Raw genomic sequence first — 143,532 nt, 5'->3', positions numbered from 1 at the left:
GAAACGAAACCCGACCCTAGGATGAGGTCTGCCACGAGGTCGGCGACTTAAGCGCCAAAGTCGTGTTTCAAAAGTTTGTTTTGCGCTCTTTTTCAGCCAATCAGGATCCATGGACACTGTGGGCAACGTGATGACATAGGCAGGGGTCACCACCATCTTTCAGAAGGGCATGCAAGTGATTGGCTTGCTTTGGTGGGCGTCACAGGGGGTATAAAAGGGCGTGCACGCCGACCGCCATGTTACTTATGCTGATCTCAGAATAGGTAGAGCTGCTGCTGATTTTGTAGGGAGAGCGTTAGGCAGGGAAGAAGACACCAAAAACTGCTTCTGCTGCTAGCGATTTTGCCTATACAACATACCAGTCACTGTGTGTGCAGTGCAAGTGGAGGCTATATTTTGCTGGATCAGCGGTGTTGGTTGTTAGGCTGCCTTCTAAGGCTTCCTGACGGCTGCATAGCTGTTTACCCACTGCTCTGCAAACTGCTTTTTTAAAAGCAATCCCAATTTTTTTTTTGTCCTGGTGAGGTACTGAGCGTGCATTTTTTCACACCATACAGCGGTGTACACTCCTCACACAGTACCGTGTAACGGCTGTTATCACAGCCACAGTGAAGCTATCTGTGTGTCACTCTGTAAGGATAAGTTGAGGACATGTTCCGTTCTTACAGACCTGCACCTTCTAGTTTTGTCTAGCTTTCAAACAGTTAAATATATTTGCTGTTTGATCACATTCAAAACTATAGAGAGACAGCGTGTGTCAGTCCGTATTCTTAAAAAACACGGAGCTTGACAATTTTACGTACACCGGACAGCCGTGTACGTGCATGCTCCTCTCTCAGTACCGTGTAACGGCTGTTATCACGGCCACAGTGAAGCTATCTGTGTGTCGCTCTGTAAGGATAAGTCGAGGACATGTTCCGTTCTTACAGACCTGCACCTTCTAGTTTTGTCTAGCTTTCAAACAGTTAAATATATTTGCTGTTTGATCACATTCAAAACTATAGAGAGACAGCGTGTGTCCATCCGTATACTTAAAAAACACGGAGCTTGACAATTTTACGTACACCGGACAGCTGTGTACGTGCATGCTCCTCTCTCAGTACCGTGTAACGGCTGTTATCACGGCCACAGTGAAGCTATCTGTGTGTCGCTCTGTAAGGATAAGTCGAGGACATGTTCCGTTCTTACAGACCTGCACCTTCTAGTTTTGTCTAGTTTTCAAACAGTTAAACATATTTGCTGTTTGATCACATTCAAAACTATAGAGAGACAGCGTGTGTCAGTCCGTAAACGTAAAAAACACGGAGCTTGACAATTTTACGTACACCGGACAGCCGTGTACGTGCATGCTCCTCTCTCAGTACCGTGTAACGGCTGTTATCACGGCCACAGTGAAGCTATCTGTGTGTCGCTCTGTAAGGATAAGTCGAGGACATGTTCTGTTCTTACAGACCTGCACCTTCTAGTTTTGTCTAGTTTTCAAACAGTTAAATATATTTGCTGTGTGATCACATTCAAAAATATAGAGAGACAGCGTGTGTCAGTCCGTATACTTAAAAAACACGGAGCTTGACAATTTTACGTACACCGGACAGCCGTGTACGTGCATGCTCCTCTCTCAGTACCGTGTAACGGCTGTTATCACGGCCACAGTGAAGCTATCTGTGTGTCGCTCTGTAAGGATAAGTCGAGGACATGTTCCGTTCTTACAGACCTGCACCTTCTAGTTTTGTCTAGCTTTCAAACAGTTAAATATATTTGCTGTTTGATCACATTCAAAACTATAGAGAGACAGCGTGTGTCCATCCGTATACTTAAAAAACACGGAGCTTGACAATTTTACGTACACCGGACAGCCGTGTACGTGCATGCTCCTCTCTCAGTACCGTGTAACGGCTGTTATCACGGCCACAGTGAAACTATCTGTGTGTCGCTCTGTAAGGATAAGTCGAGGACATGTTCCGTTCTTACAGACCTGCACCTTCTAGTTTTGTCTAGTTTTCAAACAGTTAAATATATTTGCTGTGTGATCACATTCAAAAATATAGAGAGACAGCGTGTGTCAGTCCGTATACTTAAAAAACACGGAGCTTGACAATTTTACGTACACCAGACAGCCGTGTACGTGCATGCTCCTCTCTCAGTACCATGTAACGGCTGTTATCACGGCCACAGTGAAGCTATCTGTGTGTCGCTCTGTAAGGATAAGTCGAGGACATGTTCCATTCTTACAGACCTGCACCTTCTAGTCTTGTCTAGCTTTCAAACAGTTAAATATATTTGCTGTTTGATCACATTCAAAACTATAGAGAGACAGCGTGTGTCCATCCGTATACTTAAAAAACACGGAGCTTGACAATTTTACGTACACCGGACAGCCGTGTACGTGCATGCTCCTCTCTCAGTACCGTGTAACGGCTGTTATCACGGCCACAGTGAAGCTATCTGTGTGTCGCTCTGTAAGGATAAGTCGAGGACATGTTCCGTTCTTACAGACCTGCACCTTCTAGTTTTGTCTAGTTTTCAAACAGTTAAACATATTTGCTGTTTGATCACATTCAAAACTATAGAGAGACAGCGTGTGTCAGTCCGTAAACTTAAAAAACACGGAGCTTGACAATTTTGCGTACACCGGACAGCCGTGTACATGCACGCTCCTCTCTCAGTACCGTGTAACGGCTGTTATCACGCCCACAGTGAAGCTATCTGTGTGTCGCTCTGTAAGGATAAGTCGAGGACATGTTCCGTTCTTACAGACCTGCACCTTCTAGTTTTGTCTAGTTTTCAAACAGTTAAATATATTTGCTGTGTGATCACATTCAAAAATATAGAGAGACAGCGTGTGTCAGTCCGTATACTTAAAAAACACGGAGCTTGACAGTTTTACGTACACCGGACAGCCGTGTACGTGCACGCTACTCTCTCAGTACCGTGTAACGGCTGTTATCACGGCCACAGTGAAGCTATCTGTGTGTCGCTCTGTAAGGATAAGTCGAGGACTTGTTACGTTCTTACAGACCTATACTCTGGGGAGATTCCTATTCTGCCCAATTCTAAATACACCTTGTAGTTTGTCATACACTAGCCAATTTCTGACATAGCGCTGTGATATTCACTGGGCCTCACACAATCCAAAAGTGTCCAGTGTCCACAAGTGTGTGCTGAAATTCAAAATCTCCGTTATCCTCTAGTCACATTTTTCACACCTGCAACATCAAGCCTGTGACATAGCGCTGTGATATTCAGTGGGCCTCACACAATCCAAAAGTGTCCAGTGTCCACACGTGTGTGCAGAAATTCAAAATCTCCGTTATCCTCTAGCGACAATTTTCACACCTGCGACATCGAGCCTGTGACATAGCGCTGTGATATTCAGTGGGCCTCACACAATCCAAAAGTGTCCAGTGTCCACAAGTGTGTGCAGAAATTCAAAATCTCCGTTATCCTCTAGTGACATTTTTCACACCTGCGACATCGAGCCTGTGACATAGTGCTGTGATATTCAGTGGGCCACACACAATCCAAAAGTGTCCATTGTCCACAAGTGTGTGCAGAAATTCAAAATCTCCATTATCCTCTAGTGACATTTTTCACACCTGCAACATCGAGCCTGTGACATAGCTCTGTGATATTCAGTGGGCCTCACACAATCCAAAAGTGTCCAGTGTCCACAAGTGTGTGCAGAAATTCAAAATCTCCGTTATCCTCTAGTGACATTTTTCACACCTGCAACATCGAGCCTGTGACATAGCGCTGTGATATTTAGTGGGCCTCACACAATCCAAAAGTGTCCAGTGTCCACAAGTGTGTGCAGAAATTCAAAATCTCCCCTGTCCTATAGACACCTTGTACCTTGTTTTACATTACTATATAGTTTGTTGGATTTTGTCTACATTTCTACCAAAAATGAGGAAGGCTGGTGGAAGAGGCCGTGGAATTGGGCGGGGGTTGGCAGCTGGTAATGATGGTGTTGGTGGTGGATCTGATGGTAGTGGCAAAAGCAAAATAGGACCGAATGCAGGAGGTGTTGAGCCTGCGTCATCGTCTGGCTCCACAAGGCCTCGAAGGCTTAGTTTTCTAGGAGTTGGCAAACTGCTTTTAAAGCCAGAGCTTCAGGAAAAAGTTTTGTCTTACATTGCTGACTCAGCCTCCAGCTCTATCGCCTCCTCTTCTGAAGTTGTAAAAAATAAAAGCACTGAGTCGTCATTGGAGGCTCATGTTCATGAACCACACCTTTCCTTGTGTCCTTCACCCCAACCAAGATTGAAGGATGACGCAGGCCATACTAATGATTACTCCATGGAGCTGTTTTCACATACCATGCCTGGATTATCAAGTGAAATGGTGAAATACCCAGGCCAAGATGAATCTGACATGGAGTGCACTGATCCACAGCCACTGATAGATGATTCTGCTGGTACATTCACTCAGAGCACTACATTGTTCTTGCAGTGTACAGAGCCAGATTCTGACCCTGATGAGACTCAGGTGCCCCTTCCCGCACACTATACCACCATACACGGTGACACAGAGGAAGGTGCACATGACATTGAAGAGGAGGTGATGGATGACCCAGTTGTTGACCCAGATTGGCATCCATTGGGGGAAGAGGGTGCTGCTTCCAATAGCTCAGATGAGGAGGAGGAGCATCCACAGCAGACATCGACATCGCAACAGCTGTTATCTGGCAGACCCGGAGCACTCCAAAGACAGGTTCCAAAAATCAAAAGAGTTGCTGGACAGCTTGTCCAGAGGGTCAAAATATCACAGCGTGCTAGGCCGCAAAATGTCTGCCAAAGTAGGAAGAGTGCAGTGTGGCACTTTTTTGAACAAAATCCTCATGATCAGGCCAAGGTTATCTGTAAGAAGTGTGCAAAGACCTTTAGCCGAGGGAAAAATCTGAAAAATTTGAATACCAGTTGCATGCTTAGACATTTAACCACCATGCACTTGCAAGCGTGGACACAACACCAAACCTCAAGTACCACATGTGCAACTGATCACAAAGAAGGTAGTCAGCAACGCTACATTGTTTCCCCCACTGTAAGCCCACCGGTTAGCACAGCAACAAATGTTGAGGTGTCGTTGCAAGGCCACAGCACTCAGGGAATCCCACTGTTATATCAACGAAAGACTGAATCTAGGCCATCAGAAAGAACACCAACTCCATCACCATCATCAACCCTCTCTCGGTCCGCCCTGTCCACCGCTACTTCCACCATATGCAGCTCTCAAGTCCAGCTCACCCTCCCAGACACTATGAGTAGGTCAAGAAAGTACTCAGTCTCTCATCCGCGTACACTGGGTTTGAACGCCCACATTGCCAAACTAATCTCGTTAAAGATGATGCCCTATCGGTTGGTGGAAAGCGCAGCTTTCCGCGAACTCATGGCCTACGCAGTACCACGCTATGACCTACCCAGTCGCCACTTCTTCTCTCGCAAAGTCATCCCAGCTCTCCACCATCATGTGAAAGACCGCATTGTCCATGCACTCAAGCAGTCAGTGAGTGGAAAGGTGCACCTCACAACTGATGCATGGTCCAGTCGGCATGGCCAGGGCCGTTACATGTCCATCACTGCGCACTGGGTTAATATGGTGGATGCAGGGTCCATAGGGGACAGCGGTGGTGGGACAGTGCTGCCTAGCCCACGGTATAGAGAACAGTTGGCTGTAGGCGTTCGACCCTCCTCCTCCTCCTCCAGAAGCGAAAGCTCGTCCACAGAGCGCAGTCGTACAAGCACTCTATATGCAGCTGCCACTGTTGCACACGAGGTGTCCCCCTATCGAGCAGCTAGTGGAAAGCGTCAGCAGGCTGTGTTGCAGATGATGTGTTTGGGCGACAGACACACTGCCGAGGTGCTGGCCGAGTACTTTCAGTGACAAACTGAGTCATGGCTGGGCAGTGTACATCTTGAGGCAGGCAAGGTAGTTAGTGATAACGGACGTAATTTTGTGGCAGCCATAGCCCTTTCAAAACTCAGCCACATACCTTGCTTGGCTCACACCTTGAACCTGGTGGTGCAGTGCTTCCTCAATAATTATCCGGAGTTAACAGCCCTGCTCCAGAAGGTGCAAAGACTGTGCGCGCACATCCGCCGGTCGCCTGTACACTTCATTCGTATGCAGAAGCTGCAGCGATTGCTCCACCTTCCCAACCACCGCCTCATTATCGACATTGCAACAAGGTGGAACTCCACCCTGCAAATGGTTGAGCGGCTGTGCGAGCAGAGGCAGGCCATAATGCATTTGTGGGAGGATACACGGCCAGGCACTTTGAGAGCAGACATGGAGTTGACAGGTGTGCAGTGGTCGAAGCTGAAAGACCTCTGTAAAGTCCTTCAGTGTTTTGAGGAATGCACACGGCTGGTAAGCGCAGACGACGCCATCCTAAGCATGAGCATCCCACTTATGCGACTGCTCATGCAAACTTTGACGCACCTTAACCCCTTCACCCCCAAGGGTGGTTTGCACGTTCATGACCGGGCCAATTTTTACAATTCTGACCACTGTACTTTTATGAGGTCATAACTCTGGAAGCTTCCGTGGATCCCGGTGATTCTGACATTGTTTTCTCGTGACATATTGTACTTCATGTTAGTGGTAAAATTTAATTCAAATAACTTGCGTTTATTTGTGAAAAAAATGGAAATTTGGCAAAAATTTTGAAAATTTCGCAATTTTCCAACTTTCAATTTTTATGCCCTGAAATCACAGAGATACGGCACACAAAAAAACATGATAACTAACATTTCCCACATGTTTACTTTACATCAGCACAATTTTGGAACCAAAATTTTTTTTTGTTAGGAAGTTATAAGGGTTAAAAGTTGACCAGCGATTTCTCATTTTTACAACACCATTTTATTTTTAGGACCACATCACATTTGAAGCCACTTTGAGGGGTCTATATGATAGAAAATACCCAAAAGTGACACCATTCTAAAAACTGCACCCCTTAAGGTGCTCAAAACCACATTCAAGAAGTTTATTAACCCTTTAGGTGCATCACAGGAATTTTTTTGAATATTTAAAAAAAAATGAACATCTAACTTTTTTTCACAAAAAAAGTACTTCAGGTTCAATTTTTTTTATTTTACCAAGGGTAACAGGAGAAATTGGACTGCAAAAGTTATTGTGCAATTTGTCTTGAGTACGCTGATACCTGATTTGTGGGGGGGAACGACTGTTTCGGCGCATGGCAGAGCTCAGAATGGAAGGAGCGCCGTTTGACTTTTTCAATGCAAAATTGGCTGGAATTCAGATCGGACGCCATGTCACGTTTGGAGAGTCCCTGATGTACCTAAACAGTGGAAACCCCCTACAAGTGACCCCATTTTGGAAACTAGACCCCCCAAGGAACTTATCTAGATATGTGGTGAGAACTTTGAACCCACAAAGGCTTTACAGAAGTTTATAACGTACAGCGGTACAATTAAAAAATCATATTTTTTCCACAAAAATGATCTTTTCACCCCAATTTTTATTTTCCCAAGGGTAACAGGACCCTAAAAGTTATTGTGCAATTTGTTCTGAGTATGCTGATACCCCACATGTGGGGGTAAACCACTATTTGGGCGCATGGCAGAGCTCGGAAGGGAAGCAGCGCCATTTGACGTTTTTGGCTGGAATTGAGATCGGACACCATGTCGCGATTGGAAAACCCCTGATGTACCTAAACAGTGGAAACCCCCCACAAATGACACCATTTTGGAAACTAGACCCCCTAAGGAACTTATCTAGATGTGTGGTGAGAACTTTGAACCCCCAAGGGCTTCACAGAAGTTTATAACATAAAGCCGTACAATTAAAAAATCATATTTTTTCCACAAAAATGATCTTTTCACCCTCAATTCTTATTTTTCCAAGGGCAACAGCACCCTAAAAGTTATTGTGCAATTTGTCCTGAGTACGCTGATACCCCACATGTGGGGGTAAACCACTATTTGGGCGCATGGCAGAGCTCGGAAGGGAAGCAGCGCCATTTGACGTTTTTGGCTGGAATTGAGATCGGACACCATGTCGCGATTGGAAAACCCCTGATGTACCTAAACAGTGGAAACCCCCACAAATGACACCATTTTGGAAACTAGACCCCCTAAGGAACTTATCTAGATGTGTGGTGAGAACTTTCAACCCCCAAGGGCTTCACAGAAGTTTATAACATAAAGCCGTACAATTAAAAAATCATATTTTTTCCACAAAAATGATCTTTTCACCCTCAATTCTTATTTTTCCAAGGGCAACAGCACCCTAAAAGTTATTGTGCAATTTGTCCTGAGTACGCTGATACCCCACATGTGGGGGTAAACCACTATTTGGGTGCATGGCAGAGCTCGGAAGGGAAGCAGCGCCATTTGACGTTTTTGGCTGGAATTGAGATCGGACACCATGTCGCGATTGGAAAACCCCTGATGTACCTAAACAGTGGAAACCCCCCACAAATGACACCATTTTGGAAACTAGACCCCCTAAGGAACTTATCTAGATATGTGGTGAGAACTTTGAACCCCAAAGGGCTTCACAGAAGTTTATAACTTAAAGCCGTACAATTAAAAAATCATATTTTTTCCACAAAAATGATCTTTTCACCCTCAATTCTTGTTTTTCCAAGGGTAACAGCACCCTAAAAGTTATTGTGCAATTTGTCCTGAGTACGCTGATACCCCACATGTGGGGGTAAACCACTATTTGGGCGCATGGCAGAGCTCGGAAGGGAAGCAGCGCCATTTGACGTTTTTGGCTGGAATTGAGATCGGACACCATGTCGCGATTGGAAAACCCCTGATGTACCTAAACAGTGGAAACCCCCCACAAATGACACCATTTTGTAAACTAGACCCCCCAAAGAACTTATCTAGATGTGTGGTGAGCACTTTGAACCCCCAGTGCTTCACAAAAGTTTATAACACCCGGGCGTGAAAATAAAAAATTCGTATTTTTTCCACAAACATGATCTTTTAGTCACCATTTTTTTATTTTCCCAAGGGTAACAGGAGAAATTGGACCCCAAAAGTTGTTGTCCAATTTGTCCTGAGTACGCTGACTCCCCATATGTGGGAGAAAACTACTGTATGGACACACGTCAGGGCTCGGAAGGGAAGTAGTGACGTTTTGGAATGCAGACTTTGATGGTATGGTCTGCGGGTGTCATGTGCGTTTGGCGAGCCCCTCATGTACCTAAACAGTGGAAACACTCACAAATGACCCCATTTTGGAAAAGAGAACCCCTAACGAACTTATCTAGATGTGTGGTGAGCACTTTGAACCCCCAAGGGCTTCACAGAAGGTTATAATGCCCGGGCATGAAAATAAAAAAATCGTATTTTTTCCACAAACATGATCAATTAGTCCCCAATTTTTTCATTTTCCCAAGGGTAACAGGAGAAATTGGACCCCAAAAGTTGTTGTCCAATTTGTCATGAGTATGCTGACACCCCATATGTGGGAGAAAACAACTGTATGGACACATGTCGGGGCTCGGAAGGGAAGCAGTGATGTTTTGGAATGCAGACTTTGATGGAATGGTCTGCGGGTGTCATGTGCGTTTGGAGAGCCCCTGATGTACCTAAACTATTGAAAATCCCCACAAGTGACCCCATTTTGGACACTAGACCCCCCCACGGAACTTATCTAGATGTGTGGTGAGCACTTTGAACCCCCAAGTGCTTCACAGAAGTTTATAACGCTCGGACATGAAAATAAAAAAATCATTTTTTTCCACAAAAATGATATTTTTGCCCCCAATTTTTTATTTTCCTAAGGGTAACAGGAGAAATTGGACCCCAAAAATTGTTTTGCAATTTGTCCTGAGTAGGCTGATACCCTACATGTGGGGGTAAAACACTGTTTGGGAGCATGGCAGAGCTTGGAAGGGAAGGAGCACCATATGACTTTTTCAACTCAGAATTGGCTGGAATTGAGATCAGACGCCATGTTGCATTTGGAGAGCCCCTGATATGCCCAAGCAGTGGAAACCCCCAATTCTAACTCCAACCCGAACCCCAACACACCCCTAACCTTAATCTCAGCCCTAACCCTAACCCTAGCCCTAACCAAAGCCCTAACCCTAGCCCTAACCCTAACCCTAACCCTAGCCCTAACCCTAACCCTAGCCCTAACCCTAGCCCTAACCCTAACCCTAATGGAAAAATGGAAATAAATACATTTTTTTTTATTTTATTATTTTTCCCTAACTAAGGGGGTGATAACGGGGGGTTTGATTTACTATTTATGGTGTTTTTTATGTTTGGCAGCTGTCGCACGCTAAAAGACACTTTTTATTGTAAAAATAGTTTTTGCATCACCACATATTGAGAGCTATAATTTTTCCGTATTTTGACCCACCGAGTCATGTGAGGTCTTATTTTTTGCGGGACGAGTTGACGTTTTTATCGGTACCATTTTCGGGCATGTGACATTTTTTGATCGCTTTTTATTCCGATTTTTGGGACGCAGAATGAACAAAAACCAGCGTTTCATGAATTTCTTTTGGGGGAGTGCGTTTACACCGTTCCGCGTGCGGTAAAATTGATAAAGCGGTTTTATTCTTCGGGTCAGTACGGTTACAGCGATACCTCATTTAGGTCTTTTTTTATGTTTTGTCGGTTTTATGCAATGAAAACTATTTTATATAAAAAATAATTATTTTTGCATCGTTTTATTCTGCGAGCTATAACTTTTTTATTTTTTCGCTGATGATGCTGTGTTGCAGCTGGTTTTTTGCGGGACAAGATGACATTTTCAGCGGTACCATGGATATTTATATGCGTCTTTTTGATTGCGCGTTATTGCACTTTTTGTTTGGCGGTATGATAATAAATCATTATTTTTTGCTTCGTTTTTTATTTTTATTTTTTAAGGGGTTCGCTAAAGGGGTTAACTAACGGGACAGTTTTATAGGGCGGGTCGTTACGGACACGGCGATACCTAATATGTGTACTTTTATTGTTTTGTTTTTTTTATTTTCAAAAAATGAATTTATTGGGGAATATTTTTTTTTTTTTTTACTAATTTATTTGGCGATTTTTTTAAAATTATTTTTACACTTTTTTTTACTTTTTTTTTACTTTATTACATAGTCCCAGGTGGGACATCACTGTCCTGTGACAGATCGCTGATCTGTCACATCACAGATCACTGTGACAGATCAGCGATCTGTCACAGGCAGTGCCGAAGGCTTCCTCATGCCTGCGCTATGCAGGCACTGAGGAAGCCAGCTTCCTGCAGGCCCCCCGAAGGCCCCTGTCACCATCTTGGATTCGGTGGCCTGAAGGAAAGGAGCCCCCCGCAGCAGTGCTGCACATTGCGCTCCTGTGGGGGGCTCAGGGAAGCACGGAGGGAGCCCCCTCCCTGCCGATGCTTCCCTTTAACTCCCGGTACACCGCGATCATGTTTGATCGCGGTGTGCAAGGGGTTAACGTGTCGGGGGCGGTCCGTAACTGCCCCTGACACATTGTGCCGGGTGTCAGCTGTGATAATCAGCTGACAACCGGCCGCGATCAGCGGCGCTCACCACGTGGGCGCCGCTGATCGCTGAGACGTACTATCCCGTCCATGGGCATAGGGGCCCAGGTCCCATGGATGGGATAGTACGTCGGATGGCAGGAAGGGGTTAAGGAGCAGGCGTCTGCAGCCAATGTTGATGAGAAGGAAGAGGTGGAGGGAATCCTTGATGACATTCAGCCATTGTCTACTCAGGAACCTCTCCTGGACGAGGTGGAGGAAGAAGAGGAGGAGGAGGAGGATGATGGGGATGATTACTTAGGGGAGGAGGATGCATCTCGTGGGGCAAGTGAAAATGTTGGCGTGGCAAGGTCTGGTACAGGGTTTGTGCGTGACTGGAGGGATGTGGATTTGCCAGAAAGTGCTCCTCCACCCAGCACTCGCAGTGCATCATTGACACCGGGAACATTGGCCCACATGTCAGATTATGCCTTGCAGATCCTAAAAAGGGACCCACGCATTGCCAAAATGATGAACGATGACGACTACTGGTTGGCCAGCATCCTGGATCCACGCTATAAAGGCAAATTGCCAAACATCATGCCACAGGAGAACCTTGACCTAATATTGGCTACTAAACAAGCAACTCTGGTTAACCGGTTGGTTGAGGCATTCCCAGCACACAGCAGCGGTGATGGTTCTCACACGAGCCGTACGAGCCAGGGGCAGCTTGGCAGAGGTGTTCGTGGTGCACACAGCAGAAGTGGCGTTGGAGACAGGGGTTTCATGACAATGTTGTGGACTGATTTTTCACGGATCGCTCACACAACTGGTAATACTGCATCGATGGAAAGTGACAGGAGCAGTTGTCAACTATGGTTATCAACTACTTTTCCTCCCATATCGATGTTCTCCTGCACAGGTCACTCCCCTTTGACTATTGGGCCGCTAAACTGGACACCTGGCCTGAATTGGCACAATATGCCTTTCAGGAGCTCGCTTGCCCAGCTGCAAGTGTGCTATCGGAAAGAGTCTTAAGTGCAGCTGGATCAATCCTGACAGAAAAAAGGGCCCGTCTGTCAACCCAAAATGTGGATGATCTAACCTTCATTAAAATGAACCATGCATGGGTTTCCAAGGATTTTGTCCCACCTTCCCTTGATGACACATAGGTTGCCAGAAAAATGGCTTGCTTTGGTCCTCCTCCTATTCCGCGAACTTGACCTATTTCGCCTTTTGCAGCAGCTGAATGACCCACATCTACATATGCCACTTTGTAAACCTCCCTAAGTGGGCGCCCCCCCCCATGGCCGGGGTCACCACCTAGCACACAAAACCGTGCGAGTGCCGTTGCCCTGGACAGGTGGGTAGGCCGACTCTTGGGCGCGGGCACTGGCATAGGGTCCCTCATAGTGCAAGCAAGTGTCTCTGACAGTGGTGGTGCACACCCGCCATCAGACACACCGCCATACTATGAGGAGCCCAGTGCCAGTACCGACGTCCACGAGTGTGCCCCCCTTGCTTGGGCAGGGCCCCAGCATTTGCAATGTTTACCTCTCCCTGCTCCTCCGCTGTGTAGTCTGGGCTGTCCAATCCTTCACTGGGACTGCCACTACAAATTGATTGAACTGAAAGATGATGGTTAAGATGTAGCTATGCCCTGTCCTGGTGGCCGGGCTCTAGCTCCAGATGATCAGTGGCTTCCATTTCTTATGGACGTCGACACACAATTACATGCAGTGGTGGTTTATCATCAGCTTTCACAGTTTTCCTACTCACAAACGTGTGACATTCCGGCGCACATTTCAAAATGTGCCCTCTCATGCCAATCAAATAGAATCGCCTACGGCCTGTGGCTTCTGTCTTTTGCACTCCAAAGTTACGTGACAGATCATGATAGCCAGTGAGCACCATGTTTACATCGCTCCCTGTGATAAAAATTGGATTGAGATGAGTAACAGTGATGGAATCAACGTAAGTGCGATACAGCAAGACTTTATTCACAAAAAAATGTTTTCACTGTCTCAACACACAAATTAATTGAGGGTCAGCATCGCCTATGAGAATTGTGACGGAAGTTTTTCCCGTGAATAATAATTCCTAGATTTCTGCAATCAATAGCCTTTATGTCACTAATTGTATGCATCTCATTTCCTATTGCGGAGAGGCTGGACTGTATTACTGAGACAGAAATATATATGAAGATTTAAAAATAACACCAAAAGTATATAGTTGTGTACGCCTCAAATGCATTTCCTTTTTTCCACTTTTTAGATTGCTGTGTAGGGATGGGCGAATCCTGAAATACTCGGAATCGCTACACTCTAACGAGTCCGACTCGGAAACTCGCTACTCGTTGCGAGTCTAGCGAGTCCAATGTTAATGAATGGGGATGCGAGTATTGCAGCGATTCCTGTGCTGCCATTTTTTTTGTTCTGCTTACTTCCCGCATGTGGCTGTGCACACCATGCGGAAAGTAAGCAGAACAATTGCGGATGGTACCCACGGTCCGGAGGAGAGGAGACTGTCCTCCGGGCTTTGGGCACCATATCCCTGTAAAAAATAGAATTTAAAAATAAAAAATATTGTTATTCTTACCCTCCGACGTCCCGCGCAGCCTTCCCGCCTCTCCACGCATCCGTTCCCAGTAGTCCTTTGCGAAAATGCCTGCGATGACGTCCGTTCTCGCGGGATCGCGAAGTCTCGCGGTCATTCGCACGACTTCATCGCGAATTACTGCGAGACATCGCGATCCCGCGAGAACGGACGTCATCGCGGGCATTTTCGCAAAGGACTACTGGGAACGGATGCGTGGAGAGGCGGGAAGGCTGCACGGGACGTCGGAGGGTAAGAATAACAATATTTTTTATTTTTTTTACATTTTATCTTTTACTACTGATGCTGCATAGGCAGCCTCAGTAGTAAAAAGTTGGTCACACTTGTCAAACACTATGTTTGACGAGTGTGACCAACCTGTCAATCAGTTCTCCAAGCGATGCTACAGATCGCTTGGAAAACGCTAGCATTTGCATTGGACTCGTTACTGTGCGAGTAATCGCTTGGAAACTCGCAGAGTACCGACTCCTGCGAGTCCTCTACTACTCGCAGAGTAACGAGTCCTAACGAGTAGATTCGCCCATCCCTATTGCTGTGTAATCCATACTGAGAACACGGAGATTTTACATGTTTAAACTATGCTATATATACCTGCTATCGAGTGATAAAGTACCCTTTCTCAACTTTGTACAATCTGGTCAAATCCATACTAGGCCTGAGAACATCTGAGTCTGCCTCCTGATCTATAGACATATATTTTTAATGTGTAAACTAGGCTACATATATACGTGTTATCCGGTGAAACTGTACCCTTTATCAACTTTCTACAATGTTGTTGAATCCTTACTGGGCCTGAGAACGGCTGCCGAGCTGTTAAGCAAGCTACAGCACCTGTGGTTTGGACACGTAATTTTTTCAGGAATGACGGTTAGGCCTAACTCCAGAATTGAGGTTGACCTGAGCTTACTGGGAAATCATCGTTCGCGGGGAATAATCTGAATCCCAGATCCCCATCACTAACGGAGTTCAGCAGGTTATCTGCACCTGTAAGCGACAAAAGCTGGTCCTTTCAGTGTAGCGTGCATGCAGCCCCGGACATGTACTGGAATGCTAGACCTGTTATTGCTCGATCTCACGTGCCACAGCCTCGCGTATCCCTCTAGTAAGCTTGACGCGTACCGCGGGGCCATGCCGGAGTCTCGGTCGTTAACGGAATAAAGGTGAGAAATCGCTAGCACAACTACAAACGGACATACCACACCACACACAGAATCGACAAAGCTTGCAATCTGTCCATCTTTTCTGTAGCTTGTATGGTAGTGGTTTCCCGGGTGCAGTCCAATTAAGCCACAGGCTCCACTCCTGGTGGTGCCCTTTTGGACATTCCTTTAAGGTTCAGCTTTGCAATCATACTGCCCCCGGAAACCAAAAACTTTGCCTTCAGGGACGCTGTTTGGAGGTTCGTGGGAATAACGCCGCCCGATCAGCAGTCGGCATATGGGTCGCCCTCCCAGGGCTGTGGGGTACTCGGTACCGGGCCGGTGTCAGTGGGATGTGTCACAGCAGCGGTGACCCGGACGGTGGCCCTGGGCACCCATGTAAATGGCGTGGTATAATGGTAAAGAGTTTATATAGATACTGTAGTTTGACGCCACCTGTGGTGTTTGGCAACATAGATGTTAGGCCGACGCTGCATGCAGATCCACTGGGACTGATGGTGTTGTGCAGCAAAGATGGTGAAGCTCCCCACAGGTGGAGCTGGAGTCCCAGGGAAGTGTAGATGTAGTGATGGAGGAAAGGAACAGGTGGTGTAGGTGCTGGTACCCAGATGTAGCGGTGCTGGAATAACTGTAGGACACCAGAGCATGCAGTTCCAAAGCTTTACTCACAGTCTGCAGGTTACACAGATGCCTGCCTCCGTGCTGTGTCCTCCGGGTCAGGACCTCTGCCAACCTCCGGGACCAGAATGGAAAGCTCCCTTCCAACACTCCGCCAACATGTACCTTCCGGAACGTCTCCTTTCTAGCGCTTGTGGGGGAAGCACTCACAGGACCGTGGTTCACTGAAACGCCTCCTGTCTAACAGATGTTCCTCAGACTTAACTTGTATGGCAGACAGCTGTAGCCTTTTCCTTCTGCCTCACACACGTCGATGCTGGGGCCTCCAAGCCTTAGTTGGGTACAGAGCATTTATAGCTGCTACTTCCCCCGGTTTCTGCTGCAGGAACTTCAGTGTCCCTACAAACTCGGAGACCGGAATCGGGACCATGCGCTCCAGCTAGGAGTGAGCCTTAACTCTGCTCATCCTCCAGCTCCCCTTCTCATGTCCACACACTTCCCCTTCCCTGCACAGAGTGCCCTAACTTACCTCCTCCCGACCACAGAGAGCAACTCCTCAGCAGTCAGGTTCAGAGGTCTCCCTGCTGGCCTGGAGTGGGAAATGTGTTGTGTGTTCGTTTCACTGCTAGTGAGATCCTTTGTTGCTCCCAAGCTTGACAACACACTCCCTAGGAGGAAGGCAATGCCACAGTGGCGACCGTACTCTTGGGGACGCCACAAGTGCACTGAGGCCCAGCCACTGCTGGAAGATGCTGCTGGTACATTGACCCAGACCACTACATTCCCCTCGCACTCTACACAGCCAGAATCTGACCCAGAGGAAACTCAGGTTCCCCTTCCCGCATAATATACCACCTTACACGGTGACAAAGAGGAAAGTGCAGATGAAAGTGCAGGTTCCTTGAGCAGGTGGGGGGGCATACTCATGGGCGATGGCACTGGTACAGGGCACCGCATAGTACGCAAAAGTGTCTCTGCCGGTGGGAGGGCCTAAACAGCCAAGTGCAGTGAGATGGAAGATGGGGACGACAAGGAGTTCAGAGTACTGCAGGGATTCCCTAGCAAGGAGACTTATGTAATTGTTTTCAATGTTGGGACAGAAATTTATGGAGAGCACTATACTCTGGTGAATGATATATGGGGCCCATCATACACTGGAGCATTCCAAAGGTGGACATCAGACACTGGAGCAGCATTTACAGGGCCCATTATACACTAGAGCAGTAGAAATGGGGCCCATTATATATGGAGCATTATTTGGGTCCATAAGACAGTGGAGCTTCATCCATTGGGACCAACATATACTGTAGCATTATGTGGAGCTCATCATATACGGTTTGAAACATTATATGGGAATAATGATTCCGTATGGAGAAATAGATGGGCCTCATTACTCTGTATAGCGCACTAAGCGCTGGCCATAATACTGTATGGAGTTATATACTGCCCGTTTTTGGAGCTATTGGAGAATTTAAAATGGATATCAGTCATGAGATGTAAGAAGTGAAGTATTTTTCCTTGTACTATACTGCTATTTCTCTGCCGTATCGGAGCATCATGAGTTGTGGTATGTGTTAAAGGGGCACTCTTTGGCCCTGGGCCCACGAAAACCTGGAGCCAGCCCTACCCCCCCACAACTGTAGCCAAATAACCCCCATTTTTCAGTGCGTAACTAGTATTATGAAGTTAATTAAGGTTGACAAGCTTCAGTAACAAGAATTTATGCTTTTGGCATTCAAACGGGCACTGTTGGTGTGTTTCCTGTCCTCCTCTCACTGCCGACTTTAAATCTCCATTGACTTACATTGCATTTTGTGTTTCGGGACGACTCCGACTTTTCCCTATAGTCGGCCGATTTTGCTCGACCCGACTTTTAGAAAAGTCGGGTTTCATGAAACGAAACTCGACCCTAAAAAACCAAAAGTCGCTCAACACTAGTGGTAACAATAACAGTAAATGCCTTAGATGAGGTATCACAGAAAGAAAATAATGTTAAAATTATTCACAGTATGAAACTCAAAAGAGAACACACTTGTTTAAACTAAATTGCCTGTTCAATTGGCTGTATTAGTAATGTCCTTTCACCTGCAGTGAGTCAGAATTGTCAATCAGCAGATTGCACTGAGGAAAATTACGATGAATGACGACCTATTAAAATCCACTTCAGCCTCAGTTATAATCTGAGGGAGGCTAATGTAAAAAACTGAATAACAATTCCACTGTATGAACTGTAAAAGTAATTCTGACCACCGCTATTGCCCACAGCAGCTCGGTGTTATCAGCCACCACCAGGAACTCGGTTTCTTCATAAAGCTGATGAAAATTCCAATGAATAACAACCTATTGTAATCCTCTGTCTTTATCCGAGGGAGGCTAATATAAAAACTGAATAACAATTCCTCTATAGCTGGGTTGAATAGATGTCACCACTAAGGTGTCGGTATTTTACCTCAGAAGAAACAGTCTCCAAGTGATCTGATGTCAATTAATCACAAAAATGTCGATGAAGAATTAATCCATCACATAAAAGAGAGCAAAATTGCAAAATTATAATGAATTTTATGATGCATAAATTAAAAAAGTCAGTCATAAGAAGTCTGTCAACTGCGAGGCAATTAGGCCTCAGTGTCACAGCACAGTAAACAGCTGATGGTATATCCTCACAGGAAAAATATCTTAAATGTAAAAATTTCCTCCAAAAAGTGGGTAAGATGTTTAACAGATGTTCCTTGACATTTTTGTGAGGAATTGTGATTATTGGCCAAGTTTTTGTAGATTTTAGAGGAAATTACCTCAGAGCAACAGACAAGTGAGACTCACGCCATCACTGTCCTAGGCCATGCCCCCATTTGAATACATTGTGGGCGCCATTAGCTGAGCCCCTGAGGTGCCAGAACAGCAGAAAGTCTCCCAAGTGACCCTATATTGAAAACTTCACTACTTAAAGAATTCATCTAGGGGTGCATTGAGTATATTGAACCCACAGGTGTTACACAGAATTTTATAACATAGGGACATGGAAATATAACAATTTAGTGGTAAAAATTTATTTTTTTATTTGCTGTAAATTTGTTAGTTACACAAGAGTTAATAGATGAAATTGGATACCACAATTTATTGCAGAATTTTTCCACAGCACGGTGATGCCTCACATTTCATCAGAAACTACTGTTTGGCCACACGTCAGGTTTGAGAAAGACAGAGTGTTATTTGGCTTTTGGATCACAGATTTTGCTAAATTAGTTTGCAGTGACATTTCCGGAGCCCCTAAGGCTATGTGCACACGCTGCGGTTTTTGCTGCGGTTCCCCTGCGGTTTTGACCGCAGCAGAACTGCAGCAGTTCTGCAGACAGTGTACAGCAGCATGTTATCCTATGGGATTTACATTCTGCTGTGCACATGCTGCGGATTTTTAACTGCGGAAAAGCTGCGGTTTTGAATCCGCAGAAAGAAATGACATGTCACTTCTTTTCTGCGGATTCCGCTGCGGTTTACCATCTCCTCCATTGTAGAGGTGATAAACCACAGGGGAAAACCGCAGGCCAATCCGCAGGTAAAACCACAGGTCATTTTACCTGCGATTTTACCTGCGGTTCCGCAGATAAAAAATCCGCAGACCAATCCGCAGCGTGTGCACATAGCCTAAGGTGCCAAAACAGCAGAAAAAAAACAAAAATGACCACATTGTAGAAATTATAGCTCTTAATTATTTCCAATATTTCTACAGTGACTTCTTTGCAACATCCATGCCAGGCTTTTTTTTATAGAGAATTGAAAATCTGCGAGTTTAGTGACCCTATACAGTGTAGTGCCCCCCCACACCTATATTGTAGTGCCTCATACATTGTGCCCATGTTGTGATTCTGGAGATACGAATCGCTACAATAATGCCAAACAGGCGGACGTTTAAGTACAGTATGGCTCAGAATTGGATTTGGGACTGCAGATTTCACTGGATTTTTAAGGGGGTGAGAGCCACGTCGCTTTTTCAGTTTTTATTTTACCAATAATGTAGGAAACTCCTATATTTCCAGTGACAGATGACGGACTTGAGTGGGGGCTGGTTTTGTGTGGGAGAAGTCAGGGTTTTTATTGGTAACATTTTGGGGTACATAAGATTTTTTGATCGCTTCCAGTATAAGGTTGGGATCACATTCTTGTGTTCTATGCTGAGCACTTACATTGTGGTTTCTGTGTAAATCCTACAAAAATGCAATTCAGACAAAACCCCCAACAGGACCACTCAGTCTAATGAGGCAGCTGGAGAAGCACTTTGGACTCCATTTGACGTTCCAGTGGTTTCCATCTTTTCAGGCATGCACAGAACTATGTTCCGCCACATTGTGTGCTAAAAAGATGAATAAAATTATGGGACATTGCTGGACCAGAGACCAGATGGACTCCAAAGCACTTTTTTGCATTTACACAAAAAACCCAGGGTAACTGCTCAGTGGAGAGTACAGGATAATTATGAAACAAGCCTTATTCCAATTTTTTGGAGGCAGAATAAACAAACAGCAGTACAAGAATAGTTCTTATTTTATCTTATTTTAACTTTTTTAATTTTTGACAAACAGCTGCATGAGGGCTTTTTTGTGAAACAAGTTAGAGTTTTACTCAGTACCATTCTCGAGCAATAAAGCTTTTTCTATCTCTTTTTATTCACAGAAGGGACAAAAAATAGAAATTCAGTTATTGCCTTTATTTTTTTTTTTGTCGTGGTTCACTATGAGGTAAAAGTGATGAGACAGAGTTATTCTTCGAGTCAATATGATTAAAGCGATACTCAGGCCCAGATTGGCAATCTGGCAAGTTGGGCAAATGCCCACTGGGATGCAGAAGTAATCTAAAAACTCAGTCACTGCACTGCACAGAGTCATGTTACTATGTCTGATGCTGGGGTTGGGCTGGCTGGACCAGGGAACATTTGCTCACTGAGTTGGTCCCTCCATTGGTCTTAAAAGCATGAATGATATAAGGGTTTGGGTGGCTGCACAGGTCCCAAACCTCCCGGTGGTCTTATGGCCTCCCAAACTTGTCTTCACGCAGAGACAGGACAGGCCTTCCACAGCTGCACACACTAAGGTGTGGAGACCACAGTTACCAGAGGAGACTTGAGGTTGCAGTGATGGTGTAGGGAAGGTGACCTGACGGACGGACAGACTTGACAGAATAGAGAAAGGAAGGTTTGCACAGTTTAGATAGGTGTCAGTTACTACAGTGGGGAAACAGCTGAGAAAGTGTAGTGGACATGCAGTACCTTGGATTGACCATTAGAGGGCAGGGAGGAGTGTGAGCAAAGGACTTGACATCAGCTTAGGGCTTAGGAAACCGTTGGTCATGGGGGGCAGAGTTACAGGGAACCGGGAATGATATAAATACTGAGGGAGGGTTCCAGAAAGTTCCAGTCCCCAAGGGGAGCTCGAGTGACAGGAGGACTACGACAGTTTGTGCACTCTGAGGAAAACCAAACCAGGGGGACTGAGGAGAGAGAACGTCAGGGGGGTGGTCCTGACAGGAAAATACCGCAGTATAGACGAGGCACCGAGGTAAAGCATACCGTATTGAAAGAGGGAGACGACTGCAGTAAAAGTACTGTTGGTTTACGGGCCTAAGGCGGCCACAGTGACGGATCTGACAGGAGCATCAAAGAGTGAAGAGAGGCCGGTTCGTATATGTATGTCCCCGGTGTAAAGTACGGTGTGCGGGAAACGGCTCTGGAAACAGAGAGCCGATAAGTGAAGTGAAGTCAAGTGAGGTAAAGTGTATTTAAGTGCGGTGTACTGCGGAGGCCATCAGGTGGACGGCGAACAGAATAAAACTTGGACCTGTTGTACCCGATATCTGCCTCCATCGTGTCTCTGTTACATCTCTGGCGGTAAGAGAGGGACCACCCCCCAGCTCGGCCCACGAACCCTACACTGGTTTTCCCAGAACTGAACTGCAAAGCAAAGGAACTAATGATTCCTTTTGGCTTCCTGTTCCTGCTTTACTCTGAGGCTGGGCTCTGAACTGGTTATTCAGGCTCCACTGGCTTGATGGTAAATATATATACAGTGGGGAAAATAAGTGTTTGATACACTGCCATTTTTGCAAGTTTTCCCACCTAGAAAGAATGGAGAGGCAGAATCTTAAAAACAAATCCAGAAAATCCATTGCATGATTTTTACATAATCAATTTGCATTTTATTACATGAAATAAGTATTTTATACAATAGAAAAACAAATGAATTTTTAGTACAGAAACCTTTGTTTGCAATTACAGAAGTCAATCGTTTCCTGTAGTTCATGACCAAGTTTGCACAAACTACAGCAGGGATTTTGGCCCACTCCTCCATACAGATCGTCTCCAAATCTTTTAGGGTTTAGGACTCTCGCTGGTCAACAATGAGTTTCAGCTCATTCCAAAGATTTTCTATTGGGGTCAGGTCTGGAGACTGGCTAGGTTACTCCAAGACCTTGAAATGCTTCTTATGTAGCCACTCTTTAATTGCTCTGGCTGTGTGTTTTGGGTCATTGTCATGCTGGAAGACCCAGCCACAACCCATCTTCAATGCTCTTACTGAGGGAAGGAGGTTATTGGTCAAAATCTCACAAAACATGACTCCATCCATCCTCCCTTCAATAAGGGGCAGTCATCCTGTCCCCTTTGCAGAATAACACCCTCAAAGTATGATGTTTCCCACACCATGCTTCACGGTTGGGATGGTGTTCTTTGGGTTGTACTCATCCTTCTTCTTCCAAACACAGCGAGTAGAGTTGATACCAAAAAGTTCAATTTTGCTCTCATCTGACCAAATGACCTTCTCACATGCCTCCTATGGATTATTCAGATGGTTATTAGTGAACTTTAAATGGGCCTGGACATTTGCTGGTGTGAGCATAGGGACCCTGAGTGCCATGAAAGATTTTAATCCATGTAGTGGGTTAATTATAGTAATGTTTGAAATTGTGGTGTCTGCTCTTTTCATGTCATTGACCGTGTCCTTCCATGTAGTTCTGGGCTGATTCCTGACCTTTCTGAGAATCATCCTTACCCCGCAAGGTGAGATCTTACATGGAGCCCCTGACCGAGGAAGATTGATAGTCATCTTATGTTTCTTCCATTTTCTAATGCTTGTGCTGTGCCAACAGTTGTTGCCTTCTCACCAGGATGCTTGCCTATTTACCTGTAGCCCATCTCAGCCTTGTGCAGGTCTACAATGTTGCCCCCGATGTCCTTAGACAGCTCTTTGGTCTTGGCCATGGTGCTAGGTTGGGGAGTGATTGATTGAGTGTGTGGACAGGTGTCTTTTATATATGTAATGAGTACAAACAGGTGCAACTAATACAACTAATGGGTGCAGAGTAGGGTAGGAAGGCTTCTTAAAGAAAAACTAATAGGTCTGTGAAAGCCAGAATTCTTGCTGGTTGGTACACGATTAAATACTTATTTCATAAAATAAAATGCAATTTAATTATTTAAAAAACCATACAATGTGCATTTTAAGGTTTTTTTAAATTCTGTCTCTCACAGTTGAAGTGCACCTATGATAAAAATTACAGACCATTTCATTCTTTGTAGATAGGAAAACTTGGAAAATTGGCAGCGTATCAAATACTTATTTTCCCCACTGTATTTATATATTTGATTTTGGAAACTGTTTCACCTGCAGCCCCGTATAAAGATATTATTTCCTCACTATTTTGTATTTTTTAATTTTCCTCATTGTAGATCGCCTTAGTGCACCTTCTCTTGCTGCTGCTATCTGGGGGCATTTTCTGCATTTTTCCCCTTTTTTGATTGGCCAGCATAACAGAGGTAGAAATACGTGCATACCCTGTAAGGATACTTTTCCACGTACCATAATGTCTGCGCTTTGGACGGAGCAGAAATCCCGCTCAGCCCTAAGCCCTGCCCTCTTCTGTACGCGTGGTGATTCCGGTTGTGCTCATTGAACACATCTGGAATCACAGGAGCATATCCATAGAGTAGGCTGATTACATTGCCGAGACCTAGCATCTCCGCAAAGTAAACAGACATACTGCAGTCTAAAAAGACACGCTGCATGTCCGGTTTAGCGGGTCTGTCACCAGGGTATTTGGACACATAGTGGAGATGGGATTTCATAAAATCCTCTCCACTATGCTGTAACATCTGGCCGCTGCGGATTAAACGCTGCGGCTGTTCGCAGCGTTCAATCCACAAGTACTGAATGTTTCCGCTATGTGGAAACATGCCCTAAGAAGAATCTGTTACTACCTATGTGATTAAAGGGAAAATTTACATATAAACTTCATAAGCTCATAGCTCGGGAACAAATGGACTAAACAAAACAGAAAATAAAACTCACTCAGCACTTCAGCCCTGTAACCATCTTTAAACAAAAAAAGTCATAAAGGTTCTCTATAAATTATTTAGCAGAAATGTTTGGAAAAATTTAAACTAAAACACAAGACATTGTTGGACAGTCATTCCAAGGTTTTTGTGAAAATAACAGAACTCTAGGATGTAGTTTCTTCATTGATCTCCCAAGTAATCTTAATCGGCAGATCTTCCATCTTCTCTTTGTACACTTTATCAAACATCTCACTCTGTGCCACCGTCATTATAGTTTTCCAGTCACCAACAATCCCTGGTAAAAAGAAGAGAACATGCTGAGCCACTATCTTTATGGACAATGGACTGTATAATTCATCAGATTAAAATATGCCTTCTCCTTGCTAACATTTTATGGAATGGCTTCCAGTGGCAAAAGTTGTCTGGTAACATTTTATCCACTGCTCCCCATAAATATGTAAAATATATGTGCTCAGTCAGCAGTGATACCAGTAAGCATGGCTCAGTCATGTGCCTATATGACACAAAATTGCATGTAGCTTATATATAAGACTAATAATGACCAGAGCTTAGATGTTAGACAGATCCTACTTTTTTAATTTATATACATTTGTTGCTTTTTTTCAACTCCAATAACCCATTTACTTGTACTTTACCTTTACGTAAAAAACTTCCTTTAGTCTTGTCTATAAATTCATTTGAAAGAGATGTATAATTAGCAAGCGGATCATGTTTCATGTTCTTAAAAGTTGCTTTTTCCACCACGATGTCTACTGCTTCATCATCAAGCTTTATGCCGACAAATTTGCAGATTTTCAGCACAGCAGATCGAAGGTCCTAAAACAGACACAACCCCCCAATATTGTTACATAAATATTAAGCCATCAAGTAATCTGGTTTTATATGTATGTCATCTATAACATTTCGATAACATTTTGCCAGTTCTACAGCAATAAGGCCCAAGCAGCTTGTCACAATCGTGCTTCTGCGCAAGCGTACTTCTCTCTGCCCTGTTGAGGGCAGAGCAAAGTACTGCAGTGCACATTTGCAAGAAAAGGCCAAAGAAGACCGGTCCATGTGCGCTGCAGTACTTGACTCTGCCCTCAAAAGAGCAAAGTTAAGTACGCCTGCACAGTAGCTCGATGTTAGACACTGTGTAGATGACGTAGTAATAGGGATGAACAAATGTGCTCTGTTATGGAATAGGTCACTCACCGAGGAGGATGGCAGGAATAGTCTAGGCCACCAGGAAACCAGAAAGGTTGGTAACTTAGCGGATTGCAGACCCCTAATCCTAACAATACAACTAGCAGTAGCCGTGGGGCATACCTACGATGCCCTTGACGCCTCGGCACAGCCAGAGAACTAACTAAGCTTAAAGCAAGAAAGGTGAAATCTGAAGGGCCCCGGAGTAGAACCTCAAAGAAATAGATAGCCCCCAAACATATATTGTTGGTGAGATGAGATTAGACACAAACACAAGCAGAAAATAGACTGAGCAAATGATGGGGCCCAAACTGTCTACATAGGATAGGAAAGGAAAGACACTGCAATCACGCAAAACCCCTAAAAAATTAAAACACGTCTTATGTACAAAAAACACTGAGGTCTCACGACCTCTCCCCCACTATATCAGCATTCTGGTGTGAACTGGCAGCAAAGCAAAAGAGATTAATATAACAGGGGACTGAACAAACTGACACAAGCTGTAACATATGGAGCGGGGTCCAGCACTGCCCCAGAAGGGAGCACGCTGAACCCTCACAGCAAAGCAGAAAGAGGCAAAACCAGATCAGATGCAAGGATTAGCAAATGAGTAACTTAACTGAAAAATGCAGGAGCAGGCAGGAGATAGCAGACCTCAAAATGCACAGGAAGAAACCAATCACCAGCAGCAACTGAGGGAAGCCTGCTCACTTATATCCACCCAGTCAGTGACCCCTGATTTCCAATCATCGTCGTCAGGTGGCAGACTTCTGTCAACCTGGCCAGCTCCACTACCCGCAGTAACCACCAGAGGGAACCCCGACTCAGAAGTCAGATCAAAAGAATTCACAACAGTGTTCAGTAATACTCAAATATCATTGGAGTATCTGTCAGGCAAACCCTGCATGTTTTGTGCCTGCAATAAGCATGCAGGGATTGCCTGCCAGTAATGCCGTAGCCATCTTGGTAGTGGCATTACTGTGATTGATTGGCTGTATTACATTATCAGGGGTTATAAAAAGGCAGTTGCTGCCATGCATGGAACACTGATATCATTATACAGCCTAGGGACAGTTCTTATTGGAGGGAGAGAGTGGTTGTCAAGGCCTGTGTGTTTACAGTTGAACAAATCAGAGTCCTTTAGTGTTGATACTGGAACTGATGCTGATACTAACAGTCCTTCTAAGGGCTAATTTTGTGCTTTGCTGTTTGTAACAATGTAATAAACTGCAGGTACTCAGGATGTCGCCACGGATCCGAGACAGACCAAGAGTTAAAGGTTTATTTACAAGGATTTTCTCTCCACGCAGGGACAAGCAGTAGGGGGTTAAAGGTAACAGTATAAAACAGTAGAACAGCACAATGGAGCTGTAGAAAGCAAAAAATAACAGTTATGCAGGCGTTGAAACGGTTAACCTAAGAAAAATAGAACTTATCAGTCCGGGGAAAGATTGATTGAAGGGGTCTACTTCTCCCACGTTGGCACTGACAACAGCGGCGCTTGCAGTTTCTAGAGTCTCTTTTCTAAATGAAGCTGGGACCTCAGGGGTTAAATCCAGGAGCAGGGAGACGCTGCAAACCTGAATCTCCTCTGCTCTGAGTCTCTATATGATACCCCGACTGTCTCTCCACAGGAACGATATTGTGCACACTGAGAAGTCTCTCTGCCACACTCAGGGGCCCCAGCTGGTCACTGTGGTCTCCAGGACTACACTCTCAGGTCACTGTTTCTGCACTGTCAGGGGGGAAGTCTCCCATGGAGGCTACCTGGTCCACATAATCACATATGGCGCTCTCTGCACCTCATCCTTCTGTCTCTGAATGGGGGGTTCTCTTTCTCTGGGAGTGCGGTGCTGCAGTCTGGCCTCTGCAAATTTATTAAAAAAGAAAAACTGAAATATCACATGGCCATAAGTATTCAGACGCTTTGGTCAGTATTGAGTAGAAGCACCCTTTTGAGCTAGTACAGCCATGATTCTTCTTGGGATTGATGCAACAAATTTTTCACACCTGGATTTGGGGATCCTCTGCCAATATTCCTTGCAGATCCTCTCCAGTTCCATCAGGTTGGAAGGTGAACGTTGGTGGACAGCCATTTTCAAGTCTCTTCAGAGATGCTCAGTTAGGTTTAGGTAAGGGCTCTGGCTGGGTCAGTCAAGAATAGTAACAGAGTTGTTCTGAAGCCACTCCTTTGTTATTTTAGCTGTGTGGTTAGGGTCATTGTCTTGTTGAAAGGTGAGTCTTCGGCCAAGACTGAGGCTCAGAGCACTCTGGAAGAGGTTTTCAACCAGGATATCTCTGTACTTGGCTGCATTCATGTTTCCTTCAATTGCAAACAGTTATCCAGTCCCTGCAGTTGAATAACACCCCCATAGCATGATGCTGCCACCACCATGTTTCACTGTTGGGATTGTATTGGGCAGGTGATGAGCAGTGCCTGGTTTTCTCCACATCTTTGTCTAATCAGACCAGAGAATTTTATTTCTCATAGTCTGGGAGTCCTTCATGTGCTTTTTTTTTTAGCAAACTCTATGCAGGCTTTCATATGTCTTGCACTGAGGAGAGGCTTCTGACGGGCTACTCTGGTGGAGGGCTGCAGTGATCGTTGACTTTGTGGAACTTTCTCCCATCTCCCTACTGCATCTCTGGAGATCAGCCACAGTGACCTTGGTGTTCTTCTTTACCTCTCTCGCCAAGGCTCTTCTCCCTCGATTGCTCAGTTTGGCTGGACAGTCAGGTCTAGGAAGACTTCTGGTGGTCCCAAACTTCTTCCATTTAAGGATTATAAAGGCCACTGTGCTCTTAGGAATATTGAGTACTGCAGAAATTCTTTTGTAACCTTGGCCAGATCTGTGCCTTGCCACAATTCTGTCTTTGAGCGCCTTGGCCAGTTCCTTTGACCTCATGATTCTCATTTGGTTTGACATGCACTGTGAGCTGTGAGGTCTTATATAGACAGGTGTGTGCCTTTATAAATCAAGTGTTATCAGTTTAATTAAACACAGCTGGACTCTAATGAAGGAGTAGAACCATCTCAAGGAGGATCACAAGGAAATGGACAGCATGTTACTTAAATATGTGTCTGAGCAAAGGGTCTGAATCCTTATGACCATGTGATATTTCAGTTTTTCTTTTTTTAATAAATTTGTAAAAATGTCTTCATTTCTGTATTTTTCAGTCAAGATGGGGTGCAGAGTGTACATTAATGAAAAAAACGAACTGTTTTAAATTTACCAAATGGCTGTAATGAAACAAAAAGTGAAAAATTTAAAGGAGTCTGAATATTTTCCATACTCACTGTATATCCCCTAACTACTGTACAGTAGATGTCCAGTACTTTATGACTCTAGGAACAGAAGGATTTTTTGGTGGCCTCTGTATCAGGCCTCTCTAACGCACTAGATGTTACAAACTATTTGAAAGTCAGTTCACCTACTGTAGCGAGGCTTAAGTTGAAATCCCATCACTTTTATCCATGTTGCATGTACGTGCTCCATCTGTTTTTTTTCACCAATTATAACTTATAGTGCAAGTCACATATCTGCGTTTTTCAAAGACCATTTGTCTGTGTGAAACGCCCAAAGACATATCTGTTTTACTTTCCAGTTTCAGGGATAAAAAGGGCCAATACAGGTCTGTGGGTCTGTGATAAACATACTGGCAGCTGTTCCAGCAGTCTTATGTAGTTTATGCACTGCTTAGGGTAGGTAGTCTGGGAATTCTGCAACTCTAGCTGCCTGGTAGTGAGATAATACATATTTATTTAAAATGGTTACCCAGCCAAAAATACATGACTGGAAAGACATAGGTTTTTGCCTTTGTACGATTATGTAGGCGCTGCCTCTGTTGCCTCTGTTTAATATACACACCAGAAAGTGTATGTTTATTAGATGCTTGTAATAAGATACAGTAGTTGACATCGTTCATAGGTTCTATTGTACATTTTTTTATATGTAAACATATACATTTATTTACTGCATATTGTTGTATGTAATAGTATAATTTCCTCCTTCGCTTCCCCATATTGTTTTTTTTACCAGTATACTAATGTATACTGCAAAATAGAGGCCTCCGTCTGACTAATGAACTCCTACTTGCATGTTTTAGGTTTATATGCTAAGCATGAGACAAAACAGCTATATGAATGGAGCCAATAGTATCAATTTCAGTGCATATTGCAGACTTTAAGCTGTCAGCTCTATTAGGCTGATCTCACACATTCAGTAATCATCAAGGATCCAGGGGCAATCAGTTAGCAGGAACAAAAAAATTTGCGCAGACAACTATTTTTTAATGCAAAAAAGACAAATTGCAACTGTATTCATTTTTTTCCTTTCTAAAAATTTAAGTCTATGGAAAATAAACCCATTAAATAGCCATCCATTGTTCTTCCATTTGAAATGAATCTGAAGCAGCATATGGAGCCAGTATAACCTGTGTAAGGGGTTGCAGGTTAATGCACTGTACATGTCCTGGTTTTGAACGTATTTCTCTGTCTATAGTGTTTTGTACTTATGTCATGCTGTAGCTTAGGGTAAGTGTAGTATCTCAATGTGGACACTAGATGGGGGTACATTGGTGTACATAGTTAACTTAGGAGGAGCCAACTGTGGGTAAGCCAGGAGCATTTCCTGATTATAGTTAATAGAGCCAGAGAGCCCAGACCGTCCTGTACGGCTTTAGAGACCAGGACAGCACACTGACCCAGCAACGTTTAAGCTGGAGCCTAGTCATCCACAGCTTGAGTATTGGAAGATTCAGCAACAGTGGAATGCAGGGCGGCACCAAGATGTGGCAGCTTACTACATGGGCAGATGCCCTTATGTCTGGGGTGAAACAGACAGGGTAACTCCTGAAGGTAGTGAAGCTGGACAGTCGAAGGAATGCTGCGGTACAGAATGAAATAGTATGACCTGGGAGCATTCTAGAAGAAATAGGGAAAAACAATGGGATAGACCAGGATGTGTACTGTGATGTTACCTGTGAAGTTGCTGTAACTGAATGGGATGTACTGCACAAAGATTCAAGTAAAATTGTCTGTTACAGTTGAAACTGGACTCTGTCTCCTTTAGTGTGAAGCAGAAAGGGGTGAACCCCCAGAAGATCAGAGGGGACACTGATGGTGCAGAAGGCGTTAAAGAAGGTATGCTGCAAAGGGGACATTGTATGCATGTAGCGGAAGGCCAGGGTGCACTATCATTGTGGGCCACAACTATGGCGCTGGCCCTCCCCTACACCTGCAAAGCTGTTCCTACTTCCAAAAAAGGGTAACTTTTGGACTGATCATTAAAAAACTTAGCTTCTTCACTTTCCAAAACTCAAACCTATTGCTGCTTCCAAAACAGGATCATTTTGGAATGCGTGTTAAAAAACTATTGCTTTTTCCTTTACCAAACAACAAACCTGTTGCAGCCTTCCAAAAAGGGATAATTTTTTGACCACATTTTGTCAAAAATCCATAACTTCTTCTGTGTACATCACTTATGTATAAATATTGGCATGGCAGAAATCTGCCCCACAGAAAAGATTATTTTTACTTCTTAAAAATTAGACTGAAAGTGCCCCTCTCGGCTTATATTCGAGTCATTGTCCTGGGGGGTGGCGGGGGAGGGGGCAACGCGGGTGCCAGATCATACTCACCCCCTCCTGTGCATATTCATTACTTTAATGAGCGGTACCACGTAACTGCTGAACACTGGAAGGAACTGCCAGCATCGGAGAAGCAGGGACTGCAGAGACCGCGCCAGGAGGGGGTGAGTATGATGGCAAGGTCGGGGGGAGCCATGCAATATTCACCTGTCCCCGTTCTACCGCCACGTGCTGCTCTGACTTCCACGTCCTCTGGCTGTGACAATCAGGTCAGAGGGCCTGGGAAGACAGAGCAGCAGTGGAATGGGGACAGGTGAATATCGCAGGTGCCAGGGCCCTGAGCCAGTGGTGACACTGGCACCTGGTTTCCATAGTGCGCCAGTGGCCCCACCTGCTCAGGACACTGGCTCTTGGCCCCCAGCAATGAGAGGTGAGTATGTCATTTTTTTTAATCGCAGTAGCATATGGGGCATATATGGAGCATCTCATGGGGCCATTAACCTTTATGCAGCATTATATGGGGCATATATATATCTATGGGGCATTTTATGGGGCCATCAACCTTTATGCAGCATTATATGGGGCATATATATATCTATGGAGCATCTTATGGGGCCATCAACCTTTGTGGAGCAGGACATGGGGCAAATTGATCTATGGAGAAACTTATGGGGCATCAACCTTTATGGAGCATTATATGGGGCATATTATTCTATGGAGCATCTTATGGGGCCATCAACCTTTATGGAGCATTATATGGGGCATATTATTCAGTCAAGCATCTTATGGGGCCATCAATCTTTATGGAGCAGCATATGGGGTATATTATTCTATGGAGCATCTTATGGGGCCATCAACCTCTATGGAGCAGCATATGGGGCATATTATTCTATGGAGCATCTTATGGGGCCATTATTAACCTTTGTGCAGCATTATATGGGGCATATTTATTGTATGGAGCATCTTATAGGGCCCATCATGAACTTTATGGAGCATTATATGGGGCGTATTTTGTATGGAGAATCTTATGGGGCAATCATGAACTGTATGGAGCATTATATGGGGCTCCTGATTCAATATGGATATTCAAAAACATTTAACCTACTGATGTCTCAATTAATTTTACTTTTTTCGGTATCTCTTTTTATATTTGAAATTCACCAGTAGCTGCTGCATTTCTCACCCTAGGCTTATACTCGAGTCAATAAGTTTTCCCAGTTATTTGTGGCAAAATTAGGGGCCTTGGCTTATACTCGGTTCGGCTTATACTCGAGTATATATGGTATAAAAAGTGTGTCAGTTCAGTGTGTTACTATCTATTTACCCATAGCCATTTATAGAGATCACTTTGACATTATTAATGTTGTGTTGATGATATAGAAGCACTCCCATCAAAGTTTTTAACCTCTTACTAAATTGCAATTATCATATTTAATAGCATTGTGTACTTTCAATTGCTTATTTTACCTTTCTACCCAGTTAACATATTCTGTTTTCCATTTTCTCTATGACATCACTTGATTAAAAGCTGATTAAGAGAATTCTTCTAAGCTGCATGTAGAATGATTCAATTATCCCTGTATGAGTCATAAGCCACTGCAAAAGTCAGGGCTTGGTCAGGCAGCAGCTGAGTTAGGAGTTGAAGAGTGGAATGATTTATGCAGGGAAAAGAGAAACTTACTGTTTCTAAACAGAGCATAGAAAAGAAAGCAATTTACTGGATAGAAAGTCAACATGAGTAATTGTAAGTACACAGGGCTATATACAGTTGTGGCCAAAAGTATTGACACCCCTGTAATTCTGTCAGATAATACTCAGTTTCTTCCTGAAAATGATTACAAACACAAATTCTTTGGTATTATTATCTTCATTTAATTTGTCTTAAATTAAAAAAACACAAAAGAGAATGAAGCAAAAAGCAAAACATTGATCATTTCACACAAAACTCCAAAAATGGGGCAGACAAAAGTATTGGCACCCTCAGCCTAATACTTGGTTGCACAACCTTTAGCCAAAATAACTGCGACCCACCGCTTCCGGTAACCATCAATGAGTTTCTTACAATGCTCTGCTGGAATTTTAGACCATTCTTCTTTGGCAAACTGCTCCAGGTCCCTGATATTTGAAGGGTGCCTTCTCCAAACTGCCATTTTTAGATCTCTCCACAGGTGTTCTATGGGATTCAGGTCTGGACTCATTGCTGGCCACCTTAGAAGTCTCCAGTGCTTTCTCTCAAACCGTTTTCTAGTGCTTTTTGAAGTGTGTTTTGGGTCATTGTCCTGCTGGAAGACCCATGACCTCTGAGGGAGACCCAGCTTTCTCACACTGGGCCCTACAATATGCTGCAAAATTTGTTGGTAGTCTTCTGACTTCATAATGCCATGCACACGGTCAAGCAGTCCACTGCCAGAGGCAGCAAAGCAACGCCAAAACATCAGGGAACCTCCGCCATGTTTGACTGTAGGGACCGTGTTCTTTTCTTTGAATGCCTCTTTCTTTCTCCTGTAAACTCTATGTTGATGCCTTTGCCCAAAAAGCTCTACTTTTGTCTCATCTGACCAGAGAACATTCTTCCAAAAAGTTTTATGCTTTTTCAGGTAAATTTTGGCAAACTCCAGCCTGGCTTTTTTATGTCTCGGGGTAAGAAGTTGGGTCTTCCTGGGTCTCCTACCACACAGTCCCTTTTCATTCAGACGCCGACAGATAGTACGGGTTGACACTGTTGTACCCTCGGACTGCAGGGCAGCTTGATCTTGTTTGGATGTTAGTCAAGGTTCTTTATCCAACATCCGCACAATCTTGCGTTGAAATCTCTTGTCAATTTTTCTTTTCCGTCCACATCTAGGGAGGTTAGCCACAGTGCCATGGGCTTTAAACTTCTTGATGACACTGCGCACGGTAGACACAGGAACATTCAGGTCTTTGGAGATGGACTTGTAGCCTTGAGATTACTCATGCTGCCTCACAATTTGGTTTCTCAAGTCCTCAGACAGTTCTTTGGTCTTCTTTCTTTTCTCCATGCTCAATGTGGTACACACAAGGACACAGGACAGAGGTTGAGTCAACTTTAATCCATGTCAACTGGCTGCAAGTGTGATTTAGTTATTGTCAACACCTGTAAGGTGCCACAGGTAAGTTACAGGTGCTGTTAATTACACAAATTAGAGAAGCATCACATGATTTTTCGAACAGTGCCAATACTTTTGTCCACCCTCTTTTTTATGTTTGGTGTGGAATTATATCCAATTTGGCTTTAGGACAATTCTTTTTGTGTTTTTTTATTTAAGACAAATTAAATGAAGATAATAATACCAAAGAATTTGTGTTTGCAATCATTTTCAGGAAGAAACTGAGTATTATCTGACAGAATTGCAGGGGTGTCAATAGTTTTGGCCCAACTGTAATATGATGATTGCAATGTATTAAGAGGATAAAAACTTTGATGGGAGTGCTTCTCTAAGAACTTGATAAGAGTTCAATAAAGTCTCAAAAGACCTCAGCAGTGTTACAGATGTTTTTTCAGGGCAATTGAAGGCATTGCAGCACTTGTGATTTACTGCAAATTACTTCTATGAAAACATAATTTTGTATGAAAATTTGGCAAAGATAAAGAATTAAATTCTTGGAATAAAAATAAACTCCACAATTGGATATGTTTATAAAAATGTTCTTGTGCTGAGATAATCTTATAAGTGTGCCCTTGCAAAAGAGCATACAGACGGGACAGCACGTGGTCACAGATGAATCTTTTTTTGAGGTAAAATATTGTATAAAAACAAGCAGTGAAATGCTCTACCATACAGAAAGAATCAGCTGCGACCCTGTTCTGAAATATCTGTATAGTTTCTTTTGTTTGCCTCCCTGCCCAGGAGTTGTGGTGTGATCAGACCTTGTCTCTGCACGGTCAGACACAATAGTTGTGCATTTTAGCTTAAATTAAAAAATGGACGTACATTTCAACATACTTATTGGAAAAGAATAAGAAACTGCTCATCACAATTGTCAAATTGTAGGTATTTCGCAATAAAATCTTTATATAGGTACAAATTCTACTGGATGCCCTAGGAATGGACATATTTTTGTATAATGTCATGATTTTAATTACCTTTATCATGTCCTCATATGTCAAGAAAAGTATGTCAAAATCCTCCTTGTGCTGGTACCAGCCCCTTATATGATCAAACCACGAGCTACCTATGACTGCAAAATAAGATAAAATAAGATAAACTATCATTATTGAATTTGTAACTACATTAACAGTTTACAATTTTGATGATTACTCTTGCATTAAATGTGAGAATCTACACGTTACAAACTACCACTTTGCCAGTAAGCACTATGGCAGAAACAGTTTCCGTCTGCAGTTCTAAGATCACTGTTTAATCTGCAGTTCTACCAGTTCTCTGAATGCTGAGCTCCTTATAACCCCACCCAATGATTAAAAGCTTTCTGTGTACACCCTTTGGATTCATCATTTCTTTGGTCACTGAAGACCTGTGGATCTGCAGCAGCCGCTACCTACACGCTCTTATCTCATCCTAACCAGGTGAGCATATTTCATGATATACTGTCTTTTGTAACGTGGATAAGACCCTATTGCGCTTTTTTGTCTCCCCCTTTTTTTGCAACAAGTAGTGTTTTCGGGAGGCCTCTCTGATTTTTGCGGACAGTAACGCAGCCTGCGGTACCTCACTTAGAAATGGATTTGAAGAGTAGGATGCTGGTATAAAAATTATCTGTGTAGAGATGATAACCTTTATCCAGCAGTGGGAGCACCAAATCCCACACAATTTTTCCTCTCACTCCCAGGACAGGTGGGCATTCAGGGGGTTCAATCCGGGTGTCCTTCCCTTTGTAAACTTTAAACCTGTGGGTGTACCCTGAGGTACTCTCACACAGCTTGTAGAGTTTAATTCCGTACCTGGCCCTCTTTCTGGGCAGGTACTGACAGAATTTGAGCCTTCCCATAAAATGAAATAAGGACTCATCCACGCAGACATCCCTTTGGGGCATGTACACTTCAGCAAACTTTTTGTTGAAGTGTTCGATGACACGTGGAACTTTGATCAGACTGTCAAAGTTGGGGTAATCTCATAGGGGACACTGTGCATTATTGGTATAATGCAGGAATTTGTGGATGGCCTCAAAACGTGTCTGGGCCATGACTATTTGGAATACTGAAGTGTTGTATGAAACATCAAGACTCCAATATTGCCAAAGTTCTGGCTTCTTCAGGATCACCATGTGAAGGACCAGGCCCCAAAACTGCATCATTTCAACTGCGCCTATAGGAGACCAGTTAGAAAATGATGATCCGGGGTTTTGTGCCAAAAATTGATGAGCATATAAATTAGTTTGGCCCATCATCAGGTTAACAAATTCCTCAGAGAAAAAGACTTTGAAAAAGTCTAGTTCTGTGAGGCCGGTGGTGTCAAACTTGATTCCTGATTCTGCCACAAAATCAGGAATCAGTGGCTCATAATTTTTGGGAGGTGAGATTGATACAGGGTCTGCAATGGGGTGCGCTGGTTCATCTTCATCTTCTGGTATGGTTGGTGCTGCCTCATCCTCTGTCCTGGGAAGTCTGTGTGGTGGTACAGCATGACCTGAGGAGGAAGATGAGGAGGAAGAAGAGTATGAGGATGACGAATCTGAAAAATAAAGAAATGTGGGATCCTCTCCCTCGCTATCAGTGTCGGAGGCAAGGAAAGCATATGCCTCCTCCACTGAATAGTATTGTTGGGATGAATGGGACGAACAGGAGAGGCGGAACTTTTTTTTTATGAATACGGTAATTGTAAGTACTTTATTTTTAACTGTTTGTGAGTGGGGGGGATAGCGCTTGGTGTAATCTTCTGTCTCAAAAGAAAAAGCTAAAAGAAAAAAACATACCTAGGGAGAAAAAAAATGTCTGTTAAAAGAAAAGTGTAAAACAATAGGCACGAGCTCTGATAAGTGAACTGCGTCACTTGTCAAAGTTCCACGGCTGCTAGATGTGTGCACGGAGGTGGCGAAGAAGAAATGTGCCTAAAACAGCAGACACAAGCTCTCATAAATGAACTGCATCACTATCAAAGTTCAGCAGCTGCTGGATGTGCGCACAGGGGTGGCGCAAGGGGAATGAGAAAGAAAAATGGAAAACAGCAGACACGAGCTATGATGAGTGAACTGCGTCACTTATCAAAGTTCGGCAGCTGCTGGATGTGCACCTGGGGGTGGCGCAAAGAGGGTTGTAAAACAACAGGCACCAGTGCTGATCAGTGAAATGCATCATCAATCAACGCTCGGCGGCTGCTGGATGTGCGCACCAAGGTGGCACAAAGGGGGAGTGGAGGGGTAAAAAGAGGAGGAAGGGGGAAAGGGGGGGAAGAGGGGGATTGGGGTGGATGACGAGAGATCAGGGATCAATTATCAAAACACTTACACTTGTCTCTCTTCTTTCTTCAGTCTTGTCTTCTTTCTTCTCTGTTCTTTGTTCTTCAACAGGGTGTTAGGAATCTGAGTTCTGCCATACCTATGCAGAAACCCAGGTCCTCACATTTATCTCCAGAGGCTAAGTCCTTTGTGCCAGCTTCTGAGCATCCTCACAGGATGAGCTCCTATTGGAGTTCGGGAGTCAGGTGCTCAGGTCCTGCTCTGAATCCTATTGGCTCCTATTGGAGTTCTGGAGATTTCGGTCAGGTCCCGTACGCTATAAAAAGCGCATGGCTGTTCCGCCATGCGCTAGTATAGTCATACGTGCTGCTGTATGTTTGTTGATGGATGCATGGACTGGTGAATGACTCATTTGAAACCCCCATTCCTTGGTTATTACAAATGTGTGAGAGTTTGAGTTAGAGCTAGTACTAGCACCAGCGCGCCTTTGCTCCAGCGCTCAGCAGCTAGTGTCAGCTTGCGCCTGCTTGACAGTGGCGTTTCTTCAGCGGCTTAGTTATCGCCGCGCTGCAGTTGCAGCACTAGGTGCATTCACACTTGCAACGCCCTATTTTCCAGACGTCCACGGTAGGTTTTTGGCGGATATCTCCTTAACACGGATTTATATACCTGTAACAACTATAGTGGATACTACAGGGGTCTCTTGGCAAGAAGCACAATCACAGCAGAGTCCAGAGTTAAGTGAATCAAGTTTATAAGAACACAGCAAAACCATGCGTGCACAGTGTGAACAAGGCAAACACAAAAGTCAATAAACTGCCGCTAGGGGTCAGCGGCCAGTTGCAGGGTATACGCTTTTCAAAGTATCGAATGCTTGGAGCATAGTTTAGAAACAAAGTCCAGAATGTTATAACCGGCCACTATGGAAACAGATGCCGTTATCAGTACGGTATAGTTCTCAGAAAGTCTATCCAGTGGGTACCCTAACCCTGGTCCGGTTAGGGCACGGCACGGCCGCTGAGTCAGCCGGAATCGCAGAACCACAAGTAGCAAGCACACGGTAGATTCTTTAGGACGGAGCAAACAGTAAGTCTCACCGATCAGGTGGCAGCGGGTAACGAGACAGCAGAGCAGCGGAGACAGCCAGCGGCTGTGGAGCGGGCAGCAGCAGAGGTGTGCAGTATAGTCTCTTGAAGCAACCACGAATGGAACAACCTCAGCAGGCTACAGCAGCTGTGAAGCCAGGACAACCCAGTACTCAAAGGAACACAGGCAGAATACTCCAGCATTGATTAATGACTGGGGTGGAGTCTTAAAGGCAGCAGACAGGAACACATGAAGGCCCGACCACCATCTTGGAGAAGGGCAAAATTCCAGAACATAGCAAAAGTGTCCAGAGTCCTGACAATACCTTACCTCACGGATCACTTCACACCTGGAATTCACCTTCAAGATTCTGTTTGACAAGATTTATATTCCTTGATAAATAGCTCAACCTTGTTTCTTGAAGTATGCATTGTAATGTTTGTTATCTTCTCTAAATATGATACTCAATAACATAGATTTGTTTTCTATTTTTGTATATATGCTTTTTAGAGAAGTTCTGATGAAGATCCGTTTGTTGGATCGAAAACGTTTAACATAACATACAATTTGGATGCAAATAAAACAAAGGATCTAATCCACTTTGCCATTTGAGTGCCAAGTTTTTTTCATAATATTACGTGGGCTGGAGACCCTACTTGTGCACCTACTACCATTCATTTGAAGAGTGCCTTGTTGCTTCTAACACGGTAGGTCTAGACGGAGTTGGTGCCGTCAGCTAGGGCCACTCCTGTGACCAAATAACGCGTCTGTGTCGCTGAGCTCCTGTGACATTTAAACAGACTCAGCATTATTGCACATGTGTATATGCTTGCAGCTCTGTGTGTGTAACAGCTTGAGTATGCTTGCAGCTCTGTGTGTGCAACAGAGCTTGTGTATGCTTGCAGCTCTATGTGTGCAACAGAGCTTGTGCATGCTTGCAGCTCTGCGAGTCAAACAGAGCTTGCTCCAGCATTCTGTTCATGTGCTTATCCTTGCTGCTCTGTGAGTGCAACAGAGCTTGCTCAGTGCACCTGGGTGAAGTCTGAACCCTGTGCACTCTACCGCCAGATACCTTCTGCCACCACCTAGCAGCGATCTTACCATCTACCGCACGGTGGACCCCGAGCGGTGAACACACTTTATTTTTAATTTTATTTAGTGCGTTCTACCACTCCTAACATTATACTAGCGCCAGGGTCTGGCTAGTGATGGCAGAACAGCAGCAGCTTCTGCAGTGCATTAAGCAGCTTGGCGACCGGGTGGCCGCTCTTGGGAAGTCTCTCTCTGCTGCTCAAGCCACTGATGCTGCTGTCCAGGCTTTAACCGATGCGGTAGCGTGTCTGTCCGTGTCCACCCTTGCGCCGACAGTTACCCGCCTCCCGTTGCCCGATAAGTTTTACGGCGATGGCACCCCCTGCAGGGGTTTTATCAGCCAGTGCTCAATCCATCTGGAGCTGCTAACTGCGCAATTCCCCACGGAATGGGCCAAGGTGGCATTTATCATATCCCTACAGTAGGGCAAGGCTCTGGAATGGGCTACGCCTTTGTGGGAGCATGGCGATCCCTATATTCGGACCGCAGCTCACATGCTTATGGCTATCAAGCAGGTGTTCCTCGATCCTCGGGTCACGCACAACACCTCTCTACAACTACTCGCACTCACTCAGGGATCCCTCTCGGTGAGCCAGTATGCCGTACGTTTTCGGACACTGGCGTCCGAGTTGGAGTGGTCTGATAGGGCCTTCATCCCTGTATTTTGGAGGGGATTAGCAGAGCATGTCAAGGATGCTCTGTCTACAAGAGAGATCCCTACTAGCCTGGAGGAGTTAATATCGATCTCCTCATGCATTGACCTCCGTTTTTCTGAGGGCAGTTTGGAGCGTGCCCATTCCAAACGGAGAGGCACTCCGGCTCCCGAATTTTTTCTGCCTCTGGAATTGCCTGTACCAGAGGTTCTACCCCCAGAGCCCATGGAGGTGTCTCGTGCCACGTTTAATACACCTTCAGCTCAGGAGTCCGTTTGGGGTTGTCACCGTTTACACGCTGCTTCCTAGGAAGACAGCGCCCCGCAATGCTCGGATTCCGTGCCGGACGACGAGACCTTTGTCCCTCCTCATCTCTGGCCTAAGATTCTCGCATGGGCACACGCGCCCAATGCGCACAACCATCGTGGATATATGCAAACCACGAAGCTGTTGGCTGGTGCGTATTGGTGGCCACACAGAGCTTGGGACGTTAAGAGGTACATTCAGGCATGCACCTCATGTGTTCGGCATAGCCTTCCTAGGCAGAGTGTGGCGACGACCGTCGACACACGGCGGCGTTCAACTGTCACTCCCGCTCCTGCCATCTCCCAGGTGTCCCTTCTGAGACCTGGTGATCCTGCCTCCACCGATGCCTTCCACGTGTCCCGGGTTATCGTGCCACCTACCAGGACACCAGCCTCGCCATCGGACGAGTCTAAGACCTACGCCACTGTGGGGCACAGGCTTGTGGGTCGGAAGGCTCAGGGGGGGTAATGTTAGGAATCTGAGTTCTGCCATACCTATGCAGAAACCCAGGTCCTCACATTTATCTCCAGAGGCTAAGTCCTTTGTGCCAGCTTCTGAGCATGCTCACAGGACGAGCTCCTATTGGAGTTCGAGAGTCAGGTGCTCAGATCCTGCTCTGAATCCTATTGGCTCCTATTGGAGTTCTGGAGATTTCCAGCAGGTCCTGTACGCTATAAAAAGCATGCATGGCTGTTCCGCCATGAGCTAGTATAGTCATACTTGCTGCTGTATGTTTGTTGAAGGATGCATGGATTGGTGAATAACTCATTTGAAACCACCATTCCTTGGTTATTATGAATGTGTGAGAGTTTGAGTTAGAGCAGTACTAGCGCCAGCGCGCCTTTGCTCCAGCGCTCAGCAGCTAGCGTCAGCTTGCGCCTGCTTGACAGCAGTGTTTCTTCAGCGGCTTAGTTATCGCCGCGCTGCAGTTGCAGCAGTAGGTGCGTTCACACTTGCAACGCCCGATTTTCCAGATGTCCACGGTAGGTCTAGACGGAGTTGGTGCCGTCAGCTAGGGCCACTCCTGTGACCAGATACCGCGTCTGTGTCGCTGAGCATTCCATCAAAGTCTGCATTCCAAAACGTCATTACTTCCCTTTCGAGCCCCGACGTGTGCCCATACAGCAGTTTTCTCCCACATATGGGGTATCAGCGTACTCAGGACAAATTGGACAACAACTTTTGGGGTCCAATTTCTCCTGTTACCCTTGGGAAAATAAAAAAATGGGGACTAAAAATCAGGTTTGTTGAAAAAATACGATTTTTTTATTTTCACACCCGGTCGTTATAAACTTCTGTGAAGCACTGGGGGGGTTCAAAGTGCTCACCACACATCTAGATAAGTTCCTTAGGCGGTCTAGTTTCCAAAATGGGGTCACTTGTGGGGGGTTTCCACTGTTTAGGTACATCAGGGGCTCTGCAAATGCAACATGACACCCGCAGACCATTCCATCAAAGTCTGCATTCCAAAACGTCACTACTTCCCTTCCGAGCCCTGACGTGTGCCCATACAGTAGTTTTCTCCCACATATGGGGTATCAGCATACTCAGGACAAATTGGACAACAACTTTTGGGGACCAATTTCTCCTGGTACCCTTGGGAAAATAAAAAAATTGGTGACTAAAAGATCATGTTTGTGGATAAAATACGATTTTTTTATTTTCATGCCTGGTCGTTATAAACTTCTGTGAAGCACTGGGGGGTTCAAAGTGCTCACCACACATCTAGATAAGTTCCTTGGGGGGGTCTAGTTTCCAAAATGGTGTCATTTGTGGGGGGTTTCCACTGTTTTGGTACATCAGGGGTTTTCCAATCGCGACATGGTGTCCGATCTCAATTCCAGCCAAAAAAGTCAAATGGCGCTGCTTCCCTTCCGAGCTCTGCCATGCGCCCAAATAGTCGTTTACACCCACATATTGGGTATCAGCGTACTCAGGACAAATTGCACAATAACTTTTAGGGTCCTGTTACCCTTGGAAAAATAAAAATTGGGGGTGAAAAGATCATTTTTGTCGAAAAAATATGATTTTTTAATTGTACTGCTGTACGTTATAAACTTCTGTGAAGCCCTTGTGGGTTCAAAGTTCTCACCACATATCTAGACAAGTTTCTTGGGCGGTCTAGTTTCCAAAATTGGGTCACTTGTGGGGGGTTTCCACTGTTTAGGTACATCAGGGGCTCTCTAAACGTGACATGGCGTCCGATCTGAATTCCAGCCAATTTTGCATTGAAAAAGTCAAACGGCGCTCCTTCCCTTCTGTGCACTGCCATGCGCCGAAACAGTGGTTCCCTCCCACATATGGGGTATCAGCGTACTCAGGACAAACTTCACAATAACTTTTTCAGTCCAATTTCTCCTGTTACCCTTGGTAAAATAAAAAAAATTAAATCTGAAGTCTCACGTTGTAGGATTTTCTTGTCCCAATCCCCCTGTCTTGCCACGGGTTGAACTCGCTCAATAACACAGAAACCAATCTGCTTCTCGTCTATAGAAGGGGTAAATCTATCAGAGACGTAGTGGTAAAGAGTCATCTTGAACCTCATAAGAAGGAGGGAACATGGCTAACAAATAGGCAGGTTGGAACATTTAGATGTGGACATTGTAGTTTCTGCAAGTATGTTATACCCTCGAAAACCTTTTCTAGTGCTTACACGAAAAGGATATATAAATGAATTCATTTGCGAACTGCAAAACTGCAGGGGTTGTCTACTTATGCAAGTGTTCTTGTCCCCGAGACTATGTGGGCAAAACTAAACGTGAGCTCCGCATACGTATTGGTGAACATCTGGGGGACATCAGACATAAGAGAGATACACCATTAGCACGCCATGTTAACTTCATTCATGGTGGGGACGAGAAGCAGATTGGTTTCTGTGTTATTGAGAGAGTTCAACACGTGGCAAGACAGGGGGATTGGGACAAGAAAATCCTACAACGCGAGATGCGTTGGATTTTCTGGCTTGAATCACAAAGCCCTAATGGTTTAAATGAGCAGCTGAATTTTACTAGTTTCCTATAGGATGGTACTCGACAAATCTAGTATGCTATTTTTTGTGCCTATTGTGCTATTTTGTCATTTATTATTTATTATTTTTTCTTTTGGATACATAGAGGTCTCTTTAGTGCTCTGTTATGAAGAGTAATGCTATAGTCCGTTCTTCTACCCATAAGGGATATCTTTATATATCTTTCTAGTTGATATCCTTATTACATTTTTTGGAGATGTCCTGGAATTTTTTTACTGAGTCATTATTTCTCGTAATGGTATATGATTATAATATTATATTTTGTAGCGCTTATCTAAAATTATGAACTGCTACATGATTCTCCCTTATGTTTTGATACGATTTTGGTGATATAAGAGGCGATGTATAGGAAGCGCAAGTTCCGGGGTATAAGTCCGGAAGTGACGCCGCTGGTGTTGGATAGGAGGCAGGATGGTGTCCATCAAAACTCTTCCCCACTATGTGTGAGCATTGCGGAAGTGACGTTTCTGGTGTTTCATGCTTCGAAATCCCCTCCAATGAGATTACCGCTTATACCACACGTGATCACGGCGCGTCACCGGAAGTGATGTCACAGTTAGAACGCGGTAAATATGAGCCTCAGAGACACGGAATAGACGCCGCACATTGCACTGATCTTTCGGCCGGGGTGATGGAATCCCCTTTTCTTCTTTGCCCCTGATGAACCCTCGACATTTAGGAGGGGGAAACGCGTCGGGCTGGGCCTCATATCTTCTGATGGCTGATAAGTATCAATAATCTCATAACGCTGGTAGACCTATTGTCTGATGGATGGCAAAATATTTTTGTATTAGGGTAACCCTTTAATCAGGGAATGTTCTTTATTGCCGTCATTGTTTACATGTAGGACTATTATGTCCACTATTCATGACTTAAGAAGCGTTCTGTATATTTCTATGCCACTAATTTCCATCTGGTGGATTTTTTTTTTTGTGGTTATTTAACCTGAAGTGCTTGCATTGTGCATTATTGTGGCTGCACTTTTTACTGTATAAACGTTTTTTCTTTTTTCTTTTTTTGGGGGCTATATCTGGTCTGTCATTTTTTGCAGCATAAGCCTTTTTTATTACGAGATAAGTCATCAAAAGCTGCTATATATCAGTCTTTTTTACTACGAGATATTATTCAGGGTGGGTTTATATGCCCATGATTCTAGTACGAGATAAGTCAACTATCTTAGAGACATTATACAGTCTCTCCACCAGGGGTTTTTTCGGGTGTTTATTGTGTGTTTGTGTTTTTCTGTGTATCCTCGCCGTGGACTAGGGTCTCCTAGGGTGTATTAGGGTCACCGACGTTGAGCGGGGGCGCCACTATCGTCTACAATTAGGGTGCCAACCTCCGTGGCTAGGCGGGGACTGCTAGGGCCTATTAGGGCGAGTTTAGTGGCCCGGAGTATTTATTATTCTGTGTCTGGTGTTTGTTTATTACCCTAGTCCCCATGAACTGGGATTGTCCAGATTTTAAAATTTGATTAAAAGTGAAGTTTTAGGGATCATTTTTCCTGTTGCTACCTTGGTTTTCTTATTGTTATTTATTGCCCTTTTTACATCGTTATTTGCCACATTGGTGTTCTCCTGTTCCTAGCCCTTTTATTTCTGTATGGTATGGCTAGCTCGCAGTGGGTGTGTAAAAAAAAATCTTTGAAACTCAATATTGCCCAGCGACAGCTCCGAAACCTGAAAGATCTGGAGAAGATCTGTATGGAGGAATAGGCCAAAATCCCTGCTGCAGTGTGCACAAACTTGGTCAAGAACTATAGGAAACGTCTGATCTCTATGTTCTTGGAATCAAAGTTTTGTTTATCTATTGTATCAAATACTTATTTCATGCAATAAAATGCAAAGTAATTATGTAAAAATCATACAATGTGATTTTCTTAAGATTCTGTCTCACAGTTGATGTGTATCTATGATGAAAATTACTTATCTCTCCTGTTAGGCACTGGGATTCTCCTACTGTGTGGGACAGATCCCAAGCATTATCTGGTGCTGTGGTCTCCCATTCTGGTCCGTGCCCAGCATTTTGCTCAGGCTCGTGGTATACATTTGGTTACTGCTGGTTGTCCAGCCAAGCCTATGGTAACTAGTGATATTCAGGTGCAGCCTTTCGCTTTGGAATCCAAGTCTAGAGATCACCTTACTGAGCATGACTGTGATGTGGAGTCCTCTTATTGGTGGTCGGACGTTAGCTGCTTTGGTGAAGTGGCATTTTCAGATTGGCCTGCGAGCGTTGTCACGGGCGGCTGGGCGTGAGTGTTTGGGGCGGAGCCTAGGGTTTAACAGGCTCTCAGCAGCGCACGCGGGTACGCTAGTATCATTCAGGTTCAGTGTGTGTGAGTGGATATTCTACCACTCTGTCTGCATGTTTTGGTGTATTTGTCTTCGCTCTGGGACTGTACACGTGTTCCTCTAAAATGTGTATGTTAACAGACCAAAATGAAGCAGTGCAAAAAATAGAAGTGAAACTCACAAATAAAAGTAGTATAAACTTACAATAAATACTGTTTTGACTGCTCCTGGTCACATGGTGGTTCTTGTTATTTACTTATATAATGTATATGGGCACACTGACACCTAGTGTATGAATATAATATTGCACAATAGTTTGTATTTTGCACATTGTGATATTATTTCGTATAATTTTGTATAGCACTATTTATTATGAGATTTTGAATGCACTTTATTGTTGTATATTAAAGGTTCACGTTCACATAATGTTGCATATATATATATATATTTTATTTTAATTATGGTTTGCACTATTATGTAATTTTTATTACATATACCTGGAGGGTACTGCCCTTATCTATATAAATTTTAGCTAGTGTATAAAATGCATTTACTATATGGGTACCTGATTTTAAATTTTGATATATATCATGATATATTAATAAAAATTATTTTAAATGGGACTTATGGTCGCATGTTGTCTTTTTTGTTTGTTTAATTTTTGGTAAAATTGCGACTGTCCCTTAACATATGTCCAATTATCTATTGGTAAATATACCAGTATTACCTTTAGTAACTTTTGGGTCTCCTTTTTCTCTTTTGGTGTGGTGGTTATTCTTTGTAGGTGGAAAAACTTGCAAAAATCAGCAGTGTAATAATAATTTATTTCCCCCACTATATACAGTATATATGTGTTTGTGTATACGGTATGTTACAGTCTGCTTTTATTTTTATTTTTTTCTATTCTGTGTACATAATTAGGGGGTAGCCACCTTGCTAAAGATACTAACATTACTTAGAGATATGCCAGACAGCAATACCATGACCATATGAAGCAATAGACTGGAGATACTCATTGACTTGTGAGAGTATTTAAATATTAATAGTACAAAAATTAAATAAAAACATCTGTAAAAATACTTAAAATGTATGTTCAACTTGAATGTTTTAATTAAATAGGTCATCTTCTGAGGACACGTTCCCCATAATCAAAAATTGAATGCCTGATCTTTAAAGAAATCCTTGTGACTAGAGTTGAGTGAAACGGATCGGTGAAATTCATAAGTCGCCGACTTTCGCAAAAGTCGGGTTTCATGAAACGAAACCCGACCATAGCGTGAGGTCGGCCATGAGGTCGGAGACCAGAGCGCCAAAGTTGCATTTCAAATGATGCTTCCAGCGCCTTTTTCAGCCAATGATGGAGGACGCACACTGTGGGCAACGCGATGACATGGGCATCGGTCACCACCATTTTTGAGAAGGGCATGCAAGTGATTGGCTTGCTTTGTGTGGCGTCACAGGGGCTATAAAAGGGAGTGCACGCCGACCGCCATCTTACTTCTGACGATCTTAGCACAGGGAGAGGTTGCTGCTGCTGATTCTGAATAAGGGAGAGCGTTAGGCAGGGAAGAAGGAAAAAAAACTGCTTCTGCTGGTAGCGATTTTCACTGTACAACACAACAGTTTGTGTGCAGTGACAGGGGAGGCTATATTTGTGTGCATCAGCTCTGTTGGTTATTAGGCTGCCTTAAAAGGCTCCCTGAGTGCTGCATTGCTGTTTGCACACTGCTGTGCAAACTGCTTTTTTAAAAGCAAAAATACTTTTATTCCTCTTTTCTGCACAGTTACCAAGCGTTCATTTTTCCACACTTTTGTGTACAGCAGTCCTGCTTATTAGGCTGCCTGCTGCCATACTTGGACTGAGAGCATCATTGTCAGCCTCCTAAAATCTCGAGGGAGATTAAAATTCTCACCAATACTATATACACATCTTGTACCTTGTCATACACCAGCCAATTTCAGCCTGTTAAATTGAGGTGTAATCTATAGTGGGCCTGAGATAATAGTTCAGTCTCCTAAAATCTCTAGGGAATACTATATACACCTTGTACCTTGTCATACACCAGCCTATTCCAGCCTGTTAAATTGAGGTGTAATCTATAGTTGGTCTGAGATAATAGTTCAGACGACTAAAATCTCTAGGGAGCTTCCAATTCTCCCCAATACTATATACACCTTGTACCTTGTCATACACCAACCAATTTCAGCCTGTTACATTGAGGTGTAATCTATAGTGGGCCAGAGATAATAGTTCAACCTCCTAAAATCTCACCAATACTAAATACACCTTGTACCTTGTTTTACAGTACCATATAACTGGTGGTATTTTGGGTACATTTTCCCAAAAATGAGGAAGTATGGTGGAAGAGACTGTGGACATGACAGCTGGTACTGATGGTGGTGGTGGTGGTGGATCTGCTGGTAGTGGCAAAAGCACAATAGCACCTAAGGAAGGAGGTGTTGAGCCTGCGTCATCGTCTGGCTCCACAAGGCCTCGAAGGCTCCCTTTTCTGAGAGTAGGTAAACCGCTTTTAAAGCCGGAGCTTCAGGAGCAAGTTTTGGCTTACATTGCTGACACAGCCTCCAGCTCTATCGCCTCCTCTTCTGAAATTTCAAAAAATAAAACACTGAGTCATCTGTGGAGGCTCCTGGTCAGGAACAACACCTTTCCTTGTGTCCTTCACCCCTACCAAAAGTGAAGGATGCGGCAGGCCACACTACAGATTACTCCATGGAGCTCTTTTCACATACCATGCCTGGGTTATCAAGTCAAATCGTGAATTCCCCAGTCCAAGATGAATCTGACATGGAGTGTGGGTCACCAGCCAGGGCAATGGGGTTAATCGGTACCGGGCCGGTGTCTCAGAGGGATGTGTCACGGTGGTGGTGACCCGGTCCGTGGCCCTGGGCGTCCATGCAAAGGGGTGAATAAAGTTTATAGGTGAATGATACGTGACGCCACCTGTGGTTTCTGATCAGATTGACCAGTGCTGCAGTGTCGCTTCTCTGGGACAGATGTTGTGGTGCAGCTAAGATGTAGAAGCCCTGCACAGGTAGGGCCGTAGTCGCAGGGCAGATGAAAGAGTTGGTAGATGGTGTGCAGTACAGGATGTAGCAGAGCCATGTGCCAGGCGCAGGAGAAAGATGACAGACACAGTCGTGCAGTTCCTTTACCTATACTTGGTAAGTGCCGTCCAGGACCGAGAGTACAGATGGAGAAGGAGTTGATCAGCCTGGAAGCAAATTAGGAATTCTCTCTCTGCAGATAGGTAGTGTGACCTCCGTTCTAGCTCTTATCTGAGGTACTCGCAGAACTGAGTTCACTGAAGTTCCCCCTGTTGACTCTCTTTTGGAACTTTCTCGTATGGCAGGCAGCCGAAGCCTTTTCCTTCTGGCTCAAACACGTCGCTGCTGGGGCCTAAGAGCCTTAGTTGGGAACAGAGCATTTACAGCTGCTACTTCCTCCGATTTCTGCTGCAGGACCGTCAGTGTCCCTACAAACTCGGAGACCGGAATCCAGACCATGCGCTCCAGCTAGGAGTGAGCCTTAACTCTGCTCATCCTCCAGTTCCCCTTCTCACGTCCACACACTTCCCCTTCCCTTCACAGACTGCCCTAACTTCCCTCCTCCCGACCACAGAGAGCAGCTTCTCAGCAGTCAGGTTGAGAGCTCTCCCTGCTGGCCTGGAGTGGGAACTGTGTTGTGTGTTGGTTTAACTGCTAGAGAGATCCTTCATTGCTCCCAAGCATGACATCACACTCACTAGGAGGAAGGTAATGCCACTGTGGCGACCGTACTCCTGGGGGCGCCACAAGTGCACTGATGCCCAGCCACTGCTAGATGATTCTACTACTACATTAACCCAGACCACTACATTCCCCTCGCACTCTACTCAGCCAGAATCTGACCCTGCTGAAACTCAGGTTCCCCTTCCCGCATACCATACCACCTTACACGGTGACAAAGAGGAAGGTGCAGATGAAAGTGCAGGTTTCTTGAGCAGGTGGGGGGCATACTCATGGGCAACGGCACTGGCACAGGGCCCCTCATAGTACGCAAAAGTGTCTCTGCCAGTGGGAGGGCCCACCCGCCGTCAGACACACCGCCATACTATGAGGGGCCCTGTGCCAGTGCCATCGCCAACGAATGGGCTCCCACTGCTTGCTCAGGATCACAGCACTTGCAAAGTTGAAATACTTACCTCTCCCTGCTCCACCGCCGTGACGTCTTCCGCATTTCCTGACAGTGACATTCTGGTCAGAGAGCGCGATGACATCACGTCTGTATGCCCTCTGCCTAAACAGTCCAAATGCAGAGAGATGGAAGATGGGGACAATGAGGAGTCCAGAGTACAGGGATTCCCTAGCGAGGAGACTTATTTAATTTTTTTAAAGGTTGGGAGCAATTTTTGGGGAGCACTATACTCTGCAGAATGATATATGGGGCCCACCATACACTGGAGCATTCCAAAGGTGGACATCAAACACTGGAGCAGCATTTACAGGACCCATTATACACTGGAGCATTAGAAATGGGGCCCATTATATACTGTATGGAGCATTATTTGGGTCCATAAGACACTGAAACATCATCCATGGGGCCCATCATATACTGGAGCATTGTAAATGGGGAAGATTATATATGGAGCATTATTTGGACCAATCGCACACTAGAGCATCATCCGTGAGGACCATCATATGCTGGAGCTTTCCAAATGGGGGACATCAGACACTGGAGCAGCATTTACAGGGCCCATTATACACTGGAGCATTAGAAATGGGGCCCATTATATATGGAGCATTATTTGGGCCCATAAGACAGTGGAGCTTCATCCATGGGGACCAACATATACTGTAGCATTATGTGGAGCTCATCATATACTATATCGAACATTATATGGGACCAATGATTCTGTATGGAGAAATATATGGGCCTCATTACTCTGTATGGTGCACTATGCGGTGGCCATAATACTGTATGGAGTAATATACTGTCCGTTTTTGGAGCTAATTTGGAGCTAATTTAAAATGGATATCAGTCATGTGATGTAAGAAGTGAAGTATTTTCCATTGTACTATACCGCTATTTCTCTGCCGTATCAGAGGATCATGAATTGTGGCATGTGTTAAAGGAGCCCAGTGACACTCTTTGGCCCTGGGCCCACGAAAATCTGGAGCCAGCCCTACCCCCCACAACTTTAGCCAAATAATCCCCAGTTTTCAATGCCTAACTATTATTATAAAGTAAATTAAGGTTGACAAGCTTAAGTAATAAGAATTGATGTTTTTGGCATTAAAATGGGCACTGTAGGTGTGTTTCCTGTCCTCCACTCACTGCCGACTTTTCTTCCCCATTGACTTGCATTGGGTTTCGTGTTTCAGTCGGCTTTCAACTTTTCACGATAATCGGCCGATTGCGTTCGACTCGACTTTTGCGAAAGTCGGGTGGTCCGAACCCGGCTCAACCCGAAGAAAGGGAAAGTCGCTCATCTCTACTTGTGACTAGTGTTGAGCGATACCTTCCGATATCGTGAAATATCGGATCAGATTGGATCGGACCGATACCCAAAAAGTATCGGATACCGCCGATTCCTATCTTGCAAGTCAATGGGACAGGAATATCGGAATTAAAATAAACCCTTTCTTTCCTTGTAGGTTAATTGTACATGAAGAAAAACAACTAATAATAATGTAGAATGTATTGGGGGAGGTGGAGGAGACATTAAAGGCATAGAGGTTTAGCCCAATCAAATGGAATAGCAGGAATAATTTTTTTTTTTTTAAGACGTTCGGAGTTACAAAGATATTGACTATGTGAACCTTTTTTATATTTTGTCAGATATGTATGTTTCACTACTTCCATGCTCTTCACCTTCTTTTTTACTTCTCCCACACTTTCTCCTTCATGATCCTCAGCAGCAGCAGCATCTTTTTCATCAACTTCTTCTTCACCTTATTCATCTTCTTCTTCTTCACCTTCTTCCTATTATTCTTTTTTTTACATTCTTCTTATACTTATTTAACTATTATTATTCTTCATATTCTACTTCTTCATCTTCTTCCTATTCTTCTTCTTCATCATATTCTTATTTGTGACTGGCATTCCTGTAGTTGTTATCTATAAAAGTTTGAAGATTACACCAGCCGATCTGCCTGTCACAAAAGATTTACAACAGGATTTGTCCACGTTCAGTTTGGCCTGCAGCAGCAGGCATTTTCCAGGGGCAGAGGAGGAATGGACTCACCCCCATACACTGCTTAGTCTCCTTCTGCTTATAATTTAGATAATATCTTTTGCTCTGATCTTTAGTCTTATGCTTAATGTTCTTCTGCTTTTTGTTCTTCTGCTTCTTGGTCTTCTGTCTCTTGTTGTTCTGTATCTTGGTGGTTGTCTTCATGTTCTTTGTTCTCTTGGTCATTTTCTTCAGGGTCATCTTTTTGGTCTTCTTTGGGGTGGTCTTCAGGGTCGTCGTCAGGGAGATCCAGAGTGACTACCAAAAACCATTTCAAAAAGTTTGAACTTGGAAATGTAGCAGAAGGTACAAGAAGGCTGAGGAACTGCCGAGAACCAGCTGACGGTACTGGAACCCGGATGGGTAGCAGAAGGAAAAAGAGCCAATGGAACTAGCGAGGACCAGCTGATGGTACTGGAACCCGGTGACTAAGCAGGAGGTACCTGTGCTAGAAAGCACTACCAAGGACCAGCAGATGTTGCTGGAACTCGGATACCGAGAAGGAGGCACCTAAGCCAAAGGCACTGCCGAGAACCAGCTGACGGTGCTGGAACCCGGATGGGTAGCAGAAGGTACCCATGAAAAACAAAGTTGCAAGGCCGCGAGCCGGCCGCAGTTACCGAAACCCACAGTACTACAGGGGGTGCTTGTCCTATTGGCACTACGGAACCAGCCTTTATTACCAGAACCCGCAGCCCACATAGGAAGCACCTAAACTGCAGGCACCATAGAGTCGGCTAACCCGACTGCAACACGACAGGACAACGTATTGGTGCCAAAGTGACGTTGACACTGCCGAGAACCAGCTGACGGTGCTGGAACCCGGAGGAGCAGCAGAAGGAACAAGAGCTAATGGCACTACCGAGGACCAGCTGACGTTACTGGAACCCAGTAACTAAGCAGGAGGTACCAGTGCTAGAAAGCAATACCAAGGACCAGCAGACGTTGCTGGAACTCGGATACCGAGATGGAGGCACCTAAGCCAAAGGCAGTGCCGAGAATCAGCTGATGGTGCTGGAACCCGGAGGGGCAGCAGGAGGATCAAGAGGCAATGGAACTACCGAGGACCAGCTGACGGTGCAGGAACCTGGATGGGTAGTAGAAGCTACAAGAGCTAATGGCACTACTGAGGACCAGCTGATGGTACTGGAACCCGGTTACTAAGCAGGAGGTACCTGTGCTAGAAAGCACTACCAAGGACCAGCAGACATTGCTGGAACACAGATACCGAGATGGAGGCACCTAAGCCAAAGGCACTGCCGAGAACCAGTTGACGGTGCTGGAGCCCGGATGGGTAGCAGAAGCTACCCATGAAAAACAAAGTTGCAAGGCCGCGAGCCGGCCGCAGTTACCGAAACCCACAGTACTACAAGGGGTGCTAGTCCTATTGGCACTACGGAACCAGCCTTTATTGCCAGAACCCGCAGCCCACATAGGAAGCACCTAAACTGCAGGCACCATAGAGTCGGCTAACCCGACCGCAACATGACAGGACAACGTATTGGTGACAAAGTGACGTTGACACTTCCCGGAAACAGCTGGTGTGCTGGAACCAGGCTGGGCAGGAGGGAGTACCCGTGCCAAAGACACTGCCGAGAACCAGCTGACGGTGCTGGAACCGGAGGGGCAGCAGAAGGAACAAAAGCAAATGGCACTACCGAGGACTAGCTGACGGTACTGGAACCCGGTGACTAAGCAGGAGGTACCCGTGCTAGAAAGCACTACCAAGGACCAGAAGACGTTGCTGGAACTCGGATACCGAGATGGAGGCACCTAAGCCAAATGCACTGCCGAGAACCATCAGACGGTGCTGGAACCAGATGGGTAGCAGAAGCTACAAGAGCCAATGGCACTACCGAGGGCCAGCTGACGTTACTGGAACCCGGTGACTAAGCAGGAGGTACCTGTGCTAGAAAGCACTACCAAGGACCAGCAGACGTTGCTGGAACTCAGATACCGAGATGGAGGCACCAAAGCGAAAGGCACTGCCGAGAAACAGCTGACGGTGCTGGAACCCGGAGGGGCAGCAGAAGGATCAAGAGGCAACGGAATTACCGAGGACCAGCTGACGGTGCTGCGGTGCTGGAACCCGGATGGGTAGCAGAAGCTGCAAGAGCCACTGGCAATACCGAGGACCAGCTGACGGTACTGGAACCCGGTTACTAAGCAGGAGGTACCTGTGCTAGAAAGCACTACCATGGACCAGCAGACGTTGCTGGAACTCGGATACTGAGATGGAGGCACCTAAGCCAAAGGCACTGCCAAGAACCAGCTGACGGTGCTGGAACCCAGAGGGTCAGCAGAAGGATCAAGAGGCAATGGAACAACCGAGGACCAGCTGATGGTGCTGGAACCCGGATGGGTAGCAGAAGCTACAAGAGCCAATGGCACTACCGAGGACCAGCTTACGGTACTGGAATCCGGTTACTAAGTAGGAGGTACCTGTGCTAGAAAGCACTACCAAGGACCAGCAGACGTTGCTGGAACTTGGATACCGAGATGGAGGCACCTAAGCCAAAGGCACTGCCGAGAACCAGCTGACGGTGCTGGAACCCGGATGGGTAGCAGAAGGTACCTAAGAAAAACAAAGTTTCAAGGCCGCGAGCTGGCCGCAGTTACCGAAACCCACAGTCCTACAGGGGGTGCTTGTCCTATTGGCATTATGGAACCAGCCTTTATTGCCAGAACCTGCAGCCCACATAGGAAGCACCTAAATTGCAGGCACCATAGAGTCGGCTAACCCAACCGCAACACGACAGGACAACGTATTGGTGACAAAGTGACGTTGACACCTCCCGAAAACAGCTGGCATGCTGGAACCAGGCTGGCCAGGAAGGAATACCTGTGCCAAAGACACTTCTGAGCAGCAACTGGCGGTGTTGGAGCCCAGGGATTACAGTTCAAACAGAGTGTAGGAAGAGTCCTAATTGCAGCAAGTTTAAAATCTTTAGTTGTGTGAGTGTGGACAGAGCAGGAGACATTGCCGTATACACACAGCTGGGGATCAGCTGACATTACTAAACCCCAATAACACCGGAGCATATGTTGACTGTGCAGATGGCACTTCTGAGCAGCAACTGGCAGTGTTGGAGCCCAGGATCAATAATGGTGTAGGCTGAGGCCTACTTGGAGCAAGTTTAAAATCTGATGTAGTTTGAATGTGAAGGAGCAGGAGATAGTGCCAGACACACAGTTGGGGAGCAGCTGGCGTTACTGAACCCCACTAACACAGGAGCTAGTGTTTTTCTCTGTGCAGACAGCACTTCTGAGCAACAACTGGCGGTGTTGGAGCCCAGGGTCAATCATGGAGGAGGCTGAGGCCTAATTGGAGCAAGCTTAATATCTGATGCGGGGTGAATGTGGAGGGAGCAGGAGATATTGCCGGACACATAGCAGGGGAGCAGCTGGCGTTACTGAACCCCACTAACATAGGAGCTAGTGTTTTTCTCTGTGCTGACGGCACTTCCGAGCAACAACTGGCGGTGTTGGAGCCCAGGGTCAATCATGGAGGAGGCTGAGGCCTAATTGGAGCAAGTTTAATATCTGATGCGGGGTGAATGTGGAGGGAGCAGGAGATATTGCCGGACACACAGCAGGGGAGCAGCTGGTGTTACTGAACCCCACTTACACAGGAGCTAGTGTTTTTCTCTGTGCAGACGGCACTTCCGAGCAACAACTGGCGGTGTTGGAGCCCAGGATCAATCATGGTGTAGGCTGAGGCCTAATTGGAGCAAGTTGAATATCTGATGTAGTTTGACTGTGGAGGGAACAGGAGACATTGCCGTACACACAGCAGGGGAGCAGCTGGCCTTGCTGAACCCCACTAACACAGGAGCTAGTGTTTTTTTCTGTGCAGACGGCACTTCTGAGCAGCAACTGGTCGTGTTGGAGCCCAGGGATTACAGTTCAGGTGGTAGAAACATGAACACAACAGGAGACCTGGATACTGTTGCCAACCAATTATTTAATCTGGAAGAGGACTGGCAAATTCAGGTGAGAACCGGGCCTTGTTCATTTTCAGAAAAGTAAGCCGGTCAACATTATCGGAGGATAGTCGCATGCAATGGTCTGTTAGTACACCACCTGCGGCACTAAAGACGCGTTCCGATAATACACTAGCAGCAGGGCAAGCCAGCACCTCCAATGCATACTGGCTAAGCTCTGGCCAGGTATCCAGCTTAGAGACCCAAAACTTGAAGGGGGAAGAGCCGTCTGGGAGTACATTGAGAGGGCAAGACATGTAGTCTGTCACCATCTGACAGAAACGTTGCCTCCTGCTGACTGGAGCCCTCTGTGATGGTGTAGACATTTGTTGCGGGTACACAAAACTTTGCCACATTTTGGCCATACTGGTCTTGCCTTGTGCTAAGGCGCTGCTTCTGCTCCCTCTTTGTGCAGTGCTTCCTCCACTGCCTCGACGCACAGAGCTGCTTTGTAAAGCACTAGCAGCACTGCTCTCGAGTGGAATGGAGAACATGATGGAATGCACCAGAGTGTCTTGGTACTCCCGCATTTTACGCTCCCGGTTCAACGGTGTTATGAGGCTTTGTAAGTTGTCCTGGTAGCGAGGATCTAGGAGGGTGTACACCCAATAATCAGCCGTGTTGAGAATGTGGGTGATGCGGCGGTCGTTTCTCAGGCACTACAGCATGAAATAAACCATGTGCTGTAGACTCCCAACTGGCCAAGAAACGCTGTCCCCTGCTTGAGGCGTGATCTCTGCCTGCTCTGCATCACCCCACCCTCGCTCTACATACTGACTACTAGAGCATTGTGTACCTCCCTCCTCTGGAGAGATGTCTTCCTCCTCCATTGACTCCTCCTCATCCTCCTCACAAAGTGTCCCCTGCCTAGGCCTTTGTGAGGAACCACGTTGCGCAGACTGTCCAGAAGCAGATGGCATTTGTGACTCCTCATCCTCCACCTCTTCCAAAACCTCCTCCCTTAGTGCTTGCAGTGTTTTTTGAAGAAGACAGATAAGGGGGACGTCATGCTGACTAGTGCATCATCTGCACTCACCATCCACTTGGAATAATCGAAGGCACGCAAAACGTGGCAGATGTCCTTCATAGAGGCCCACTCAGTGGTGGTGAAGTGTGACCGGCGCGCAGTGCAACGTGTTTGCGCCTGATGCAGCTGGTACTCCATTACTGCTGCCTGCTGCTCACACAACCGCTCCAACATATGTAACGTTGAATTCCACCTAGTGGGTAGGTCACATGTGATGTTCCGGAAGGCGGAATCGGCGCTGCAGAGCTGCAATGCGCGATCTTGCCATGCTGGAAAGCCGCAAGTGAGCGCACTCTATGTGGACCTTCTGCAGCAGTGCATCATGATCCGGATAGTCCCTCAGAAAGCTCTGCACGACCAAGTTGAGCACATGTGCCAGACATGGGATGTGAGTGAGGTTGCCTAGGCCAAGAGCTGCCACCAGATTTCGGCCATTGTCACACACTACCAAGTCTGGCTGGAAATTCGCTGGCACAAACCACACGTCGCTCTCCTGCTTGATGGCATTCCAGAGCTCCTGCGCTGTGTGGCTTCGATTCCCCAAAGAAATTAATTTCAGTATGGCCTGTTGACGTTTGGCTACGGCTGTGCTCATATCGGTCGTAACAGGTAAGCGTTCACAGGTCCATGTGGAGGTAGACGGCTCCTGCAGCGTTGATTCTGAGGAACTGGAGTATGAGGAGTAGTCAATGTGTACAGACTGGATTCCTGCAATCCTTGGAGATGGCAGAACACATACAGCGCCACTCTCAAGATCTGTACCTGGCTCCACAACATTGACCCAATGGGCAGTGAGGGAAAGGTATTGTCCCTGTCCATGGTTACTGGTCCACGCATCAGTGGTCAGGTGGACCTTGCTACTGACTGCGTTTAGTAGCGCATGTTTAATTTTTCCCTCCACATGCTTTTGCAGGGCAGGGATGGCTTGCCTGCTGAAATAAAAGCGGCTGGTCACGGTGTATTTCGGGACTGCCAATGCCATGAAGTTCCGGAAGGTGTCAGTCTCCACCAGCCTGAATGAGAGCATTTCAAGGGCCAGTAGTTTTGCAATGCCAGCATTCAGAGCCTGTGCTCGGGGATGGTTTGCCGACTATGGCCGCCTTTTCTCCCATGCCTGTGCTACCGATGGCTGTAGAGTGGCCTGGGAGTGTGAGGATGACAGGGAACGTGGTGCAGTGGGTGGAATGTCACTGGGTCTCTGGACAACAGTGCCAGAGGTTCTTCCATGGCGATCCTGTGAGGAAGCTGAACCAGCTGTGTGTGAGCTGGAGGAAGAGGCTACAGCACGAGCTGAAGAGGTGGTAGGTGGTGCTGTAGGTTGGCCTACATCTTCAGTGTGTCTTTGTAACTCCACCACGTGCTTGGTCTGCACATGTTTCCACATATTTGTGGTATTGAGGTTGCTGACACTTTTCCCTCTTTTGACTTTCTGATTACACAGCTTGCATTTGACAAAGCAAATGTCATCTGCAACTGTGTCAAAAAAGGACCACGCACTGCAAGTCCTAGGAGCGCCCGTTTTGGGTTTTGGAAGAGGAATGCTCCTATTTGGGTGCTGAAGTGGAGACTACAGGCAACCAAGTCTGCCCCCTCCCTCTCCCTCCTGTTTTGCCCATTCGGGGAATCTCTTCCTCAGAGCTGCTCCCACCACCTTCCTGTTCCTCATGCCATGATGGGTCAAGGACCTCATCATCTACACTCCCCTCTTCAAACACCTGCTTCTCCTGGGTAGTCTCGCCAGCACAGTACGCACCAGAAAGTGGCACCTGAGTCTCATCATCTGATGCGTACTGAGGTGTGCAGACCATAGGCACTGGCCCACCCGCCTCTTCAGATTCAGAGGGACAAAGCACTTGCGCATCACTGCATACTCCCTCTTCTTCACATTCTAGAATGCTGCTTGGCTGGCCCCCTGTTTCCAAGCCAAGAGATTCAGAGAACAGAAGTAGAGATGGCTCCTGTCCAGGGCTCTCTGACTGCCTGGGCAATTTGGCAGGTGGTGTAGAGACAGATGGTTGCTCTTCAGTTCTCTGGCCCTGAAAGGGATGTGGAAGTAATTGAAGTCGATGCATTAGCTGCCATCCATCCGACAACGGCTTCAATTTGTTCGTCCCGCAGCAGTGGGGTATGGCGAGATCCTACAAGGCTGCGCATAAAGGACTGTTCCCTGGTAAAACTGGGGGATGCTGATTCACTGGTGCCCGCAGCAGGCACAGAATCCCCACATCCTCTCCCTGCTGAAACTCCACGCCCACGACCACGTGCCTTGCTCCCTGCCTTCTTCATCTTGGTAGACTGATAATGATAGGCAGAAAAGTACTAGGGGGGGGGCTTAGTGTGCTTATTCCTGAACAGCTGCTAACAGATATAAGAAACACAAATTTAATAAAGTGTGTGGACTACACTTTAATATGAGCTAATGTGGCCTACACAACTGTCAAGTGGAGTGTTTGGTGAACTTTATTTACGTGTCTTTTTTCAAAAAAACAAAAAGGATGTGACCAAAGATGTGAAAGCGATAGTATCACAAACTTTTTGGAGCTATTACAATGCAGGAAGGTAACCTACAATGCAATAGATGAGGCTCCAAAAAATAGGCTAATACTAATCTGCCTGGAGCTGCAGGGCACAAGCCACAAAAAAGGCTCCTCTATCTACTCCTATATAGTGTTTGCAACCAATCTAGCTGGATACAGATGGAAGCACACTAATAGGAGAAATTCAGGAAAAATAAGCAGCACTACAGCAAAAAAGGACAATGTATGAGGCAGTGACACACGCTGAGCGGACTACAATCAGAGGTGGCTGCAGAACACACTAAAGCGTGAGCTGCACTCACACACAGAGACCTCACAGACAGCCGTGAACAGTGCAGAGAACTGTGCACTAGCACTGAAAGGCTGCAGAAAAGCTCCGCTGTCTACTCCTATATAGTGTTTGCAACCAATGTAGATGGATACGGATGGATGCACACTAATAGGAGAATTAATGAAAAATGAGCAGCAATAAAACAAAAATAAATATGTATAAGGCAGTGACTCACACTGAGCGGCCTGCAACCAGAGGTGGCTGCAGGACACACTACAGCGAGAGCTGTACTCACACAGACCTTGAACAGCGCTTCAAGGCAAAAGAAAGCTTCTCACAGGGGTTGCTAAACTAGCCTGGGTAAAGCACAATCTAGCAAATCGATATTTCTAACTGTCCCTCAGAGTCACAAGAGCAGCGTCCTGTCCCTAACTGAATTCACAGCAGAATGAACCCAAAATGGCTGCGGCGGCTTTTATAGTGCATCATGACATAATTTCAGCAGCCAATCACAGCCATGCCATTAGTTAACATGCCTACATGCCTAACAGGATGTGCCCACACTTCTTAGGATTCCTCATTGGCTGAATCAAATCAAACTGGCTCATAGCATTATGGGAACTTCCGATTCCGGTATTCGATATGTAAAAAGTATCGAAACTCAGTACAGTATCGGAATTCCGATACAGCGAATATAGGCCGATACCCGATATTTGCGGTATCGGAATGCTCAACACTACTTGTGACATATTATCACAAAGTGGCACTGTTTCTCACAACATATTACAACTCGTTCTCATTGTGATGTTATATAGCTAAAAAAAAATGGTCATTGTAATAATTAGAGATGAGCAACTTTGCCTCCGGGAGGGTCGTGTCGGGTTTGGGACCACCCGACTTTACCAAAAGTCGAGTCAAACGAAATCGGCCTACTATCGGCAAAAGTCGGAGTTCCGACCGAAACCCGACCCCAATGCAAGTCAATGGGGAATAAAAGTCGGCAGTGAGTGGAGGACAGTAAACACACCTACAGTGCCCATTTCAATGGCAACGACATCAATTCTTATTACTTAAGCTTGTCAACCTTAATTTACTTAATAATAATAGTAACGCATTGAAAACTGGGGGTTATTTGGCTAACGTTGTTGGGGGGGTACAGCCCAGTTAGGGAGGTGGAAAAACTGGCATATATTGAGGTGTAGGCTGGACATTCAGCAGCTGCAAATGGAGGAATTGGAGAAGTCGGAGGAAGAAGAGGACAAAGCGAGCCATTTTGCTGGCAACCTATGTGTCATCAGGGGAAGGTGGTACAAAATCCTTTGAAACCCAGGCATGGTTCATTTTAATGAAGGTGAGATCACCTACATTTTGGGTCGACAGCCGGGTCCTTCTTTGTGTCAGGATTGATCCAGCAGCACTGAAGACTCTTTCTGATAGCACACTACCGGCAGGGCAAGCGAGCTCCTATTAGGCATATTGTGCCAATTCAGGCCAGGTGTCCAGTTTACAGGCCCAGTAGTCAAAGAGGAATGAACTGTGAGGGAGAACATCGATAGGGGAGGAGAAGTAATTTTGAACCATAGTTGACAACTGCTGTCTCCTGTCTGTTGCAATCGATTCAATATTACCAGTCGTGTGAGCGGTACCCGAGAGATCAGTCCACAACATGGTCATGAAACCCCTGTCTCCAACGCCACTTCAGCTGTGTGCACCATGAACACCTCTTCCATGTTGCCTAGTACGGCTCGTGGTAGAACGAGCACCGCTGCTGTGCACGGGGAATGCCTCTGACAAACGGTTTACCAGGGTTGCTTGTTTGTTCGCCAATATTAGCTCTAGGTTCTCCTGTGGCATGATGTTCTCTAATTTGCCTTTATAGCGTGGATCGAGCATGCTGGCCAACAAGTAGTCGTCATCCTTCATAATTTTGGCAATGCGGGGGTCCCTTTTTAGGATCCGCAAGAGATAATCACACATGTGGGCCAATGTTCCAGGTGTCAATGATGCACTGCCAGTGGTGGGTGGAGGAGCACTTTCTGCCAAATCAGCATCCCTCCAGTCACGCACAAACCCTGTACCTGACCTTGGCAAGCCAACATTTTCTCTTGCCCCCTGAGAAGCATCCTCCTCCCCAAAATAATCATCCCCTCATCCTCCTCCTCCTCTTCCTCTTCTTCCTCCACCTCGTCCAGGACAGTTCCCTGAGCAGACAATGGCTGACTGTCAGCAAAGCTTCCCTCCTCCTCCTCCTCCTGTTGCTCCTCAGCTGCAGATGCCTGATCCTTAATGTGCATCAAAGTTTGCATGAGCAGACGCATAAGTGGTATGCTCATGCTTATGATGGCGTCGTCTGCGCTTACCAGCAGTGTGCATTCCTCAAACACTGAAGGACTTTACAGAGGTCTTTCTGTTTTGACCACAGCACACCCGACAACTCGATGTCTGCCCTCAAACTGCCTGCCCGTGTATCCTCCCACAAATGCATTACAGCCTGCCTCTGTTCGCACAGCCTCTCAACCATGTGCATGGTGGAATTCCATCTTTTTGCAACGTCTATTAGGTGGTGCTTGGGGAGGTGGAGCAATCGCTGCAGCCTCTGCATACGACTGGAGTCTACAGGCAAGCGACGGATATGCAAGCACAGTCTTTGCACCTTATGGAGCAGGGCTGGTAACTCCGGATAATTATTTATGAAGCACTGCACCATCAGGTTCAAGGTGTGAGCCAGGCAAGGTATGTGTCTTAGTTTTACCAGGGCTATGGCCGCCACAAAATTACATCCGTTATCCCTGACTACCTTGCCTGGCTCAAGATATAGACTGCCCAGCCATGACTCAGTTTCTCGCTGCAAGTAGTCGGCCAGTACCTCCGCGGTGTGTCTGTTGTCGCCCAAAGACATCATCTTTAAAACAGCCTGCTGATGCCTACCACTAGCTGTTCGACAGTGGGACACCTAGTGTGCAACACTGTCAGCTGCGGATGGAGTGCTCATGCAACTGCGCTCTGTCAACGACCTTTCTCTTCTGGAGGAGGGTCGACCGCCTACAGCCAACTGTTGTCTATACCGTGGGCTAGGCAGCACTGTCCCACCACTGTTGTCCCCTGTGGACCCTGCATCCACCACATTAACCCAGTGCACAGTGATGGACACGTAACGGCCCTGGCCATGCCTACTTGACCATGCATCTGTTGTGAGGTGCACCTTTCCACTCACTGATTGTTTGAGTGCATGGACAATGCGGTCTTTCACATGCAGGTGGAGGGCAGGGGTGGCTTTTCAAAGAAAAGAAGTGCCGACTGGGTAGGTCATAGCGTGGGACAACGTAGGCCATGAGCTCTCGGAAAGCTGCACTTTCAACCAAACGGAAGGGTATCATCTGTAATGAGATCAGTTTGGCAATGTAGGCGTTCAAAGCCAGTGTACGCGGATGAGAGCATGAGTACGTTCTTGTCCTACTCAGAGTCTCTGCTAGGGTGAGCTGGCCTTGAGAGCTGCATATGGTGGAACTAGTGGTGGACATGGCAGACTGAGAGGGGGTTGGTGATGGTGATGGTGGTGGTGGTGGTGCTGGCCTAGATGCAGTCTTTCGTTGGAAAAACATTGTGATTCCCTGACTGCTCTGGCTTTGCGACGACACCACAACATTTCTTGCTGGTGGTGTGCTAACTGGTGGGCATACAGTGGGGGAAGCGATGGAGCGCTGCTGGCTACCTTCAGTCGGAGCAGGTGCACGTGTGCTACCTGAGGTTTTGTAGTCCGCCCATGCTTGCAAGTGCATGGTGTTTACATGTCTAAGCATGCAACTGGTATTCAAATTTCAGAGACTTTTCCCTCAGCTAAAGGTCTTTCCGCACTTCTTACACATAACCTTTGCCTCATCAATAGGATTTTGGTCAAAAAAGTGCCACACTGCACTCTTTCTACTATGAGAAAAATTTTCAGGGCTTGCACGCTATGCTAATTTGACCGTCTGGCCAAGATGTCCTGCAACTCTTTTCGTTTTTTTAACCCATTTATGGACTGCTACGGGCCTGCCAGATAACCGCAGCTGTGATGTCGATGCCTGCTGAGGATCCTCCTCTTCTGAGCTATTGCCAGCGGAACCCTCTTCCCCTAATGGATGCTAATCTGGGTTAACAACTGGGTCATCCATCACCTCATCTTCAATTTCATGTGCACCTTCCTCTGTGTCACCGTGTAAGGTGGTATAGTATGACGGAAGGGGCACCTGAGATTCATCAGGGTCAGAATCTGACTCAGTAGACTGTGAGGGCAATGCAGTGCTCTGGGTGAATGTACCAGCAGAATCATATAGTACTGGTTGTGCATCAGTGCACTCTATGTCATATTCATCTTGGACTGGGGAATTCAGAATTTCACTTGATAACTTAGGCATGGTAAGTGAAAAGAGTTCCAGGGAGTAATCTGAAGTGTGGCCTGCCGCATCCTTCACTTCACTTTTGGTAGGGGTGAAGGACACAAGGAAAGGTGTTGTTCTTGTCCAGGAGCCTGCACTGACGACTCAGTGCTTGCAGTTTTTGAAACTTCAGAAGAGGAGGCGATAGAGCTGGAGGCTGTTTTGGCAATGTTAGCCAAAACCTGTTCCTGATGCTCCGGCTTTAAAAGCGGTTTACCTACTCCCAGAAAAGGGAGCCTTCCAGACCTTCTGGAGCCAGACGATGATGCAGGCTCAACACCTCCTGCCTTAGGTGCTATTATGCTTTTGGCACTACAAGCAGATGCACCACCACCAGCATCAGTACCAGCTGCCCCCCCGCCCCCGTCCGCGGTCTCTTCCACCATACTTCCTCATGTTTGGGAAAATGTACCAAAAATACCACCAGATATATGGTACTGTATGAGGAGTGTACAGCTGTATACGGTGTAGGGGAAAATTTAAATCTCCGTATATATTTCCGGAGTCACACACAGACGCTCACTCAGTATGGATTTGACTGTAATATAAACAGCAGATATACGGTACTGTATGAAGAGCGTACAGCTGTATACAGTGTAGGGGAAAATTTAAATCTCTGTATTTATTTCCGGAGTCACACACAGACGCTCACTCAGTTTGGATTGACTGCAATACAAACAGCAGACATACGGTACTGTATGAGGAGCGTACAGCCGTATACGTTGTAGGGGAAAATGTAAATCTCTGGGTTTATTTCTGGAGTCACACACAGTTAGTCAGTATGTATTTGTCCGTGATACCAGCCGGTACACGGTAGTGTGTGAGGAGCGTACAGCTCTATACGGTGTGGGAAAAAATGAATGGTCGGTAACTGTGCAGAAAAAAAGAATAAAAGTATTAGTGCTCTGTAAAAAGCAGTCTGCACAGCAGTGTACACACAACAAAGCAGCTATCAGTTAGCCTAATAACCAGCGCTGCTACCTACAATAAAATCCTCCCCTGTCACTGCACACTAACTGTACAGCACAATTGCTATCAGCACAAACACATAAGAACTTCTTATATGTTTACAGCCCTAACCCCTCTCCCTACTGATAAACAGCAACCTCTCCCTACTGTTAAGATTGGCAGAAGTAAAATGGAGGTCGGCGGTCAGGGCTTTTATAGACACTATGTCGCCCCACAAAACAAGCCAATCACTGCAATGCCCATCTCTACGATGGTGGTGGACGCTGCACATGTCATCTCGTTGCCCACAGTGTACATCCTTGCTCATTGGCTGAAAAAAAGGCACCTGCAAGCATACTGGGAAATCCGACTTTGGTGCTCGTTTTGCCGACAGCATGGCTGACTTCACGCTATGGTCGTGTTTCGGTCGGCGAAACCCGACTTTGGCATAAGTCGGCGACTAATGAATCTGGCCGACCTGTTTCGCTCAACTCTAGTAATAATACATAGTAATAGTAACACTGATTCTGCAGATACATTTGGATAATTACTCATCTATATAACCCTTCAGTTTATATGACCATGAAATCTTATGGAATATGAATAGGAAAAATTATAATCACATGAAAAAAAAATCATTATTTTCTTGTTTCTACATTACCTTTCCCTGACATGAAGAGGTCTACAAATGTTTCCCAATTTATTGTGCACTTTAAAAATGGATCCATTTTGTAAAAGTGGTAGAATGACACAAGGACATCTTTTGGGTTTCGTCTTACATATACAATCTGAAAAAAAAAAAATCTGAATGTTTGATTTGATAGGTTTATTTATTATTTAGTTTATAAATGTTCAAAAAGTTATGTAAATATGTGCAAATATTTCTTCATCAGTTGATAACTATTTAAAACAGAATTTATAAGACATATAGAAGACTTTTGTGTGTGTACATAGAAGACTTAGGTTCCAAATACCATTAGGTATTCATGTTTCTTTTCTGATACAAAAACAGAAAAATGGAATCTGTTTACATGCTATAGCGCTAGAGAGTGCAACTTTATTTTCTAGGTAGAGAAGTAATGATGGGCACAGAACAATCACTAGTAGATCAATCTGTCCCCATACAGTATCATGTTATCAGCAACACATCTGCAGTTTACACCAGGAGATGATGTGCTGCTGGAAAATAATGATTTTTGCTCTGGCATAAATAATCCAATCACTCAGTGAACATAATTTTTCTCATTGGTTGAGTGATTAATGACATGGTTACAACTATGAATTCTCATCTGCCTGCCAATATTTATATAAATGGATACTGCCTACAAACACAGTATGTGACAAAAACATTGTACAGTATGGTACACACACAATGCATGATACACGTAGCAAGCACACATGTGTGTATGTCCATACATGTATACACAGGTCAATCAATGTGTGGATGAAGGACCACCACATCAAATCCGTGTCATGGCCAGCCCATTCTTCAGACCTGAACCCCATTGAAAACCTCTTTAATGTAATCAAGAGAAAGATGGATAGTCACAAGCCATCAAACAAAGAACTACTTAAATTTTTGTACCAGGAGCAGCATAAGTTCACCAAAAAGCAGTGTGAAAGACTGGTGGAAAGCATGCCAAGACGCATGAAAGCTGTAATTAAAAATCATAGTTATTCCACAAAATATTGATTTCTGAACTCTTCCTGAGTTAAAACATTGGTATTGTTGTTTCTAAATGATTATGAACTTGTTTTCTTAGCATTATTTGAGGTCTGCAAGCACCGCATTTTTGTTGTTATTTTGACCATTTCTCATTTTTTGAAAATAAATACAAAATTTAGTGCTTGGAAATTCGAAGACATGTTGTCAGTAGTTTGTCCAACGTGGACTGGCATGTGTCAACTGGCAAGGTAGGCCGTAAATGTCTGTCCATTTTTCCAGACCCCCCACTGCTGTGTTTTAGGCAGCCCCCAAGTTTAAGAAGCATCATTGTCAGAAGCTCCCTGTCCTCTACAACAACTGCAGGAACCTTTCCTTGCAACCAGAAAAAATGTAAAACCTGTCCATTTATAATGACCACGGACAAGATAAAGATCCCCAACTCACATCAGGACTACAAGATCGCAGGTACTTTCAGCTGCATTACATCTAATGTGGTGTACTTAATTATTTGTACTAAATGTCCAGCTGGGGGTATGTATGTGGGGGAGACAGGGCAAAAGCTTAGAACAAGGATGAATGCTCATCGTCACACAATAGGAGAAAAAAGAATGGATCTACCTGTGGCAAAACATTTCTGTATCCCTGATCACAGCAACGTGGATATGAAATTACTGGTATTGAAAGGTAACTTCAATTCTCAGAGAGAGAGATGAGTTTGGGAGTACAAATTTATGACGAACTTTGACACTCTCAGTGCTGGAATGAATGTGTCGCATGGATTTATGTCTTTTTACATCAATTAAGGAATTTCCTTTTAAAACCGTGTGGGGGCATCACAACACAGAACTAGACCCCAATCAGAGGACCATAAAACATCCGGACTCCTTATCTATGAACTGGTCCAATGTTTATATTTATGTTTCTCCCTCTCCCATATTGATAGTTCTGCTTCACGTCACTTGTCTTATCTATTGCATTTTTTCTAGGCTGTATTGTGCATAAATATGTGACTCTTCAGATTTTGTATTAGTCTAGCCTGATGAAGAGACCTGAGTAGTCTCGAAAGCTTGCAATGTGTTACCATCTTTTCAGTTAGCCATTAAAAGGTATCAACTACTGAGGACTCTCAATCCTGAATATTTTTCTGTCCAGTACTCAGCTTTCTCTATGCGGCACGAGTGTTGTACTCACAGTCACGGTGTGCACGTGTCTCTCTCTGTGCAGCTGCCTTCACCTGAATGGCTGTTCTGCATGGCTCTGCTCGGTTTGTGCTGCTCTGTGTATCCACCGATACCAGTAAATCTCTCATGCAGTAAGTCTCTCACACAGCTGTCCCAGATCTGTGCTCTGCGGCCGGGAGCTTTTCCCAACAAACTCCCGCTCGGAGTACTCTGACCAACATGGGTGCTGCTGCATGTCTATCAGCCTTGGGGAACACATCTCAGGATCCTGCACCCGGCCCCTGCTCCTCCATGCAAGAAATGCACTCTGCACAGCCGGACACACAGCGCTCTGAACACACCCTGTCTCATCAGAGCACCCGCTGAAGTTCTGCTGGAGCACAGCTCTGCATTACCTCTCTCGCTGCAGAGCGCGCCGCACACCTGCCTCCGCTCTCACTGTCAGCGGGAAACTGACTCTTCACGCGCTTTCTCCTCACTGCCTGGCTTAGCCACACCCCCTCTTCCTGGATAATGGGGCCTGTCCTGTCCCCTATTCTTTCCCCCAGGAAACATGGGATGCAGCCTCAGCAGTACTGGACCCAGCATGATGCAGGCACCTGCAGCCCGGTCTTCCTCCTTACACACACCTACTCCTTTAGCTCGCCATTCCATGGGCGAGGATTCTTTGTGCCCCTATATGTTCTTTGGAGGTGGGCCAAATGCCCACAGTTTTTGCACCCATTTCTGCCCCTCTTGCACTTTGTTTTGCCAAAGAGAATTCTTCTGCATATATTGCATGGGCGGAACACCAGCGTGGTCACACTGAGTACTTCGAGGTACCTCTTGAATTTTAACGTCAGGAGTAGAGTTGAGCGACTTTTGGTTTTTTAGGGTCGCGTTTCGTTTCGTGAAACCCGACTTTTCCAAAAGTCGGGTCGAGCAAGATCGTCCGATTATAGGGAAAAGTCGGGGTCGTCCCGAAACACGAAACCCAATGTAAGTCAATGGGGAATAAAAGTCGGCAGTGAGAGGAGGACAGGAAACACACCTACAGTGCCCATTTGAATGCCAAAAGCATCAATTCTTCTTACTTAAGCTTGTCAACCTTAATTAACTTCATAATACAAGTTACGCACTGAAAAATGGGGGTTATTTGGCTAAAGTTGTGGGGGGGGGCTGGCTCCAGGTTTTCATGTGCCCTGGGCGAAAGAGCGCCCCTTTAACACATACCAAAACTCATCCTGCTCCGATACGGCAGAGAAATAGCGGTATAGTACAATGAAAAATACTTCACTTTTTACATCTCATGACGAGGCCCATCTATTTCTCCATACAGAATCATTGGTCCCATATAATGTTTGAAACAGTATATGATGAGCTCCACATAATGCTACAGTATATGTTGGTCCCCATGGATGAAGCTCCACTGTCTTATGGGCCCAAATAATGCTCCAAACATAATGGGCCCCATTTCTAATGCTCTAGTGTATAATGGGCCCTGTAAATGCTGCTCCAGTGTCTGATGTCCACCTTTGGAATGTTCCAGTGTATGGTGGGCCCCATCTATCATTCTCCAGAGTAACGTGCTCCCCAAAAATTGCTGTCCCAACATTGAAAACAATCAAATAAGTCTCCTCGCTAGGGAATCCCTGTACTAGTCTGGACTCCTCGTCGTCCCCATCTTCCATCTCACTGCACAGTATTTCAACCTTGCAAGTGCTGTGATCCTGAGCAAGCAGGGGGGCCCACTCGTTGGCGACGGCACTGGCACAGGGCCCCTGATAGTACGGTGGTGTGTCTGATGGCGGGTGGGCCGAACCTGCACTTTCATCTGCAGCTTCCTCTTTGTCACCGTGTAAGATGGAACTGTATATGGGAAGGGTAACCTGAGTTTCATCAGGGTCAGATTCAGGCCGTGTAGCGTGCGAGGGGAATGTAGTGGTCTGGGTCAATGTACCAGCAGATTCATCGAGCAGTGGCTGGGCATCAGTGCACTTGTGTCGCCCCCAGGAGTACGGTCGCCACAGTGGCATTACCTTCCTCCTAGGGAGTGTGATGTCATGCTAGGGAGCAACGAACGATCTCTCTAGCAGGTTAACTGATTGGGCGGCGTTATTCCCACGAGTCATGACCCTCCAAACAGCGTTCATGAAGGCAAATTGTTTGTTTTACGTGGGCAGTATGGTTGCAAAGCTGAACCTTAAAGGAATGTCCAGAAGGGCACCACCAGGAGTGGAGCCTACGGTTAAATTCGACTCCACCTGGGAAACCTCAACCATGCCAGCTACAGAACAGATGCACACATTGCAAGCTTAATTCCGTTAACGAACGAGACTCCGTCATGCCCCGCGGTCCGAGTCCGGCTTACTAGAGGGACACGTGAGGCTCTGGAACATGAGATTGGCCAATAACTGGTGTGTCATGCCCTTACATGTCCGTGGCTGCATGTGCGCTACACTGAAAAGGCCAGCGTTTGTCGCTTACAGGTGCAGATAACCCGCTGAACAACGTTAGTGATGGGGATCACTGATTACAATTATTACCCGCGAACAATGATTTCCCAGTAAGTGCAGGTCAACTGCAGTTCCGGAATTAGGCCTAACCGTCATTCCTGAAAAAATGAAAAACTTACGTGTGCAAACCACAGGTGCTGTAGCTTGCTTAACAGCTCGCCAGCCGTTCTCACGCCCAGTATGGATTACACGTGATTGCACAAAGGTTAGAAAGGGTACCGTATCCCCAGATAACATGTATGGATAGCGTTCACATTCAAAATATATGTCTCAGGAGGCAGGCTCAGACGGTGTTAGGCCCAGTATGGATTGCACGTGATTGCACAAAGGTTAGAAAGGGTACCGTATCCCCAGATAACATGTATGGATAGCGTTCACATTCAAAATATATGTCTCAGGAGGCAGGCTCAGACGGTGTTAGGCCCAGTATGGATTGCACGTGATTGCACAAAGGTTAGAAAGGGTACCGTATCCCCGGATAACATGTATGGATAGCGTACACATTCAAAATATATGTCTCAGGTGGCAGGCTCAGACGGTGTCAGGCACAGTATGGATTTGACGGCCCAGATTACACAGCGGAGGAGCAGGGAGAGGTAAAGATTGCAAATGCTGGGGCCCTGCCCAAGCAAGGGGGGCCCACTCGTGGGCGTCGGTACTGGCACTGGGCCCCTCATAGTACAGCGGTGTGTCTGACGGCGGGTGTGCACCACCACCGTCAGAGACACTTGATTGCACTATGAGGGACCCTGTGCCAGTGCCCGCTCCCAAGAGTCGGCCTACCCACCTGTCCAGGGCAACGGCACTCACACGGTGTCGTGCGCTAGGTGGTGACCCCGGCCATGGGGGGGGAGGCAGCACAGTTAGGGAGTTTTAGAAAGTGGCATATGTTGATGTTGGACATTCAGCTGATGCAAAAGGCGAAATAGGTCAAGTCCCAGGAAGAGGTGGACCAAAGCAAGCCATTTTTCTGTCACCCTATGTGTCATCAGGGGAAGGTGGGACAAAATCCTTGGAAACCCATGCATGGTTCATTTTAATGAAGGTTAGATCATCCACATTTTGGGTTGACAGACGGGTCCTTTTTTCTGTCAGGATTGATCCAGCTGCACTGAAGACTCTTTCCGATAGCACACTTGCAGCTGGGCAAGCGAGCTCCTGTAAGGCATATTGGGCCAATTCAGGCCAGGTGTCCAGTTTAGCGGCCCAATAGTCAAAGGGGAATGACCTGTGTGGGAGAACATCGATATGGGAGGAAAAGTAGTTTGTAACCATGGTTGACAACTGCTGTCTCCTGTCACTTTCCATCGATGCAATATTACCAGTTGTGTGAGCGGTATTTGAAAAATCAGTCCACAACATTGCCATGAAAGCCCTGTCTCCAACGCCACTTCTGCTGTGTGCACCACGAACACCTCTGCCAAGCTGCCCCCGGCCCGTACGGCTCGTGTGAGAACCATCACCGCTGCTGTGTGCGGGGAATGCCTCAAGCAACCGATTTACCAGAGTTGCTTGTTTATTAGCCAATATTAGGTCAAGGTTCTCCTGTGGCATGATGTTTTGTAATTTGCCTTTATAGCGTGGATCCAGGATGCTGGCCAACCAGTAGTCGTCATCGTTCATCATTTTGGCAATGCGGGGGGTCCCTTTTTAGGATCCGCAAGGCATAATCTGACATGTGGGCCAATGTTCCCGGTGTCAATGATGCACTGCGAGTGCTGGGTGGAGGAACACTTTCAGGTAAATCCACATCCCTCCAGTCACGCACAAACCCTGTACCAGACCTTGCCACGCCAACATTTTCACTTGCCCCACGAGATGCATCCTCCTCCCCTAAGTAATCATCCCCATCATCATCCTCCTCCTCCTCTTCTTCCTCCACCTCGTCCAGGAGAGGTCCCTGAGCAGACAATGGCTGAATGTCATCAAGGATTCCCTCCTCCTCTTCCTCCTCATCAACATTGGCTGCAGACGCCTGCTCCTTAAGGTGCGTCAAAGTTTGCATGAGCAGACGCATAAGTGGGATGCTCATGCTTAGGATGGCGTCGTCTGCGCTTACCAGCCGTGTGCATTCCTCAAAACATTGAAGGACTTTACAGAGGTCTTTCAGCTTCGACCACTGCACACCTGTCAACTCCATGTCTGCTCTCAAAGTGCCTGGCCGTGTATCCTCCCACAAATGCATTATGGCCTGCCTCTGCTCGCACAGCCGCTCCACCATGTGCAGGGTGGAGTTCCACCTTGTTGCAATGTCGATAATGAGGCGGTGGTTGGGAAGGTGGACCAATCGCTGCAGCTTCTGCATACGAACGGAGTGTACAGGCGACCGGCGGATGTGCGTGCACAGTCTTCGCACCTTCTGGAGCAGGGCTGTTAACTACGGATAATTTTTGAGGAAGCACTGCACCACCAGGTTCAAGGTGTGAGCCAAGCAAGGTATGTGGCTGAGTTTTGAAAGGGCTATGGCTGCCACAAAATTACGGCCGTTATCACTAACTACCTTGCCTGCCTCAAGATGTACACTGCCCAGCCATGACTCAGTTTGTCGCTTCAAGTACTCGGCCAGCACCTCGGCGGTATGTCTGTCGCCCAAACACATCATCTGCAACACAGCCTGCTGACGCTTTCCACTAGCTGCTCGATAGGGGGACACATCGTGTGCAACAGTGGCAGCTGCAGATGGAGTGCTCGTACGACTGCGCTCTGTGGACGAGCTTTCGCTTCTGGAGGAGGAGGAGGAGGAGGGTGGAACGCCTACAGCCAACTGTTTCCTATACCGTGGGCTAGGCAGCACTGTCCCACCACCGCTGTCCCCTGTGGACCCTGCATCCACCACATTAACCCAGTGCGCAGTGATGGACACGTAACGGCCCTGGCCATGCCGACTGGACCATGCATCAGTTGTGAGGTGCACCTTTCCGCTCACTGACTGCTTGAGTGCATGGACAATGCGGTCTTTCACATGATGGTGGAGGGCTGGGATGGCTTTGCGAGAGAAGAAGTGGCGACTGGGTAGGTCATAGCGTGGTACTGCATAGGCCATGAGTTCGCGGAAAGCTGTGCTTTCCACCAACCGAAAGGGCATCATCTCAAACGAGATTAGTTTGGCAATGTGGGCGTTCAAACCCAGTGTACGCGGATGAGAGACTGAGTACTTTCTTGACCTACTCATAGTGTCTGGGAGGGTGAGCTGGACTTGAGAGCTGCATATGGTGGAAGTAGCGGTGGACAGGGCGGACTGAGAGAGGGTTGATGATGGTGATGGAGTTGGTGTTCTTTCTGATGGCCTAGAATCAGTCTTTCGTTGATATAACAGTGGGATTCCCTGACTGCTGTGGCCTTGCAACGACACCTCAACATTTGCTGCTGTGCTAACCGGTGGGCTTACAGTGGGGGAAACAATGTAGCGTTGCTGACTACCTTCGTTGTGATCAGTTGCACATGTGGCACTTGAGGTTTGGTGTTGTGTCCACGCTTGCAAGTGCATGCTGGTTAAATGTCTAAGCATGCAACTGGTATTCAAATTTTTCAGATTTTTCCCTCGGCTAAAGGTCTTTGCGCACTTCTTACAGATAACCTTGGCCTGATCATGAGGATTTTGTTCAAAAAAGTGCCACACTGCACTCTTCCTACTTTGGCAGACATTTTGCGGCCTAGCACGCTGTGATCTTTTGACCCTCTGGACAAGCTGTCCAGCAACTCTTTTGATGTTTGGAACCTGTCTTTGGAGTGCTCCGGGCCTGCCAGATAACAGCTGTTGCGATGTCGATGTCTGCTGTGGATGCTCCTCATCTGAGCTATTGGAAGCAGCACCCTCTTCCCCCAATGGATGCCAATCTGGGTCAACAACTGGGTCATCCATCACCTCCTATTCTATGTCATGTGCACCTTCCTCTGTGTCACCGTGTATGGTGGTATAGTGTGCGGGAAGGGGCACCTGAGTCTCATCAGGGTCAGAATCTGGCTCTGTACACTGCGAGGACAATGTAGTGCTCTGAGTGAATGTACCAGCAGAATCATCCATCAGCGGCTGTGCATCAGTGCACTCCATGTCAGATTCATCTTGGCCTGGGTAATTCACCATTTCACTTGATAATCCAGGCATGGTATGTGAAAACAGCTCCATGGAGTAATCAGTAGTATGGCCTGCGTCATCCTTCAATCTTGGTTGGGGTGAAGGACACAAGGAAAGGTGTGGTTCATGAACATGAGCCTCCAATGATGACTCAGTGCTTTTACTTTTTACAACTGAAGAAGAGGAGGCGATAGAGCTGGAGGCTGAGTCAGCAATGTAAGACAAAACTTTTTCCTGATGCTCTGGCTTTAAAAGCGGTTTGCCAACTCCTAGAAAACTAAGCGTTCGAGGCCTTATGTAGCTAGACGATGACGCAGGCTCAACACCTCCTGCATTCGGTCCTATTTTGCTCTTGCCACTACCATCAGATCCACCACCAACACCATCATTACCAGCTGCCAACCCCCGCCCAATTCCACGGCCTCTTCCACCAGCCTTCCTCATTTTTGGTAGAAATGTAGACAAAATCCAACAAACTATATAGTATGTAAAACAAGGTACAAGGTGTCTATAGGACAGGGGAGGCCCACTGATATCTGAGCGCTATGTGACAGGCTCGATGGCACAGCTGTGACCTAAGTGACTAGAGGATAAGTGAGATTTTGAATCTCTGCACACACTTTTGGACACTGGACACTTTTGGATTGTGTGAGGCCCACTGATATCTGAGCGCTATGTGACAGGCTCGATGGCACAGCTGTGACCTAAGTGACTAGAGGATAAGTGAGATTTTGAATCTCTGCACGCACTTTTGGACACTGGACACTTTTGGATTGTGTGAGGCCCACTAATATCTGAGCGCTATGTGACAGGCTCGATGGCACAGCTGTGACCTAAGTGACTAGAGGATAAGTGAGATTTTGAATCTCTGCACACACTTTTGGACACTGGACACTTTTGGATTGTGTGAGGCCCACTGATATCTGAGCGCTATGTGACAGGCTCCATGGCACAGCTGTGACCTAAGTGACTAGAGGATAAGTGAGATTTTGAATCTCTGCACACACTTTTGGACACTGGACACTTTTGGATTGTGTGAGGCCCAATGAATATCTGAGCGCTATGTGACAGGCTCGATGGCACAGCTGTGACCTAAGTGACTAGAGGATAAGGGAGATTTTGAAACTCTGCACACACTTTTGGACACTGGACACTTTTGGATTGTGTGAGGCCCAATGAATATCTGAGCACTATGAGACAGGCTCGATGGCACAGCTGTGACCTAAGTGACTAGAGGATAAGTGAGATTTTGAATCTCTGCACACACTTTTGGACACTGGACACTTTTGGATTGTGTGAGGCCCAATGAATATCTGAGCGCTATATGACAGGCTCGATGGCACAGCTGTGACCTAAGTGACTAGAGGATAAGTGAGATTTTGAATCTCTGCACACACTTTTGGACACTGGACACTTTTGGATTGTGTGAGGCCCACTGATATCTGAGCGCTATGTGACAGGCTCGATGGCACAGCTGTGACCTAAGTGACTAGAGGATAAGTGAGATTTTGAATCTCTGCACACACTTTTGGACACTGGACACTTTTGGATTGTGTGAGGCCCACTGATATCTGAGCGCTATGTGACAGGCTCGATGGCACAGCTGTGACCTAAGTGACTAGAGGATAAGTGAGATTTTGAATCTCTGCACACACTTTTGGACACTGGACACTTTTGGATTGTGTGAGGCCCACTGATATCTGAGCACTATGTGACAGGCTCGATGGCACAGCTGTGACCTAAGTGACTAGAGGATAAGTGAGATTTTGAATCTCTGCACACACTTTTGGACACTGGACACTTTTGGATTGTGTGAGGCCCACTGATATCTGAGCGCTATGTGACAGGCTCAATGGCACAGCTGTGACCTAAGTGACTAGAGGATAAGTGAGATTTTGAATCTCTGCACACACTTTTGGACACTGGACACTTTTGGATTGTGTGAGGCCCACTGATATCTGAGCGCTATGTGACAGGCTCGATGGCACAGCTGTGACCTAAGTGACTAGAGGATAAGTGAGATTTTGAATCTCTGCACACACTTTTGGACACTGGACACTTTTGGATTGTGTGAGGCCCAATGAATATCTGAGCGCTATGTGACAGGCTCGATGGCACAGCTGTGACCTAAGTGACTAGAGGATAAGGGAGATTTTGAATCTCTGCACACACTTTTGGACACTGGACACTTTTGGATTGTGTGAGGCCCAATGAATATCTGAGCACTATGAGACAGGCTCGATGGCACAGCTGTGACCTAAGTGACTAGAGGATAAGTGAGATTTTGAATCTCTGCACACACTTTTGGACACTGGACACTTTTGGATTGTGTGAGGCCCAATGAATATCTGAGCGCTATGTGACAGGCTCGATGGCACAGCTGTGACCTAAGTGACTAGAGGATAAGTGAGATTTTGAATCTCTGCACACACTTTTGGACACTGGACACTTTTGGATTGTGTGAGGCCCACTGATATCTGAGCGCTATGTGACAGGCTCGATGGCACAGCTGTGACCTAAGTGACTAGAGGATAAGTGAGATTTTGAATCTCTGCACACACTTTTGGACACTGGACACTTTTGGATTGTGTGAGGCCCACTGATTTCTGAGCGCTATGTGACAGGCTCGATGGCACAGCTGTGACCTAAGTGACTAGAGGATAAGTGAGATTTTGAATCTCTGCACACACTTTTGGACACTGGACACTTTTGGATTGTGTGAGGCCCAATGAATATCTGAGCGCTATGTGACAGGCTCGATGGCACAGCTGTGACCAAAGTGACTAGAGGATAAGGGAGATTGGATTGCTTTTAAAAAAGCAGTTTGCGGAGCAGTGGGTAAACAGCAATGCCAGCCTGTCAGGAAGCCTTAAAAGGCAGCCCAAAAACCAACACTACTGAGACACCACAATATAGCCTCCCCTTGCACTGCACACACAGTGACTGGTGTGTTGTGCAGGCCAAATTGCTATCAGCAGCAGAAGCAGTTTTTTTTTCTTCTCAGCAGGACAAAAAAAAAAATTGGGCTTGCTTTTAAAAAAGCAGTTTGAGGCCCAATGAGTATCTGAGCGCTATGTGACAGGCTCGATGGCGCAGCTGTGACCAAAGTGACTAGAGGATAAGGGAGATTGGATTGCTTTTAAAAAAGCAGTTTGCGGAGCAGTGGGTAAACAGCAATGCCAGCCTGTCAGGAAGCCTTAGAAGGCAGCCCAACAACCAACACCACTGATACACCACTATATAGCCTCCCCTTGCACTGCACACACAGTGACTGGTGTGTTGTGCAGGCCAAATCGCTAGCAGCAGAAGCAGTTTTTCTGTCTTCTTCCCTGCCTAACGCTCTCCCTACAGAATCAGCAGCAACCTCTCCCTATGCTAAGATCGGCAGAAGTAAGATGGCGGTCGGCGTGCACGCCCTTTTATACCCCCTGTGACCCCCACCAAAGCAAGCCAATCACTTGCATGCCCTTCTGAAAGATGGTGGTGACCCGTGCCTATGTCATCACGTTGCCCACAGTGTCCGTGGATCCTGATAGGCTGAAAAAGAGCGCAAAACAAACTTTTGAAACGCGACTTTGGCGCGTAAGTCGCCGACCTCGTGGCCGACCTCATCCTAGGGTCGGATTTCGTTTCATGAAACCCAACTTTGCCAAAAGTCGGCGACTTTTGAATTTTTTCGACCCGTTTCGCTCAACTCTAGTCAGGAGTACTCAGAACTTCAGGTATCTCATGCAGAATTTCGACATCGGGCTCTTCTCCATGCCATTCAATGTCCTCCTCCACTATTTCATCCGACTGTGCACTAGGTGTGAGCCCTACCTCCGCCTCTTCACTGGGGTTGTTGTCATCTTCGACGTTCTTGGCGCACTCCGGCTCCGCCTGATTCACCTCCACACTCCTTTAAAGGGAATCTGTCAGTAGGTTTTTGCTATGTAAACATGAGGTTGCTGTGACTATCTGGCATGGGGTAATCGCTTGACTTCCACTTCTGTGATTAGCAGCTCAGTGTCTATAGACTATGTACACAGAGAGCCTAGTGTGGGCTGGATTAGTTTTATCAGCTCTGCTGCATTGCTAAGTCTAAGAACTATGATTGTGTCAGAATGTTAGCACAAAGTAAACTAAATGATACATCAATGGATGCTTTGGTCCACATAATAAAAGTCTTTTCAACTGTAGAATTTGGTAACTGCCACTTTTCAATTATTTCTGGAGGACGTTGGTTAATTCTAATGTGAACACCACCATTAGCTGCGGTATATGGCAAATATTGCTCTACAAGAGAGGGCAACTTATGCTATTATAAATTGGGACTGGTGCCTGTATAGCTCCTCTTTATTTTTCATCATAGGATTTAGGGTCTCTTTGCCTACATCATGCTGCTCTCAGATGAGGTAGCAAAAATCGACTCACAGATTCCCTTCATTTAAAAGCACATAAAATAATGCTGTTTACTTAACTGCATCCTGTGACCTCACTGGCTTTTCAGTTCCTTATGGATGTGCCACTTTCGAATATGACATGAAAGACCACTATATTTTCACTGTGATCCTGTCGCTACTGCGGCCTTGAAGTATTCAAAAACACTGAGAGCATTTAAATTGCATCAATGTTTTAAGCAGCTTAAATAACTCCTTCCTCTGTCACTCCCTCAGCTCCTTGCATCACAATTTTGAGGAGCCGATAGTTGCTAAGGATATTAAAGGCTTAAACAGGCTATCCACTACTCTAACATTGATGACCTATTCTACACATACCCAACACCACTGCTGATTAGCTGTCATAGGTGACAGAGGACGCTGGCTGGAAGTACTTGCTTGCTGAGTTAGCCGTCAAGTTGTAGTGGCCAGGACTTAGTTAGTACTAGACATCCATGTCCTACTCAAATCAACAGGAGGCAGATGTGTATTACCCCGCTGTGGCAGCTACAAGTAGACAGCCAGCTCTGCAAGTATGCATTTCTGGCTGGCGGCCACCGCCACCACCGATAACATCTAATCAGCAGGGGTGCTGGCTGTTGGACACCGGGCCGATCAGAGATTGATGACCTATCCTAACGATGTCAGCTATTCTCTTCCTAATGTCAGCTCATTAGAGATGAGTGAGCACTAAAATGCTTGGATGCTCATTACTTGAACCAAGCAATTCCTAATGTTCGAATGATTGTTTCAAGTAACGATAATAATGGGAGTCAATGGGAAATGTAAGCATTTTTCCGACAGACCGTAAAAAAAGGTCTGGGGGGGCAGTGAAAATGTTGAAATGGATGTAAAAAGTGTTAAATGAAAGGAGAACAGCATGGGGAAGACACCTGGAAGCATCTTTGACTCCCAGATCACTGCTGAGAACAATGGTGTGACACTTTTTCTCCAGTGAGAAGTTGGCGTTTATTGGAAAAAAAATGTTAAGAAACATTCTTTCCTAGACACTAACTTGTATATAAGGAAAAATGTAAAAAGTATTTAAAATAAATTAATAATTTAAGTAAACCAAAATATAATTTTTGTATTAAAAAAAATTACATTTCAGTGTAATTTATGGTGTAATTTATAAAGGAATCAAGACCCCCTTGAAAGCACCAATTGGAGTGCCTGTTAAAAAAATTACAAAAATGTGGTTGTGGTACTTCAACACCCATAAAGGCTCTGCACACAGGGCAAAGCCAGGAAAAAATTATAAAGAGGGTCATCCATACACCCTTAAAGGCAACAACTGGTTGGCCTCATTCAAATATTAAAAACACTTTATGTGCTGTTGTTATCTGGTGTTGTGGGAAAGTTGAGGCTAATCAAGGCTTTGTTCATTTTTATCAGAGTGAGCCTGTCAGCATTTTTTGCTCACATGCAAAAGCACCTGTCTGTTATAGCCCCCCTGGTGGCACTAAAAACCCACTCAGACAAGATGATAGCGGCAGGGCAACACAACATAGTGGGACAGCTCTGGCCAGATGTTCAGCTTTGAGTCAAAATAGTTGATGGTCAAAGAGGAATTAGAGAGTACGCTGGTTTTGTCAGCCAGGTATTGCTTAACCATCTTCAAAAACTTTTCCCTACTTGTCAAAAATACCTTGTCATCATGGCCTGGATGATGGGAGGGTGTCATAAAATGGGCCAGTGCCTTTGACAGTGTACTACTGCCTCTGCTGTACTTAAGTGTGTTTCTCCCTCAACTCTCTTTCTTGGATGGGCAAACAAGCTTGCACCATGCCTCTAGCATTGTCTGATGGGAATTTTTTCAACAGAGCTCTCCACCTCAGAAAGGCAAGATGCAAGATTCTCCTTGTAGCGTGGGTCTAGCAGGGTGAACAACCAGTACTCTCTTTTGACCGAGAAGTATAAAGGAAGCTGGGTCAACCCCTGTGAACTGAGACCAGATAAGCTCACGCACCACCTTCACGGGGCAGAGACTTTCTTCTTCCTACATCCTTCGTTTCTCTGGACTCAAGATCCCTCGTCAGGACCACCAGGATTCATCGCCTTCGACCGGATCCAGAATGCCTCCTTCTTCAGGACAATGCCAGATCCCGAATGCATCACAGCCTTGGCTTCCACGCCTGCACCCAGGACTCCCAGTACTGAAAGTTGCTGGTTTGATAAGTTTATTTACTTTTGTATTGTTCTCCTAGTTGCCTGAATCAGCTTATCATTCTCGCTATATCTCCCTTGTTGAATCTGTTTATTATTTCCCCACTTCTCCCTGCATGGAGTATCCACTGTAATATTAAACCCCCTTTAACCCTTGCTCTGCATTGGTCCATCACTACATCCCACGTTCCTGCTAGAACCCTTCATGCGAACCTGGTGTCATTCCCCGGCTCTTGAGCAACCCCATTACATACGCTAACATTATCAAATGCCCCCTTTAAGGTAAGGTCCCTATTTTGAGGAGTCCCAAACTTCTCTTCAGGCACTTCTAAGTCAAAGAGGTTGGGCTCCTCTGTCCCTGTTCCATCCTCCTGTCCAGCAAGGACAAATAGGGGAAACTCCTCCATCTTTGATTTTGATGGAGTTTCTTCCTGTGGGATCTGGCTTTTGTCCGAGACACTCTATATATCCCCCTTTGGCCACAAGTACTAATCCCCCAGTATTACAGGATGTAACAAGTCTTTTAGTACCCTAACCTCATGGGCTTAGTACCACAGTCTGTTGCCATGGTCACTCTGACCCTGGGGGAGTGCTTGGAGTCTCCGTGTATGCAGAGGATGCCCATAAACTTATCAGGGATCAACTGGTGGGGCAGTGTAGCACTGATTAGGTTCACTAGACTTTCAGAGTCCAAAAGTTCAAGAACCAGTATGCCATTGATGGACATGGTACATGCCTGTGGCCCCTCACCAGGTTGATAGTCCACACTGCAGGCAAGATAGGCGTAATAGAAACACCTCCTGCCTAGGCTACAGTCCATTGGTTCAGGGGACATATGACACTGGGTGTCTATGTGTCCAGTACTGTGACATCACCAACAGACCAAATCCATAACAGGAGCTTTAGGGGACTCCTCAGCAGGATTGGGACATTCCCATTTGTGGGTCTAGATGCCCTCAGTGGTGAGCCTGTCCCCTTTGGGTATCCGAGTACAGGGAATTGGCAATGTCTGGTTTCCCAAGGTATTTCTCAACAGCCTTATACCTCTCCACTAGACTATGAAGGTTTTCCACATTCCAAGGGTCACTTTGGGCAACACAGGTCTGTATTGGCTTGTGAAGGGAGTGGATGGAACTGTCCATCACCACGCGCTTGACCATCTGGGCAAGAATGGAAGTCTCTGCCTGCAACCACATTATGACTAGATGCACAAAGTCAAACATCTGCGAGTGAGGGGACTTGACGCAAGCATATGCCCAGTAGTGGACTCGCTGAGCTCTAACCGACATAGTTACTCACAGGCGTGCCAAGATTTCTGTCTTTAATGTGGTGTATTCTTTGGCATCCTAGAGTGCTAAGTCATAATATATCTTTTGGAGTTCACCCTACAAATATGGTGCTAGCACATCTGCCCACTGCTCTGGTGGAAGTTTCTCCCATTCAGCCACCCTCTTGAAAACAGTCAGAAAAGCTTCCAAATCATCCTTGGGGTCATCTTTTGCATGGCTCGTCTTACCGCTTTCCGGATGTATGAGTCATCACCTGGAGTTAAGGAGGAGACTGCCAGCCTGACATGAATGGCCTGTGCAAGGAGTTCCATCTGCCACATTGGCGCCTCTTGTTGCCATTGCTGCTGCTGTGCCAACAGTTTATAAATTTCCTGTTATGCCATTTGCTGCTGTTGACTTTCCAGCTGCTGCTGCTGTTGGACCTGGACTAGATGCTGGACTAGATGCTTGACAAGCTCCTCCATGCTGCCTGACTTCTCCTGCTGGATGGCAGATTTTACTCAGGACATGCAGTTTGTCCACAGTCACTATGCGTGTTCCTGGACCATTGTCCGCATTCGAAGCACCAACTGTGAGGGGTTGACTCACTCAGCTGCTTGCAGTGGTAAACACAGGAATGCTCCTTGGGTAAATCACCTGCTGGTTTATTAGTTCAGCATAAACCATAGCAGAGTTGATCAAAATAAACATGGTCTTCCTTGCCTAACGGTAAAACAAAAGATAAAGTCCTTATGTTTGCGGGATTCGACCTCTCAGATCATCATCTGTCTTCAGCTCATCCTGATAAAAGGTGAAGTGTCTGAATCTGTGCTGCTGAAGAATCCAGGAAACCGATGGTTACTTTAAAAGACTTGTTAAAATCTTTATTCAGAACGGGTTTTAAATGTCAATGTGTTTCGAAGTCGCTCAGGGCTTCTTCCTCAGGACAAAACCCAATGTGTAGAATAACATATCTAAACAGTTTTTATAAGTCTTAATTTGGAGAAAAAAAAATTCCAAACCAGGCACTTGTCATGTAAAAGTTCTAGCATTGCAACATTTGAAATCATGTGATAACAGAAAAGTTGTAAAGAACTATGTATATGTGGTGCATATCTGATCATGAAATGATTAAAATAAACTAATGAAATAAATAAAATGTGCGTCCGAGAAATGAAAGGTAAATTAAAAAATCAAATATGTGGAGTGTTTTTTTTCATTAGATAGAATACATGGAACCCATGTTCAATAGTTGACTGTGAACAAGAGCACAGCGATTTAGTGGGATCTGCCACTGATGAGATCAGAAAAGGCAATTAACCCCTTAACCACTGGAGCTGTTTTTGGTTTTGCGCTTTCGTTTTTTGCTCCTCCTCTTCCCAGAGCCATAACTTTTTATAATTTTCCGGCAATCTGGCCGAGTGAAGGCTACTTTTTTGTGGGACGAGTTGTAGTTTTGAATGACACCATTGGTTTTACCATGTGATATACTAGAAAACGAGAAAAAATTTCCAAATGCGGTGAAATTGCAAAAAAGTGCAATCACACACTTGTTTTTTTTGTTTTTTTACTAGGTTCACTAAATGCCAAAATTGACCTGCTATTATGATTCTCCAGGTCATTACGAGTTTATAGACACCAAACATGTCTTGGTTCTTTTTTTATCTAAGTGGTGAAAAAAAATTCCAAACTTTGTAAAAAAAAAAAAAAAATTGCTCCATTTTCCGTTACCCGTAGCATCTGGATTTTGCGTGATTTCGAGTTGGGTGAGGGCTTATTTTTTATGTGCCGAGCTGTCATTTTTAATGATACCATACTGGTGCAGATACGATCTTTTCATTGCCTGTTATTGCATTTTAATGCAATGTCGGGGAGACCAAAAAATATAATTCTAGCGTTTTGACTTTTTTTCTCACTACGCCGTTTAGCGATCAGGTTAATCCTTTTTCTATTGATAGATCGGGCGATTCTGAGGGTGACAATACCAAATAAATCCATGTTTGATTTTATTTTGCGGCAGCACGGTGGCTCAGTGGTTAGCGTTGCAGCGCTGGAGTCCTGGGTTCGAATCCCACCAAGGACAACATCTGCAAGGAGTTTGTATGTTCTCCCCGTGTTTGCGTGGGTTTCCTCCGGGCACTCCGGTTTCCTCCCACACTCCAAAGACATACTGATAGGGAATATAGATTGTGAGCCCCATTGGTGACAGTGATGAAAAATGTGTGCAAACTGTAACGCGCTGCGGAATATGTTAGCGCTATATAAAGATTATTATTATTTTTATTGTTTTCTTTTGAATGGGGCGAAAGGGGGGTGATTTGAACTTTTATATTATTTTAATTTTTTTTATATGTTTAAAAACATTTTCTTTTACTTTTGGGATGCTTCAATCATCTCTATGGGAGACTAGAAGCTGTCCTAGCCCAATCGGCTCTACTACATAGAGACGATGATCAGATCGCCTCTATATAGCAGATTTACTCAGTTGCTATGAGTGCCGACCACTGGGTGGCGCACACAGCAAGCCGGCACTGACAACCATAGAGGGCTCCAGGAGACTTCTGGTCGTCATGCCAACACACCAGTGACCCGCGATCACATGACGCAGGTCATCGAGGGGCGTATTTCCGGTGCGATTGCCGGAAGAGCTTGTTAAATGCCTCTATCAGCGTTTGACAAGCAGTCTTTAACGGGTTAGTTGCCGTGGGTGGATCACAATTCCACCTACAGCTATTCTGTGCATTTGTCAGCTGTTCAAAACAGCTGATATGTGCCGGGAAAGATGTGGGCTCACCGCTGGAGCCCACATCAAAGGGAGGGAGTCCGACATTGGCGTAAATATACACCTGATGTCAGAAAGGGGTTAAAAGCCAAGTGAAGACTGGATACTATACAATAAATCTAAGGAAAGTGCTATGTCTATTTGATGTAGAATAAATGGAGACTTTAGGTTATATGAATAGTGCAAAAAAAGTTTTCCATATATAGAAAAAAAATGTAAATTAGCACTCATGTAACCTGAGTTGTGATCACCAACGCACTTACTCAGTGTGCGCTGGAACTTCATCTGTGGTAGCTGCGCCATACCATTATGAAACGGTCCCCTGGGGGGGAGGAAACAAGTGATAAGCACAGGGGTTGGAAAGTGAGAAAAAAATTAATACAGGAGATGGCTATTTGGGTAAGAAGTTTAACAGGTAGGACAAAAAATTATCTACTTGCCGCTCTACCTCCTGTCTCCCGGGGTTCCTTTCAGTTATTACAGCATAGCGTGGCTACCACAGTCGAATTTCCAGTGCGCATTGAGTCAGCGCATTTGCAATCACAGCTCAGCTTATATGGGTGCTAATTCACATTTTTTTCAATATACTTTATAAAAAAAACTGTTTTTGCACTATTCACGTAACCTAAAATCTCCAGTTATTTTACATCAAAAGCTGGGGTCAAACTTGCAAGAAACTCGCATGAGTCTCGCACCTCAATACCCAGCACTGCCGCCGACACTCAGGACCAGAGTGTGCAGCTGTATAATAATAATAATAATAATAATCTTTATTTTTATATATAAAAATACATACAGCTGCACACTCCGGTCCCGAATCCCGGAGGCAGTGCCGGCCATTGAGGTGTGAGACTCTGACCCTGGCCAAATAGAAATAATGTTTTCCTTAGATTTATTACATAATATCCACTTACTATTTGAGAATTTGTTCTCTTCATTTGGCTTGTAATTTCATTTTATTTGGAGATTGTAAGCTTTCACGAGCAGGGTCGTCTTATTTTACTTTAATTACTGTATTGTTAACGTTGTTACTTATGACTTGTGTTTTGTGTTAAACTGTAAAGCGCTGCAGAATATGTTGGCACTATATAAATAAAGATTATTATTATTATTATTATTATTATTATTATTATTTTATCATCTCATTGGTTGCAGATCCCACTAAATCACTGTGCGCTTGTTCACAGTCACCTAATTTTTGGAAGTGCATTAAGCAGCAGGGTGGTTTGCTGGAGAATGGAAAAAAAACTTTAAATCTTCTGCCTGAGCGAGTGTGAGTGAGCTGAGTGTGACCAGAGTATAAGTGCAAACGGTGGCTCAGTGGTTAGCAGTGGTTGGGTCCTGGGTTCGAATCCCACCAAGGACAACATCTGCAAGGAGTTTGTATGTTCTCCCCGTGTTTGTGTGGGTTTCCTCCGGGCACTCCGGTTTCCTCCCACATTCTAAAGACATACTGATAGGGAATTTAGATTGTGAGCCCCATCGGGGACAGTGATGATAATATGTGCAAATTGTAAAGCGCTGTGGAATATGTTAGCGCTAAATAAAGATTATTATTACTTATCTTTTCTGTCTGGTGCAATCCCCATTAGGAATGTGCTCCACTATTGGCAATGCCATCCAGTGTACATCTTGCCACATGTATGCAATCCTTGAACAGCCGGTCGAGGGTGCATACTGCTGTGAGAGATGTGAGCACGTTGTGTATTTGAAAGTCCAGTTACTGGATCTAAATGTACAGCTGGCAACACTGAGATCCATAGACAATATGGAAAGGAGTATTCTGCTCACTGAGCAAACGCTCAATGGGATAGATGAGGGATGGTAGGTTGGAGCTGCAGTACAGTGAAGCAGCAAGCTGGGTGACAGAAGACGGTGTAGAGGGAAGAGTGCCAGGTGTAGAGTGCCAGGGAGGCTAGTCCTGATCTGACACACCCCAATAAGTTTGCTAAGTTGGCGTATGAGGGGAGTGTCAGTACAGGGTCAGCACTGCTGCAGCAAGGCATGTCCTCTGAAAGCCAGAGGAGTGTCTGCTCCAGTAAGGGGGGAAATAGGAGAGCAGGGCAGGCCAGACAGGTTCTGGTAGTGGAGGACTCAATTATTAGGGGAACAGATAGGGCAATTTGTCACAAAAACAGGGATCGTTGAATGGTGTGTTGCCTACCTGGCACTATCTGTGAAGAAACTCACAAAACAAGGAAATGAAGTTACATTTAAGCATGATAGCTGCATCATCTCAAAAGAGGGCCACACACTAGCAGAAGGAAAAATCACAAATGAACTTTACCAGCTTAAATGCAAAGAGTGTGTGTATACTGCTCAGGAAGAAAGGCACAATAACTGCATTCATGTATGGCATAGGCGCCTAGCACACAGAGACCCAGAAGCAATAAGAAAGTTAGTTCAAAAGCAACTAGCTGAGGACATTACAATTGATCTATGTAACCAGATAATGAAATGTACTAGCTGCATCAAAGGGAAAATGTCTAGAAAAGCTTTTCCTAAGAGAAGTACTACAAGAACAGAACAGACACTAGATTTAATACATACAGATGTCTGTGGTCCAATGAGCACTCAGACTCCTGGGAAGAAGAGATATTTTCTCACATTTATTGATGATCATTCAAGATATACAGTTGTCCGTCTGCTTCACAGAAAGAAAGAAGTTCCAGAGAAACTTGAAATATATCTAGCTGAGGTATATAATAAATTTGGGAGAATGCCAAAGATTCTACGTGCAGATAATTTGACTGAATACACAAGTAATGAGACACAGAGAATTTTAACCAAAAATGGAATCCTATTTCAGACCACTGTACAGTACAATCCTGAGCAAAATGGTGTCGCAGAAAGAAGTAACCGAACACTCTGTGAAAGTGGTATGTTGTTTGATGCAAATCTGCCCACAGCATATTGGGGTGATGCAATCATGACAGTTTGCTATCTTAAGAACAGACTACCAGGTAAAGCTACAGAGAAAACTCAGTTTGAGCAATGGAACAGCAGAAAGCCAAAACTACATCATATAAGAATATTCGGAAGTAAAGCGCTTGTACATGTTCCCAAAGAAAGGCGAACTAAGTGGGAATCTCATGCTAAGGAAGGGATCCTGGTAGGCTACAGTGAAACCCAGAAAGGTTATAGGATTCTACACCCAGAAACAAACAAGGTCACAATAAGTAGAGATGTAGTGATTGATGAGAACTTTGTGTCCCCCAAGTTTTGTGACATCACGCCAGTAGTCCAGCTGAAGTCACAATTACAAGACAATAACAAGGAGGATGTAGAGGTCTGGCTGGATTCTTCAACCACTGAAGGAACAACAGAAAAATCAGGTGAATCTGAAATCAGGAGATCTTCAAGATCAAACAGAGGCGTATCAGTTAAACGTCTATCCTATATAGTCAAGATACTACCTGAATCAGAGCCGCAGTCATGGGATAAAATGCAAGAACTACCTGTCCATGAAAGAACAAAGTGGATCAATGCTGCTAATGAGGAAATCAAATCGCTTCATCAACTTCAAACTTGGAAACTCACCAAGCTGCCACAGGGCAAAAAGGCAATCAAGTGCAAGTGGGTCTTCAAAACCAAATATGACTCTGAAGGTAAAGTCCACAGATTTAAAGCAAGGTTGGTGGCAAAAGGATATTCTCAAAAGCATGGCAAAGATTACGATGCTACGTTTGCTGCAGTCGCTAAACAGACGACGTTCAGAGCCTTGTTAGCTGTAGCTGCTGTACAAAAGATGAATGTCAGACATTTGGATATAAAAACTGCCTTTTTAAATGGTGACATTGAGGAGGACTTATACATGACTCAACCTGAAGGTTATGTAAAAGGGGGTGAAGAGAATCTTGTTTGCAAACTACAAAAATCCCTTTATGGTCTTAAGCAATCAGCAAGAGCATGGAATACCAAGATGAATAAGGTCTTGTTGGAAGAAGGTTTTGAAAGAGGTCAAGCGGATCCATGCTTATACACAAAATATACAGATGGAAAGTGGATGTATATTCTCTTATATGTGGATGATGTGATTGTAGTTCATCAGGAAGACGCAGAAATTGGAAAAATGGCTGAAATTCTGAACCAGCATTTTGAAACGAAAGACCTTGCAAATGTGACATATTATCTAGGAATCCAAATCCAGAGAGCGGAAGATGGAAGTTTTCTTCTAAACCAAAGTGCAAAAATTAATTCGATTCTGAATCAGTTTGGAATGTCAGAAGCCAAAGGTATATCAACCCCAATGGAACCATCCTACCTGAAGCTGGAAGGAGAAGATGACCTGTTGCCAAACAATGAGAAATATCGTCAGGCAGTGGGGCACTTCTATACATATCAACTATGACTCAACCGGATATCACAACAACAGTTGGAATCCTTTGCAGATATGTGGAAAAACCACACCAAAGAGACTGGAATGCTGTTAAGAGACTTCTCCGATATTTAAAAGAAACGCAAGATGTAACTTTAAAGCTGTCTGCAACGGGAGATCTAGAACTCACCAGCTATGTAGATGCAGATTGGGCTGGTGATTCGCATGATCATAAATCCACAAGCGGATACTTGTTTAAAGTTGGAGAAAGTTTAATCTCCTGGTCTAGTAGGAAACAAGTGTCTGTTGCCTTGTCATCTACAGAAGCGGAGTATGTGTCCGCAGCCTATGCAAGCCAGGAGGTCATTTGGTTAAGACAATTGATGGATGATCTTGGCACACCGTCAACTCAGCCGACGGTTATTTAAGAGGACAACCAAGGATGCATTAAACTTGCATGCAGTGAAAAGATCAGTGCTAGAACCAAGCACATTGACGACAGACAGCATCATTTACGTGATTTGATAGATCGTGGCATAATTCAGTTTGTCTATTGTGAAACTGATAAGATGGCAGCTGACATTATGACAAAGCCATTGCCACGAGCCAGGTTCCAAGAATTGAGGACCACACTGGGACTAAGAGGATAAGTAGTTGTTGAGTGGGGGTGTTGAAATAATGCATATCGATCTGTATGTACAACAACTACTACTGTACTGTTTTATATATTGTGCATATTGTGAGATTGTTAACAAAGTTCAGTGACAAAAAAACAGACAGGATGCCCCCTCCTTCTCTTCCCTTCTTGCTGTTGTAATGCTCCCATGCTGCAAGCCACAGCAGATACCAGACTGATCCTGATCACATTTCATGCTGTAAGCTGTTCAACCTGGATATGAATAAATCTACATTCTGTGTTGCTGACTCTGGATGTTACGCTGATTAATCCGCTGCTAACAATTTCATTGGTTTATTTTAAACATTTCATGATTAGATTTGCACCTTATATACAGTATATAGTTGTTATTTCCAATTTTTCTGTTATCACATGATTTCACTTTGACATGACATGTGCTCGCTTTGGCATTTTTTTCTTCAAAATTACTGCTTATAAAATTGCCTTGATCTGTTATTTTACACACTGGGTTTTGTCCTGAGGAAGAAGTCCTGTGCGACTTCTAAATGCATTGCCTTTTAAAACCTGTTGTGAATAAAGCTTTTAAAGAAGCCGCCAGTTTCCTGGATTCTTCATCAGCGCAGATTCAGACACTTCACCTTTTATCAACTACCGTAATTTACTTTGGTCTGCTGACCCATGTTCTGCTGTAGCTGATTCATGTGAATAACATGCTGCTAATGTGCAACTCTATCAGGTTAGTTAAACACCCCTGTTTTTAACTCACCTTGTTACCAGTTAAGACCCTATTGCGCTTGTTTTGCGCCCCAGTTTCTGCAATATTATTTTAGCTCCTCCTGAAGACACATCTGGAGAATTTCCTCTGGAAACACACAACCCAGAAAGAAAAACAGTGGCTGCACATTTAACTTCTCAGCCACACCCTGGAGGTGGAGATATGATATGGTGAGTAGGCGTCCCGCCCATATCTTACACCTACTCACAAAACCCAAACCCTTGTGATGGCTGGTTAACCCCTTCACCACATAGCATGATGGAGAGAAACTTATGGGTTTAAGATCGCGGAAGAAAGCAATATTCGTGACACATATCTTCCCTCATATACAGTGCCCGTGACTCTGTCACAATATCTATATACTCAATGAACACTTTAGTGCGCATATACTCTCACATATATGCACATCAGGACAACATAACCCCAGTTGCTACATCCATGATACACACACTACATACAGGACATGCACAACAAGCTCCTGGACACATACATTTACAAACACATAACTACTCATTACACTTTATGGAAAAAATTGCACATGCATATCTACACATACAAACTCGCATTTTGACACATGGAATAGTCTGTTATACTGTCAGCGGGAAAAACTACCATACAAAGTTATCCTGTGGTTATTGTGTCTGTTGTTCTGCCTAAGGCTGGGGTCACACTAACCGACGCAAAATATGGTCCGTAGTTTACTGGCGTAATACGGATGAATGTCCCCTAAATAGTGCTCCGTATGTCATCCGTAAGCAAGGTGCGGTCGCGTATTTCGTGCATGTAAGCATCCGTATGTAATCCGTATGGCATCCGTATGCAATCCGTATGCTGAGATTTTCTCGCAGCCTTGTAAAATGGACATTTAACGGTTTTGAGGCCTGCTAACAATTTAAATCATTAGCCTGCACCCTATTTATACACTCAAGAACAGGTGGCTGCCTCAATTCTGTCCATTTGTGACCTTGCTTTCATGAGGTGTGTTGGTGTTCTTTGTGCAACATGGCAGAGGGTCTCAGTTTCACCACAACTGAGCAGGTTCTCTTCAACTGGCTTTTGTCATGCCGCTTTGGCCAACCATACCCAGTGATAGTGGATCCGTGGAGTAGGAGACGCATGTAGGTCAATCCACTTTTGAGGCAACGACTCACAAGAGGTCATTTTCACCGCCTCTATTCTTCTCTGCGGGAGCATCCAGTCAAATTTTACCAATACTGTCGCATGAGCATTGCGACATTTGATCAACTCTTGAAGACAGTGCGCCCTGGGATAACCTTTCAGGACACAAGGATGCGCAAAGCTATATCTGCAGAGGAGCGACTTCTACTCACAATACGGTATGTACTACAAAACCACATTCTCTAACTTCATAATGTGTGGGCCAAAGTATGTATTTTTTGCTACTTGGACTAAGTTTAAAGCCCTCATCTTCGTCCACATATGTTTAAACTTACAGACCAGAATGTTAGGTCAAATATGTACTCAATATCACTTAGTCATTGTGCAACCAAATATGTGTGTGTTAGTCTATCTCAATTCCTACCAAGTTTAGTCGGTATGTAACTGATTTTTTTGGCATTTCTGCACTCTAAAATTATCCATTTCTGTTGTTCTTCAGCTTGCTGTCCACTGGCCTGTCTTATGCCGCCCTCCACCATGAGTTTCTCATTGGAAGATCTACCATTTCGGGCATAGTCAGGTCAACATGAATAGAAATCTGGACAAGACTCCATCTAGTCGTCATACCCGAGCCCAGGATGGAAGACTGGTTGAGGATATCAAGGGACTTTGAGGAGGAATGCCAGTTTCCGAATTGTATTGGGGCCCTTGATGGCAAACATATCTTGGTGCGTAAGCCGCCAAACTCTGGCTCCACATTCTTCAATTATAAACAATACTTTTCTGTTGTATTGTTGGCTCTGGCAGACCCTCAATACAAGTTTATAATTGTTGACATTGGGGCCTATGGAAGGACGGGAGACTCTCGAGTCTTCAATACTTCCATAATGGCTCGGCGGCTACGCACCAACCAGTTGGATATACCACCACCACGCCAGCTACCATGCTCCACTGAAGAATCAGTCCCTTATGTCCATGTGGCAGATGAGGCATTTCAGTTAACGCGCAATGTCATGAGGTCATATCCCCGGCGCAACCTTGACCACAGGCGCAGAATTTTTAACTTGCGCCTATCACGTGCTAGGCGACTGTTGGAGTGTTCCTTTGGAATTCTTTGTGCCAAATGGCGGGTACTCCAGTCTGCCATTCAGTTGAGTGAACAAAATGTAAATGAAGTTGTTAAAGCCTGTGTGGTTCTTCATAACTTCACCAGGATACATGATTGTTCCTCCTCTGCTGGTGTTGTGCGTAGGCCGGACAATGTGCGTAGGGTGAGACCACCTATCAACCCTCAACGTAGACCGCTCTCTGGCCTCAAAGTGCGTGATATTTACACTAATTACTTTATATCACCTGAGGGGGCAACTTCTTGGCAAGAGCATGCTGTGTCTATGTTCTAATTTTTGGTTTGATGTGTGTCTAAATATATATATTTATACCCCTTCTGATTCTATGACTGTTTCATGGCATTGGTAAGCGTATGTTATTATGCTGACACTGTTTTTGAAAAATCACACAGATACGTAAAGTGTAGTTGACAAATTTTTACTTTTGCCTTTTTTTTTTTTTGTTTTTTTAAGGCAAACATATTCTTGTCATCTTAAAACTTTGGCAATGGGCCAAATTGCCCTTTTGGCATAAGCAAACTTTTTTGAAAAGTAACATTTTCAAACACAACACAAATTTACATTATGCAATAACAACATTGCTACATTCGAATTTTACAATCCAAAGGAAAAAAAGAGGTGGTCTCCAGCACCAAAATTCTTGCTAAAAGATAACACTCACATTTCTTCAGATTGTTTGCCAATCATATTAATAATCCACCATGACAGGCAAGGCTACCTTATGCCTTTCAGACAGATATTACATGTCTGTACAAAAGAGAATATTGAACCACGCTATACTGTAAAGTCAAAGGATAAAAATACAATACTCACTTGTTAAGACATAGAGAAAGCGTGATGTTCTTAAGGCTGGTCGCCTTGATTTGTGACTATAGTTAGCTTGCAAAAAAGTGACTACTTCACAAAGGCCAGCACGTCTTTTCTAGGCATTAGCAAGTGAGTAGTGTACTTTCATCCTTTGACTTTACAGTATAGCATGGTTCAATATTCTCTTTTGTACAGACATGTAATATCTGTCTGAAAGGCGTAAGGTAGCCCTGTCATGGTGGATGTTTATTATGATTGGCAAACATTCTGCAAAAATGTGAGTTGTCACTTTTGTCACAAAGTTTGGTGATGGAGACCACCTGTTTTTTTCCTTTGGCTTGCTATTTTGAGCACCAGGGAAAAGCAGTGGACATCTCCTTGCATCAGACTGATTGTGGACACACAATTATAAATTCTCCTACGTTGGTGAAGGAGAAGGCGGAACAGCAGCCTGTGTTTGCTGCTTACTACTGTGGACAACATCACCCTGTGTGGGGCCATACTATTGCCCATGATGTTGGTAGTGTCCTGCCTCCTGTGAATGTTGGGGGTACTGGCCAGAGTAATAATGAGGAGGGGCATCTTGTTGGCTGTGGTAGGCACGTGTGTCATACCCACCAAGATAGTTCAATAAGGAATAAATTCTTGGACTTTAAGTGCGCTGCCAGACAGATTCAATAACCACACAAGGTTAAAAAAGTTAACCCTTTAATCCCTACGCGTTTCGAAGCATAACGCTTCTTCTTCAGGGGTTGATACATGACTACAGAGAGCTGTCATCGCATTTATACATACAAGATTCAAATTTGGCGCCCTCAAAGACACGAGGTGCGCCGCAAAGGTCAAAGATCAAAGTAATTCAAGCGTCAAGAGTTCATAAAGGTTAAACATTCCCTAATTCAAAAATAAATCTTTATTATATTTTGCAGATTTTTTAATTAGGGAATGTTTAACCTTTATGAACTCTTGACGCTTGAATTACTTTGATCTTTGACCTTTGCGGCGCACCTCGTGTCTTTGAGGGCGCCAAATTTGAATCTTGTATGTATAAATGCGATGACAGCTCTCTGTAGTCATGTATCAACCCCTGAAGAAGAAGCGTTATGCTTCGAAACGCGTAGGGATTAAAGGGTTAACTTTTTTAACCTTGTGTGGTTATTGAATCTGTCTGGCAGCGCACTTAAAGTCCAAGAATTTATTCCTTATTGAACTGTGGTGCGGTTCCGCTGTGGACCGTTGGACGTGCAGCAGGCTGACTTACTATGCAGGCTTTACTTTCTCTTTGAGAAGGTGAGTATAATACTTTCAGTATTTGTACATTTTACCCGGATAAGACCCTATTGCGCTTTTGTTTCAACCCTTTAGTGAATATAATACCCACCAAGATAGCCATATTGTCCCCAACCAGGTTGGGACCAGCCTCCAACACTGGTTGGGAACAAGTGGCCATATGGTGTGGTTGGCTAGAGGCAGACATTTGTGGCTGCTGTATTGAAGGTTGGGTAGTGGGAGGAAGGGGGTGAGGTGTAGGCCCACGTATTTGAGGATCCTCAGATCCTGCTTGAGCATGCATTTGTGGGGGGTGCCTAAGGCGCATGAGATTTCTTTGTGAAAGCTGCCACCTCTCAATATATTCAAATAATTCGTAGGGGGTATTGGGGTATGTGCACGCATCAAGCAGGATCTGAAAACATCCTCTAATACGGAGCCTGACCTCACGGGAAAGGGCACGGAGATAATTGGCCAGGCTGCGAGAGTATGCCTCCTCCCCATCATCACTATTTACTCTGGCTAAATAATTTAGGACCACAGTGTCCACATTAGTGCGGGTATCAGTGGCAGGTATTTGCCGCCTTCGGCTTCTTCCTCGCCAGGATGTGGCAGCAGGCTGTGTGGACCCCCGGATATGGCCAGTTGGGCTGCTGCTGATGTTGCCCTGCTCCTCTGCTCTTTCTGATGCTGCAGCAGCACCAGATGGTCCTGGTGGTGGGCTTTGGGGCGCAGGCAATGGCACTTCCTGACTGGAATCTTCTGCCATGCTCCTAGTAGGGGGCGAAGATGGGCCAGCCACCTCTTCCCCTGCAGACACAGGGTCGATGATGGGGTCAGTTTCGGAGCCAGCTCCTCTGTCCGTCAGGTTGGACTGAGTTCTGTTATGAAATCGAACAGAGCCAAAAATCACTAAATATTTTTGGCCCTGTAAAGTATCTGTGTAATGTGGTGTGAGGTATCTACTTACGGTCTGAGATCCAGAATTGGGGCGAGGAAGGAGAGGCGGTCATAGTAGATGTACTTTCTCTTCACATAGCCCGCATCCCCACTCCTGGACCGCTGCTGACGTTCCCAGCGGTATTGGTCCCGGATGCTTCGCCAGCGTCTCATCACATCTTCCACTGCAATGTGACAGGAAATATTGTGAAATACACATATTTGATAGGTCACATTTGCTACCAGTAGTCTAGGCATGGGGCCTTCTGTGGTGTGCTTTCTACCCATGGTGGCATATCTAATTGGGGCATACAGGCCAGATACACAGGGTCACATTAGTTGATGTATCAAGTAACTACACGTAATAACTTGTTTGTCTAGGAGGATGAGGAGCTTGTGGCCTGACCAAAATTATGGCAGTGTCAAACCACGTGTTAAATCTAAATCTAACGGCCTCATGAGGAAAAAAGTAGAAGCACAGGAAGGAGGCTGCTGATTCTATATTCATTTTTTGGTGTGCGGTAATTTAACTCATTTTTTGGGATGTACTTACTCATTTTCTGCTGCTCCTCACGTGGCCGATCACCAAAGTCATGGAACATCTGCCTACATATGCTCCTCCATGACGCCTCCTTTCTTGCCCGTTGGCATAATGGGCATCACATTGGTCCCATATTTTGGGCCGCTCCCTCACCAGGACAATTAGCACATTAATATAAGTGGACGCCATGAAGCTGCTGTACTCCGTGGAGGCGTACTTCCTGGATGTCTGGAGCGCTTTTTGAGCTCATTTGCATGTATCAGCTTCCTGATGATGGATTGGGCCATTTCCTGGCAGCAGCCAAAAGACCTGCGTATTTCTCGCAGATCACACGTGTGGTCCGTGTGTCATCCATATTTTTTGCACACCCATAGACTTGCATTGGCGTATTACGGGCGTAGTACGCTGACAATCGCAGCATGCTGCGATTGGCACGGTCCATAGAATACACCCGAGAAATATACGGCTGTTGGGAGCAAACCCATAGAGAATCATTGGTCTGTGTGTAATGCGTGCTTTTAGCGCCTCTCACTTGGCCGTATTCCTCGCCAGTGTGACCCCGGCCTAAGACTCTGATCAGCAAAACCCAATCTCAATACCCTTCTTTGTATTTTCTCCTTATTTATATGAGAATAAGCTGCCCTAGGAAAAATAATTGCTCTCAGCAGTCATGCCCTGTCTGTTTGCAGATAGGCAAATGTGACTAAAATTAAAAAAATTCTAGGGGATAATTCTAATGTTGTTTTTTTGCCCCAAAGCTTCTCAAAACACCAATATTGTAAAATCATCTATAAAATATTAAATACGACAAATATTGTAAAATAATACTTATGTGATTTACTTTTCCCATCCTGAACCTCAGATCTTTAGGCATTAGATAATAAGGCAGATGAGTCGAGAAGAGACGAGGAGATGGACGGCTGTTGAAGTCAACATTCCTAATGTTGTACTCAAGCCATGGAACTCGATCAATGTTTATGATCTGTTCTGTTCTGCTTCGATGGCCTTCATTAAATATTAGGCTTAGAATTTGCTGTGTCCAAACTGTGCCTGCAGAAAAGCATGTATTAATTAACATTTTAAAATGCAAAATATTAAAGCACAAGTTATGGGGAGATCGCAGTTTCTAGTCTCCCATGGAGACTATTGAAGCTAGTAAAGAGTAAAAAAAGATGTTTGTAACAATACAAAAAGATAAAAAACTATAAAAGTTTAAATCACTCCCCATTTGCCCCATTCAAAATAAAACAATTTAAAAAAAATAAAAAGTGCACATTTTTGGTATTACTCTTTCAGAATTGCCAGATGTATCAACATACAAAAAGAACTGATCCGTAAATGGCGTAACAAGAAAAAAAAATTAAAAAGCCAGAATTATGTTTTCATTTGTCTCCACAGCATTGCATTAACCCCTCTGTGACATCTCACGTACTATCCCGTCCATGTGCACTGGGACTTAATGTCCATGGATGGGATAGTACGTCACGGTAGGAGTGCGGCCAATCGTGGCCGGGTGTGTCCGCTGATTCTCACAGCGGACACCTGGCACAAAGTCCCAGGAATGGTTACGGACCGCTCCCAGCACTTTAACCCCCGGGACACTGCGATCAAACAAAATCGCAGCGTTCCAGTGCCGGCAGCGGGGCTGACAGCCCCTCTGCCTTTGGATCGGAGACCCCGCGGCATGACGCTGGCTCCCAATCGCTCCCATGATAAACCAATGTCGCCATGATGACATCCGGGTTACCAGAGCTGAGAGACTTCCTGTCAGGCCTCTTTCACACGTCAGTTGCTCCGGTACGTGTATTGACAGTTTTCTCACGTACCGGAGACACTGACACACATAGACCCATTCAAATGAATGGGTCTATGCACATGTTAGCATGTTTTCATGAACTGTGTGTCCATGTGCAAAATACGCTGACATATCCGTTTTAACACGCACATGCGGCTCGCAACACGTGCTGCACATGTGCACATGGAGAACAGTTCACACTGTCCTCCATGCTCACGGACGGCTGCCAGGAAGAAGCAGCTACTGTAAGGGCTATTCCTGGCAGCTGGTGCTGACCGTGGCTGTAATTCTTCTCTCCTGCTCTGCCAGCAGGAGAGAATGAATGAAAACCTGATGTGGGGTCACCCTAATTTTATGAACCAACCAGATGAAACTTACAGCAGGGGGCTGCAACCCTCAGCTGTCAGCTTCATCAAGGTTGGTTGTGAAGAATAGAGGGGTCCCACACTTTTTTTTAAAATTATTTAAATAAATAATTTTTAAAAAACGGCGTGGGGTCCCCCCTATTTTTGACAACCAACCTGACTAAAGCTGACATCTGAGGGCTGATATTCTCAAGCTGATAAGGGGCCATTGAGCTAGGCTCCCCACAACCGAAAAACATAGAAGCGCCTATTCTAAAGCTTTGCTTAATTCTTCCCACTTGCCCTGTAGCGGTGGCAAGTGGGATAATAAGGGGTTAATGCCACCTTTCTATTCTAAGGTGACATTAAGCCCAGATTAGTAATTTAGAGGTGTCAATAAGACACCTATCCATTACTAATCCTACAATAAATAAAGGGATGAATAAACACCACACATATAAAGATATGGTCTGAAAGCCCTAGCAAGCTCACCAACCAAACAGCCGGAGCACGGAACCTCGTCTGGACTTCAGCGAAGCATTGATTGAAGAAAAAAAAAGGGATCATTCCAGCTACTAAAAAACTTGCTTTATTAAAGAAAATTTAAAATAACAGCATATTGGCTTTCTCGTCTCCAGCAAAAGGATGCGCTGGGGGGAACTAGAAACAGCTTCGCATTTCAATCCAGCGTGGATCGTGTCATCAGCAAATATTGAAATTCTACTCTCTATGCCCCCTACAAGGTCATTAATAAATATGTTAAAAAGAAGCGGGCCTAAAACTGACCCCTGTGGTACCCCACTGCTAACCGTGACCCAGTCCGAGTGTGCTCCATTAATAACCACCCTTTGTTTCCTATCCCTGAGCCACCTCTTAACCCACTTACACATATTTTCCCCTATCCTCATTGTTCTCATTTTATGTATCAACCTTTTGTGTGGCACCGTATCAAAAGCTTTTGAAAAGTCCATGTACACCACGTCCACTGCATTCCCTTGGTCCAGTCCTGAACGTCCCTCTTCATAAAAGCTTATCATATTAGTCTGACAGGAACTGTCCCTTGTAAACCCATGTTGATATTCTGTCATGAGGTTAGTCTTCTTCAGATACTCCAGTATAGTATCTCTTAGAAAACCCTCCAGGATTTACCCACAGTTGAGGTTAAACTTACTGGCCTATAATTTCCAAGTTCAGTTTTCGTCACCTTTTTGAATATTGGCACCACATTTGCTATACGCCAGTCCTGTGCTACAGACCCTGTTATTATGGAATCTTTAAAGATTAAAAATAATGGTCTATCTATGACTGTGCTTAATTCCTACAGTACTCAGGGGTGTATCCCATCCGGGCCCGGGGATTTGTCAATTTTAGTGATTTTTAGACGCCGCTGTACTTCCTGCTGGGTTAAGCAGGTGACATTTAATGGAGAATTTTCATCCCTGATCATGTTATCTGTCATGGTATTTTCCTGTGTAAATACTGTTGAAAAAATGTCATTTAGCATATTGGCTTTTTCCTCATCCTCATCCACCATTTCACCCAGACTATTTTTAAGGGGGCCAACACTATCATTTTTTAGCTTCTTACTATTTATGTAGTTAAAGAATATTTTGGGATTATTTTTACTTTCTCTGGCAATGAGTCTCTCTGTCTCAATCTTTGCTGTCTTGATTTGCTTTTTACAGAATTTATTTAATTTTCTCTATTTAATGCCCCATCACTACCTACTTGCTTTAATTCTCTATATGCTTTATTTTTATCTCTTATTGCACCCCTTACAGCTCTATTTAGCCATAGTGGTTTCCTCCTATTTCTCGCATGTTTATTCCCATACGGTATATATTGTGCACAGGTCCTATTCAGGATGCTAATAAACGTCTCTCATTTTCTTTGTGCATTTTTATGTCTCAGGATATCGTCCCAGTTAATTGCACCAAGATCATCTCTCATCCGCTGGAAATTTGCCTTCCTGAAGTTTAGTGTCCTTGCAACCCCTCTACTACACATCTTATTAAAGGATATATGAAAACTTATTAATTTGTGATCACTGTTACCCAAGTGACCCTCAAGCCTTACAGTTGATATGCGGTCAGGCCTGTTGGTTAATATTAGGTCTAGCAGTGCCCCCCTCTTGTTAGGTCCTGAACCAGTTGTGAAAGGTAATTGTCTCTCATAGTTGTCAAAAACCTATTACCTTTGCTGGAGCTGCAGGTTTCGGTTCCCCAATGTATTTCAGGGTAGTTGAAGTCCCCCATAATAATGACTTCTCCTTGAGTCGCTGCTTCATCTATTTGCTTTATGAGGATATTCTCTGTTGCTTCCATTATTTTTGGAGACTTATAACAAACCCCTATCAGTAATTTATTATTTTCCCCCCACCCCCTTATCTCTACCCACAAGGACTCTACATTTTAATTAGATTCATATACATTATCACGAAGGATGGGTTTTAAGGATGATTTTATATATAAACACACGCCTCCCCCTCGCTTATTTGTTCAGTCATTTCTGAAAAGACTATTGCCCTGTAAATTAACCGCCCAGTCATGTCTCTCGTCCAGCCATGTCTCGGATATCCCCACCATGTCATGATCCAACAACATTAACTCCAATTCCTCCATCTTGTTGGCGAGGCTTCTGGCATTAGTATACATGCACTTTATGTATCTCTCTGTACCTCTATTCTTTCTTAAATTAACTGCTCTAACCCCAACCCCATGCCACCCCACCTACAATTTCATTATTTGTGCCCAGGTCTCTATCTGCACTGTCTTCCCCTCCTATTAAAGGAATACCCTCCCCCCATCCCAAGTTTAACCCCTTAACCCCCAAGGGTGGTTTGCACGTTCATGACCAGGCCAATTTTTACAATTCTGACCACTGTCCCTTTATGAAGTAATAACTCTGAAACGCTTCCATGGATCCCGGTGATTCTGACATTGTTTTCTTGTGACATATTGTGCTTCATGTTAGTGGTAAAATCTCATTCAAATAACTTGCGTTTACTTGTGAAAAAAAGGAAATTTGGCGAAAATTTTTAAAATTTTGCAATTTCCCATGTTTGAATTTTTATGGCACACAAAAAAACAAAATTTTTTTTTGTTAGGAAGTTAGAAGGGTTAATATTTGACCAGCAATTTCTCATTTTTGCAACACCATTTTATTTTTACGGACCACATCACATTTGAAGCCACTTTGAGGGGTCTATATGATAGAATATACCGAAAAGTGACACGATTCTAAAAAATGCACCCCTTAAGGTGCTCAAAACCACATTCAAGAAGTTTATTAACCCTTTAGGTGTGTCACAGGAATTTTTGAATATTTAAAAAAAAATGAACATTTAACTTTTTTTCACAAAACAAATAATTCAGGTTCAATTTTTTTTATTTTACCAAGGGTAACAGGAGAAATTGGACTATTGTTATTGTGCAGTTTGCCCTGAGTACACTGATACCTTATATGTGGGGGGAACCACTGTTTCGGTGCATGGCAGTGCTCAGAAGGGAAGGAGCGCCGTTTGACTTTTTCAATGCAAAATTGGCTGGAATTCTGATCGGACGACATGTCACATTTGGAGAGCCACTGATGTACCTAAACAGTGGAAATCCCCCACAAGTGACCCCATTCTGGAAACTAGACCCCCCCAAGGAACTTATCTAGATATGTGGTGAGAACTTTGAACCCACAAGGGCTTCACAGAAGTTTATAACGTACAGCCGTACAATTAAAAAATCATATTTTTTCCACAAAAATAATCTTTTCACCCCCAATTTTTATTTTCCCAAGGGTAACAGGACCCTAAAGGTTATTGTGCAATTTGTCCTGAGTACGCTGATACCCCACATGTGGGGGTAAACCACTATTTGGGCACATGGCAGAGCTCAGAAGGGAAGCAGCGCCATTTGACGTTTTTGGCTGGAATTGAGATCGGACACCATGTCGCGTTTGGAAAGCCCCTGATGTTCCAAAACAGTGAAAACCCCCCACAAATGACACCATTTTGGAAACTAGACCCCCCAAGGAACTTATCTAGATGTGTGGTGAGCACTTTGAACCCCCCAGTGCTTCACAGAAGTTTATAACGACCGGGCGTGAAAATAAAAAAAATCATATTTTTTCAACAAACATGATTTTTAGTCCCCATTTTTTTATTTTCCCAAGGGTAACAGGAGAAATTGGACCCCAAAAGTTGTTGTCCAATTTGTCCTGAGTACGCTGATACCCCATATCTGGGAGAAAACTACTGTATGGGCACACGTCGGGGCTCGAAAGGGAAGTAGTGATGTTTTGGAATGCAGACTTTGATGGAATGCTCTGCGGGTGTCATGTTGCCTTTGGAGAGCCTCTAATGTACCTAAACAGTGGAAACCCCACACAAATGACACCATTTTGGAAACTTGACCCCCTAAGGAACTTATCTAGATGTGTGGTGAGCACTTTGAACCCCCAAGGGCTTCACAGAAATTTATAATTTTTTCCACAAACATGATCATTTAGTCCCCAATTTTTTTATTTTCCCAAGGGTATCAGGAGAAAATGGACCCCAAAAGTTGTTGTCCAATTTGTCCTGAGTACGCTGACACCTTATATGTGGAAGAAAACTACTGTATGGGCACATGTCGGGGCTCGGAAGGGAAGATGGAATGGTCTGCGGGTGTCATGTGCATTTGGAGAGCCCCTGATGTACCTAAACTATTGAAACTCCCCACAAGTGACCCCATTTTGGAAACTAGACCCCCCATGGAACTTATTTAGATGTGTGGTGAGCACTTTGAACCCCCAAGTGCTTCACAGAAGTTTATAACGCCTGAGCGTGAAAATAAAAAAATCATTTTTTTCCACAAAAATGATATTTTTGCCCCCAATTTTTTATTTTCCTAAAGGTAATAGGAGAAATTGGACCCCAACAGTTGTTTTGCAATTTGTCCTGAGTAGGCTGATACCCTATATGTGGGGGTAAAACACTGTTTGGGTGCATGGCAGAGCTTGGAAGGGAAGGAGCACCATTTGACTTTTTCAACGCAGAATTGGCTGGAATTCAGATCAGACGCCATGTTGCATTTGGAGAGCCCCTGATGTGCCCAAACAGTGGAAACCCCCCAATTATAACTCCAACCCTAACCCCAACACACCCCTAACCCTAATCTCAGCCCTAACTCTAGCCCTAACCCTAGCCCCAACCCTAGCCCCAACCCTAACCCTAGCCCTAACCCTCACCCTAACCCTTGCCCTAACCCTAGCCCTAACCCTAGCCCTTACCCTAGCCCTAATGGGAAAATGGAAATAAATACATTTTCTTTTAATGTTACTATTTTTCCCTAACTAAGGGGGTGATAAAGGGGGGTTTGATTTACTATTTATAGCGGGTTTTTATGTTTGGCAGCTGTCGCATGCTAAGAGACGCTTTTTATTGTAAAAATAGTTTTTGCATCATCACATATTGAGAGCTATAATTTTTCCATATTTTGACCCACCGAGTCATGTCTGGTCTTATTTTTTGCCGGACGAGTTGACATTTTTATTGGTATCATTTTTGGGCATGTGACATCTTTTGATCACTTTTTATTCCGATTTTTGGGACGCAGAATGAACAAAAACCAGCGATTCATGAATTTCTTTTGGGGGGTGCGTTTACACCATTCTGCCTGCGGTAAAATTGATAAAGCGGTTTTATTCTTCGAGTCAGTGCGGTTACAGCGATACCTCATTTAGGTCTTTTTTTATGTCTTGGCGCTTTTATGCAATGAAAACAATTTTATATAAAAAATAATTATTTTTGCATTGCTTTATTCTGCGAGCTATAACTTTTTTATTTTTTTGCTGATGATGCAGTATCATGCCTCGTTTTTTGCGGGACAAGATGATGTTTTCAGCGGTACCATGGATATTTATATGCGTCTTTTTGATCGCGCGTTATTGCACTTTTTGTTTGGCAGTATGATAATAAATCATTATTTTTTGCTTGGTTTTTTATTTTTATTTTTTAAGAGGTTCGCTAAAGGGGTTAACTAATGGGACAGTTTTATAGGAAGGGTCGTGACGGACGCGGCAATACCAAATATGTGTACTTTTATTGTTTGTTTTTTTTTATTTCCAAAAAATGAATTTATTAGGGAATACGCTGTGACGTACTATCCCGTCCCTGGGAATTAAGTTCCAGGGCACATGGACGGGATAGTACGTCACATGGCAGAAAGGGGTTAAACACTCCTCCAACCTTCTAGCCATTTTCTCCCCCAGCACAGCTGCACCCTCCCCATTGAGGTGCAGCCCGTCCCTAGCGTAGAAACTGTAGCCAACTGAGAAGTCAGCCCAGTTCTGCAGGAACCCAAACCCTTCCTTCCTACACCAATTCCTGAGCCACTTATTAACCTCCATAATCTCCCATTGCCTCCCTGGCGTGGCACGTGGTACAGGAAGTATTTCCGAAAATACCACCTTGGAGGTCCTGGCTTTAAGCTTACAGCCTAATTCCCTGAAATCATCTTTAAGGACCTTCCACCTACCTCTAACTTTGTCATTTGTGCCAATGTGCACCATGATCGCTGGATCCTCATCAGCCCCTCCCAATAATCTGTCAACCCGATCAGCGATGTGTCGTACTCGACCATCAGGTACGCAGCACACCGTTCGACCGACGATCCCTGTCTTTGTGACAGATTGCCCTATCTGTTCCCCTAATAATTGAGTCTCCCACTACCAGAACCTATCTGGCCTGCCCTGCTCTCCTATTTCCCCCCTTACTGGAGCAGACACTTCTCCATCTTTCAGAGGACATGCCTTGCTGCAGCAGTGCTACTCCAGCACTAACACTCCCCTCATCTGCCAACTTAGCAAACTTATTGGGGTGTGCCAGATAAGGACTAGCCTCCCTGGTGCTCTTCCCTCTACCCCGCCTTCTAACTGTCACCCAGCTAGATAGAAATGAACATTTTATTTACAATTATTTAATCAGTCCAATTACTTTTGGGCCCTTTAAAAACAGGGTGGCACATGTTAAGGAGCTGAAACTCCTAAACCCTTCATCCAATTTTAATGTGGATACCCTCAAATGAAAGCTGAAAGTCTGATCTTCAACTACATCAGAATTGTTTTGTTTAAAATTCATTGTGGCAATGTCTAGAACCAAAATAAGAAAAATGATGTCTCTGTCCAAACATACCGTATTTTCCGCTTTGTAAGACGCACTTTTTTCCCCCAATTTGAGGGGAAAATGAGGGTGCGTCTTACAAAGAGGATATACCTTTCTGTGCTGCCGCGGAGGGTGTCCAGTACTTGCCGCGGCGCTGTCCCCCAGTGCTGCCACGGCGCTGTCCCCCGGTTCTTACCGCCACGGCCGCACTCTGTCCCCCGGTGGTTGCCGGCACCGCTGCGCTCTGTCCCGTTCAGCGTGGGGGGTCTCTGCCGCTTCATGCCTGCTTTCCGGTGGATTTCTTCCTGGAAAATGGCCGCCGCGCATGTGCAGATGGAGATCTCGGCACTGAAATCTCGGGAGATGAGAAAGGTGGCATCAACCCCTTATTATCCCACTTGCCACCACTCAGAGCAAGTGGGAAGAACCAGGCTAAACTCCAGAATAGGCGTATCTAATAGATGCGCCTTTTCTGGGCAGCTGGGGGCTGCTGTTTTTAGTTCAATGTGCATTCTGTGCATATAAGGGCGTGACCGCCCTGTTTCTGAGTTTGAAAATCCATCCTGTCTGGCCTATGCTATTACTGGTGGTTCAGTCCCTCAGTCCTTGTTCACATTTACGGCACTTGACAAGTGGAAAGGTTTTAAATACAAGAGTTAGGACTGTCCCACAAGGATTTCCTTGACGTGGTGGGATGGCTTGTACATTCTTTTGAGCAAAGCTATGTTTATTAAATACCGTTATTATTATTACTACCTTCATGCAATTTTTGCAATTTATTTTTTACTTTTTTATTTTAGGATATTTGTTTTTTGTTTCCTCTGGTTAATATTAGGTCTAGTAGTGCCCCCCTTCTTGTTGGGCCCTGAACCAGTTGTAAAGTGCCTGTTGTGGCACCCCTAAGGCTCAGTCGCCACAGAGGTACTGCACCTTCTCCTAAGGTGTAGTGCCCCACTATCCAGGTAAGGTGGGAACTCCTGACCACGCTCCAACACTCGCACCCCACACAATAGAGTAGTTCAGCAAAACCACACTGCGGCTCCTTGCTTAGAGAGAGGCAGAGCACCTTTGGTGGTTCCCTGCTCGGAACACTAAATGTGCTGGGAGGTGGGAGTAGTTGATGATACATAAAAGAGTGGGAAGGTTTAGGATTACAGGTCAGTCAGTCAGTAGGTCAGTCTGACAGGAAGTCAGTGAGTGAGGAAGCCACTCGGAGAGGAGTGGAGATCCCTGGAAGAGGGATGAAGGAAGGAGTGCTGCAGCAGGCTTGAGTGACCCGGGTCTGCTGGCACGGGAAAGGAAAGAAGGAGAAAGACATTGAACTGAAACCTGAGCTTCCATAAGAAAGAAAGACAAGTACGGAACGTAGGAAAAAAGGGAACACAGAGGACGTGGGTTAGGAGAGAACCCTGCCTAGAAGTTCTAAGCGCAAGGCCGGGGCCCAGTCCCCGAGGTTATATGGACACTAATGGTTCTGCAGCAGACAACAGTGAAGTAGTGGGCTGTAAATGCAGTAGTGGGCTGTAAATGCACTACTCCCATCTAAGATTTTGGAGCACAACAGCAACACGGATAGAGAGCCGGGACTCAGGAGTAAGGAGTCCCTGAAGCAGGCTACAGCTGTCTGCCATACAAGTAGAGTTCTTGGGAGCATCCGATAGGAGGAACTCCAGTGTAACTCAGTACTAGGAGATCTTCACACTTTAAGGCGCTATAGAGGAGATTTCAGAAAAGGCACATAAGTTGGGGGAGTGTTGGAAGGGAGCGTCCTATCTTGCCTGGATGTTGACTGAGTCCCTGACCCAGAAGACATGGCACAGAAGCGGGCACTACAGACTGTGAGTAAAGCTTTGGAACTACATGCCCTGGTGTCCTCCATTCCTTCCTGCGTCCGCCTGCTTGGCACTGCTGCATCCCCTGCGCCGGACACTACACCATCTAAGTGTCACTTCACCTATTCTGCCCTGGGACAGCGGCCCTGCCTGTGGAGGGCTATAACATCACTGCTGCACCACACCATCTGTCCCAGAGGATCTGTCTGCAGCGTCAGGCTAACATATCACTTGCCGAACACCACAGGTGGCGTCACGAACTATTCCATTAACTACATTCCACCATAAGCATTCCCCGCCATTACTTGGGTGCCCAGGGCCACGGACCGGGTCACCGCTGCTGTGACACACCACCCGCTGACACCGGCCCGGTACCAAGTACCCCACGGCCCTGGGAGGGTGACCCAAAACTTGGCGTCACGAACAGGAATGCGAGACCCGATGCCATCGGGTTCTGCGTGCTTTGGACTTAAAACTTTTGAGAATGTGCAGAAGACCCAATTTAATCGACTGTGAAATGAACATTAAAAATGGCCGTTGGCGTGGAGAAGAAGGGCGTGATGAGATGGGAGGTCCTAGGAAAAGACCGCGAAAAGTCTTGGGCCTCCTCTGCCTGAATTACTATGTGACAGCGACATTGCCCACCCACCGAGGGGTTCGTATACTGGCTTGGTATGGAGGCGCTGGAAGAAGACGCCGCCCCAAGAAGGAGGGGCAGAGGCCAGTGGCGGGAAAGGGGCTGAGGCGGGAAGAAGAACGCCAGAACGCCATTTTGGAGAGAGACGGGACGAGGCCTGCGGAAGCGGATTTCCCCGGCGCCATGGCTGAAGGCTCCAACCCCGTATCGGAGATGAACCATCGGAAGCTGGAGGACGAAATTGATAGGCGTCGGATTCCTGACACTGCACAGTAGGAATCCAGAGCCAGACATCCAGCGGTCTCCCATTCTCCTCGTACCGCTCTGGGTGCTGCTCAGACTTGCTCTGACAGCCTGGATGTTGCTGCAACCTCTGGTGCAGCAATGGTAGCGCAACCTGCTCTGCAGGGAACCGCTCCAGAGGCTAAGTCCTCATGCCGTGCTACTGGGCATGCCCGCAAGGTGACCTCTCAGTGGAGAGCAGGGGTCACATGTTCAGGTCCTGTGTCGGATCTGATTGGTCCTTCCCAGGGTACTGGAAGGTCCCGGAAGCGCATGGCTATAAAAAGCCCGCATGGCGGCTCGGCCATGCGCTAGTGTAGCATATTTTGCTGTGTGTATGGTGATGGATGCATGGACTGGTGACTGACTTATTAAGAAACCCCTTCCCTCTGATAATACGAATGGTGACAGAGTGTTGGTTAGTCAGCGCCAGATTGTGGCAAGCTACCCGCCACTGTTCCTCCTGCACTGCGCACTAGTGTCCGTCGGTGTCCGGATCCTCGGCACTGCCGCTTAGCGGCAGTAGTTACCGCCACTCTGCAATCAGCAGTACCAGTTGGCATTCGCGGCTGCGACAACATCCACTGGTCTGCGAGGTTAACAGGGCCAGCGTCTTTATCTAATTTGTGTTTAGGCATCTCTGTGTCTGAACAGAGCCGATTCTAGCCTCTTGGGTGACGTTAACCCGAGCGCTGTACCGCACCTCTAGCGTTTCTGCCATTGTCCAGCAGCGGTCTTGTCATCTACCGCACGGTGGACCCCGGGCGGCGAATGCACCTTCTATTATTTATATCTGGTGCGTTTCGCCGACCCTAACATTACACTAGCGCCAGGGTCTGGCTGGCAAATGCAGACGTGCAGCAGTTGCAGCGCTATATTCGGCAGCTGGAAAGCAGGTTGGCGGCTATTGAGAGCGCCAACTCAGCTGCAAATACCGCGCTAGCTGCTGCCCAGACAGTCCCCGAGGCTGTCTTACGTGTGCCCGCTCTTTTGCCCACGCCAACACTTTCTCGCCTCCCGCTTCCCGACAAGTTTTTTGGTGACAGCGCCACCTGTAGGGGATTCGTGAGACAGTGCTCTATTCAGCTTGAGTTACTGGCTGCACGGTTCCCTACAGAGCGGGCTAAGGTGGGATTCATACTGTCACTTTTATCTGGCCGGGCATTACAGTGGGCTACACCTCTGTGGGAACGTGATGATCCTGTGGTTCAGGGTGCTGCTCAGTTCCTCGCGGCCCTGAAGCAGGTCTTTTTAGGACCACGGATCATGCACGACACCTCTCTCCAGTTATTATCCTTAACACAGGGGTCACTCTTGGTCAGCCATTTTGCCGTCCAGTTCCGGACATTTGCTTCCGAGTTAGAGTGGTCGGACAAAGCTTTAGTCCCGGTGGTTTGGAGAGGGTTGGCTCAGTACGTAAAAGACGCTCTAGCTACTAGAAAGGTTCCCGTAAGCCTGGAGGAATTGATTGCCGTCTCCACCCGCATTGATCTCCGGTTTACGGAGCGCGGGTTGGAACGAGCACAATCCAGACGTAGGGTTAACTTGGCTCCCTCGTTCACCGAGCCACTAACATACCCCGCACAGGAGCTTTCTCCCTCCGAACCTATGGAGGTGTCTCGCACTGGCTCAAAGTCACGGCCATTGCGAAGCTCGGTACGTTGCTATCAGTGCCGACAGTTTGGTCACCCAGCTAGCACGTGCCCTCCGCGGGTGGAAAAACGTCCATGTCCAGTGGCCATAGGTGGTGGGCAGTATAATATGATACCCTTCTCACCCAAACCGGTATTTCGGGGCATCTTAGACAGTGGGTCTTCCACCTGGGAGGCAGAGGTTACTGTGGATTCCGGGGCCGAGGGGAACTTTATGTCTTCTACCTTCGCCCAGAAACACGCCATTCCCCTGGTACTATTACCTCAGCCTCTGACCATCAGGGTGGTTAATGGAGCACCGTTACCCTCTCAGGTGATCCACCAGGCAGCTCCACTTGGGCTCACTATCTCACCTCCTCATCGTGAGACTCTGTCCCTGCTAATCCTGCCAGATGGCATCAATCAGGTGCTGCTTGGGATTCCTGGCTTCGTTGCCACTCTCCTCATATCGAGTGGGCGACAGGGAAGATACTGGCCTGGAGCAAGGACTGTGAGGGGAGATGTCTGAGGGGCAGTCTTCAGGTGGCCTCCACTGAGGTACCTGCAGATCTCTCCGCGCTACCTAAACCCTACCACCAATACGCGGACGTCTTCTCCAAAAAATCTGCAGAGACACTCCCGCCGCACCGTCCATACGACTGCCCGATAGACCTCATGCCAGGCACAGAACCTCCCAGAGGCTGTGTGTATCCACTATCTCTCCCAGAGACGGAAGCTATGTCACAATACATCCGGGAGAACCTGGCTAGAGGCTTTATCAGAAAGTCGGTGTCGCCGGCTGGTGCAGGGTTCTTCTTCATTCAGAAGAAGAGCGGAGATTTACGTCCCTGCATTGACTAGAGAGGTCTCAATGCTATCACGGTTAAAAACAAATACCCTCTACCATTGATCTCTGAGTTGTTTGACAGGTTGCGAGGTGCCCGGATCTTTACTAAGTTGGATCTGCGAGAGGCATACAACCTGATCCGCATTCGCGAAGGAGACGAATGGAAGACAGCTTTTAATACCAGGGATGGCCATTACGAATATCTGGTCATGCCCTTTGGCCTTTGTAATGCGCCAGCTGTCTTCCAGGATTTTGTTAACGACGTCTTCCGCCACATGTTTTCTACCTCGGTGGTGGTCTATCTGGATGACATACTCATCTTTTCGCCGGATTTGACCACCCACCAGAGAGACGTCTGCAGGGTCTTCGACCGTCTGCGGGCAAACTCTCTCTTTGCCAAGCTGGAAAAGTGTCAGTTTGAGCAGGAGTCCTTGCTGTTCCTGGGCTATATCATCTCCGCCCAGGGGCTGGCCATGGATCCTGCCAAGCTACAAGCAGTAATGGACTGGCAGGCACCCCATTCTCTCAAAGCAGTGCAGCGCTTTTTGGGGTTCATGAATTACTACCGCCAGTTTATACCACACTTTTCTACATTGGTGGCTCCCTTGGTTGCTCTCACCAAGAAGGGAGCTAATCCCAGCGCTTGGTCTGAACAGGTCTCCAAGTCCTTCTCGGCTATAAAATCTCATTTTTCTAGCACTCCCATTTTACATCTTTACGATGTGAATAAACCATTCATTCTAGAGGTAGATGCCTCTTCTGTCAGTGCAGGAGCAGTCCTTTTCCAGAAGGATGCTCAAGGTCGGAAGCATCCATGCTTCTTCTTCTCAAAGACCTTCTCACCGGCAGAGAAGAATTACTCCATCGGTGACAGGGAGCTGCAAGCCATGAAGTTGGCCTTTTCAGAGTGGAGACATCTCCTGGAGGGAGCTCGGTTTCCCTTCCAGGTATATACTGACCATAAGAATTTGGTCTACTTGCAGACGGCTCAGCGCCTGAACTCTCGTCAGGCTAGGTGGTCGCTCTTCTTTTCTCGCTTCCGCTTCACCCTGCACTACCTATCAGGGGAAAAAAACATATGTGCGGATGCTCTCTCATGCTCGGTGGTCTCAGCAGAAGAAGGAGAGGCTGAGCCGTGTTTAATTCTCCCGCCGGAGTTTTACAACCGTGGCTCCAGTGGCTCTCGAGTCAGTGCCACCAGGCAAGACCTTGGTGCCTCCTCAGCTATGGCCGGAGGTCCTTGCCTGGGCACACGCCTCCAGGGTGGGTGGACACTTTGGCAATAAATAGACCACTGAACTCTTGGCAAGGTCATATTGGTGGCTGCATATGGCTCGAGACGTCAAGGAATACGTGCAAGCATGCGTCTCGTGTGCTCGGAACAGGTCCTCTAGACAGAGGCCGGCGGGGCTCTTGTATCCCCTGCCAGTGGCGGACTGACCTTGGGAGATGGTTGGCATGGACTTCGTGGTTGGCCTTCCCAAGTCTGGTGGCAGTACAGTCATCTGGGTGGTCACCGACCATTTTTCCAAAATGGTGCATCTGGTGCCACTCGCATGGTTGCCTTCCGCTCGTGGTCTTGCCACTTTGTTCATAAAGCACGTGTTCCGTTTACATGGCATGCTGGACAAAATTGTGAGTGACTGAGGGCCCCAGTTTGCGTCTCGGTTTTGGAGGGAGTTCTGCAGTTTACTCAGCATCGAGCTAAATTTGACCTCTGCTTATCATCCCGAGATGAATGGCTTGGTCGAGAGAGCCAATCAAACCTTGGTCACATACCTACGGCATTTTGTCTCTGCCAGGCAGGATGACTGGGCATCCTTGCTACCATGGGCTGAATTTGCCCTAAACAATGCAGTGGCTGATTCCACTGGTCAGACGCCCTTTCTCCTAAACTACGGCCAACATCCACGCGTCCCTGTCCCAATGCCAGTGTCCTCCGCTGACTCCAGGGTGGCAGACTGGGCAGTGGAGGCCCGTGATATTTGGGATCGCACTCAGGATGCTATCCGTGCCTCTAAAGAAAGGATGAGGGCGTCCGCCGACACGCATCGGTGACCCGCTCCAAGCTTCTCCCCTGGCGACATGGTGTGGCTCTCTACCCGAAACATCAAACTGAGGGTCGAGTCCCTCAAGTTCGCGCCGCGATACATAGGACCTTTCAAGGTTCTCTAGCGAATTAGCTCGGTGGTCTACCGTCTGGCTCTTCCTCCACATTTAGCCATTTCGGACGTGTGACACATGTCCCTCCTCAAACCAGTCCACATGGCCCGGTTTTCTGAGTCATCGGCCGGTTCGTCAGACTTGTCGTCTGACGAGTTTGAGGTTAATGCCATCGTAGGGCGCAGGTTTGTCCGTGGCAAAAAAATGTTATTTAGTGGATTGGAAGGGTCATGGGCCCGAGGCTCAGACCTGGGAGCCGGTGGAAAACATCCACGCACGCTCCTGATCGCGGCTTTTGAGCGCAGTGAAGCGCAGAGGGGGGGCTTAGGAGGGGGGTAATGTTAGGCGTCGGATTCCTGACACTGCACAGCAGGAATCCAGAGCCAGACATCCAGCGGTCTCCCATTCTCCTCCGACCGCTCTGGGTGCTGCTCAGACTTGCTCTGACAACCTGGATGTTGCTGCCACCTCTGGTGCAGCAATGGTAGCGCAACCTGCTCTGCAGGGAACCGCTCCAGAGGCTAAGTCCTCATGCCGTGCTACTGGGCATGCCCGCAAGGTGACCTCTCAGTGGAGAGCAGGGGGTCACATGTTCAGGTCCTGTGTCGGATCTGATTGGTCCTTCCCAGGGTACTGGAAGGTCCCAGAAGCGCATGGCTATAAAAAGCCTGCATGGTGGCTCGGCCATGCGCTAGTGTAGCATATTTTGCTGTGTGTGTATGGTGATGGATGCATGGACTGGTGACTGACTTATTAAGAAACCCCTTCCCTCTGATAATACGAATGGTGACAGAGTGTTGGTTAGTCAGCGCCAGATTGTGGCAAGCTACACGCCACTGTTCCTCCTGCACTGCGCACTAGCGTCCGTCGGTGTCCGGATCCTCGGCACCGCCGCTTAGCGGCAGTAGTTACCGCCGCACTGCAATCAGCAGTACCAGTTGGCATTCGCGGCTGCGACGACACCCGCTGGTTATCCTGTGAGGTTAACAGGGCCAGCGTCTTTATCTAATTTGTGTTTAGGCATCTCTGTGTCTGAACAGAGCCGATCCTAGGCTCTCAGGTGACGTTAACCCGAGCGCTGTACCGCACCTCTAGCGTTTCTGCCATTGTCTAGCAGCGGTCTTGTCATCTACCGCACGGTGGACCCCGGGCGGCGAACGCACCCTCTATTATTTATATCTGGTGCGTTCCGCCGACCCTAACAGAAATTGCTGCCGCCACGGGAAGAATTATATGAGGCCCCGGGAGCTGAAGTGGAGGAAGAGAAGCTCCCGTCCGGACCTGACACGGCTGCGCAGGTCCCTACAGAGACCCCCGCGGATCCGGAGTCACTGCCCGCTGCCACCGGCCCGCTTTCACCGGCACCAGAACAGAGACCACACCACCCGGAGGCTCCAGGTACGTCTGATGCCCCGACACCTGGGAAGGCCCTGGGGTGTACCGCGGTCGCAGCGGCTGGCCAGGTCGGGCTAGATCTGGTCTGGGACCGGGATACCAGTCCCCGGGGGGAAACACCGGAATCCCTGAAGGTGGTGCCGCAGTACCAAACCAGCCTGGATCAGTCCCGGGATGAACGGGAGGATGATGAGAACTGAGCTAGTTGTCAAGCTACCATTTGGCAACTGGCAGCTGAACACCGAGAGAGGGAGCAGCGCCAGTTAGCAGTACTAGGCCCAGATTTGGACCAGAAGGAGCGGACCCGTGCCGGTCATTATGGTCCCAAAAATGCAGCAGGTTGGGGCCACGTTCTGAATGTGAACCATGAGAGGGGGTTTGGCTTCATCCATGACCCTAGCCGGATCTCCGATCTGTTCTTTAATCGGAGAGATGTAGAGCCACACTTGAGGAAGGGGCATCCTGCCAGGAACCTGAGCCAGGGAGATCACGTGACATTCACCAGACATGAAGGATTGAGAGGCTGGTACGCGATGAACATCAGGCGAGTCCCGGAGGATCTCATCCAGACCTGCAGGCAGAAACCACCTACTGCCCCCATGTGCCAAGGTGCGCCAAAAGTACAGAAAGCCACAAGTTTCACCCCACTGGAAGAAGAGTACCTGAGGACTGCCCATGCGTATCTCATATCTGGTAGCAGTTCACAATCAGCAGCTTCCAGAACCCCAGGACGGAACAACAACCATTAATCTCGTTACCCAGGAGGTTATTTGCACCATTGTGCTTTAAAGTTATTTTTGTTTATGCATCATGTTTTTCCAGTGTTGCCCTGTTTTGTTGGCAGCCTTTCCATTGAACTGCAGAGATCTTGAACGCTGAATGCTCCAGAACTGTATTTGTAAATAGTTGCACCTCTTTAGGTGCCCTCTCTTGGTTTTACATAGGACACTTTGCAAAGATAAGGTGTTTTACATAGGACACGTTGCGAAGATAAGGTCTACCTCATCAAAGGACACTGCAAGAGATCCCGGCTGGGAGCGGTGTCCAGCACTTACAAGAATCATTTAAAAGTTTTAATGTGAAGTATTTGATAATGATGTGTCTTATGAGAGTAAATGGCTTTTATATAGAATGTTTTAATAAAGAGATGAGAGATTTGGATAGAGAAAAATAAAGAATTGAAAATGTCACTATGGTTGTCACTCAGAGTTAAGAGAGAGTAGAAAATGTGCACTAAAGAAGAAAAGCAATGTGCTGATGAAGAATACTAGAGTGATGGTGAGTAACAGACAATAGCACTTTGAATTAAGTCTTGTACAGAAAATTGCACTTTTGACTTAGGATTTAGATAGTTAATTAAGAATTGTTTGCAACGTTCAAGAAAGAGTGCCTCTCACATTGGGAAGTTTAGTATAAGAAATGTTTATTCAGCATTGCAAAATTTTGTATGTTCCTGTATTGTCAACTTTGTTTGCCTTGCAGCCTGCGGACATGCTGTGTTTAACAGGGGGGTATGTGGTGCCCCTGAGGCTCAGTCGCCACAGAGGTACTGCACCTTCTCCTAAGGGGTGGTGCCCCACCATCCAGGTAAGGTGGGAACTCCTGACCACGCTCCAACACTTGCACCCCACACAATAGAGTAGTTCAGCAAAACCACATTGCGGCTCCTTAGAGAGAGGCAGAGCACCTTTGGTGGTTCCCTGCTCGGAACACTAAACGTGCTGGGAGGTGGGTGGAGTTGATGATACATAAAAGAGTGGGAAGGTTTAGGATTACAGATCAGTCAGTCAGTAGGTCAGTCTGACAGGACGTCAGTGAGTGAGGAAGCCACTTGGAGAGGAGTGGAGATCCCTGGAAGAGGGATGGAGGAAGGAGTGCTGCAGCAGGCCTGAGTGACCCGGGTCTGCTGGCACGGGAAAGGAAAGAAGGAGAAAGACATTGAACTGAAACCTGAGCTTCCATAAGAAAGAAAGACAAGTACAGAACGTAGGAGAAAAGGGAACACAGAGGATGTGGGTTAGGAGAGCACCCTGCCTAGAAGTTCTAAGCGCAAGGCCGGGGCCCAGTCCCCGAGGTTGTATGGACACTAATGGTTCTGCAGCAGACACCGGTGGAGTAGTGGGCTGTAAATGCACTACTCCCATCTAAGACTTGGGGGCACAACAGCAACATGGATAGAGAGCAGGAACTCAGGAGTAAAGAGTCCCCGAAGCAGGCTACAGCTGTCTGCCGTACAAGTAGAGTTCTTGGGAACATCCGATAGGAGGAACTCCAGTGTAACTCAGTACTAGGAGATCTTCACACTTTAAGGCGCTATAGAGGAGACGTTCAGAAAAGGCACATAAGTTGGCGGAGTGTTGGAAGGGAGCATCCTATCTTGCCTGGAGGTCGACTGAGTCCCTGACCCGGAGGACACAGCACAGAAGCGGGCACTACAGACTGTGAGTAAAGCTTTGGAACTACATGCCTGGGTGTCCTCCATTCCTTCCCGCATCCGCCTGCTTGGCACTGCTGCATCCCCTGCGCCGGACACTTCACCATCTAAGTGTCACTTCACCTATTCTGCCCTGGGACAATGGCCCTGCCTGTGGAGGGCTATAACATCACTGCTGCACCACACCATCTGTCCCAGAGTATCTGTCTGCAGCGTCGGCCTAACATCTCACTTGCCGAACACCACAGGTGGCGTCACGAACTATTCCATTAACTACATTCCACCATAAGCATTCCCCGCCATTACTTGGGCGCCCAGGGCCACGGACCGGGTCACCGCTGCTGTGACACACCACCCGCTGATGGTACCAAGTACCCCACGGCCCTGGGAGGGTGACCCCCTGTCACACTAAGCGATATCGCTAACAATATCGCTATAACGTCACTGTTTTTTGTGACATTATAGCGATATTGCTAGCGATATCGCTATGTCTGATACTTACCTCCCACCGCTCCCCCGCTGGTTATCGCTGATCGCGCGAGAACGTCCTGGACCGTTTCTCGTCGTCAGCTTCCTGCTTGGCTTCCTGTTGTGGAGACGAGCGACGTGTGGATGCGGGCGGGCGCATGTCAGGATCGCCTCGTCTGACAGGTAAGTAGCGACCCCCGACCCCTGCGATGTCGCTGGTGAGATCTGCTTGTGTGGCAGCTCACTAGCGACCACTTAGCGGTGCACCAGCGATCCTGACCGCGTCATATCGCTGGTCGGAATCACTGGTGCATCGCTAAGTTTGACAGTACCTTAAAAGATAATTGTTCCCCATAATAATGACTTCTCCTTGAGTCGCAGCTTCATCTATTTGCTTTACGAGGATATTCTCCGTTGCTTCCATTATTATAACAAACCCCTCTCAGTAATTTAGTATTTTTCCCCCTCTCCTTATCTCCACCCACAGAGACTCTTTATCTCCATTAGATTCCCATAAATTATCACGCAGGATGGGTTTTAAGGATGATTTTACATATAGACACCCCCCCCCTCGCTTATTTGTACGGTCCTTTCTGAACAGATTATAGCCCAGTAAATTAACAGCCCAGTCATGGCTCTCGTCCAGTCATGTCTCAGATATCCCCACTAGAGATGAGCGACTTTGCCTTTTTTCTGGTCGAGTCGGGTTTCATGAAAACTTTCTCAAAAGTCGGGTCGAACGAAATTGGCCGATTATCGTGAAAAGTCGAAGGCCGACTGAAACACAAAACCCAATACAAGTCAATGGGCAAGAAAAGTCGGCTGTGAGTGGTGGACTGGAAACACACCTACAGTGCCCATTTTAATGCCAAAAGCATAAATTCTTATTACTTAAGCTTGTCAACCTTAACTTACTTTATAATAATAATTAGGCATTGAAAACTGGGGGTTATTTGGCTAAAGTTGTGGGGGGGTAGGGCTAGCTCCAGATTTTCGTGGGCCCTGGGCCAAAGAGTGTCACTGGGCTCCTTGAACACATGCCACAATTCAAGATCCTATCATACGGCAGAGAAATAGCGGTAAAGTACAATGAAAAATACTTCACTTCTTACATCTCATGACTGATATCCATTTTAAATTCTCCAATAGCTCCAAAAACGGACAATATATTACTCCATACAGTATTATGGCCACTGCATAGTGCCCTATACAGAGTAATGAGGCCCATATATTTCTCCATACAGAATCATTGGTCCCATATAATGTTTGAAACAGTATATGATGAGCTCCACATAATGCTACAGTATATGATGGGCCCCATGGATGAAGCTCCACTGTCTTATGGGCCCAAATAATGCTCCATATATAATGCGCCCCATTTATAATGCTCCAGTGCATAATGGGCCCTGTAAATGCTGCTCCAGTGTCTGATGTCCACCTTTGGAATGCTCCAGTGTATGGTGGGCCTCATATATCATTCTCCAGAGTATAGTGCTCCCCAAAAATAGCTGTCCCAACATTGAAAACAATGAAATAAGTCTCCTCGCTAGGGAATCCCTGTACTAGTCTGGACTCTTCGTCGTCCCCATCTTCCATCTCATTGCACTTGGACTGTTTAGGCAGAGGGCGTACAGACGTGATGTCATCACGCTCTCTGACCAGAATGTCACTGTCAGGAAATGCGGAAGACGTCACGGCGGTGGAGCAGGGAGAGGTAAGTATTTCAATTTTGCAAGTGCTGTGATCCTGAGCAAGCGGGGGGGGGACACTCGTTGGTGACGGCACCGGCACAGAGCCCCTCATAGTACGGCGGTGTGTCTCACAGCGGGTGGGACCTCCCACCGGCAGATACACTTTTGCGTACTATGAGGGGCCCTGTGCCAGTGCTGTTGCCCATGAGTATGCCCCCCCACCAGCTCAAGGAACCTGCACTTTCATCTGCACCTTCCTCTTTGTCACCGTGTAAGGTGGTATAGTATGCAGGAAGGGGAACCTGAGTTTCATCAGGGTCAGATTCTGGATGTGTAGAGTGCGAGGAGAATGTAGTGGTCTGGGTCAATGTACCAGTAGAATCATCTAGCAGTGGCTGGGCATCAGTGCACTTGTGGCGCCCCCAGGAGTATGGTCGCCACAGTGGCATTACCTTCCTCCTACGGAGTGTGATGTCATGTTTGGGAGCAACAAAGAATCTCTCTAGCAGTTAAACCAACACACAACACAGTTCCCACTCCAGGCCAGCAGGGAGACCTCTGAACCTGACTGCTGAGGAGCTGCTCTCTGTGGTCGGGAGGAGGTAAGATAGGGCAGTCTGTGAAGGGAAGGGAAAGTGTGTGGACATGAGAAGGAGAGCTGGTGTATGAGAAGAGTTAAGACTCACTGCTAGCTGCAGCGCATGGTTTGGATTCCGGTCTCCGAGTTTGTAGGGACACTGACGGTCCTGCAGCAGAAACCAGAGGAAGTAGCAGCTGTAAATGCTCTGTTCCCAACTAAGGCTCGGAGGCCCCAGCAGCGACGTGTGTGAGCCAGAAGGAAAAGGCTGTGGCTGCCTGCCATACAAGAAAGTTCCAAAAGAGAGTCAACAGGGGGAACTTCAGTGAACTCAGTACTGCGAGTACCTCAGATAAGCGCTAGAACGGAGGCCACACTACCTATCTGCAGAGAGAGAATTCCTAATTTGCTTCCAGGCTGACCAACTCCTTCTCTATCTGTACTCTCGGTCCTGGATGGCACTTACCAAGTACAGGTAACGGAACTGCACGACTGTGTCTGTCATCTTTCTCCTGCGCCTGGCACACGGCTCTGCTACATCCTGCACTGCACACCATCTACCAACTCTTTCATCTGCCCTGCGACTACGGCCCTACCTGTGCAGGGCTTCTACATCTTAGCTGCACCACAACATTTGTCCCAGAGAAGCGACACTGCAGCGCGGGTCAATCTGATGAGAAACCTCAGGTGGCATCACGTTTCATTCACCTATAAACGTTATTCACCCCTTTGCATGGACGCCCAGGGCCACGGAACGGGTCATCACCACCAATGTGACACATCTCTCTGAGACACCGGCCGGTACCGATTAACCCCAATGCCCTGGCTGGAAACCCACACTCCATGTCAGATTCATCTTGGACTGGGGAAGTCACGATTTGACTTGATAACCCATGCATGGTATGATAGAAAGAGCTACATGGACTAATGTGAAGTGTGGCCTGCTGCATCATTCACTTTTGGTGGGGGGTGAAGGACACAAGGAAAGGGATTCTTCATGACCAGGAGCCAGCACTTGACGACTCAGTGCTTGCATTTTTTGAAACTTCAGAAGAGAAGGGCATATTTGCTGGAGTCTGTTTCGGCAATGTAAGCCAAAACCAGTTCCTGATGCTCCGGCTTTAAAAGCGGTTAACCTACTCCCAGAAAAGGTAGCCTTCCAGGCGTTCCAGAGCCAGACCATGACGCAGGCTCAACACCTCGTGCCTTAGCTGCTATTGTGCTTTTCCAACTACCAGCAGATGCACCACCACCATCAGCACCAGCTGGCCCTCCCACGCCCACGTCCGCGGCCTCTTCCACCAAACTTCAAAATGTTGCAGAAAATGAACCCAAAATAACATCAGATATATGGTACTGTATCAGAAGCGTACAGCTCTATACAGTCAAAGGATGATTGTCAATCTCCCTATATATACCATCAGTCACACAGAGACGCTCAAAAGCTCAGTATGGATTAGACAAGAATATAAAAAGTGGAAAAAGAGTACAGTATCATCAGATAGCAGGTATATATAGTATAGTTTAAACATTCTAAATCTCCGTAGATATTTCAGGAGGCAGACACAGACGCTCTCAGGCTCAGTATGGACTACAACACAATATAAAAAGCCGTAAAACGGTAATGGATCTGAAGAGTACAGCTGTACACAGTGTAGAGGTCATTGTTGTCAATCTCATTATTTATTTCCACAGTCAGAAAATAACTCTCACTTGGTCAGTTTGGATTAGACCAACATATAAAAAGCAGTAAATGGGTAATGTATCACAAGAGTAGAGCTGTATACACTAGTGTTGGGGTAATTTTTAAATGTACATCTAAATTGCAGGAGTAACCCACAGACTGTCACACGCTCAGGATGGATCACACCAAAATATAACAAGAAGATCTGCAAGAAATAATCACACATGTAGGACAATGTTCCAGGTGTCAATGATACACTTAGAGTGGTGGGTGGAGGAGTGCTTCCTGGTGGAAAGGGTACAGTATCACCAGATACCAGGTATATATAGCATAGTTTAAACATTAAAAATGTACGTCTATATATTCAGGAGTAGTGTTTAGCCACCCCGCTAGTGTTCCAGTTCGTTTTGGTTCGTCGAACACTAGGCAAGTTTTTCGAATGTTTGTCGAACGTTCGACGAACAACGTCGAACACCATTGAAAACAATGGCAGGCAAACACAAACACATATAAACACATAGAAAACAATTACAAAACACCTTAAAACGTGTCCCAAAGCAGACAAAATGCTCAGAATACAAAAATCACGAAACAATCACTGACCTCAGGGAGACCAGTCAAAGAAAACACTGCGGCAGCTGGCAAAGGCGCTCAATCAGTGAAATCCTAGGTGCAATGCTCCCTGGGAAATACGAATTTGCAAATAAAGTCCGTGGAGCTTCATTTAAGAGACTCAAACATGGAACTAGCCAGATCTTCCTCAGGGAAGGACCCAGCCAAGGAGTGGCTCCTTTAGGAAACCACCATTACCACCATATTAAGTGGCCCTTTAAGTCAATATCCAGCTCTTTACGAGTTTACATATATGACAAGGGAAATACCAAGGCCAGGTATCCATCCACAGACAGCTGTTTCAGGGTGTTGCCCCTCATCAATGTGGAGTAGGATTCTTGCTAGGTGGGAGCAATGCTCTAGGTTCTCCTGATGTTTTGGAATTTGCCTTTATAGCGTGGATCCAGGATGCTGGCCAACCAGTAGTTGTCATCATTCATCATTTTGGCAATGCGGGGGTCACTTTTTAGGATCTGCAAGGCATAATCAGACATGTGGGCCAATGTTCCAGGTGTCACTGATGCACTGTGAGTGCTGGGTGGAGGAGCATTTTCTGGCAAATCCACATCCCTCCAGTCATGCACAAACCCTGTACCTGACCTTGCACGCCAACATTTTTTCTTGCCCCCTGAGAAGCATCCTCCTCCCCAAAATAATCATCCCCATCATCCTCCTCCTCCTCCTCTTCCTTTTCTTCCTCCACCTCATTCATGAGACTTCCCTGAGCAGACAATGGCTGACTGTCATCAAGGCTTCCCTCCTCGTCTTTCTCCTCGGCTGCAGACGCCTGCTCCTTAATGTGTGTCAAAGTTTGCATGAGCAGACGCATAAGTGGGATGCTCATGCTTATGATGGCGTCGTCTGCGCTTAACAGCCATGTGCATTCCTCAAAACAATGAAGGACTTTACAGAGGTCTTTCAGCTTCGACCATTGCATACCAGACAACTCCATGTCTGCCTGCAAACTGCCTGCCTGTGTATCCTCCCACAAATGAATTATAGCCTGCCTCTGTTCGCACAGCCTCTGAACCATGTGCAGGGTGAAGTTTCACCTTCTTGCACCGTCGATAATTAGGCGGTGCTTGGGAAGGTGGAGCCATCGCTGCAGCTTCTGCATGCGACTGGAGTGTACAGGCGACCGGCGGATGTGCGAGCACAGTCTTCGCACCTTATGGAGCAGGGGTGTTAACTCTGGATAATTATTGAGGAAGCACTGCACCACCAAGTTCAAGGTGTGAGCCAGGCAAGGTATGTGTCTGAGTTTTGAAAGAGCTATGGCTGCCACCAAATTCCAGCCGTTATCACTAACTACCTTGCCTGCCTCAAGATGTAGACTGCCCAGCCATGACTCAGTTTGTCGCTGCAAGTAGTCGGCCAGTACCTCCGCGGTGTGTCTGTTGTCGCCCAAAGACATCATCTTTAAAACAGCCTGCTGACGCCTTCCACTAGCTGTTCGACAGTGGGACACCTCTTGTGCAACACTGTCAGCTGCGGATGGAGTGTTCGTGCAACTGCGCTCTGTCATCGACCTTTCTCTTCGGGAGGAGGAGGAGGCTGAGGGTCGAACGTCTACAGTCAACTGTTTCCTATACCGTGGGCTAGGCAGCACTGTCCCACCGCCGCTGTCCCATGTGGACCCTGCTTCCACCACATTATTCCAGTGCGCAGTGATGGACACGTAACGGCCCTGGCCATGCCTACTGGACCATGCATCTGTTGTGAGGTGCACCTTTCCACTCACTGATGGCTTGAGTGCATGGACAATGCGGTCTTTCACATGCAGGTGGAGGGCTGGGATGGCTTTTCGTGAAAAGAAGTGAAGACTGGGTAGGTCATAGCGTGGTACTGCGTAGGCCATGAGCTCGCGGAAAGCTTTGCTTTCAACCAACCGGTAGGGCATCATCTCTAATGAGATTAGTTTGGCAATGTGGGCGTTCAAAGCAGTGTACGCGGATGAGAGGATGAGTACTTTCTTGTCCTACTCAGAGTCTCTGGTAGGGTGAGCTGGGCTTGAGAGCTGCATATGGTGGAACTAGTGGTGGACATGGCGGACTGAGAGAGGGTTGGTGATGGTGATGGTGTTGGTGGTGTTGCTGATGGCCTAGATTCAGTCTTTCGTAGCAATAACATTGTGATTCCATGACTGCTTTGCCCTTGCCACGACACCTTCACATTTGCTGCTGGTGGTGTGCTAACCGGTGGGCTTACAGTGGGGGAAGCGATGTAGCATTGCTGACTACCTTCATTCGGAGCAGGTGCACATGTGGTACGTGAGGTTTGGTAGTCCGTCCACGCTTGCAAGTTCATGGTGGTTAAATGTCTAAGCATGCAACTGGTATTCAAATTTCTCAGATTTTTCCCTCGGCTAAAGGTCTTTGCGCACTTCTTACAGATAACTTTTGCCTGATCATTAGGATTTTGTTCAAAAAAGTGCCACACTGCACTGTTCCTACTATGGAAGACATTTTGAGACCTTGCACGCTATGCTAATTTGACCGTCTGGCCAAGCTGTCCTGCAACTCTTTTGGTTTTTGTAACACGTTTTTTGACTGCTACGGTCCTGCCAGATAACAGCTGTTGCGATGTCATTGCCTGCTGCGGATCCTCCTCCTCCTCTTCTGAGCTATTGGCAGTGGCACCCTCTACCCCCAATGGATGCCAATCTGGGTCAACAACTGGGTCATCCATCACCTCCTCTTCAATTTCATGCGCACCTTCCTCTGTGTCACTGTGTAAGGTGGTATAGTATGCGGGAAGGGGCACCTGAGTTTCATCTGATTCTGCCTCAGTACACTGCGAGGACAATGTAGTGCTCTGAGTGAATGCACCAGCAGAAAAATCTAGCAGTGGCTGTGCATCAGTGCACTCCATGTCAGATTCATCTTGGACTGGGGAATTCACGATTTGACTTGCCAACCCAGGCATGGTATGTGAAAAGAGCTCCATGGAGTAATCGGTAGTGTGGCCTGCCACATCCTTCTAATTTTGGTAGGGGTGAAGGACACAAGGAAAGGTGTTGTTCCTGACCAGGAGCCTCCACTGATGACGCAGTGCTTTTATTTTTTGAAACTTCAGAAGAGGAGGCGAGAGAGCCGGAGGCTGCCTCAGCAATAAAAGCCAAAACTTGTTCCTGAATCTCCGGCTTTAAAAGTGTTTTACCTACTCCCAGAAAAGAGAGCCTTTGAGGCCTTGTGGAGCCAGATGATGACGCAGGCTCAACCCCTCCTGCCTTAGGTGCTATTGTGCTTCTGCCACTACCAACTGATGCAACACCACCACCACCACCATCGGGACCAGCTGGCAACCCCCGCCCACTTCCATGGCGTCTTCCACCATACTTCCTCATTTTTGTGAAAATGTACCCAAAATACTACCGGCTATAAGGTACTGTAAAACAAGGTAGAAGGTGTATCTACTATTGGTGAGAATTTCAATCTCACTATAGATTTGAGGATGCTGAACTATTGTCTCAGGCCCAGTAGAGATTACACCTCAATGTAACAGGCTGAAATTGGATGGTGTATGACAAGGTGGAGGGTGTCTATAGGATTGGTGAGAATTTGAATCTCACTAGAGATTTGAGTTGAAAGGAGAAATACAGGGCGCATCCACTGTGTAAATCCGTATCAAAAAACACAATAACAGAGAAAAAAGGAAGGTGCTCACCTATTGGGGTTGTGAGGAAGTCACAACACCCATAAACGCATGAGAAGCAGCAGCAAATCTGCACAGGGTCCTAGGACAAATTTGCAAAAACGGCGCAAAAGTGCAATAAGGACTGCGCTTGCTTCTGGTGGAGTACAAGGTTCTTTATTCAGCCAACGCGTTTCCTGAGCCTACTGGCTCACTTCATCAGGGCAGATTACATTGAAAGATGGTGAAACATTCTTATAGAGAAAAAAATGGCGCCAATACAGGGTTAAATGACATCAGCAAAGGTCAAAGAAAAAAAAAAAAAAAAACTCAAAAACAATGAAATTTTATTAACATAAAAACACCACAATAAAAGTGTATTAAAATGAGAAAAAATATATAAAATTATGCAAAAATAAAAATAAAACAGAGTGCTATGGATCACGGGGTAAAAAGTGGCTAAGGTTAATGAAAAAAAGGGGGGTGAGACCTCAAGGAGTATTAGAAACTGGCTCATGAAGTGCAGATGTATGCTGTAAAGTGCAAGTACCAGGTATTAGTCCACTAAACCATTGGATTTAGCTGGGGTGGTTTAAGAAAGAATTTAAGAAATTATTTGTTTTATAGAAATCAAAATAACTTGAAGTGGTATTAGAAACTGACTAATAAAGTGCAAGTGCAGGTTGTAAAGTACAAGGTATTAATCCACTGAACCATTAGAATAAACAGAATTGGTTTGAAGAACATAAAAGGAATTGTTTGTCAATTTATTTTATAGGAATCAAAATTCAAAAAAAAAAACAACAACTTCAAATGGTATTAGGACCTGGCTCATTGGCTCATAGCAGGCTATAAGGTACAATTACAAGGTATTAGTCCACTCGACTATAAGACTGTAATGATGTTTTTTGTTTGTATTAGTACATTTTACCATTAGACTTAAATGATGTTTTTTTGTAAAGAAATTGTCTTTTCATTTTATTTTGTAGAGAGAAAATCAAAATCGGACATCAGAGAAAAAAAAAAAAAAGACATAAAATTGGGTAAAATGTAATAAAAGTGTATGAAAATCACAATAAGGATTTTTCCGCAACGTCTACACAGCGTTTTTTTTTTAACATTCATTTGAATGGTACTGTACACCGCAGCTAAAACTGCTGCGGTGTACAGTACCAATGTGCACATACCCTTAGATCCAGTATCTTGGCTTCCAAATGCACAACGTGCTCACATCTCGCACAGCAGTATGCACCATCGACTGGCTGTTCAAGGATTGCATACATGTGGCAAGATGTACACTGGATGGCATTGTCAATAGTGGAGCACATTTAGAATCATAGAGTCATAGAATCGTAGAGTTGGAAGGGACCTCCTGGGCCATCTGGTCCAACCCCCTGCTCAAAGCAGGATTTGCTAAATCATCCCAGACAGATGTCTGTCCAGCCTCTATTTGAAGACTTCTATTGAAGGAGAAATCAACACCTCTCGTGGCAGCCTGTTCCACTCATTGATCACTCTAACATTTCCTAATGGGGATTGCACCAGACAGAAAAGATAAATAAAAATAAATAAAAAGTATTAATAAAATACAAATAGCAATTCAGTAATTCCTCCCTTGTAAACTCCCTGAATCCAAAATCACTGAATCACATGTCACACACTTACCACTGTTCGCACCTACGCTCCGGTCACACTTGCTAAGCAGAAGATTTAAAGAGATTTTTTTTCCCTCAGCAGCAATCCACCCTGCTGTTCAATGCACTTCCAAAAGGCAAAGCTGGAAAATTGCGAAATTTTAAAAATTTTCGCCACATTTCCGTTTTTTCACATATAAACCCAAGTCATATCAAATAAATTTTACCACTATCATGAAGTACGATATGTCACGAGAAAACAATGTACAATCACCGGGATCCATGGAAGCGTTCCAGAGTTATTACCTCATAAAGGGACAGTGGTCAGAATTGTTAAAATTGTCCCGTCATTAACGTGCCATCCACCCTTGGGGGTAAAGGGGTTAAAATGAAATAACGGGCAATAAAAATATCGTATATATACCAAAGTAATATCAATAAAAACGTCATCTTGGCAGGCAAAAAATAAGCCCTCAACCAGCCCAAGATCTTGGAAAATGGAGACGCTACAAGTCTCGGAATATGGCGACTTTTTTGACAAACTTTGGATTTTTTTTCACCATTTAAATAAAAAAGAACCTACACATGTATGGTAGGTCAGAGTTAGCATTTAGTGAACATGGTAAAACCCTCTCCGAAAAAGAAAAAAATTGTGGAATTGCACTTTTTTGCTATTTCACCGCATTTTGATTTTTTTTCCCCTTTTTCCAGCACACTATATGGTAAAACCAATGGTGTCGTTCAAAACTAAATCTCATCTCGCAAAAAGCAAGCCCTGAAATGGCCATAATGATGAAAAAAAAATATTAAAGATTTGGTTTTGGGAATAAGTGGAGCAAAACATGGAAACTCAAAAATAGAAAAACCCAAGGTGGTGAAGGGGTTAATTTCTCCTCAGCTTTCTATTATGAATATACACTACTATAATGTGCACTTGGGACACACCTTTTGTGACTCGTGGTCATCCTTGGCCTACATTATAGGACAGGGTCATGTGTTAGAAGCGCACTCGTCAGTGTTATACAATGCTGAGCAGGGATCAGCCATGCATAAGGTTACTTCACCTGAGGCAAGGTGGAAGATTAATTAATTTGGAAGGCTGGAATGTGGCAAGAACTGTGAAGGCATGCCACAACTAGCTAAATTACACTAGTGGAGTACCCTGATATGGACTTTTTTTACAATGCACTGACACTTATGGACCTGTGCATTAGGCCGGGGTCAAACTTGCGAAGAATACGGAAGAGTGCTATGCGATAAAACATAGCATAGCACTCGGACCAGTATTCATCTATGGGGCAGCTCCCATCACCGTTTTTTTTGTGCTCGGCCGTATAGATTTGCATCGACACTCTGCCAAGTCTATGCGCACTCACACCTATATAAGCATATGGGTGAGGGTGGCACAGAGCACATCACTCGGACATCATCTGAATGCTGTGCGCTACACACTGACGTCGGCAATGGAGGAGATAGAGAAATTAGTTTCTCTGCCCCCTCCACAGCTGTGCTCCGATTCTCTCTGTACAAGAACATCGGAGCCTAGTCGCATGACACTCGGCTCACAATTGCATCAGAGCAGGAGTCGAGTGTCATTAGCATATCACATCCGATGCTCTCGCATCGGATGCCATACGCTAGTCTGACCCCGGCCTTAAATGAATTATACTCCAGAGCTACTATTAATGCACTGATTCCAAGAAATGTGTGCAATAAATGAATGAATACACTATGAGCATGAATGAATGCAGGCTTTGTGATTTAAGGCTAGGGAGAGGTATATGAGATATGCCATAACTTGTGCTACTATTCAATTTGCGTTCAGTATATATCCTGATACGTTTACTTGAAAGGATATGTGCAATAAATGAATAATGAAAGCTATGTGCAGCTCCGTTTGGGATATTTAATATAAGTAATGGTTTTCGAATCCATATAGAGAAAAATGGACCGCACTCTTCAGGCTGGTGAGGAAACACTGTTATTTTATTGGCCCATACAATACATGTTGGCCAAGGGAGTGATAGCAGGAGTGAGCAGAAAGCTGACAACGGCCGTTTCGCTCTGCACCAGAGCTTCAATGGGACCCGTTGGAGCTCTGGTGCAGAGCGCAATGGCCGTTGTCAGCTTTTTGCTCACTCCTGCTATCACTCCCTTGGCCAACATGTATTGAATGTGCCAATAAAATAGCAGTGTTTCCTCACCAGCCTGAAGAGTGCGGTCCATTTTTCTCTATATGGATTTGGACATTGCTGTGATTTTCCAGGATGTGCACCCGTGGCTGCAGGCAAGCCTATAACCGACAACCGCGCACAAGTTGACCTTCTCACGGTAATAGCGGTGCCATCCGCTTTTTTCTCTTTTATACATTAAGTAATGGTTTTGATATGCACAATAAAAGGCCTTGTATTAATTTAAAGAAGCTCTCTCAAAGTTTTTATCCTCTTAATATATTGCAATCATCATATTATACAGAACTGTGTAGTTACAATTGGTCATTTTGCCTTCCTACCCAGTGAATTCTTATCTTTTTTCAAAGCTATGTAGAAACAGGAAGTTCAGTGTTCTGCATTTCTCCCTTCTCCCCCCTGCCAGGGACTTTTGCAGTGACTTATGATGGTGATGGGCAGTCCGGCTCTTTTTGGATCATAAATGGATCCCTATTAAATATGTGTTCTCACGTCCGAAACCCCGCCTACCTATATCAGAAACTCTGCCCACTTGCTAGTAACCAATTAAATTGATGAGTGGATGGAGATTTGCTCGGGTGGGTGGGGTTATGTCTGCAGAACAATGGGATTTTACGCCCAGAGAGAGCCATTCAGAGAATTTAGTGGTTCTCCCTGGGGTGCCGTCTCGCATAGTTCACAGTAGAGAGCCGGCTCTTTGTACCAGATCATTCGCAAATGACCCATCACTAAGGCTGGTTTCACATTAGCTTTTTTTGCGCTGCACTGCGTGCGCATACATGCCCATGCGCAATGCGCCCCTATGTTTAACATGGGTGCGCATTGTCTAGCGTTTGTATGCGTTTTTGTGCGCATGCGGTTTCTTTTGCAGTGTGCGCCTATGCTCGCCGGACGCACCCTGTTGCATTTTTTGTGTGCCCAACCTGTGTCAAAAAACGGAACGCGCAAAAAAAACACATTACAGTCTATGGGAACGCTGACATGAGCATGGACGTGCACACGTCAGCGTTTAAACTCGCATGCGTTTTAAGAGTCAAACTGGTTAAAACGCATGCGCATAAAATAAGCAAACGCATGCAAAACGCTTGATGCTTTCTTTGTATGCGCTTGGACTGCGCACACAGTGCAGCACAAAGAAAAGCTAGTGAGAAAGTAGCCTAACTCATGACTTGTGCAGAGAAAAGTGACCCCCTGTTTCTACATAGAAAAAATCAGCTAGTCAGTTTTTAATCACATGATGTCATAGACCTAATAGAAAACAGAAGAATTATCTGGGTAGAAAGGCAAAATGAGCAATTGTAAGTACAAAATGCTATAGATGATAATTACAATATATAATAAGGCCACAAACTTTGATGGGAGTGTTTCTTTAAAGAGCTTGTAAGGATTCAATTCAGTCCTAGGAGACCACAGCAGTGTTATACATGCTTTTTCAGGGCAATTGAAGGTATTGAAGTACTTGTGATTTCCTTCAAATCACTTATCATTGTGAATATCATTATAAATGCATTTATTTTCTAAATGGGTCCATGGTGGAACTCAGAAGGGTCACCTATGAAAATATGATATAAAAAGACATGCTGGCTATGGTCTATATGGGATAATTCCACGAGCTGCTGTATCTATTATCATTATAGTGAGGGCCCTTTTCCCTATATACTGTCCTTTAGTTTTAATAAATTACTGTGTCTTGAATCCAGTTAATATTGGGTCTGTATATATGAGATTCCTGATTAGTCACATAGAGTGGTGGCAATGAAATACAGAGACGTGAGATTATTATAACTATGGTACTTCTTTATGGGCCACAGTACTTAGAGACCATTTGTTGCTTGAGGCTTTGCTTGTGTTCTGTGCATTACAGTGATTTGCTGGAGTTACACTCAGAATTTGAGTTACTTTAGTGCACTTTAGCTAGTAGTAGTGTTCTGGTTATATAAAAGTGAAATTTTAAAGATTTAACCCTTTTCCAGTGAGTCCTTTCAATCTGTTCTGTTTTGATGGTCTTCATTAAATATTAGGCTTAGAATTTTCTGTGTCCAAATTGTGTTTGCAGAATATCATGTATTAATTAATATTTTAACATGTAAAGTATATTAACTTGTCAGCTTTCTACTATGAATATATATCAAACAATGTCATACCTGACTTTGGGTAAGTGACTAGAAACACATCACCATCCCTAATTTCCATGTGCTCGATATCATCTATGGCTTCAGGTGATGTAAAATTGGTCTCAAAGTATATGCCTTTATGTTTAATTTGTATAGCATTCAAGGCTTCATCAAGTGCACCTTGGTCCATTGTTGCCATCTACAACTAAAAAAATATAGTATCTTTAATATTTTAATATGTATTTGTCAATAAAGTAATAGTAATAAAATAATAAGAAGAATAATAAAACAAATTATATTACCTTACAGGCAAATGTCTTTCTCTGTTCAGATGGAAGCAATTAAATTCTTGAGCTCCATAGGTTATGCTTATTTATAAATGACTGATTTAACCTTTAAACTTTCTGGAATAATTTTATAGTGTTCTGCGCATCAATTCTCAAATTGCAGACTCATCACAGGAAGATCTATTAATTATTAATTACCCTTAATCTAAAATAAACTTTTAAAGCAAACAATTTCTTTTAGTCCTGGGTGACAGAAATGTACTTAAACATTTTGTCAGAGACACCGCACTGAACTTGCTCACTGAGCCAGTGTGCGTGTCCTGAGTAAAGCGAACAGTGCTCAAAGCTACCTGTGGAGCGGGCAGCAACCGAGTAGATGTGTACTTCAGAGCCGCAGGACCTGAAACACGTGAATGTCAGAGACACCGCACTGAACTTGCTCACTGAGCCAGTGCGCGTGTCCTGAGTAAAGCGAACAGTGCTCAAAGCTACCTGTGGAGCGGGCAGCAGCCGAGTAGATGTGTACTTCAGAGCCACAGGACCTGAAGCACATGACTGCTAGAGGCGTGGCCTAAACTCCACAGAGCTAGGAGCTGCAAGACAATTCCTAGCAGAGTAACTGCGAGACAAAGTTACCAAGGGGCATAGACAGTGAGAATAGTCAGGACGTAGCCAATGAGTCACACACAGAGATAGCTGCAAGGTACCAGAGGGGCGAGCAGAGAGTAGTCAGGTCACAGGCAATGAGTCATACACAGATAATAACGCAGTACAAAATCAACAGGCAAACTCACAACGGGGAACAGAACCGGGTCAGAACCATATAAACAAGCTATAGCAATATACAGGCACACGGGGGTCAGCACACAAGGCCAAAGGCAAAAGTATAACTGGCAGGGATTGAAGCTACCCAGGGGTTTATGAAGCTCTCCCAGAACCAGAAAGAGGCCACCATCATTAACCCCAAGTGTGCAGGTCAAAACCTGCACAGAGCTCCAGACATTAACCCCCGGTGTGCAGCTCCAAAACCTGCACTGGGATCATGACACATTTTGGATCAATTGTAAAATCTGTAGTAGGGACTCCTGCCTGCTATGGTTATAAAAACAAATTTATGTATATGTAAGGAAATAGATCGGACTGAGGATACCTGCATGCCTGGTCCAGAAATGAAAGGGCTGCATCCTCTGATTCTGGGGGGAAGCCTGAGAGAGGCAGACCTTTTCCTGCTGCAAGAGGGAAGGAGGAGAGAGACGGGATTTCCTGCTTTGAGGAGGGGGCAGAGAAAGCCTGGAGAGAGCACACTGACTCAAGGAGATAAGAAGGAAAAGCACGCGCTGCAGGGTAAGTTGGTGCCAAATGAGTGCAGGGCGCAGAGCAGAGAAGAGCGTGCTCTGCTTCCCCCACCAGATAGTGTTGGCCCTGTGGCAGGCCGTGCTGCTGCTGTCAAGGATAGGAGCTGTAGTGCTGGGAAGATTAGCCATGCCAGCAGAGTGGAGTGTGCAGAGCTGTGTCAGCAGAGTATAGCATGCAGAGCCGAGCCAGCAAAGCGGAGCGTGCAGAGCTAAACCAGGTGCCATACACTATGAGACAGTGAGTACCGCAGCCGCTTTGCCCAAGAGTAACCGCATACTTGTCGGACCCCTGCACTCAGGTCCACCATTTGTGAAAGAACCTCTATCAGCTCCCTGCTACCCTTCATGCTAGGCGGTGACCCCAGTTGAAGGCAGAGACTGCACTGAGTGTTCGACGTAGAGAGAGAGATGGACGGCTAGGCCAGAGCCTGACTACTAAGGACTTGTGTACGCCGTGAAGCCAAGTTTTGTTCCGGCGGTATCTAACTTTGGACTCAGTACTGTGCCAGGCATCGTTAGGTACGGGAAAATCTGCCCGCCATACAGAGACTGCGAAGAGACGACTTGCACCATTGTTGTCGGTGCCACCGTTGGATTCTCACCTGTCAGAGACTGCGCCATGATGACCCACGCCGATGTTGCTGGTGTCACCGTTGGAACCCTGAACTTCATCACAACAGAAGACTACAATCCGAAAAGTTTAACCTCTTTATTACTGAAGTCTCATTCGTCCTTCACCTACCCTGCCATCCTCCCAGTTCTGCCCCATTCCTTACCGTCACCCTACAATCCCCCATCCCTCTGTAAATAAACCTGTTTAACCCTGGCTCTGCCTTCCCATGCATGACTGCATACCGCGTTCCTGCAGCTTATTATATATATTAGTTAGAAACAGAGCTATAGGGATTAGCGATAAGCAAACCCGAACTGTAAAGTTTGAGGTTCAAACTGGGCACCAAGTGTTTGGTGCTGAAATCCGAGCACAGACTTCTCACGAAAGTCTGTTTTAGTGTTCAGAGTTCGGATTCTGAATAAAGTCCTTGAAAGGCAGCAGCACTGAGGGAACTTCCTCAGCCATCAAAATCATGCAGAGTATTGGCAGGGCTATGATTGACAGGCACACCACGTGACCCGGGTTGTATAATTGCCAGATCACGGATCATGCCGCCATTGTGCTCTGACTAGCATAGGGACAGGATGCAGCTCGAAAGAGTGTTAGGTTCTATGGGGGTACTCTGAAAACCGTCTCTGTTAGTGTACTCTGCAAAACAGCTTCTTTGGCGGTACTCTGCAGAACAGCCTCTGTGGAGGTACTCTGCACAACAGTTTCTGAGGGGATATTCAGCAAAATAGAGTCTGTGGGGGTGCTCTGCCAAGCAGCCTCTGTGGGGGTACTCTGTTAAACAGCCTCTGTGAGGATACTCTGCTAAACAGCCTCTGTGAGGATACTCAGCAAAACAGCCTCCTGTGGATGTACTCTGCAAAAAAGCCTCCTGTGGGGGTACTCTGCAAACAGCCTATGTGGGAGTACTCTGCAAAACAGCCTCTGTGGGGGTGCTCAGCAAAGCAGCCTCTTATGGGGTATTCTGCAATACAGCCTCTTTGAGGGTACTCTGAAAAACAGCTTCTGTGGGGGTGCTCAGCTAAACAGACTCTGTGGGGGTACTTGGTAAAACAGCCTTGGTGGGAGTACTTAGCACAGCAGCCTCTGTGGGTTTACTCTGCAAAGCAGCCTCTCTGGGGTTACTCTGAAAACAGCCTATGTGGGCGTACTCTGCAAAAAAACCTGTGTGGTTGTGCTCTCTAAAACAGCATCTGTCGGGGGACTCTGAAAAACAGCCTATATTGGGGTACTGTCACGGGGCAGTGGGGGGAAAGCAGCGGACGAGGAACCAGGGCCCCTGAACTGCCCCTCGGGCTAAGGAGAGCCCTGACTTTCCTTAACTTGGGGGTACACTTAATGGTAGTGAGGCCCAAGTCCCCGACCTGTCCCTATCTCCTGTTTAGCCCTGAGCTAAACCCCAACTCCCTCCCCAGGAGGTGAGACAGGGAATAAAGTAAACTGCACCAAAACCCATGGAAAAGGTAATACAGACACCTCGGGGTTAAATGAACTAAAAGACAAGACTTAGCTTGCTCTGCTGCAATGCTCAAGGGCAGCAGTGTCAGCCACTTGAAAACAGCATACAACTGAAGCACCACAGAACTCTGTCAGCTCCTGAACTCCAGCTTGGTTGGTCTCCAAAGAGGAACAATATCATCAACAGTTAGCTGTTGCACCTGGTGAGCTTATATAGGAAGGTTAATCAAAAAAATGTCCACAGGACCAGGGAAGAAATATCAAAAGTGCAATCACATAATCCCTTTTAACCCCTTCCTGACATGAGACGTACTATCCCGTCCATGGGACCCGGGCCCCTATGCCCATGGACGGGATAGTACGTCTACCGCGATCAGCGGCGCCCACGTGGTGAGCGCCGCTGATCGCGGCCGGGTGTCAGCTGATTATCACAGCTGACACCCGGCACTATGTGTCAGGGGCGGTCACGGACCGCCCCCGACACGTTAACCCCTTGCACACCGCGATCAAACACGATCGCGGTGTACCGGGAGTTAAAGGGAAGCATCGGCAGGGAGGGGGCTCCCTCCGTGCTTCCCTGAGCCCCCCACGGCAGCGCAATGTGCAGCGCTGCTGCGGGGGGCTCCTTTCCTCCAGGCCCCCGAATCAAAGATGGCGACGGGGGCCTGCAGGAAGCTGGCTTCCTCAGTGCCTGCAAAGCGCAGGCAAGAGGAAGTCTTCTTCAATGCCTGTGACAGATTGCTGATCTGTCACAGTGATCTGTGATGTGACAGATCAGCGATCTGTCACAGGACAGTGATGTCCCACCTGGGACTATGTAATAAAGAAAAAAAAAAAGTGTAAAAATAATTTTTAAAAAATCGCCAAAACAGTAAAAAAAACAAAACAATAAAAGTACACATATTAGGTATCGCCGCGTCCGTAACGACCCGCCCTATAAAACTGTCCCATTACTTAACCCCTTTAGCGAACCCCTTAAAAAATAAAAATAAAAAACGAAGCAAAAAATAATGATTTATTATCATACTGCCAAACAAAAAGTGTAATAACGCGCGATCAAAAAGACGCATATAAATATCCATGGTACCGCTGAAAACGTCATCTTGTCCTGCAAAACACGAGCCACCACACAGCATCATCAGCGAAAAAATAAAAAAGTTATAGCTCGCAGAATAAAGCGATGCAAAAATAATTATTTTTTATATAAAATAGTTTTCATTGCATAAAACCGACAAAACATAAAAAAAGACCTAAATGAGGTATCGCTGTAACCGTACTGACCCGAAGAATAAAACCGCTTTATCAATTTTACCGCACGCGGAACGGTGTAAACGCACCCCCCAAAAGAAATTCATGAAACGCTGGTTTTTGTTCATTCTGTGTCCCAAAAATCGGAATAAAAAGCGATCAAAAAATGTAATTTGCCCGAAAATGGTACCAATAAAAACGTCAACTCGTCCCGCAAAAAATAAGACCTCACATGACTCAGTGGGTCAAAATACGGAAAAATTATAGCTCTCAATATGTGGTGATGCAAAAACTATTTTTACAATAAAAAGCGTCTTTCAGCGTGCGACAGCTGCCAAAAATAAAAACAGCCATAAATAGTAAATCAAACCCCCTGTTATCACCCCCTTAGTTAGGGAAAAATAATAAAATTAAAAAAATGTATTTATTTCCATTTTTCCATTAGGGTTAGGGCTAGGGTTAGGGCTAGGGTTAGGGTTAGGGTTAGGGCTAGGGTTAGGGTTAGGGCTAGGGTTAGGGCTAGGGTTAGGGCTTGGGTTAGGGCTAGGGTTAGGGCTGAGATTAGGGTTAGGGGTGTGTTGGGGTTCGGGTTGGAGTTAGAATTGGGGGTTTCCACTGTTTGGGCACATCAGGGGCTCTCCAAATCCAACATTGCGTCTGATCTCAATTCCACCCAATTCTGAGTTGAAAAAGTCATATGGTGCTCCTTCCCTTCCAAGCTCTGCCATGCGCCCAAACAGTGTTTTACCCCCACATGTAGGGTATCAGCCTACTCAGGACAAATTGCAAAACAATTTTTGGGGTCCAATTTCTCCTGTTACCCTTAGGAAAATAAAAAATTGGGGGCAAAATATCATTTTTGTGGAAAAAAATGATTTTTTTATTTTCAAGTCCGAGCGTTATAAACTTCTGTGAAGCACTTGGGGGTTCAAAGTGCTCACCACACATCTAGATAAGTTCCGTGGAGGGGTCTAGTGTCCAAAATGGGGTCACTTGTGGGGAGTTTCAATAGTTTAGGTACATCAGGGGCTCTCCAAACGCACATGACGCCCGCAGACCATTCCATCAAAGTCTGCATTCCAAAATGGCACTGCTTCCCTTCCGAGCCCCGACGTGTGTCCATACAGTTGTTTTCTCCCACATATGGGGTGTCAGCATACTCATGACAAATTGGACAACAACTTTTGGGGTCCAATTTCCCCTGTTACCCTTGGGAAAATGAAAAAATTGGGGACTAATTGATCATGTTTGTGGAAAAATTACAATTTTTTTATTTTCATGCCCTGGCATTATAAACTTCTGTGAAGCCCTTGGGGGTTCAAAGTGCTCACCACACATCTAGATAAGTTCCTTAGGGGTTCTTGTTTCCAAAATGGGGTCATTTGTGGGTGTTTCCACTGTTTAGGTACATTAGGGGCTCTCCAAAGGCAACATGACACCCGCAGACCATTCCATCAAAGTCTGCATTCCAAAACGTCACTACTTCCCTTCCGAGCCCCAACGTGTCCCCATACAGTAGTTTTCTCCCACATATGGGGTGTCAGCGTACTCAGAACAAATTGGACAACAACTTTTGGGGTTCAATTTCTCCTGTTACCCTTGGGAAAATAAAAAAATTGGGGACTAATTGATCATGTTTGTGGAAAAAATACGATTTTTTTATTTTCATGCCCTGGCATTATAAACTTCTGGGAAGCCCTTGGGGGTTCAAAGTGCTCACCTCACATCTAGATAAGTTCCTTAGGGGGTCTAGTTTTCAAAATGGGGTCATTTGTGGGGGGTTTCCACTGTTTAGGTACATTAGGGGCTCTCCAAAGGCAACATGACACCCGCAGACCATTCCATCAATGTCTGCATTCCAAAACGTCACTACTTCCCTTCCGAGCCCTGACGTGTGTACATACAGTAGTTTTCTCCCACATATGGGGTGTCAGCTTACTCAGGACAAATTGGACAACAACTTTTGGGGTTCAATTTCTAGTGTTACCCTTGGGAAAATAAAAAAATTGGGCACTAATTGATCATGTTTGTGGAAAAAATACGATTTTTTTTTTTCATGCCCTGGCATTATAAACTTCTGTGAAGCCCTTGGGGGTTCAAAGTGCTCACCTCACATCTAGATAAGTTCCTTAGGGGGTCTAGTTTTCAAAATGGGGTCATTTGTGGGGGGTTTCCACTGTTTAGGTACATTAGGAGCTCTCCAAAGGCAACATGACACCCGCAGACCATTCTATCAATGTCTGCATTCCAAAACGTCACTACTTCTCTTCCGAGCCCCGACGTGTGCCCATACAGTAGTTTTCTCCAACATATGGGGTATCAGCATACTCAGGACAAATTGGACAACAACTTTTGGGGCCTAATTTCTCCTCTTACCCTTGGGAAAATAAAAAAAATGGTGACTAAAAGATCATGTTTGTGGAAAAAATACGAATTTTTTATTTTCACGCCCAGGCGTTATAAACTTCTGTGAAGCACTGGGGGGTTCAAAGTGCTCACCACACATCTAGATAAGTTCCTTGGGGGGTCTAGTTTACAAAATGGTGTCATTTGTGGGGGGTTTCCACTGTTTTGGTACATCAGGGGTTTTCCAATCGCGACATGGTGTCCGATCTCAATTCCAGCCAAAAACGTCAAATGGCGCTGCTTCCCTTCCGAGCTCTGCCATGCGCCCAAATAGTGGTTTACCCCCACATGTGGGGTATCAGCGTACTCAGGACAAATTGCACAATAACTTTTAGGGTGCTGTGACCCTTGGAAAAATAAGAATTGAGGGTGAAAAGATCATTTTTGTGGAAAAAATATGATTTTTTAATTGTACAGCTTTATGTTATAAACTTCTGTGAAGCCCTTGGGGGTTCAAAGTTCTCACCACACATCTAGATAAGTTCCTTAGGGTGTCTAGTTTCCAAAATGGTGTCATTTGTGGGGGGTTTCCACTGTTTTGGTACATCAGGGGTTTTCCAATCGCGACATGATGTCCGATCTCAATTCCAGCCAAAAATGTCAAATGGCGCTGCTTCCCTTCCGAGCTCTGCCATGCGCCGAAATAGTGGTTTACCCCCACATGTTGGGTATCAGCATACTCAAGACAAATTGCACAATAACTTTTAGGGTCCTGTTACCCTTGGGAAAATAAAAATTGGGGTGAAAAGATCATTTTTGTGGAAAAAATATGATTTTTTAATTGTACGGCTGTACGTTATAAACTTCTGTAAAGCCCTTGTGGGTTTAAAGTTCTCACCACATATCTAGATAAGTTCCTTGGGGGGTCTAGTTTCCAAAATGGGGTCACTTGTAGGGGGTTTCCACTGTTTAGGTACATCAGGGACTCTCTAAACGTGACATGGCGTCCGATCTGAATTCCATACAATTTTGCATTGAAAAAGTCAAACGGCGCTCCTTCCATTCTGAGCTCTGCCATGAGCCGAAACAGTCGTTCCCCCACAAATCAGGTATCAGCGTACTCAGGACAAATTGCACAATAACTTTTGCAGTCCAATTTCTCCTGTTACCCTTGGTAAAATAAAAAAAATTGAACCTGAAGTATTTTTTTTGTGAAAAAAAGTTAGATGTTCATTTTTTTTTAAATATTCAAAAAAATTCCTGTGACGCACCTAAAGGGTTAATAAACTTCTTGAATGTAGTTTTGAGCACCTTAAAGGATGCAGTTTTTAGAATGGTGTCACTTTTGGGTATTTTCTATCCTATAGACCCCTCAAAGTGGCTTCAAATGTGATGTGGTCCTAAAAATAAAATGGTGTTGTAAAAATGAGAAATCGCTGGTCAACTTTTAACCCTTATAACTTCCTAACAAAAAAAAATTTTGGTTCCAAAATTGTGCTGATGTAAAGTAAACATGTGGGAAATGTTAGCTATCAAGTTTTTTGTGTGCCGTATCTCTGTGATTTAAGGGCATAAAAATTCAAAGTTGGAAAATTGCGAAATTTTCAAAATTGTTGCCAAATTTCCATTTTTTTCACAAATAAACGCAAGTTATTTGAATGAAATTTTACCACTAACATGAAGTACAATATGTCACGAGAAAACAATGTCAGAATCACCAGGATCCATGGAAGTGTTCCAGAGTTATGACCTCATAAATGTACAGTGGTCAGAATTGTAAAAATTGGCCCGGTCATGAACGTTCAAACCACCCTTGGGGGTGAAGGGGTTAAAAACATGAAACTTTAATAAATTGAGGTAAAAAACACCTCCCTAGCGCAATAACACAATTACAAACTCTATACAATAATAACCTACGATAGCCCTACACTAGTCTGCTATCCCTTCCTGACAGTGGAGGTTGGCACCCTAAAAGATAAAATTTGGCGCCCCCACTCCGCGGCGGCTGTCCCAGACTCGCGCTAAATGACCCTTATAAACTACAGGTGGGAAAACAATAAGCAAATAAAAGAGATGAAAAAGACAGTGCTTAATATAATACACAGGCTATCAATGTACAATATATAAAAGACAGGCTATTACATGTAAACATAGAGAAAACATAAAGAAACCTCTTGTATAACCAATAGATAGTAGCAAGTCTTGTCTTTTTGGATATTAATAGACCACAGAAACTATAGATTCCATAAGCTACCAGTAGATATTAGCAATCTTGTCTTTTTGGGTATTAATAGACTACAGAAAACATAGATTCCAAATGCATTATCAAATAAAGCCAAAAACAATCTCTCTGCAGAAAATCAGACAAGCACAAACGAGGAAAAAAAATAGCATGGTTCAATGAAGGAACATGAGAATTATATCCATATTGGTTCCCATATAAGGCAATGAATGATATCAATTGCCAGAAAAAAATCAAACACAGCTGGGGGTTAACCCAAACTTAGCTTCCAGCCTTGACACGTTTCCCCGTCCACATGGTTCTTCAGGAGTACACAATAAGGAACCAGCCAATTCATGGATGTGAGGTGTCCAGATAGAGAGGCAAACCTTATATAGGAAGGTGAGAGTGGTTTCCATCTGCATAGATAATTAATCACAATGCAGTAACACCAGCGGCCACCAGGGGAGGGAACCCACCAGCAGGCTAACTAAGGTTGTGGTAACACAAGCGGCCACCGGGGGAAAAACTGACATTAACCCCCGATGGCCTGAAAGGAAAAAAGGTTATATATGAGGATCCAGATCTGACATTGATCCAAAAATGGATCGTGACAGTACCCCCCTTACAATGAGGGGCCTCTGGACCCTCAACACCACACCTCACCAGAAAACCTACAATGAGGGCGCCTAGATCCACCAGAGTTCACCTCAGCAACCACCTGACTCACAAGTTTATAGCAAACGCGGTTATATATATGTTCCAGAGGCAACACACATCTCCAGAGCACCGACCTAGGGAACGAATTGTGTGTGGGCATAACACAGGGTAACTCCAGCTGGTAGGTCCCTGGTCTGAGAATGGCAGACATCCGATAAGGACCAATAGCTCGAGAATTCCAAACTCCAGCAGCACACTTCCACCGGATGTGATTGGTGGACACCCATACACACTCATTCATACACAGGTCGGGACCTGAACGTTTATTGCCACTCACGTGTTTGCCACAAAATGGTTAACTCTTTGTAGGACTGACATCAGAGGCATCCCCTTGTGTCACCACACTCACACCCCCACGATTTTCAGAGGAAACCACCACCCTCCACCGATCCTTCCTCCTAAGAGGACTCTGATTAACAGGGTTGGCAAATAGTGAGGGTTGAGACTTGCCATTACTCCCTGGCAGCACCTCTGCTGCCGCCACTGGAGAAGAAGGGGATGGTTGTAGAATGACGGCAGAGACAGTAACCCCCGGGTGGCAGCCCTCACACGACTGACCCCAGCGGACTACTTCCCTGGACCGCCAATCTATCACCAGGTTGTGTTTTTCCAACCAAGGGAGGCCTAAAACGATAGGTGATAGCATACCCCCCAAGATGTAGTATGACAGGGACTCTTCATGCTGAGTCCCTATATGCAGATGAATAATTTCTACGACTTGGGTCAACCTCCCCTGGCTCAGCGGGACAGAGTCAATGGCCTGGACACTTAGGGGTTTGGCCAGCATCCTACACTTCAGGTCATGAGTCTGGACAAAGTGAGCGTCTAGCAAATTGACTCCCGCTCCACAGACCACAAACACCGTTTTGCCCTCAGGTACCCCGCCAACCACCACTTCAGATGATAAAGTACACTGAGAGGGCAAAATGGAGGAAATATACACTCCCTGGTTGCCTCCCTCCACACGACCAGGGGGACGAAGCTTCTTAGGTTCTACCGAAGATTTGGCGCACGCTGGGCAGACTCCTATAAAATGGCCTGTCTGCCCACAGTAAAAACATGCTCCCACAATATGGCGAATCGCAGGCAACCCCTTTTTGGAGTCAACCACTTCGATCTGCATGGGTTCCTCCGACTGTTCAGGTGTGTCCTCCTCCCTAGCAAGGACTATAGGGGGCACATATGGTGTATGCCTGTCCCTGAGGTGTCTATCCTCCCGATTGTCAATTGATATGGTGGTCTCCAGCAACCTGGGAGCGGCGTACTGCACATGAGTATCCTGCAACCTTGGGGAGAGACCCTGCACAAAATGACTCCTAAGGGCAGGGTCATTCCACTGAGTATCCGTGGCCCACCTCCTAAACTCAGAGCAGTACTCCTCAGCCAGCCGGTC

At 45.7% G+C, this 143,532-nt stretch overlaps 1 protein-coding gene across 2 annotated transcripts; it reads right to left on the bottom strand.

Moving 5' to 3' along the window:
• Nucleotides 1-21,999: 21,999 nt before the first annotated feature.
• On the bottom strand, nt 22,000-132,316 carry LOC141089503 (amine sulfotransferase-like). 2 transcript variants are annotated; one of them, XM_073575958.1, is made up of 7 exons: nt 132,185-132,316; nt 131,913-132,087; nt 97,627-97,835; nt 65,864-65,990; nt 35,060-35,154; nt 24,816-24,996; nt 22,000-24,454 (listed from the first exon to the last, which is right to left on the bottom strand). In XM_073575958.1, exons 2-7 carry the CDS (start codon nt 132,079-132,081, stop codon nt 24,324-24,326), a joined length of 912 nt encoding a protein of 303 aa, XP_073432059.1. In that variant the 5' UTR covers nt 132,082-132,087; nt 132,185-132,316; the 3' UTR covers nt 22,000-24,323. The 2 variants fall into 2 exon arrangements, with proteins under 2 accessions (XP_073432059.1, XP_073432058.1); XM_073575957.1 differs by lacking the exons at nt 22,000-24,454; nt 24,816-24,996; nt 35,060-35,154; ... (1 more) ...; nt 131,913-132,087; nt 132,185-132,316 and adding exons at nt 95,014-96,186; nt 96,276-96,429 and having other exon boundaries at nt 97,627-97,763.
• Nucleotides 132,317-143,532: the final 11,216 nt, after the last annotated feature.

This window comes from Dendrobates tinctorius, unplaced genomic scaffold, assembly GCF_039654945.1.
Source record: "Dendrobates tinctorius isolate UK_male_01 unplaced genomic scaffold, ASM3965494v1 ptg000046l, whole genome shotgun sequence".
In the NCBI taxonomy this organism is placed as follows: Eukaryota; Metazoa; Chordata; class Amphibia; order Anura; family Dendrobatidae; genus Dendrobates; species Dendrobates tinctorius.
The sequence above is the reverse complement of the archived record's forward strand: the minus strand, read 5'-3'. Positions and strand labels throughout refer to the sequence as shown.

Coding starts and splice junctions, on each gene's coding strand:
- LOC141089503 (XM_073575957.1), bottom strand. Junction 96,187..96,275: donor CCAATTCTGGATCTCAGACC/GTAAGTAGATAC, acceptor ATTTCATAACAG/AACTCAGTCCAACCTGACGG.